Here is a 119325-nt window from a genome sequence, read left to right on the forward strand (position 1 = left end):
TCCCGTAGAGCTCAGGGAACGTCGATGCTTTTCCGCGGCCCGATGGAGTGTTTGCTCCAAAGCTGCGCGGTCTCATCCAGCTCATCCTGCTGGAAAGAAGACAGAAATGGAAGAAGTGTGCATACATGTCGCTCTGAAAAAGGAGGAACAAAGATCATTTCCTCTTTTCCTTTCCTCTCCTGCTCCTCTACATTCCTCTCTCTCTCCTCCATCTCCCGTCTCTTCCTTCCTCCAAGTCTCTCCTCACCCCGCCCCTACTCTCATGTCTCGCTCTGCTTCCTCTCCTCCCTCTCTATGCTTCCTCCTCTCCTTCACTCCTTCCCTTTCTCTTTCACTCACAGTCACATGCATCCACACATGGATTAAAATCATTGATTAGAATCATTGATTAGCTCACCTGGATAGGTCCCAGGTACAGCTTGACCTCCACTGTACCTGGACTGAGGGTCATCTCCCACAGCTGTACGCTTTGGGAGAACATTGTGGTCAAACTCCAAAGTACAGTAATGTATTTGTATTATATGGGCATGTTTGAGCTGCATTGACAGCAGCACTGTTGGAGGGCACACAGCTGTTTCTCTGGCCTTTTTCACAGCTCAGAAGATTTTCAGATGTGCAGAGGAGGACCTGCAGCTCCATCAGATAAAGGATGGTGCAGATGGAGCTGTGAGGAGGAGGAGGACAGGAATCAGACAGAGGACACTCATGGATGTGTTGAAGGAGCACTTGCAGAGGGATGGTGTGATGGAGGACGAGGAAGATGATCCAATGTGGTCCCAGCTGAATGAAGAAGAAGAAGAGGAAAAGTCTTCCTGATCTTGTAGTGAAACAGACATATTTAGGGCCACAGCATCTCTGAGAGCCTTGGCTGGTTTCCTGTGGTCACAGCTGCCCAGTTCTCCTGAAGACGCTGCCTTTGAATGCTGCTGTTTGCATCCTTATTTCATCTGGGTTTGTCCATCAGAGGCAGAGCTTTAATAATCCTGTCAGCTCAGCTTTGCTCTGTCTGCAGTCTGTGCTCATCTCTGACACTTTCCTGTTCACACTCACAGTCACTGCACTACCACTGACCTCTGAGGTCATCTTGGAGCCGTCCAATCAGACACAACTAGAACTATAACAGTGAAACTATTGTTGATCTGCTGCTTTGATTTGAAATCAGAGTCCAAGCGTATACTACATGGTCCTGACTTCATGCTCTCACATATATTTGATCATGATTGAAAACATGCTTTAAAGGCTTTATTGCTGCCTGCTCACATGATCATTGATCATTATACGCTTGTCTCTTGGATAACATGGGTTGATGACAGCAGCAGTTTGTGGCCTACTAATGAGCCAAAGTTGCCTTCAAAGTGCAGATTGATGTCATTGTTGTGATGCTGCTGTTCTTGATGGATCCATAAATCTATTGATGTGTGATCACAGACGTGCTGATATGATTTGGGCTCTAATATTTGTTTGGAATTGTCTTTAAATTTCAGGATCTTCCCGTTTGCAGGATTTTAAAGGCGAGTGTTTGAACTCATTTGGTTCTCTTTACCTTCTCATTCAGCTGCAGCTCAATGCTGACTTTTTCAACAATCATTTCAAGCTTGGAAGTCTATTTTGCACTCGCTGCATATTAATGTGTGTGTTGTGTTTTCCATTAAAGGCCGGACGAGTTTCCAAATCCCTGAAAGTTCTATGAAAGATTCCTGCACTCGGGGGGAAAAATTCTTGTCTTTGTTCAGTGAAATGGCTCCAGTGTTTTCATATTTAGCTCTTCTGTTTGACTGAATCCAGTTTGCTGTAAGTCTTTAATGGCGTATTTCTAATGAAGTATATAAAGGCTGTATTATCCTGTAACAGGAAATGTGTCCAAACATGTTGTTGTGTCAGCCTGATGAGCTGCTGTGAAGTCAAACTGTGGACAAACTGAGGAGCGCTGAGCTCCACTGTCTCTGTCAGCAGGATGAAGGAGTGTTTGGCAGCTTCAGCCTTCACAGGACCGCAGCACAGACTGGAGAGAAGCATTTCAGGCTGTGCTTCACAATCGATCACACTCAGCAAATGACTTCAAACTGACACAAAACTCAAGTTTTTAGCTCGTCATTGAAAGATTCCCTCATTTTACTCATTCCTGAGATAAAATCATGCAATCTGTTATTAAAATCTGCATCAGTGACAATCAAACAGCTTAACAGCAGGTCAAAGGTCACTTCTTTGAGGTCTGGATTCAATCAGGAAAATGATAAAAGTCTCTTTTGCAATATTGTCCTGCAGGAGATCCACAGGAGACAAAGAGGGAAATTCAAAACCAAGCAACATAATAAAGAGCAAACGTAAAGAAAACTCAAACATTTTGGAAACCACAAGAGCTGTGGCTGTCCATCTTTTATATACAGTCTATGATAGAAACCACAAGAGCTGTCCTGTGGCTGTCCATCTTTTATATACAGTCTATGATAGAAACCACAAGAGCTGTCCTGTGGCTGTCCATCTTTTATATACAGTCTATGATAGAAACCACAAGAGCTGTCCTGTGGCTGTCCATCTTTTATATACAGTCTATGATAGAAACCACAAGAGCTGTCCTGTGGCTGTCCATCTTTTATATACAGTCTATGATAGAAACCACAAGAGCTGTCCTGTGGCTGTCCATCTTTTATATACAGTCTATGATAGAAACCACAAGAGCTGTCCTGTGGCTGTCCATCTTTTATATACAGTCTATGATAGAAACCACAAGAGCTGTCCTGTGGCTGTCCATCTTTTATATACAGTCTATGATAGAAACCACAAGAGCTGCCCTGTGGCTGTCCATCTTTTATATACAGTCTATGATAAAAGGCGCCTCGAGGCGACTGTTTGTTGTGATTTGGTGCAATATAAATAAAGTTGAATTGAAGTGAATTCAAAATGAAGGCGACGCCTTTTAGCGTTTGTAAAGAAACCAAAGTTCTGTGTGTATTACAAATACAGTGTACATAAGTATTACTGCAATATGTACTTTCTTCCTTTGTTCTTCATTATTCAACAGAACAACATTAACAGGACAAACAACAGCAATAATAATGCAAACAAAACACACAGCAGAGCTACACAACTGCAGAGTCCCAACTCTAAAAGATGAGGTCAAGTCATATATATTTGAGTCATAGATCAGCCTGATATTATCTCTGTCAATCATCCATATGTAGACTTGATTAGAGCCAAAAATAAAGCAGCTCCAGTATAAAACTGTGCACAAGCAAGAATGAAGTGCATTCATAAAGCTGCATTTATTCCAATCAAACTGCCAACAAGCTGTTTATTGAACTGGTTTAAATGTAAAAATGCTGCAGATGTTGGTTAACAGCAGCTCCACAATGACTGCAGCCCTGCATCTGTTTCCTACCTGATAATAATGAAAGCAACAAGAACAATGAGACACATGAGCAGAAAGAGCAAAAAAAGCTGCTTTATTCATCATGGAAAGTTTCAGTTTGTTCAAACATGAAACCATCAAAGCCTGAAAAATGACTTTTGCCAAGCCAAGCCAAGCCAAGTTTATTTATAAAGCACTTTAAAAACAGCAACCACTGACCAAAGTGCTGTACATAAAACACAATTGGACAAGAGAAAAGTAAAAAAGATAAAAGATTTAAAAATTTACACACAAATAAACAACTATACAATGCATAATTTATCCTAACAATAAATTAATAAAATAATACACACCAATAAAAACAATAAATCAATAACATAATACACACAAATAAAACCAATAATAAAAAGCATAATTTATCCTAGAAATAAATAAAATACAAATTTCAATAGACAGCCGCTCCTATTAATCAAAGGCCAAACGAAACAAGTGGGTCTTAAGAGCAGACTTAAACGTGGCCAGTGAAGAGGCCTGTTTAATCTCTATTGGCAAAGTGTTCCAGAGTTTTGGACCTGCCACAGCAAAGGCTCTGTCTCCTCTGAGCCTCCGCTGTGTCCTCGGCACATCCAGAAAAAGCCGATCAGCTGATCTGAGTGACCGGGAAGGGGTATGTACGTGCAGCAACTCGGAAAGATAAGGTGGGCCAAGGCCATGAAGTGACTTTGTTCAATGGTTTCATGAACAGATCCACTTCATCCACACAGCTCCCAATCTGAGCTGTGTCCAATCACATCCTGACTGATGAGCATCATGATGATCACAGTTTAAATCAGTGTGAACAAGAGGAAGAAGGAACTGGAGTTGTAGATGTGCTGGTTTCCAAAGTGAGAGCAAAGGTTGGTGATCAGTGAAGGTCTGCTGATGTCTCTGCTGAGGCTGATGCAGTGGGAGAGAAGCAGCAACATCAAACACGTCAATACAAATATTCCTGAAACATCTGGAGCTCAGAGACATTTACATTTTCATCTGAACAAACATGGAGCTCCATCAAAATGATCAGTGCACAGAAGTGAGAGCCTCCATGGCTGAGCAGACACAGGAAAGAGCAACAGCCAATCAAAGTCCTCCATTAAGTGGACAACAACCAATAAGCAGCAGCCATAAAGTGTGACTGACAGGTGACCTCTGTGCAGAGCAGAAACAACAATGAGCTCTCAGCAATGCTGATGGAGACCAAAGAAAGTGAAACACACCAAACTGTCCCTCAGTGACCTCTGACCCTTTCACTTTAATGACCTCTGCAGAGACTCCAGAAGCAAAAAGCACAAGTCCAGCACAGAGCGGCTGAGTGAATGTGGTCTGGACTCTGTGGAGGAGAGTCCTGGTCTCAGAGACGCTGTAGAAGGACAGAACACCTGCTCTGTGATCCAGGTACACTCCTACTCTGGAGGAGCACCTGAGAGGGGAGCTGCCACTTTGTTGGAGACAGATGCAGACCTGTGTGCTCAACAGCTCAGTGAGCAGGATCTGCCATTGTATCCCAATAAACAGTGATGTGAGGCCCTGCTCTGCTCATCTTTCTGTGTGCCCCCCCCTCCACCTCCCAGTAACAGCGTCCAGTCAGACTCTCTCTGCTCAGGACCTGACACCATCCAGTGACTCTGTGTGGATGATCAGAAGAAGGCTGCTGTTGTTTCAGAGATGCTGCTTTTCTGGTGCCCTCTGATAATAACAGCTGTGTGTGTGCTGTGTTTGGATCCAGGCTCATTTCACAGGAACATCTGAAGAATCCAGCTCTGCTCTTTGGTCCTGGTGCTGACAGTGAAACCTCCACTTCAGTGAGTGTCAGTGAGATGTTTGTCCATCCCTCTCTCAGGATGTCCCGTAGTTCCTCTCTGAGCTCTGACACAGCTGCTGTCACAGCCTCAGAGGAGCTCAGAGGACGGATGCTGATGCTGGATGAGTGTGTAGACTCACTGAGTGCTGACAGTGAGGGGGAGTTGTGGAGAAGCTGGATGTGATCCTCTGTGTGTGAGAGCTGCTTCAGCTCAGTGATCTCCTGCTCCAGCTTCTCCTGAAGCTCTTTGACTCGACTCACTTCGGCTTCCTGCTGGGATCTGATCTGCTGCTTCACATCAGAGCTTCTTTTCTGGATCAGACGCAGGGGCGGAGCTTCTGGAGGGGCTGGGAGGGCGGCACGCCCCCGGCCCGGGGCTAGAGGGGGCCCGGATGGGAGAGAGGAGAGGAGAATAAGATTTCAGGTAGCCAGGCCTCTGTCATGTCCGAGGTGAGGTGGAGAAGGAGGGCCCTGTCTTGATTATATCGCAATATGCATGGCTCAATGTGCACAGTATACAACCCACTATACATCACCCATCATTCATGTTTTACACGGGGGTTTTAAAGGTTGCCACAGTCAGGACTGAGTCATGGTTGCTCAAAACTTTACAAGACCGACTGACTTTAGTGATGTAGTAGGTGTAAAATATTGAATAAGATGTTGGACTGCATGACTGGCTTTATTTTCACTCTAAAGGCCCTTTCACACCGGACGCGTAAATTCCGTGCGAATGTTTCGTGCGTTAAAAATATTTTTCGGACTCGCCTGTTCTTAATGCAGCCGTTCACACCAACCTCGTCATTTCACAGGACGAATTTGCAGCATTTATTTTTCGGTTCAAGTTCGATTTTTCTGAACAAACAGGTCTGACCAATCAGAGCGCTGCATTTAGCAGCATGCGAGGTCATAGCTCAAAACGCGCACCAATGTACTGAATATACAGTGATGTGGGAACAATAAAATCATAATATTTTACCTCAGACACACAGCTACATGCTGCTCCGGGTCAGTCGGCTCTCTGATATTATCCTCTGCCTCCTCACATGTGATCCCAACTCTTCCAACAAGAGCTCAAACTGTCCCACTGACATCCAGAAATATGCGCGAAAGCAGCTTCAACTCCTGGATCAAACCATGAAACTCTCCCTGCTGCTGCTTTCTTATGAGCTGGATGAACACATAAACTCTGTTTCTTCCATCTCTTGTTTAGAAACATCAGGGTCTCATTACATCATCGCTTGATGTCGACTTCCTTTCTTTCCTAGTGCGTTTGATGAGGGCGATTTATTCGCAAAAACGCAGTGCGTCCGGTGTGTATGTAGGTTACACGACAAGTTCACATCCGAAAGATTCGGAATTTCATGTCGTTTTTACGCAACGCATCCGGTGTGAAACGGCCTTAAAGGCCTTAAGTGGAGCATTTTTACGGACTAAGCTAAGATGAGTGGCATTTCATAACATTCACATTCCCACTGTTCTGGGCATGTGTATGTTGTAAAATGATGTTTATTATTTGGGTATAAAGGGCCCGGTCATTTGCCCCGCCCCCGGCCCGGCTCTGATTTGTTCCGCTAGTGATCAGACGGATCAGCTCGGTGAAGATCTTCTCACTGTGCTGCAGTGCTTTATCAGCAGAGCCACTGATGGCCTCCACCTCCTGTTGAAGCAGCTTCACATCTTTCTCTCTGTCCTGGATTCTCTGCTGGATGTTTCTTGGTCTCACCTCGAGCTTCTTCTGCTGCAGCTCAGACTCTTTTATGGCCTTTATGTCGATCCGTTGTGCAGAGATAACAGATACTCTGCTGATCAGAACCACAGAACATCTTCATCAGCTCATCGTGACCAGAGCAGATGTTCTCCTGGAGCTTCTTGAAGGGCTCCACCTTTTTCTGCTTTTTTAATGGAGCTGCATCACAGTGAGGTTGGAGGTGTTCCTCACAGTAAGAGGCTGGACAAGATAAACAGGACTTGGTGGCTTTCAGCTTCCTCCCAGTGCAGACATCACAGGCCACATCTTCAGCTCCAGCATAGCAGTGATCAGCCGGAGCAGCTTGGAGTCCAAAATGGATCCATCACTCTGAGAACATGTTAGGAAGTCAAACTGTGGGCAAAGTGAGCGGAGGAGCTCCGCCCCATTTCAGGGCTGACTCCGCCCTCTTGGGTGGTGCATCAGTTTGAATGTGTTTTAAAGCTGACTGAGCCTTTGGCAGCTTCAGACTCCTAAAGGACCACAGCATCGACTGGAACAAAGCATCGCAGCCTCTGCTTCAAATGCTTCTAACAATCTGATCAGCATCAAATTACTGACAGAGACAAACAGAAGTCAGCATTTACTGCAGACTTTAGGACCAGATCTGTGCTCTTTGTCCCTGAGGTCAAAGTTCATCTTAAAGATTGTATTCCTCAGAGACAGTCAGACAGCTTAATAACAGGTGAAGGATTCTTTTCATTGAATTTCATTTGTGTAACAGGAAAAGTGAGTGTAGAGATTAAACATGTCTTTGCAAGAGTGTCACTGATGATCCAAAAGAAGCTCAAATATCAGAATAAGTCAGTGTCTCAGGCTCAAATATCAGAATAAGTCAGTGTCTCAGGCCAAACAGGGGCAGCAATGTTCACGTGGAACATTTGACCCTTGAACTGCCTCCAGCTCACTGAACATGACCTTCAGATTGAAGGTTCTACAGCTGCTTTAGACTCCATTATTCTGCCTTTTTAGTTCATCAACTCTTTTCTTGCAGCCGTTTCTTGTGCAACAAAAGTGACAAACAGAAACACAAACAGCTTCAGATTCATCTGGAGTTTAAATGTCTGGGATTTCTTCCCAGGAGTCACCGCCTGGAACGCTGATCAACAACTCCCATCAGGCTCTTGCTGAGATGCACCCAGCACCCCCACTCTGAAGGAGGGACTGGCTGCCACATTAAGACTGCACAATCTGGACAAAGTGGACTCAGAGCAGCTGCACAAATAACCAAATGGGTCGCACCGATCCACGAAGGAGCCACAGCTTGGGTCGAGTGGTTCTGTGCTCTGGATGGGAGGGGAATATCTGACAGTTCATCCACCTGCTGAATGGCATTTACAGCCCAATGGGACAGCCTGGGCTGTGACAAGGGTCTGCTAACCCCCCAGGGTTAAAGCAGACACAGAGCTGCTCCCTCTGCTTAATGCTCTGAGCGTGCCTGATTGATTTAAAGGAGCAGTTCAAACATTTGAAGGGTCACATGGCTGAGATTTGAGGTTTGATCAGGAAATGATGTGAATGGATTCATGTGAAGTTGTTCTTTCCTGTTTTTAGGACTTCAGCAGCAACAGTTGACCTCATGTTACAATGTTGCAGTAAACACACACTGCTGTTATGGTTTCATTTTCTCACAGCTAAATCTAATGCAGCATTTCTGTTCCTGACTTTATCCACTGAAGCTGCCCTGCTGGGATCATGAAGGAGCTTTAATGGGATTTAATCTAAATCAATAAGCTGCTGTAAACAGGCCATTGTGCTGCAGCAGTTTGACATGAAATATATGATTAATATAAAAGTGTAAAAAGGCTTGAATTAACTCTAACACTGGTACTGAGTTAATACTGAAGCTCACTCAGTGTTAGTGTTACATATACTCTATATGAGAGCAGAGCTTTGAACAGCTGAGCAGATCTTTGTACTCAGGTCTGTATGATGGTCACATGGTCACTAACACTGAGCTGTTTCTGACATGAGCCTCAGTCAGGCTTCCTGCTGTCATTGGCATCATTACTGCAGTTCAGTCAGCAATGAAAGCAGCATTAAAACAGCAGCTTCATTTCAGTGAGACTTTGAGCTCTGATTGGAGTTCACACCTGGATGATGACAGGGACTACACATCCTCATCCTCAGTGTCCACAAGGTTCAGGAAGCTGGTGAGGAAAATGGAGGCAAAAAGATTGTGGCTTTCATTTTGGGCTTCACTCATTTGGTTCCAGTTGAATCGGCACATTGTTTCATTTTTCACTCCAATGTGATCGACTTCGATGAGACAAAGTGATGCTGATGCGAGGTGACTGCTGTGTTTGTGTCCTTGTGACAAAGAAGAATCCCACAGCATCAAACTCAGTGGAGATGAGTGAGGATCCTCTGAGGAGCACAAACTGTTTGAACACTGAGACGTTATTGTGACGAGCCGCTCGGCCCCGCCTTCCTTTGGAGCGGCTCTCCTGCAGCATGGAGGGCTGTGGCTCATTTCCAGTCAGTGACACTGGAACACCTGGGCCCAAGGTGTGCTCTATAGAAGAGCTCACAGCTCATTGGATGAGGGGCTCTCCTTCCTGAGACGCTTGCGTGGATGTTGCGTTGCTTTCTTGCACTTGCCAACATTGCATATGTGATTTGTTGCCTCGTGCACTCGCTGACACTCCTGATTGTAGCGACTCCACACGTCATGGTTAGTTTCACTTCTGCCTTTGTTCCTTTCATTTCACACAAACAGTCTTTTCATTGGCGTCTGTGTGTGCGTCTCCCTTTGTTGTCGTGGCCGTGCGGCCCGCTTCGTCACAGTGATGTAATGCAGCTGTGAGTGTTCAGCATCAACCAATCAAATGCTTCAGTTGTTGTTTAGGTTGTGAGTTTCCCTCTGGGATCAATAAAGTTCTTCTTTATTCTGATTGGCTCTTAGATTTTGTTAATACAACTTCAAAGGTTTAAGCCAATCATACAGAGAGGCAGCACAGGAGAGGAGAGGTCAAAGGTCAGTGTGGAGCTGAAGCTCTGAAGGCCTCCTCCAGCCATCATCATCCACTGAAACATGTGAAGGTGCTGCCACCTGCTGGAAGAACTGGAGAAAACAACATGTTTCTTTGATCCACTTCCTGTCTGCAGAGGTGGGAAGTAATGAAGTACAAATACTTTGTTCCTGTACTGAAGTACAGCTCTCAGGTACTTTACTGGAGTACTTTTTGTCCTCGTCACATGTTCCAAACAGGCTCGTTACTTTAGCTCTGACACATTTGAGGGAAGTTTTTCTTTGCCATCACTGCGCCTTCAACCTTCAGAGCCATCTGAGCCTAAATGGAGCCAAAGCTCTGTGATGGAGCTCAAACTGTGGAGATACTGGTGCTGTTTGTGTCCACAGCAAGGAGTCGGCCGTGCGCTCTGTTAGGGAATGTGTTTGTGTTTGGAGAAGAAAATCGAAGGTCCAGCTCAGCTCTGGCTTCCTTCCTGCTGTTGTAGTGCCATCAGACTCCACGCAGTGCTGAGGCTGCAGCCTGTGCTGGAACAAGTGAGGGAAGGCCTGCAGCTGGATGATCTTCTTCCTGTCATTAGGCAGGACCCACATATCTGCAGCCCTCTTTGTTCCTGGGGAAGACGGCAAAGGGAGCAAACGCACACTGACAATCTGTTGTGAAGCAGAACCAAGTGAACTGCTGTCAAATGTCATATTTATTGGCTCCAAAAGGTTTCTGGCTGTGATCGGATCCTCGCTGAATGCACAGTTTGTCACGGCGTCCGTTCTTCCTCAGCTCAGTGACAAAGGGACCAGCAGGCATCAGGCTGAGCTGGACATGATGGGCTTTATTCAGGACGTCCTTCATGAAGCTGAAGCTTCAGAGTTTTGGACTCTGTGCAAATCACAGCTTCAAATGTGTGCGATGAGATTTTGTGACTGAAGTGTGTGACTGCTTGTAGTCTTTAAAAACAGCCACCTGCTGCCTGTATCTGTGAGACTGAACAGGTCAAAGTTGGATTGTGTCTAAAGTGTGTTGATGGTAGTAGAAGGTCTATTTTAGAGGAACCCACAGTGAGCTGTGCTTTCTCTGTTTGCTGAGCGAGGCTCTGAGACTATAAAGACAGATGTTTGCACAGAGACATCAATGGGCCTGAAGCTGCAGCTCTGCATCAACACTTTAACAAACTGCATGTGTTTGAGCTCTCTGTACAAAGACTTGATGCTGAGGATCCAAACACAGAAGGCCATTTCTAACCATCGTGCTTTGCTCAGGTAGTCAGTGCTCCTCTGACCCATTCAAGAAGCTTCTAATAGAGGCTTTTCATTGAGGTCCAGAACTGAAGCTGCTGGAAACAGCTGCTCTCAACTTCCTGTGCTGTTCAAGGCTGAACTCCATACTAACTGTGAGCTTTCTAAATGTGGAGGAGAAGCTGCTGCTGCTGCTTCATCTCTTTAGCTTTGCTTTAAACAGACACTTGTTGGGAATACTGTGTTCTCACATTTGGAAAGTCCAAACAGTCGAGCGCACAAACATGTTTGATGGTTTGATGGCAGCACTCTTCAGCATTGCTCAAAGACCTTAAAGGGAGGAAATGTTGCGCAAAGATTTGATCCAAATGAGGAATTTTTCCCTCTTTTTAGTTTTTCCCAGCAAACAAAGATTCAATCCCATTTTTGAACTTGTTCAACTCTTCAAACATTTTTCAAACATAAACCTGAATTTAGGACACGCTCGAGTCCAGAGTTGAATCCAGCTCAGACCTTTGGTTCTGAAGCATCTTTGCATTGTTTGAGGCGCACACATTATGAGCCAATATCATGATATCAGCTTCTATTTACAAAGATGGATCAATGTGTTTGACACACTGTAATGTGTGGTCACATTATGTGGTTTAATTTTGTGGTATTGTGTGAATTTTGATTATAATTTGGTTAAATTAGGGTCTTAGTTTGCTGTAAGTGTAGTGTTATCCCAAGTTCCACCACAAGGGGGCACCCTCGACCCTCAGTGTGGCTCCGCCCTCAGACTCTGCAGAAGAAGGAGAAGGAAACACGCTGCTGTCTCCATCTCATCATGTTCCTGTTTTTCAGGATCAAATATAATGTGTTGGCAGCCCCCTCACTAGGGCCCTGTTACAGTTGTGTTACTGAGGACAACATGTCGCACATTTGGTGTGATTGTGTAACTGTGGCTGATTTTGTGGGAACACTCAAAGATTTTTATGGAGCTCCATTATTTTTTCAGCTGTTGTTGGACTGAGATGTGCTGGTGTCAGTGAATCAGCTGACTGCACCGCCAACCAGTCAGCTGATTCATTCAGGAACGAAGCGTCGCTGCTGCTGACGTCATAGGTCACGTGATGGTTTGGGCCCAAAGCGAGCCTGGAAGCGGTGGTTCTGTGGTTTTGGAAGTTCAGGCTTTAAAGCAGGTATCAGAGCTTCAGTGTGGCACTGCCATCACTGCTGTGGAGGAGTCCCATCGTCCACAGCTGCTGTGGAGGGGTCCCATCGTCCACAGCTGCTGTGGGGACAGATTCTGTTCTTAGAGGCTGATGGTCCATCGAGATCCTCTACACCTACCAGAGTCTAGCAGGTGTAGGGGTCGGCGACCCGCGGCTCAGGAGCTGCGAGCGGCTCTTCAGCCTCCTTGTAGCTCCTCCTTCTGACCTTGATGGAATAAAAAATCCCCCACACCAATATGAAGATGAAACAGTGAGCATGTGGGGTCCTGTCCATCTTTAGCTCAACATACTGATGCCAGCAGGAAGTGGATGAAGTCCAAATATGGCTCCCAGCTCCCAAATGACAGCCTGCAGTCCTGTGTGAAGGTCAAAGCCCCATCAGAGAGAAGATGTGCAGAGATGTTCAGAAGTGCCATCAAACAGGTGAGAGCAGCATCATTTAATAGGCTGTTATTGTTCAGAGGAACATTTGTTTCAGAGCTGATTTGTTTGGATGCTCAGCAGGTTAATTGGTGGACGTGGCTGAGGACACAAACAGAAGAGGATGACAGCACACTGACATGGACTTTAGTCACAAACATCACTAATCTGATGGAGACTTTTGGACTGATTCATTTGACAAATATGGAAGGACTCACAGAGGCCTGCATAGTTCAGTGTTTCCTTCATTCCAAGCAGACATACAGTAGTAGTACAGATGCACATACACTTGTGTTTGAGGCTTTTCTTTGTTAGAACAGCTCCAAAGAGAAGAAGAATCAAACTGATCAAACTTTAGAAGCTGTCTTATGTTTGGCGGCTGCAGCCAAACGGCTCTTTTCATAGTAAAGCTGCAGACGGAGCTGGACGCTCATATCAGCCCATGTTAGGACACAAATATGAGCTTCTTTCAGGGCTAATTGATAAAGTCAGTTACTCGTTAAGTCACGTGATTGACGGCAGCCACAGTTTCCCAATAAATATCCCCATTAGCTTCAGTGCAGCTCTATTCTGTATCTACTGGCTCCAGAGCTTCAGTGAAGCTGGATCATGTGATCCTGCATCAGAAACCTTAGGGCGGAGCTTCATTGGGCCTGCTCTCCTCCCAGCACACCTGTCACCTGTGAGAGGAAGCTAGAAAGCTGCAGGAACATTTCCATGATGCAAACACTGCCAGACTCTGTCAGTGAGCAGCAACTGAACAGTTACCCAGAATCCTTTGCTGTCCTCAGTTTGAAAGAGCTGAAAAATCAAAGGCTCATCTGTGTGTGTGTCCATGCTGAAGCATTCACAGTCAGCTTTGGGCTCAGGCTGCAGTGAATGTGGCCCTTTCTCAAAGGTTTCTTTGGCAGCTTTCTCTGTGTTCATGTTTCACAGCCTTCCAGCAGCTGATCTAGAAGCAGGAGGCTCGTGTGCAAAGATCTGTGAAGGAGAGAAAGATGGTGAGGAACATCTACACTGACCTTCAACACTGGAAACTCCAAAAGCTCCTTGAAAGCTTCTTCTCAGCCCTCAAAGCCAAACTTCAGCCACAAGAGCCGAGAGCATCGAGCTTCTTTGTAGCAACGTTCTCAGAAACAAAGACTTCATGTGTGCTGTGATCCTAAAAGCTTTGTTGGTGGACATGCTGGGCTGCTCCCATTAAGGCTTCAGGAGGATCGGGATGTTCAGGAGAGGATCTCCCATTTTCTGCTTCATCCACACAACTTGCACTCATCAGTGTGAGACTGCTGTGTCCCTGAGAAGAAGCATTTCCATGTTGGACACACATGATGCTCTTTTCACAGAGTTGTTCCAGAGAAATGCAAACAGGTGCAAACTGCTGTGTTTCCATAGATGAGCTCTGTATGAATGTGTGGACCAAAGACAGGCAGGTGTTTGGGAGCTCCTCAGGCACAATGAATGATCTCAGGTGGGGAAGGAGGAGACGAGCAGCACGAGTCCATTGAAGAGGCGGCTGCACTGAGGGCACAGGCAGAGGAGCTCAGCCCTGAGACGAGGGAGCCGCCCATCAAACAGCAGCTCCAGTTAGAGGTCTGGAAAGAAGCTTCGCACGCTGGCTGAGGATGACTGACAGCTGTGGTCATGTGACCAAACCGGGAGAGCCGCAAGATTCGGGATGCACTTTGTCCTCGGAGCGCCAAAAGTCCAGCCTGGAGGGAAAGGAGGTGAGCAGCAAAGGGGCCTCTGACTGCCTCCACTTCACACACAGCCAACAAGTTTGCTGCATTTCAAAGGTGATGTTGGTGCAAATCCACACAAGTGAAGCTGTGATTGGAGCAGCTCCGACATCCAAAGGACACTTTTAGAAAAGCCAGTGTTTCTGTCCCGTCTGCAGCAGCTCCTCAGCAGCAACATCCAGAGACACACATCAAGCTGATGTTCTCATTCAAACAGTGCAGGATGTGTTCAGCCTCCAATCTAGGAAGCACACGTTCTCCTTTTTCACACCAACGTGGAGAAAGTGCTGAAACTTGGAGCTCAACAACCTGATGAGCCTCCATCAATCAGTGGATTCTCCCTGGAATCATCAATGATTTCCCTCATGTGCCCATCAAGCATCAGATTCAGATCCGTCAGCATGTTTCCAGCTCCTACAGCGTCTGTCAGCAGGAGGGGAGAGTCCAAGGGTCAAAGTGAGGAAGACTGTGGAACATGGGAATGATGTTTGTGTGTCTTTGGCACTGAGCGGCTCCCCCGGCAGTCCCTGCTGAATCCCAGCAGAAGCAGGAAGGCTGCCGGACCGCCCGATGGCCTCGGCCTCTAGAAGCCGTCCCGTTATGAAGGAAGCAGCTGGATGCTGTTTGGAAGGCAGCTGAGCAGAATTCCTGTGGAATAAGTCAGTGATGAAGAGCAGCAGGAGTTTGTTCATCTGTTCTTCTGCTGCCATTCAGCTCCAATCACAGTGGGAACATCAGCTCACTCAAAGTGAGTCCTAGTTTGTTGCTGCTCAGCTGCAAACATTCACAGCATCTTCATTTCCTCACAGATTGTGTGGATATCAGAGATGTTGTGTTCAGGATGTGGCACTATTCCTCACATTAGAGACAAACTCCTCTTTACGGCTCCTCTCCACAATCTCCTGCAAGTGTTTACTTCAACATCCTTCTAGTGCAGGGATATTTAACTTGATCTAGCCGAGGGCCGCGTTTGGAAAACGAGAAGCGGCCGAGGGCCAGTCATTAAACTACATTCATATAAAATGAGCAAACTTTAAAAAAGACTGATAGCTTGTGCTCATATTTTGATGCATTTCATTAGCTCCATTGCAATTCAGCAAGACGTATTTTGAACCATCTTTAACAGCATAGCTGGAACCTTTCCTATTAAAAAGACAAATGTTGGACAAATTCAAAAATGAAAATGATTATTAACAGTTCTTAGGTATAGAATGAACATATTTCAGCTCTTTTGGTGTGAAAGCTGTTTATAAAATATATTAACAAATGCATAACTGCCACCAAATGTGGGAATAATTCAGAAATACAATAGTTAATTAAAAAAAGAAGCTGCTTTACTATATTTCAGTTATTTTAAAGTGTGGAACAGGCAGCACAGGTATGTGATCAGATGTTTGTGTTTTAACCACTTCATAGATCACACACTATCAGTTATTGACTACATGCTTAATGTGAGGTAACGCATCTCATTTCCTTTGAGAACTTACTGAAGTTTGGTCTGTGAGATGTCAAGGCAATATGCAAGCACTGGTTGAGATGTGAGTCGGTGAGTTTATTGCGCTTCTTGTCCTTAATTAGATTCATCACTGAAAATCCCGACTCGCATATGTAGGTGGATCCAAACATTGTCAAAATGTATATAGCGAGTCTTTTAGAGTTCGGATACTGATAAACAGAGTGTGTCCAAAACTCACACAGTCTCTCCTCTCTGAACTTTTAGGACATCATTAGCCTGCATCTGGACCAGTTCCAGCTGGAAAGCGCCCTCACTGACAGCAGGCACAGTGTTTTTTTGCCTCTGCTGGGCAGCTCCCGGTGACAGCAATGGCAAACGGGTTGTGCACAAACAGCAGCAGTTGCTGTGGGATTTTGAAGTTGTGAAACTGTGATCTGAAGTTCTCTGACAGATTTTTTAACAGTGCTACCATTCGTGACAGCACAGTCGCATTTGTAGGAGCATCATTCAGGGTGGGGAAGTGAAGTTTTTATCCCTCTATGTCCGCCACAGGTACGTCCAAGGTTGTCTGAAAAGCGCTCACTTTTTCAAAGAGCTCTCCCACATTCACATCCCCACCTTGGAGCTGCAGGTTTAAGTGATTAGTGATATCACACAGAAATGCAACCAGAGCCATAGATTCCTGATCTTGCATAAACTGAGACAACTCATCTGCTTTCTCTGTTTTTTGAGTGGAAAGAAATTCTGTGATTTCTTTGCGCAGTGCAAAGAAGCGTTGTAGGACTCGTCCCCTGCTCAGCCATCTGACATCACTGTGCTGCAGTACGTTTATTTAGGTTTATTTATTTGTGTACATATACATTTAATTCCAGTTGACAGGCTGAGGAAATAAAAAAGAAAAAAAAAAGGAGAGAAAACAGAAAAAGAGGACAGAGCACCACTAAACTAACCAAAACAATTCAAATGCTGCAACTACAAAAAAAAAAGAAAAAAGACAACATACCAAAACAGAACAAGCAATACCTGGAAAAATAACTATGTGGAAAAGGCACAACAAAATGAAGCATGATTGTATAAGAACAACAATTTTGTTATGCTGTGATTGCGTTAGTGTCTATTTCATGGAACACACTTACCAACGAGGGCAGAAAGCCGCCGCTCTGCCCACAAGGAGCCAGAGGCAGGCAGAGAAGGACCCAGGAAATCCGAGCCATCCGCAGCCCATCAAGAGCCACGAAAACCCGCGGCCGCACATTCCAGCGACAACCGCACACCCACCCCAGCAGAGGGGAGAGGGAGGTCCCAGATGGAGCCCCCCCAGTCGAGAGGTAAGGGCCCCAGGGAATTCGAGGCATCAGGAAACCGGCCTCCCCAGAGGCCAGCCCCCCGTGCAGGCCGGCGGCAGGGCCCCAGGGCCCAGGTGCTGTAAACTTGAAGTTGAGCAAATGTGATTCACAATTTTGATCACTGTGTCCATCACTCCTTTCATTTCACATAACAGTTTAAGTTTGGCACATAACACTGTCTGGTGATGCAGTGTAGTGAATTGACTGTGGGGTCGTCCGATATGAGATGTGATGCTAAGCCCCTCTCTCGTCCTATCATAGATGGCCCACCGTCAGTTACAAGGAGGTTGATTTTATTCAGCTCCAGAGAATTCTTATCAAAGAAACTTTTCATAGATGTGTACACGTGCAGATCAGCAGTGATTCCTGACATGTGCAAACTCTTCACTCCCTTCACGGCCCCAATCATTAGGACCTAACGGGCCGTGTACAAACTAATGATTTGGAGGACTCGTCTTACAGACAGTTCCCTTTGTGAGCATAAAGGGGAATTATTCAGCATTTATTATACAATAAAAGGGAATTATTTTAATTTTGAACAATTACAACAAATGCCCATGGGCTGGTCACCAGCCAATCATGGGCCGGATTTGGCCCGTGGGCCGTGAGATGAGTATGACTGCTCTAGTGACTGTGACGGCTTTTGCAGTCATGGACACATTTGTCATGTTCATCCAACTGTTCACTTATTCAATTCACTGTCTCTCATTCCTGTTCTTGATGTTCTGATGAGATCAATGATCAATGATTTGTTCTGCTCATGTCCCATCAGTGTTCCTTACAGGTAAAGGTAAGGTAAGGTAAAGTTTATTTATAGAGCGCCTTTCACAGACAAGAAAAGTTACAAAGCGCTGAACAAACAGTCAATATAAAAAATGAATTACACCTTTACATTAAAAGAGAAAGAGCAGTAAAACAACAGATTAAAAAAAAATTACAATGAGAGTAATTGATAAAAAGCTTGGTTGAATAAAAAAGTTTTCAGCTGTTTTTTTAAAAGAAATGATGGAGTCAGCTAGGCGAAGTTCAAGGGGCAAGTTGTTCCAGAGCTTGGGAGCTATAGCTTGAAAAGATCTGTCGCCTCTAGTCCTTAATGTTGTACGTGGAGGAATTAAGAGGTTTTGATTTACTGATCGAAGGCACCGCACGGGGATGTATTTAACCAGTAACTGGGATAAATAGTCAGGGGCTTGTCCATTTGAAGCTCTATATGTCAGCAGAAGGATCTTAAATTGAATTCTAAAATTAACCGGAAGCCAATGTAAAGAGAACAGAATAGGAGTAATGTGTGTTTGTTTGCTAGAATGAGTTAGAAGTCTAGCAGCTGCATTTTGAATCATTTGAAGCCTGGATACAGATGATTTATTTAAGCTGGTAAAAAGGGCATTACAGTAGACTAAGCGTGATGACACAAATGCATGGACAATCTTTTCCAGATCAGAAGGGGAAACTATGGTTCTCAGTTTAGAAATATTACGAAGATGAAAAAAACAAGAGCGCGCGACAGATCTTACATGTGAGTCAAATCCCAAGGAGGACTCAAATAATACTCCAAGATTCCGAACTGCAGTTTTTGCAGGTGAACACGAGGAAGCAATCGCCTGGGTGATACTAGGGTAAATATCAGGAGGAGCTATGATCAAAGTCTCGGTCTTATTGGAATTTAATACAAGAGAGTTGCTAGAGAGCCCAGCACTGATCTGGGATAAACAGTCAACCAGGATAGATAACCTATCTAACTGGTGAGGTTTAATAGACAAGTACAGTTGGATGTCATCAGCATAAAAATGGTAAGAGATCCCAGACAAGGACTGAATGATACTTGCTAGCAGATGGACATATATTGAAAACAGTAAAGGACCCAATATGGAGCCTTGAGGAACCCCACAGGGTAGGGATGCCACACTAGAGCTGAATGTACCTGCCTTAACGGTAAATGTTCTTCCAAGCAAATAGGAGGAGAACCAATCTAAAGCTTTGCCAGAGATACCAGCCCAGGTTTTTAGCCTATTTATAAGAATACGATGGTCAACGGTGTCGAAAGCAGCACTTTACCCTTACAGATCAATCAGATGTTGCACAAGCCAACCTGCTGACACGGGAGAGGGAACTTTGGAGCTCTGCTGGATCCTTTCTTCTCTCTGAATCCATCTTTAACATCACACTCAGGATGATCTGCTGTATACAGAACTGTGGCTGTTCAGCCTCATTACGCAGCACATTCAAGCTGCATGATGCAAAGAAAAAGAGCAAATCTTCATCTTTTGTTGAGCTTTATTGTCTTCAAATCAACAAGTTGGTAGAAGAGATCTTTGAGGCGTTTCTTGTTGCTAGAAGACATTTTGAATGATGGCTGCTCCCGCTCACTTTTCGGTTTATCTTCAGTGAAACTGAAGCTCTCAGAAGCCTCCTGCTCATATTTGATATAAAGAGAAAAGCTCACTTGTTTAAAAATGAAACAAATGTGAGCTTAAATAACTTTTAGGAGTTTGATATTGGGGTCATTTCACACTTTGAATCAGCTGCTGAGACTTCATTTCAAAGGCTTCTGTGTGTTTCTGACCATTCAGAGCACAGCTGTCACTACATTAGATTACACATTTGGGATGAAGCTTCCAGATTTGTCACAAATGTGTTTTTATGTGTTTGTGTCCTTCAGCTTTGCAGCAGATGGAAGAAATTCCTGGGAAACACACACTAATGCAGCCATTGTGGTGACTGCAGATCATTTTTCCAAATTGTTGGATTTCACAGCTGAACCTGAAGCTGATGTGTGAGTTCAATCAGGAAGATCTGGAATCCTCCATCTGCTGCTTCCTGGCTCCTTAGCTGTTAGTTTATTCTTTACATCACTTCCTCTTTCCCTCAATCCTGACCTCGTCATTTTAGTCCAATCATTTTCTCACCTGCCTTCTGCCAGCCAATCAGCCTCCATTCTGTGTGCCCTTCTGCCATTGGTTGCCTTTTCCATCATCTTGAAGTCAGGCCGCGACATCTTGGATCCTGTGGTGATCTCTGTCCCGAGTTCCAGCAGGAGGAGGAGTCCCTTCATTGCACATCGTCAGAGCTACAAGCAGTCCTCCTCGCTGCAGCTTCTCCAGCAGCAACATCAATCCAGCAGCCAGTCTCAGTGCTGTGCAGCTGCAACAGCTAACCTCAGTCTGCTCACATTTCTGCAGGCCTTTAATGCCCGTCTGCCAGCTCTGGAGAGCAAAACAGTGCACCCCCATACCCATCTGCCCCGTTCAGCTGGAACTCCACCCTGGGTGTCCTGCTTAAGTCTCAGCTTCTATGTGTTCTATATTTGATGCTCAGCATCGTGTTTGGGATCATCTCTGTCCTGTTGGATCCATTTATCAGCCTGTTTCCAGCTCTGAGATCCTCTCTGTCTGACTGAAGAACTCATGAGAGGAGCTTTGATGTTCTCAGCCCACAGAGGAACATTGACTCCATCAGGTCACCTTCTTATCACAGACATGCACAGCTGCAGCTTCCACACAGATATAGAGGCTCAGATGGATCAATGAACAATATTTTTCTGATCTGAGATGGAAATAAATGGATGTTGAGTTGTTGCTCAGAGTTGGAGTGACTGCTGAAATCCAGGGAGCATCAGAAAGGATGCAGCCTGGATTTCAACGTGCTTTCATTTTGCAGCCATTCAGCTGGAACGTGCTGTTAGGAACAGACTCTGTTTCTGTGCCTCCCCTCCAGCAGCTGGATGACCTGTGACCCCGCAGAACAGCTGCAGCCACCGCAGACCTGTGACTCGTATGGACATCTATCTGCTCATTGGAAGTTTGCTGTGGAAAACTTTGGATTCAGCCAGATTTTGAACATTTCCCACGAGCTTCTGTGTTCATGACTTTAAACAGAGCCTTTGGAAACTGGATGATTCCATTTAACATATTAATATGAAACAGATTTGAACCCACAGACCAACTTCAAAGGCTTTAAAAGAATGCCATGGTGGATGGGGTCAAAGGCTGAAGTCAGTGATACTAACATGGTGCAGGAGCCAGAGTCAAAGGTCAGAGGTCATCAGTGCATGCTTCTGAAACCAAATGGTCAAAGATGTTAAAGTATTTAAGCAAAAGAAACTTCGAGAACGTTTCTTCCTTCTTGGTGAGTAAAAGTCCCCCTGATGTGGGTCTGTAGTTATTGGGGGGTCAGAGCCACGTTGCTGCACAGAAACCCCAGCAGCTGCTTTCTGATGCCAACAGAGGCGCAGACGTTACTAAATCTGACTCCAGATATGATGATGACAGCTCTGACCACTCGTTTGGTCTTTATGAACTTTCTGTATCGAATCCTCTTAAAGTGGCAGCTGATGAAGCTGAACGTGAATATTTGATTTCCTCTTAGAAAAAAATGTGAAGCAGAGCTCTGATCCTACGGTGACACGAAGGACTCACAGAATCAGCTTCATTAGTTCAGACTGTTGCTGAGCAGTGTCATCAGTGCCTACATGCATGACTCTGACTCTGGTAACTGAAGAGGGGGGAGGCAGCAGGAGAGACCTGAGTGTGGCCATGGTGTCAAAGGTGGGGGCAGCAGGAGTGCAATAAAGAAACCACCGCCTCTTACCATGGAGCCCACAGTTATCAGAGCAGGAGGATGAAAAAAGAGGTGGTGGCAGTCGGGAATGAAGGGATCCAGGTCGGAAAGGTGGTTTTGGCCGAGCGTCTCCATGGAGCTTCCCTCTGAGAGGAGAAGGAGACCGAGCAGAATCAAAGGATGGAGGAGCTGCTGCTGCATTTCTGTCCTCCTTTGATGACATCATTGGTTTGAGCCTCCCAGTGGCTGCTCATGAGCTCCGGAGGGGCGGGAACACCTCTGAGGACGGGATTCATTCAGGATGGAGAACCTACTCAGGCAGTGTTGCCTCAGGCAGTGGGGTGGAGCACAGAAAAGCCTCATGCTCTGCTGCTGTTCTGGCCATAGGGAGGTTAACAGCAGCTGCTGTGAGGCATCAGGCAGCCAGAGGACGGAGTCATCCAAAGGCACTGCATCCCTGACTCCTCCAGCAGGGTCAAAGATGCCTCAGATATTCATGTTTTCAGCTCTGATTCCATCTTTACAAATAACTTCCACACACACCAGAGCGGTTCAGCTGAGAAGCCGGAGCAACATCGGAGCAGCTGTTTGCTGTGAATGTCTCAGGCTGCAGCAAAGCAGGAAGAAGATCAGCTTCCTGCTGCAGTTCACTCTGAGGTTAGACGGGAGCATCAGTGTCTGCAGACAAAAGCATTCATCACATCAAGTGTGCTCACTGTGGCTTTCATAGTGCTGCAGCTCAGCTCCACTAATCCTGACCTTTAACATTAGTGGGAAAAGCTGCATCTCTGCCCAGTTTAACGCAGAAGGACTTCATTAAAATGAGTCTGATTCAAAGCTTTCAGTCACAGACGAGAAGCTCAGGTCTGTTCTCCCGGCTGTTGTTCATTTTGTCTCACATCGCTGATCTGTGTTTCCAGGTGTGTCCGAGGCTCCTTTAAAGGCCTGTTACAGGTAAGCAGCAGCAGCTGGATAATGTGGAGCGGTCGGAGCAGGAAAAGTGAGCTTTGATGGGAAAGCTGCTGTGCTGAGAGACTAATGAGAGGAAGATGGCAGAAGCTGGAGGATCCACATGAGAGAAAAGCAGGAACAGATTCAGTCCGAGTCATTCCTTTGATTCAATCAGCACATTTATTGATCATTAGTATCCATATGAAACATTAAGCAGTGTAGGCTCCGCCCACTGAGGTCACATGATTCAAGGATCATCTCCAACCACAAACACACCTCCACCTGCTGCAGTTCTCCCACTGAACCACTAGATGTCTTTATTTAAAATGATTGCAGACATACAGCAGCCCCCCCCCAGCAGGGTTCAGATCACATGTTTCCTGTTATTATGTGAAAAAGCAGAAAAAAATCTACCAGTGTGCAGATTTTCACACTTTTTTCATGTGCTGAACAATTCTGACCTGATGGACGATATAAATGAAGCAGGTGAGACAGATGGTTGGTATCAATATTAATGTTCTGCTAATATATGAAAAACTACTTTAAGGAAAACACTGAAACTTATAGATGGGCACATATTTGATCTCCAAGCACCAAAACCTGATGTGTAAGTCCTAAAAACATTGTGTCTATGATGGAGATGTTGTTGGAGGCCTTTCCAGGTGATGTTCTCCTGACTGTGATCCAGAATGAAGCCTGAAAAGCTGAAGCCAGTGTCAGACAGAGACTCTGCAGAGACTGTGTAGAAGGACAGAGCAGCAGCAGAGCATCCAGATCCACTGATGATCCTCTGGCAGATCCACAGGGACACACAGGGATGATGGTGGACTCTACATTGTGTCTGACAGTGGAGCTGTTCTCAGAGCAGTTCACTCTGCAGCACTGACAGTCATCTGCACTTCTTCTCATTCCTCTGTCAGTCACTGCTGGATGAAGCTCTCCTCTCCACTCCACCTCCCAGTAACATGGCCCAGTCAGAGCGTCTCTGCACACAAGCTGCTGCTGCTTCAACCTCTCTGGATCATCAGGACACAGCTCCTCCTCTCTCAGCACACACACCGTCCTGTTTACCTCCACCTGCAGAGAGAAGAAGAAAGAGCAGAGGAGATAAATGAGTGTTTCCAGAGACTCTTCATCAGCTGTCAGTCAGTGATGCAGCACATCCAGTATAAAGAGCAGCAGGGCCTTCAGTCCTGGGACTGTACTAGTACTCATTGTTGTTTCACTTTGGATTTGGATTGAAGTTCATCCAAATGTTTTTCCCTCCTAGTTTTAGTTTGGAGTCTCGTGAACTCTAATAACCTTGGTCTGTCCACTCTGAGCTCTTTAGGAACCCCAACAACAACCCCAACAATTCATAGGAGATGTTTCAGTCCCTCATGTAATGGTTCCAGCTGTTAACTGGAGGAACTCCATCCAAACATCTGCTCTCACAAAGTTCTTCATCACCTACAGACTGTTTCCTTCACTCCTTTAAGCTGGAAAATGAATGCAGTCATTGGTCCATGTTGGGAAAATGTCTGCATGCTGCTTTGTTCAGAGAGCTGATTGGCTGCTGACAATGAACTGATGCTGCATCAGAGCATGTGAGCTTTCCAGGAGCCGTTACTATGGTGAGCTAAAAGCTCCCAGAGTCAGCCAGTGTTTGTTAGAGCAAAAAGGCCCAAACAGGAAGTGTTTGTGTCCAATCCTGAAGCCTGTCACCATCCTCCTCTCACAGCTTCACTGAGGAAAGCAGCCACTGAGAAGGCTGCAGCTTTACAGGAAACACTGGATCTTTGCTTTCATACTAACTGTGTTTAGTACAATACTGCTGAGAGCAGCATGGACTCACTCCAACCCTCTACTTACTGCAGTGTCTCCAGTCTGCAGTGTGGACTCTCGTCAAGATCAGACAGCTGCTTCACATCTGGATGCTGCAGGTTGTTTCTCCTCAGGTCCAGCTCTCTCAGATGGGAGGGGTTGGACTTCAGAGCTGCTGCCAGATAATCACAGCTGATCTCTGACAAACCACACTCCCACAATCTGTATAAAGAATCAAAGATGTGAGTTTATTAGACAAAGTTTGAAATCATTCAGTGTGTCATAATCAGAGCTGAAGAAGGTTCAGAATGGAGAAGTTTAGAAAAACTCCAAACAGCTGAAGCCAACAGGATGCAGCTTCAAACAGGAATCCAAACTGTGCAGAGTTTTCAGACTATCTGCCCGATGCAGCCACTTTGATTTTGGACATTTGAATCTCTGTTCTAGGACTAAGTCCTTCAATCATTTCTTCCAGTTGGTCCAACAAGACAGACTCAGTGTTGGACATGTGTTCTGGCTCCATGAGGGGAGCTTCTAAATCTGATGTGATGCCCCTCTGGCTCTGTCAGATCTCAGTACTGAAGAGAGGTCAAACTGAGCACACAGTTGTTCCAGTCTGGACCAAAGACTCTATACTGGAACTGAGGGACTGCTCTGACTGCACCCACTGGGACTGTTTAAAGGCTCATGTTCTGACTCAGATCATCTATTTCTACTTCCATTTCTTTGGCCCCAAAATGGGGATTCCTGTGAAAACAGGAACTATTTTCCCCAATAACGAGCCCTGGATCAGTAAATCACTGAAACATGTTCTCAGTCAGAAGAAGCTGTCTTGTTCTGAGGGAGAGAATCCAAAGATTGAGGCACAGAAACTTGTTCAAAGAGAGATAAAGCAGCTAAAATCAGGTCTAAAAGGAAAGCAGAGGATGAGCTGAATAAAGGACACTCAAGGCTGGCTTGGAAAGGAATGAAGTCCATGGTGGGGATGCAGAACAAGGACAAAAGGGCATTTTTTCCTGATAAATCTGATCCTGAATCAGCAGCAGAGTCAGACTCATTTGATTCCAGCTTTGATCTCATTGATTTCAATGAAGAGCTTCTGATTTTAGGAAAGGGGTGGTAGGCTCTAAGCTTCACACTGATGAGGTGTTTGTGTGTAAATCTCTTAGTGGGATCACAAAGAGAAAAAGCCCTGGTCCTGATGCTTTGGGAGGGAAATGATGGAAGTGTTGGTGAGGAACTGAGTGGGGGGAGATTTTCAGACATTTTCCTCCTTGGAACAACAGACACATCTTACTGCACACAGGCTCTGAGCTCATTTTAATGTGGATTTTAGCTCAGTGACTTTGGAACAAACACATCTCAGAGGGTCCAGGTTCATGGAAGCTGTCCAGTAGGCTCTCATCTTCTACTGGATCCCCTCAGGGCTGTGAGCTTCCACCTCTGTGATCTCTCTGATATACTAATGAGTGTCAGAGCAATCAGAGATCAGGATCGGTCCTTCAGGATGCTGATGACTCTGGAATCAGGAGTCTTCTGGATGCTGTGGAGTCCCATCATGGCCCAGTCCTTGATCAGTGTGTCAGCTGCTGTGACCAGTCTGTCTCCAGGCTCCAAATAAATAGTCTGGACCGAACTCCCACCCACACCACCCTGTGGCCCCCACCACCAGCTCCACGTTAGAGGAACTACTTGTAATGTTCAGACTGCAGTGAAACTTCCTCCACTAGGTGGCAGTGTTTGATGAGAAAGTGTTAGTGTAGCTGCCCTGTAGGCAGGAACAGGAAAATGCAGGATTTGTCCTGAAATTGGGAAAAGTGGTTAGCACTATGGCCTTAAAGCAAGAAGGTTCTAGGTTGGAGCTTCTTGGTCAGCTGGGCCTTTCTGTGGACTTTGGATGTTCTCCCACAGTCCAATGAAATGCTGCTTAGGTTCATTGGTGCTTCTAAATTGGCTGTAGGTGTGGATGTGAGAGTGTGTGCTTCTCTGTGATGGACTGCTCACCTGTTCAGGTGTACCACGCTGTTCCCTTCATCAAAGTTACCAATAAAGTTCCAAAGAAGAAAGAATGCAGAGAAATGTGCTGATTTAAAGCCTTTGAAGTGCTTCAGATGATATCTGTCCACTTGTGTCCACTAATTGATGAATGTCAGCTCTCTAATGCAGCTTTGATCTTCACAGTCTGCTTTATGAAGCTCATTCTAACCCTGAATGTCAGAGTGTTCCTCCTTCTCTTTGCCATCATTCATGGTGGCAGTGGAGGACATTTGGATGTTGGACTGTGTTTTGGATGTTGTGTGTCTGTTTTGTGTTGGACTGCTGTCTGTAAAGCAAACGGCCATTTTGGTTTGGATTTCAGTGTCAGACAGACTTTAAGGTGGAATGAAGTGTTTGAGAGTTTCACAGTGAATTATCCAGTGGAGGATTTTTCTTCTTCTTTGAAGCTTTGAAATGTCAACATTGTTCTGCTACAGTCAATGGACTAAAGCAGAGAAGAAGAAACCAGACTTTACCATGAAGATCCTCAGTGTGGATCAGTATAATATCAGCCTTATGTCTGCAGTTTAGTGTTTCACATCAGATTCATCTCAGCACAACTAAAACATGGAGACTGACCTCAGAGTTTCAAGAACACATCGTGGACTCTCCAGAAAACCACACAGATGCTTCACTCCTGAATCCTGCAGGTAGTTGTTGGAGGTTGAGGACCTGTAGTCGTTACTCAGGTCCAGCTCTCTCAGATGGGAGGGGTTGGACTTCAGAGCTGCTGCCAGATAATCACAGCTGATCTCTGACAAACCACAGTCCCTCAATCTGTATAAAGAATCAAAGATGTGAGTTTATTAGACAAAGTTTGAGCTTGAAATCATTAATATTGTACGACTGTTAACAACATCACATTGTGTTGGAATAAAGTTTAGTTTTGTGAATAAATGTGTGAAATGCTCCTAAATATAAAGTGAAAATAAAGCTGATGACATTTGATTTGCTGCAGTTTCTTTGTGAGGGAGCAGTACATACAAACAGCTGCAGAGGGCGTGTCTGATGGATTGAACATCAAACAGGAAGTGTTGAGCTGAAATCTGCTCAGAATGAATGCAGGTGCAGGTGTGTCACAGGTGAATGTGGGTGGACTGTCACACTCTGTCACAGCGTAGCACGAGCGCACTAACATCCACTCTGATGGGAGTTTATTAGACAAAGTTTGAAATCATTCAGTGTTTCATAATCAGAGCTGAAGAAGCTTCACAATGTACAAGTTTATAACATGGAAACTCCAAACAGCTGAAGCCAACAGGATGCAGCTTCAAACAAACACAAGAGAAAATTCTGAGAAAAATTCTGAATTTTTCACATTAAAACTTTGTAGTTTTTATTATAAACACTTGAAAAGTCGTGTTGTTCCTTCAAGGAACCTCATGGCTTCACTTTTAAAGGTGAAGTTCTGCAGAGAACGTTCTCAATGCTGAACAACCTGCTGCTAGAATTCATGCTTTTGACTGTGGCTACAATCAGCAGAGGAACCGTCCACCGAGGGTGAAGCTGTTTGCACTTTGGAAGTCCTGGATTCATCACACTGATGTTAATGTTAGCTCACTTATTGTGCCCAACGACCTTTAACCTTTGTTTTAGGGAGAAATGAGCAGACGGTTCACTCGTTCAGCTCAAAGAAAGGTGGTTTATTGACAGGAGCCAAACATTTGTCCAGTCCAGCAGATACTGGATTTAATTTGTCTCTCGTCTTATTTAGAAGCCCTAACAGTGAGACAGGCAGTCAGTGTGGAAATCCTCCTTCTCTGAGTGTGTTTCTGCAGAGCTTTATACCACCCTCTCTCTGCTTTGGTCTTTCTGAGTGAAAATACAAAGTCTGCACATGTATTTATGAGTCCAAGCAGTGATTTAATCCTGCAGCTTAACACACATTTGATTCCCTTTGTGTGAGAACTGCAAGTGTCCAGAGTGAGGACAGGCTGAGAAAGCCACTGCTGCAGATCATCTGTGGGCTCTTTGAGGGAGAGCTGATGGGACAGAGGCTCTCCACCCCTGATGAGACACCAGGACAAATTCAGCACTGTGTGAGGAAGAGGAGGAGGAGGAGGAGCAGCCAGCAGCAGCTGAGAGATGGAGGTAAGAACAGGGGGAGGACAGACAGGCTGTTGTCTCTCTGTGAAGGAGCGCTACAACCGTTTAAAGAGCTCCTTCAAATCCATCGTTTTAGGACATGTTCGAATCCTTTGACCATCAAATGGGAGTTTTCAAAGGTGGAAAAAGCTGCCAAAGTGTCTGATGAAGGACATTAGCTAACTGTAATAACATGACAGTGTTGTGTTTACAGGCCCGTGGTCTCTCAGCCTCAGAGACATCACAGACCAATCAAACATCTCAGTTTCATCTCAGCAAAATTCACACTAATGAGATCAAATGGAGATTTTCACGTTCATCTCTGTCAAACGATGCTGAATGAGACGCTCTCACAGCTGATGACATGGTTGCTAGGCAACCTGAGCGGCCTCCGTAGGCTGGACCGTCCCGTTTAACGGCCGTTCACTTCCGACCTTCACGGCTTTAGAAGGATGCAGCCCCCGAGCCCCCTGGGATCCAGCTACATGTTCATGAAAAGGTACCTGATCATTTGGCAGCAGTAACAGTAAAGAGGGGAAAATTAATGCCACAGATATTATTTTATGTTTCAGGGACATTATGCAGTGTTAATGGCTGCTGGGATCTTCTTCCATCACAGCTGGTTTTTCCCTGTAGCTCAGTCATTGATCCACACAGGACTGTGGAACATCAGCACTTGGAGAGGGATTTGAACCCTCGTCTTCATTCTGTGAGCTTCCACCTCTGTGATCTCTCTGATATACTAATGAGTGTCAGAGCAATCAGAGATCAGGATTGGTCCTTCAGGATGCTGATGACTCTGGAATCAGGAGTCTTCTGGATGCTGTGGAGTCCCATCATGGCCCAGTCCTTGATCAGTGTGTTAGCTGCTGTGACCAGTCTGTCTCCAGGCTCCAAAGAAATAGTCTGGACCTAACCTCCCACCCACACCACCCTGTGGCCCCCACCACCTCCACCTCCACATTAGAGGAACTAATTGTAATGTTCAGACTGCAGTGAAACTTCCTCCACTAGGTGGCAGTGTTTGATGAGAAAGTGTTAGTGTAGCTGCCCTGTAGGCAGGAACAGGAAAATGCAGGATTTGTCCTGAAATTGGGAAAAGTGGTTAGCACTATGGCCTTAAAGCAAGAAGGTTCTAGGTTGGAGCTTCTTGGTCAGCTGGGCCTTTCTGTGGACTTTGGATGTTCTCCCACAGTCCAATGAAATGCTGCTTAGGTTCATTGGTGCTTCTAAATTGGCTGTAGGTGTGGATGTGAGAGTGTGTGCTTCTCTGTGATGGACTGCTCACCTGTTCAGGTGTACCACGCTGTTCCCTTCATCAAAGTTACCAATAAAGTTCCAAAGAAGAAAGAATGCAGAGAAATGTGCTGATTTAAAGCCTTTGAAGTGCTTCAGATGATATCTGTCCACTTGTGTCCACTAATTGATGAATGTCAGCTCTCTAATGCAGCTTTGATCTTCACAGTCTGCTTTATGAAGCTCATTCTAACCCTGAATGTCAGAGTGTTCCTCCTTCTCTTTGCCATCATTCATGGTGGCAGTGGAGGACATTTGGATGTTGGACTGTGTTTTGGATGTTGTGTGTCTGTTTTGTGTTGGACTGCTGTCTGTAAAGCAAACGGCCATTTTGGTTTGGATTTCAGTGTCAGACAGACTTTAAGGTGGAATGAAGTGTTTGAGAGTTTCACAGTGAATTATCCAGTGGAGGATTTTTCTTCTTCTTTGAAGCTTTGAAATGTCAACATTGTTCTGCTACAGTCAATGGACTAAAGCAGAGAAGAAGAACACAGACTTTACCATGAAGATCCTCAGTGTGGATCAGTATAATATCAGCCTTATGTCTGCAGTTTAGTGTTTCACATCAGATTCATCTCAGCACAACTAAAACATGGAGACTGACCTCAGAGTTTCAAGAACACATCGTGGACTCTCCAGAAAACCACACAGATGCTTCACTCCTGAATCCTGCAGCTTGTTAGAGCTCAGGTCCAGCTCTCTCAGATGGGAGGGGTTGGACTTCAGAGCTGCTGCCAGATAATCACAGCTGACCTCTGACAAACCACAGCACTCCAATCTGTATAAAGAATCAAAAATGTGAGTTTATTAGACAAAGTTTGAGCTTGAAATCATTAATATTGTACCACTGTTAACAACATCACATTGTGTTGAAATAAAGTTTAGTTTTGTGAATAAATGTGTGAAATGCTCCTAAATATAAAGTGAAAATAAAGCTGATGACATTTGATTTGCTGCAGTTTCTTTGTGAGGGAGCAGTACATACAAACAGCTGCAGAGGGCGTGTCTGATGGATTGAACATCAAACAGGAAGTGTTGAGCTGAAATCTGCTCAGAATGAATGCAGGTGCAGGTGTGTCACAGGTGAATGTGGGTGGACTGTCACACTCTGTCACAGCGTAGCACGAGCGCACTAACATCCACTCTGATGGGAGTTTATTAGACAAAGTTTGAAATCATTCAGTGTTTCATAATCAGAGCTGAAGAAGCTTCACAATGTACAAGTTTATAACATGGAAACTCCAAACAGCTGAAACCAACAGGATGCAGCTTCAAACAAACACAAGAGAAAATCCTGAGAAAAATTCTGAATTTTTCACATTAAAAATTTATAATAAAAAACTACAAACACTTGAAAAGTCGTGTTGTTCCTTCAAGGAACCTCATGGCTTCACTTTTAAAGGTGAAGTTCTGCAGAGAACGTTCTCAATGCTGAACAACCTGCTGCTAGAATTCATGCTTTTGACTGTGGCTACAATCAGCAGAGGAACCGTCCACCGAGGGTGAAGCTGTTTGCACTTTGGAAGTCCTGGATTCATCACACTGATGTTAATGTTAGCTCACTTATTGTGCCCAACGACCTTTAACCTTTGTTTTAGGGAGAAATGAGCAGACGGTTCACTCGTTCAGCTCAAAGAAAGGTGGTTTATTGACAGGAGCCAAACATTTGTCCAGTCCAGCAGATACTGGATTTAATTTGTCTCTCGTCTTATTTAGAAGCCCTAACAGTGAGACAGGCAGTCAGTGTGGAAATCCTCCTTCTCTGAGTGTGTTTCTGCAGAGCTTTATACCACCCTCTCTCTGCTTTGGTCTTTCTGAGTGAAAATACAAAGTCTGCACATGTATTTATGAGTCCAAGCAGTGATTTAATCCTGCAGCTTAACACACATTTGATTCCCTTTGTGTGAGAACTGCAAGTGTCCAGAGTGAGGACAGGCTGAGAAAGCCACTGCTGCAGATCATCTGTGGGCTCTTTGAGGGAGAGCTGATGGGACAGAGGCTCTCCACCCCTGATGAGACACCAGGACAAATTCAGCACTGTGTGAGGAAGAGGAGGAGGAGGAGGAGCAGCCAGCAGCAGCTGAGAGATGGAGGTAAGAACAGGGGGAGGACAGACAGGCTGTTGTCTCTCTGTGAAGGAGCGCTACAACCGTTTAAAGAGCTCCTTCAAATCCATCGTTTTAGGACATGTTCGAATCCTTTGACCATCAAAGTGGGAGTTTTCAAAGGTGGAAAAAGCTGCCAAAGTGTCTGATGAAGGACATTAGCTAACTGTAATAACATGACAGTGTTGTGTTTACAGGCCCGTGGTCTCTCAGCCTCAGAGACATCACAGACCAATCAAACATCTCAGTTTCATCTCAGCAAAATTCACACTAATGAGATCAAATGGAGATTTTCACGTTCATCTCTGTCAAACGATGCTGAACGAGACGCTCTCACAGCTGATGACATGGTTGCTAGGCAACCTGAGCGGCCTCCGTAGGCCGGACCGTCCCGTTTAACGACCGTTCACTTCCGACCTTCACGGCTTTAGAAGGATGCAGCCCCTGAGCCCCCTGGGATCCAGCTACATGTTCATGAAAAGGTACCTGATCATTTGGCAGCAGTAACAGTAAAGAGGGGAAAATTAATGCCACAGATATTATTTTATGTTTCAGGAACATTATGCAGTGTTAATGGCTGCTGGGATCTTCTTCCATCACAGCTGGTTTTTCCCTGTAGCTCAGTCATTGATCCACACAGGACTGTGGAACATCAGCACTTGGAGAGGGATTTGAACCCTCGTCTTCATTCTGTGAGCTTCCACCTCTGTGATCTCTCTGATATACTAATGAGTGTCAGAGCAATCAGAGATCAGGATTGGTCCTTCAGGATGCTGATGACTCTGGAATCAGGAGTCTTCTGGATGCTGTGGAGTCCCATCATGGCCCAGTCCTTGATCAGTGTGTTAGCTGCTGTGACCAGTCTGTCTCCAGGCTCCAAAGAAATAGTCTGGACCTAACCTCCCACCCACACCACCCTGTGGCCCCCACCACCTCCATGTTAGAGGAACTAATTGTAATGTTCAGACTGCAGTGAAACTTCCTCCACTAGGTGGCAGTGTTTGATGAGAAAGTGTTAGTGTAGCTGCCCTGTAGACAGGAACAGGAAAATGCAGGATTTGTCCTGAAATTGGGAAAAGTGGTTAGCACTATGGCCTTAAAGCAAGAAGGTTCTAGGTTGGAGCTTCTTGGTCAGCTGGGCCTTTCTGTGGACTTTGGATGTTCTCCCACAGTCCAATGAAATGCTGCTTAGGTTCATTGGTGCTTCTAAATTGGCTGTAGGTGTGGATGTGAGAGTGTGTGCTTCTCTGTGATGGACTGCTCACCTGTTCAGGTGTACCACGCTGTTCCCTTCATCAAAGTTACCAATAAAGTTCCAAAGAAGAAAGAATGCAGAGAAATGTGCTGATTTAAAGCCTTTGAAGTGCTTCAGATGATATCTGTCCACTTGTGTCCACTAATTGATGAATGTCAGCTCTCTAATGCAGCTTTGATCTTCACAGTCTGCTTTATGAAGCTCATTCTAACCCTGAATGTCAGAGTGTTCCTCCTTCTCTTTGCCATCATTCATGGTGGCAGTGGAGGACATTTGGATGTTGGACTGTGTTTTGGATGTTGTGTGTCTGTTTTGTGTTGGACTGCTGTCTGTAAAGCAAACAGCCATTTTGGTTTGGATTTCAGTGTCAGACAGACTTTAAGGTGGAATGAAGTGTTTGAGAGTTTCACAGTGAATTATCCAGTGGAGGATTTTTCTTCTTCTTTGAAGCTTTGAAATGTCAACATTGTTCTGCTACAGTCAATGGACTAAAGCAGAGAAGAAGAACACAGACTTTACCATGAAGATCCTCAGTGTGGATCAGTATAATATCAGCCTTATGTCTGCAGTTTAGTGTTTCACATCAGATTCATCTCAGCACAACTAAAACATGGAGACTGACCTCAGAGTTTCAAGAACACATCGTGGACTCTCCAGAAAACCACACAGATGCTTCACTCTTGAATCCTGCAGCTCGTTGTAGCTCAGGTCCAGCTGTCTCAGATGGGAGGGGTTGGACTTCAGAGCTGCTGCCAGATAATCACAGCTGATCTCTGACAAACCACAGAGCTCCAATCTGTATAAAGAATCAAAGATGTGAGTTTATTAGACAAAGTTTGAGCTTGAAATCATTAATATTGTACCACTGTTAACAACATCACATTGTGTTGAAATAAAGTTTAGTTTTGTGAATAAATGTGTGAAATGCTCCTAAATATAAAGTGAAAATAAAGCTGATGACATTTGATTTGCTGCAGTTTCTTTGTGAGGGAGCAGTACATACAAACAGCTGCAGAGGGCGTGTCTGATGGATTGAACATCAAACAGGAAGTGTTGAGCTGAAATCTGCTCAGAATGAATGCAGGTGCAGGTGTGTCACAGGTGAATGTGGGTGGACTGTCACACTCTGTCACAGCGTAGCACGAGCGCACTAACATCCACTCTGATGGGAGTTTATTAGACAAAGCTTGAAATCATTCAGTGTTTCATAATCAGAGCTGAAGAAGCTTCAATGTACAAGTTTATAACATGGAAACTCCAAACAGCTGAAGCCAACAGGATGCAGCTTCAAACAAACACAAGAGAAAATCCTGAGAAAAATTCTGAATTTTTCACATTAAAACTTTATAATAAAAACTACAAACACTTGAAAAGTTGTGTTGTTCCTTCAAGGAACCTCATGGCTTCACTTTTAAAGGTGAAGTTCTACAGAGAACGTTCTCAATGCTGAACAACCTGCTGCTAGAATTCATGCTTTTGACTGTGGCTACAATCAGCAGAGGAACCGTCCACCGAGGGTGAAGCTGTTTGCACTTTGGAAGTCCTGGATTCATCACACTGATGTTAATGTTAGCTCACTTATTGTGCCCAACGACCTTTAACCTTTGTTTTAGGGAGAAATGAGCAGACGGTTCACTCGTTCAGCTCAAAGAAAGGTGGTTTATTGACAGGAGCCAAACATTTGTCCAGTCCAGCAGATACTGGATTTAATTTGTCTCTCGTCTTATTTAGAAGCCCTAACAGTGAGACAGGCAGTCAGTGTGGAAATCCTCCTTCTCTGAGTGTGTTTCTGCAGAGCTTTATACCACCCTCTCTCTGCTTTTGTCTTTCTGAGTAAAAATACAAAGTCTGCACATGTATTTATGAGTCCAAACAGTGATTTAATCCTGCAGCTTAACACACATTTGATTCCCTTTGTGTGAGAACTGCAAGTGTCCAGAGTGAGGACAGGCTGAGAAAGCCACTGCTGCAGATCATCTGTGCGCTCTTTGAGGGAGAGCTGATGGGACAGAGGCTCTCCACCCCTGATGAGACACCAGGACAAATTCAGCACTGTGTGAGGAGGAGGAGGAGGAGAATTTCAGAATCCCTCGTCCCACACTCCTACTTGGGTAATGTCACACCTCTGCGATGTCTAATATTGTGACACTGTTCCTTCACCTTTTGAGTAGTCTTTCCCGTCAAGATCAGCCGCCATTTTTTGGAGAACACACCTATCAATTTTTTCAAAGTCTCCTGATGGGGCAGACCATAATTCCTCAGGCGTTGGGATTTTCTGGACATACATTTCCGTCCCTTCTGGGCCTCCTAGTTGATTGGGCTGTGTCACGGTGTCAGTAGTTGCTCTCAGATGGGTTATTCCTTTCTTCCATACCCACGGTAGACTCTGATTCAGCCAGTCGTCAATCCAGATCCCCCCAGAGTCGGGTGGATCTCCCTTCCTTCTCGTCCCTCTCCCGAACCAGTCATTACCCCAGGCTCCCTGAGTCTTTTCCTCGGCCTGGCTCTGGACAGATAGTGCTGTTTTTTACATACTATAGGCCCCAAACTCCAGTAACAAGGATCAAGTTTGAAGACTTTCTCCTCCATGCATTTCCTCATTCTTTTCTGGTCAGCTTCTGAAACTTGGGGAGGCCTTTTCTGGACCAGTTGTGGCTTTTTCCCTACTTCAGCCATAGGGGTAGGGTTGCTGGCTGTTGCATAGTTATTCCCGTGAGCCGCGGGGAACTTCCTGGTGTTATCTTCATGCCCTTCAAGTTGAGTCTGCATGTCACAAGTCAGGTTCAATTTTCCCCAAAACACCTCCGGCTTCGGGATCGTTGCACGACATTGCTGCTGAAAATTGTGAGCTGGCAGAGTTACCTCTTCAGCCCAGTAGGTTATCTTCCTTCCTTTGACACATGCCTGCGTATAGTACCAATATGGGTTCTGTCCGTCCACTTGAATCCAATTAGCTTGCATCATACGGGTCTTATTTTGTTGGGGGAGAATGCCATGCTAAAGCAATGTCTCACCCTGAAAGTTGATCGCCTCAATTACTCCCCCTCCTTCGCCTCTATGGTAGTCAAAAAACTGCAATAGTACCGAAACATTAAAAGAGGACACCGCTTCAGTGCAGTTGTCCACTTCATCTTCATCCCAAAACAAGGAGAAATTCCTTATTGTGACTATCTCCTTTGTGATGCTCCAACAAGTTTGGGTATACCTCCTAGTGGAAGCGAAGCTGATCCGTACATGATCACTCTCCCAGAGTCCATTTCCATGAAAATACAAAAACATCAAAATAGCAGAAAGTCCCAGAAAGCCGACAATAGTTTTAAGAATAATCCATTTTGCGGGACAGAGTAGAGTTTTTCTAGCCATGCTACTCACTTCTCAAGGCCTCAGGTGATGAATGGGTTCAGGCCTTGCAGTGCTCAGCGTCTTAATCACAGCCAGTAGCTCCTCCCCCTTTCTCCAGGTGACAGAGGAACCATTGTTACCTTTGGTCATGGTGAATGCAGATGTCCTGATGGGTCCCACCACAGCCGTGCTATCATGAGTGGTCTCATCAACGGCCAAGGGTGGTCACCATCGCAGTTGTGCACCTTGAAATTCTGGCGTCACCACATACTCCTTACTCTTCTCTTTGACTTGCGCCACCTGGTGGCCCCATGCATCCAGGCTTGTGGTACCGTAGAATAGGTTGGTGCTCCTTGCCCCAGCCTCTCTTGGAATTGGTTCCAAGTCTTGGACTGGCAGGGAGGGATCAGAGTAAACCTCCTCCATGAGACGACCCCAAGTGGTCAGCTCCCATGGCCCGGTCCAGCCCTGTTTCTCCGCCATCTCCCGTTGATCTTCTCTCAGATCTTTTGAGGTAGGGGAGTATCCTGGGTCATCAGGGTCCCTTTGCACTTGAAACACCATATTTACCTGCTCCATTGATGGCGGTGGCTCATGGATCTCCGTCCGGGCCGGACTGTAAGGCCATCCTCTCTTAATCGCTTCCTTCCACATCTGTTCTTGCTCGGGATGTCTCACCACTCCCTTCCCTCGCCCTTTCACCGATAAGGGTTCCGGTGGCAGGGGCGGTGCAGAAGGGCCCTCGGTTTCTAGCGAGCCAGGATCAGGGGAACTGAGCGGGTCACTCCCGCTCTCCCCTCGTTCTCCTCCTTCCAATGCTGCGGTTGTGAAGGGCTGCAGAGGGTCCAGGAATTTCCTCATCTGCCATCCTTCTGCGGTGGCGACCTGCAGCAGACGTCCACTCTCTTGCTGCAGCTTGCAGTTGCCAAATGGGTGGAGCCGTTCACCATCCCACTGGCATGTACACTCTCTGCAGTCTACTTTTCCTCCTCTGAAATCCCACTGAGTATAAAACTTCAGTCGGGGTAACCCATTCAGCCGGCATAGTCCACACAAATGACCATCCAGCACTTTTACTGGTTTGGGATGCATCCCCCTAAATTCCCTCCGATTTGCTTCAGCCCGGAGGGGCTTATTCCTTCCTGGGCCTTCCCACTGGACACCCAGGGTGGTGGGCCTCCAACACACCACACATTTATTTTTAACTTCTCTCCACTGCAGGAACTCTTTGTCGCTTGTAAGAATTCCTTCCTTGGCAAACTCCAACATCTCAAGGGCTCTGCCTGCCCAGAGCCCATCGGCACTACGTCTCATGATAACCACCCCCTTAACAGTACACTGCACGAAAAGAGACATATCCGTCTCCGTATACTGACGCAGGTGCTGCTAGTTATCGTCAGCATACGGGGAAGCGCATATTCGTTCGCCTGAGACGAATATGGTCGTTTACGTACCACTAGAATCAGCGGGGGGTAAAGGTACGGGGGGAGCCAGCCAGCGGGAGGTGTTAACAACTCCACTTTACATATGAATAGCAGCGCTGCAAGCCGAAGCAGCGGCAAAAGACCCACGTGGCTTCTCAGTCATTGGATGAAAAAAAGGACATCACAATTCAGTATTCACATGTGATTGGTTAGTAGATCTGTCCCCCATTGGCCTTTATAAAGACAGGCCTGGGTAAGCCCCTCCCTAATAAATAATAACCCAGTAATAAAAATTATTTTTAATTACTATTTCTGTGATATACCTTGTATGTTATGTTGTATTCATGCCATGCTAATAACCTCAACTAAAAGGAATTCAATTAAGAGAAAAATTGTGAGGCACAAGTTTGAATTTGTTTTTCTTTTATTTATAAAGCAATATGCACATACACGCACACACACACATCATATAATCTATATATATAAAGAAAACAAAAACATTATGACATATACTGCTTTGCTACTTCTGGGCCATGTGGTGGTGGCTTTCTCTCAGAGCATGGTCCAGCATACAAACACTTATGGTGCATCGTTGTATTTAGGGTGAGCTTCTAGTCTGTCTTGCAGTTTGGCTCAGAGGTCACTGAGCTCCTGGCTGGGGAAGCTTGGGGGTCTTAATCCAGCCCGACACGCCCTCTGAGACGCCATCCTCCTCATCCAACATGAGGTCAGTGGTGACACCGTCCCAGAAGGCAACCTCCTTCACTGCCAGGACACTCGTCCTCGCCTCCAGCAGCTGTTGACACAGAGCACACATTAAGTCATTATGAAACTATATGAAATATTGTGAAAAATCAGGAAACTACACTGAAAGTTTGAGTCTCTTGACTTTGAATGCACACATAGCAGATAAGACCCTGAATGCAAAAAACAAACAAAAAAATTTAATCAGCCCATCTTTGTCATCAGAAACAATGGTTATGTGACAAAGTACCAACTCCTGCATCCTGTGAATAAAAGACAAATGAACAAGTACTTTGAAAAAATTTAACACTGATAAAAGTACTTCAGTGATTTTGGTCATTAACCCTTAACCCTTTAACTGGCCACGGCCCGCCCGCGGGCCCTTGTGGCGTTTTCCGACTTTGAAGCCTCATAGCGTCACAGTTACGCTGCAGTTTGCCCTTACGATGCTTTTATATGACAGAGTAGACCTTCAGAATTGGATTGACACCTCATTTGTCCAATCATGTTATGAAATGGGTTTTCCAGAGCCAATAATAACCAGACAGTGTCATATGACTTTTCTGGACCTGCCCCCAAATCTTGTCCAATCGTTCTGATTGGTCGACTCTGACCCAAAATCCGAAACCACAGATGTATAGCCATCAAAATTCCTGACACGTGGGTATATGGCGCTATGGGGTGGGTTTTCATATGAAACCATAAACTCCCTGCGTAATCAGTGCGTCCTCGGTGCGTGAAACTGAGCAGGAAGTGAGAGTGTGTGTGCAGTTGTGCGCAAACAGTGTTTACAATGCTTTTTCTCGCCAACGGATTGTCGGAATGCATCAAAAACAGACTATATTTATTCAACGAAGTGACGAAATGACTCACGAGAGTGGATTATTGTTTATTAGAGGCACCCTTTTTATACACTTTTTATCTTTTAGGTCCAAATATATTATAGCTGCTGAAACTATAAACATTCAATGTTAATTATTTTCACCTTCACTGCATCACCTTTTTAATAAAAAGGTTTGTACGGTTCCTTTCATAGCTTGTCCTGTGGTCGCGCTGTTTCCAGACATGTATTTTCATATTAAAGCATTTAACCAATCACATTTCAGTCATCATTTGTTGCCAGGGTCAAAGAAATCTGCCTGGTGGCCTTCACAATCAGTTCTGCGGGCCATGTAGCACAAAATAAGTGTCGATCAAACAGTTTGATCAACCAACCAGATTATGAGTTAGCAACACCGAGGCCCTCTAGCATGCGTACGGTAACATCAGCATATTCATACACTTTGATTGGATAGTCAGTGTACTAGCCAGAGCTAGCAAACTGCATCTGTAGTGAGCTGCACAAGCAAAAATATAGTTGTGCTGATTTTATAGCTGTTTTGTCGACCCACAATGGCTGAAGGAGGAGAAGAAATGGACTTGGTTGCAGATTTATTGTCAAAGCCATTTTCAAGACGGACTTTTCAAGAAAAGCTGGACATCATTAAGAAAGGTCGGGCAACTCCGAAGCTAGCAAGCCTGTCACAACCGGGAAAAGGATTTGTCCGCCACTTTCAGTCCACTAATTACGAGCGGTACCACTGGCTCACAGGCCCTGAGGAACACTGCAAATTGTATTGCTGGGAGTGCGTGTTGTTTGCCACTGATCGACATGGTGTTTGGAGCCACACTGGGTTTGTAAATTTGACTTGCCTAACCAAGGCAGCAGCGAGACACCAAAGCACTGCCGGACACTTACAAGCAAAACATTCGGGGACACCAGAGTGGATCAGCTGAGCGAGCAAATGCGCAGGGACACGGAGCTCCACGATGTAAAGGTGAAGGAAAATAGGGAAATCTTAAAGAGACTGTTAGATTGTGTCTTTTTGAGGGGGGCAAGCAGAAAGTCTCATTTCGGGGTCACGATGACTAAAATGTTTCTATTTTAATAATAATTTTATGAGGTTGTTATCAATGCATTTTTATGTGTGTCGCAGCTGTAGCGGCAGTAAAAGGAGACTTGTGCACCTTGGGTTTGTTTCTTCGGTAAATGCATTTATTCTGGCTACATGAGCTCTCAATCTGCAATGCAACAGCTCTTTCTACAGCATTACTGCATAAAAAGATGTTTTTATTGCCATAAAATAGTTATTGAGGGTGGAGTGATTCAGGCGGATCACTACTGAAGGCCTAGGTGTGAAATGCACGGCCGGTACTGCTTTTTATATACATTTTGGATTGTTCAAAAGAAGCCAGATTTTATATAAAGTTAAAAAAAACAATAAGTAATATTTTCCAAAAATAAAACTGCATTTCCAAGCTAACTACACAAATATGGCAGACCAACAAAACAATCCAATACGTCTTACCGGCTTCTTTCTTGCACGACACCGGGCAGAGTTTTTAATGGCTGTCGCCTTTTCCAGACCGTGAGGCTGACTGTAGCGGAAGTTGCGGCGGACTGTCTGTAGGTTTTGCAAGAAGCTGGAAAACATTTTTGTACATTGTAAATGAAGAGTGTAAACACAGTGCATACATAAACAATATTCAGGCAAAAAAAAAACAAAAAAAAAAACACACACACACACACAAACATACAACACCAATAGATACTTACACACAATTGAATTATATCACTGTCCACGCATTAGAAACACACTCACGTTGTGAGGCGAACACAGTCTGTGGAAAAAAACGTGAAAATAAATAAGAGTAAAAACATTTTAAGTTCTTCTCTCCTCCACACATTGAATACTGCTGCTTTGTTTCTGATTCGACAGCATCACGGACTGCATCACTGATTACATCAATTTCTGCGTGGAAAACACTGTGCCCACCAGGAGGGTACGGTGTTTTTCAAATAACAAACCCTGGATCAACTCTGAAATAAAGGCTCTCCTGAAGGAGAAGAAGAGAGCCTTTAGATCAGGAAATAAGGAGGAGCTGAGAGCCGTGCAGAAGGATCTGAGAAGGAAAATCAGGGATGGAAAAAACATCTACAGGAAGAAGATGGAGGACCAGCTACAGCAGAGCAACATCAGTGGGGTTTGGAGGAGTTTGAACTCAATTTCAGGCCACAAACCAAGCCCTAGGGTTGTGGGAGACTTAGAGTGGGTTAACAACCTGAACCAGTTCTTTAACAGGTTTGACCAGCCACCCACCCCTCCCCCAGCCCAGCACCCCCTGCTGTCAGCCCCACCATCTTTAATGACTGCCAACCTCACACCTCTCAGCTCTCAGCCATCACCCACCCCCTTCACTTCTGAGGACTCCATCTCACAACCCCCATCCCCCACCTCCATCTTGTCCCTCTCAACTCATCATGTGAGGAAGGAGCTACGTAAGATCAAGGTGCGAAAGGCTGCTGGTCCAGACGGCATCAGCTCCAGGCTCCTGAGGTGCTGCGCAGATCAGCTGTGTGGCATCATGGGATACATGTTCAACCTGAGCTTGAAGCTGGGGAAAGTACCACAACTGTGGAAGACCTCCTGTGTGGTACCGGTACCAAAGACCAAACATCCAAAGGATCTTAGCAGCTACAGGCCGGTAGCCCTGACATCGCATCTAATGAAGACCCTCGAGAGGCTGGTCCTCAACCATCTACGCCTCATGGTGTCGTCTTCATTGGACCCGCTGCAGTTCGCCTACCGGCCTGGCATCGGGGTGGATGACGCCATCATCTACCTCCTGCACTGAGCTCTGACCCACCTGGAGAAGCCTGGAAGCACTGTGAGGATCATGTTCTTTGATTTCTCCAGTGCTTTTAACACCATCCAGCCAGGACTTCTGAGAGACAAGCTGGAACTGTCAGGAGTGGACCACCACATCTCCGAGTGGATACTGGACTACCTCACTGACCGCCCACAGTACGTGAGGACACAGGGCTGTGTCTCTGACAGGCTGGTCTGCAGTACGGGGGCCCCACAGGGAACTGTGCTGGCACCGTTCCTCTTCACCCTCTACACTGCAGACTTCTCCATCAACTCCCCACGCTGCCATCTGCAGAAGTTCTCTGACGACTCTGCCATAGTTGGCCTCATCACAGGTGAGGATGACTCAGAGTACAGACAGTGGACTCAGGACTTTGTGGACTGGTGCCAGCGGAACCACCTCCTGATCAACGCCGCTAAAACCAAGGAGCTGGTGGTGGATTTCCGCAGGCGCAGACCCACCACACGGACACCGGTGAACATCCAGGGAGTGGACATTGAGATAGTGGACTCTTATAAGTACCTGGGTGTTCACCTAAACAATAAACTGGACTGGACTCATAACACTGATGCGCTCTACAGGAAGGGTCAGAGCAGACTCTACCTGCTGAGAAGGCTGAGGTCTTTTGGAGTGCAGGGGACACTCCTGAAGACCTTCTATGACTCTGTGGTGGCATCAGCCATCTTCTATGCAGCAGTATGTTGGAGCAGCAGCTTGTCTACAGCTGAGAGGAAGAGGATAGACAAGCTCATCAGGAAAGCCAGCTCTGTCCTAGGATGTCCTCTCGACTCAGTGCAGGTGGTGGGAGACAGAAGGACTCTGACCAAAATGACATCACTGATGGACAAGGTCTCCCATCCCATGCATGAAACTGTTGCTGAGCTGGAGAGCTCCTTCAGTGACAGACTGCTGCATCCTAAATGCACAAAGGAGCGTTACCGCAGATCCTTCCTCCCAGCAGCTGTAAGACTTTATAATCATCACTGCTCCCAACAAAAACCACAATAGCCTACACAATGTAGGATAATATATAATATACTGTAAATAGTCCGGCCTGTTAAGGTTCAACACACAGGCACATCATGTACATTGTATATAGTGTTATTATTAGTAGTATTAAGGTTAATCTTGTTTGTTGATTTTATATATATTCTTTTCTTAATAGTGTAAATTATTATATCTTTATTTATATTTATAATAACTGCGGCTGCTGTTACACCCAAATTTCCCCTCTGTGGGACAATAAAGGCTGTTTCTTCTTCTTCTTCTTCTATTCTTACCTGTGCAGAGGATCATACCGACTTTTATTGGATTCGGAGTTGTGCAGGAACTGCTTCCTATAAGATGAAACCAAATGAAAATAAGAAACCAAATCACAATACGTCTGTCAGCTTACTGTGACCATTCCTCCACTCTTAGTATTTTTGTTTTAGAAACGACCAAGACTTACCGCAGTTTTCGGATTGTGCTGCCGTCTTTTCTTTGTTAGAGTCCAGAGCATTGAGTCTCTACACAATAGACGCCATGTTGTCTTTCAGTCGCGCTCGTACAAACTTGAGTAACTGAGGAGATAACCCACTCATTGCAGCCAGCAGTGTCTTCTCGTCTGCAGCGGGGCTGGTTGAAGCTGGCCGGTAGAGAGGCCCGCTTTCACGAGGAGCTTCTGGGGTGTTGAAATATAGATGACCTCCATTGTTGTACCAGGAAAGCAGCGTAGACAAAGAACGCCATTCAGTTTGAACGAAAGAGAACGACGGCGCTGATTTCCTTTGGTCCTGCAGGCCTTCAGCGTGATCCCGCACGTGATCTGTATTGTCCAATCACAGACGAGGAAGCTGCCACACGGAATTCATTTCATTTCAAGTGAATTCAGTTTTATTTATATAGCGTCAAATCACAACAAACAGTCGCCTCAAGGCCCTTTGTATTATGGGTAAAGACCCTACAATAATACAGAGAAAACCCAACAGTCAAAACGACCCCCTATGAGGTGGAAGATGTGTTGTACACATATCCACTGTCTGTTTAAGCAGGACAACTGAGAAGGTGACTGTTGCATTAAAATTTTTCCTTTTTTTTTTTTTTTTTTTTACCTTTTACATTTACATTTTTCTCATGAAGGTTTTGCTGATATCTCTTATGTACATCCATGTATAGCAAAATAAAAGTTTATGTTTTATATGTTTTCTTATTACATCTGCCTTGGTAGTCTTTAATGTCATTAATGCATGTGAACATTCACTGAACGTTTATGGCAGCGTTCATGGGATGTTGTCTGAATGTTCAATGCTAGCTGGGAAGCCACTGCACAGAAGAGGATGATGGTGTGACAGACTTTTTGTTACAGTGAATTAGACTGAAAACTGAGTATGCTTTTCAATGAAAATAATGCTTGTAGTGTCACCAAAATCAAGTTATAGCCTTTGTTTATCTCCCTCAGTCCACTAAAGTTCAGGGTTCACAAAAAACTCCATGACAAAGGCTCACAGACAGAAGCTCACAGCCTTATTGGAAAAAGGGACAAAAGATGAAAACTTCCAAAAGTATATTTCCAACTAGATAATTCAAATGTATAAATTAGACTGATTTCTTGTGAGTTTAGTCTTGTTTGAATGTTTCGCTGTAGAAATAAAAATATGTTGGTTACAACTTGGGAGGGGTAGACCACTGGTGAGTACTGGTGACCCCTGGTGAGTAGTGGATTTGCATTTGTATGACTCACAGAAACCTCCTTTACATATGAGAGCCTGCCCTAGACCTGAGGAGAGGGGGGAGCTGAGGGAGCACTGACACAGAGAGTCCACGGCAGTTTCCTACAGTTTACTGTTCTGACCAAAGCTTCCTGCTGAGAGCCCTAGAGCTCAAGGCGCGCGTCAATATTACATACAAGAAACTGTCAAAAACCCCACTTTTCATGCAGTGGTAGCTAGTCTGACATAGGGTGGTAGGCAAGGTGTGCTACTGGCCATGGTTTTAGCTCCTAGGTCACCTAATCAGGAACTGGTTTCAGCTGCTCTACCCCTTGGATTCCTGACTTCTTCAACCGAACCGTGTTTCGGTCCAAGATCTCAGTCACTATGTCAGTCTTGTCGTACTTTGCTTTCACAGCTGCTCCTGCTGGGTGAGTCTGTGCTTTAATCCATACTCGCTGTCCAACCTGCAGTGACATCTTGTCATCGGGGGACGGCCCCTTGTCATCTGAGCTCCTACCCGCCTCTTGTGACGTGAAGGGGCGTTGATTCAACTCCTCTGCTGGCGAGGGCCACCCTTGCCGATGCCTGTCATTCAGGGTCTTGACCAGCGTCAGGACTTTTGTACTCCATTCTTTACCGTTAGCATTCTTACCAATCCAGCTCTTCACCAGTCCAGTGGTTCGCTCGACTACTCCGTTGGCCTGCGGTGTATATGGTGGCGAATACACTCTCATCACCCCATTCTCCTGACACCACTGGTCCACCTTAGCATTTCGAAAGTGCGTTCCATTGTCCGTTCTTAGCTCCTTTGGTATTCCCAGATAGCAACATGCCTGAGCCAGCATGCTAACTACACTGGAACCATTTGCTTGGCGCACAGGTTTCACGGCAACATATCCTGACATAGAGTCCAGCAGCACTAACAGATATTTTTCTCCTTTCATACCTGTTATCCCCAAGGGTCCTGCTACATCCATACAAATTGACCCCCAAGGAATGGTGCTCTTGATGGTGAGTCCTCCCATGCGCTGCCCTCGCCGACCTGCGTTGTACCGACCACACTCAACACAGTCCTTGAGAACACGCCGGATTTCTCGTACTGTAATCCATAGCTGCTGTTTCTCCAGCTCCCTGCGCGTCGGGTCAGCTCCAGCATGGCCTAGTGCCTCGTGCACTGCTTCCGTCACCCCCTTCACACAGTCTTTTGGGACAAGCTTACCCTGAGGTGTGTTGTCCCATTTCTTGATCCCGACAAAGACAATTTTTCTCATCTGGATGAAACGATCCACTTCTTCGTTTCCTCGCCAGTGAGCTCCTTCTTTAACATGTGTACAACCTCCAATTCCATGTTCATTCGTAGCTCTGCAATTTTCTTCCACCAATCTTCATGGGCTACCTTTTTCCCTTTCGCTGTCTCATATCCATTTTCTTCCCAAATGGTCAGATCTTCTTTTAACGCTTGAGCACAATAATAACTGTCTGTTATTATTCTTGCTCACTTAATCTTCCTCTTTTCTAGCTCTAACAGTCCTTCCAACACTGCTGTCACTTCCCCAGCCTGCGCGCTGCTGGATGCTTTCCCTCGCTGGCGGGTCTGTTCCTTACCTTTCAGCTTAAGAATAAATACCCAGTACGCAGTGTCATCAAGTCCTTTCCTTGACCCATCTGTGAAAAGAGTCCACTCATAATCTTCTTGAGGTGTTTTCTTGGCTGTTGTAGCTTTTGGAACTCCCGGTTGTAGTGGTCCAATTTCAAGATCCGGGTCTAGTAGGATGTCTTCCCACTGGCCCCATCTGGCGTTGGTTGCTTTAGTGCTTTCAATTGTGGCTTTTCTGAGGAAACGTGTACTTGGCTTTCGGTGATGACTCGGATTCCCTGGCCTTGCGCCAAATCCTTCAAGGAGCTCCAGTACCATGCAAGTGCCGCAAGCTCCTTCTCTTCAGGGGGAAACTTCACTTCCACCGAAGTCAGAGCGTAACTCCATAAGGTGACTAATCCACCACCCTCATTGCTCACCTTTACCGTAGCACTATCCTCATCGCAGCTTATCTCTGCAACCAGCCTTGCCATTGGACTTCGGGGTTCAAGTCTCAGAGCCCCTTGGATTGCTTGCCTTAGCTCCTCCAAGTTGCTTTGATCAGCCGCTGTCCAATTCCATGCTGCAGTCTCATCTGGTTTCTTTAGTTTGGCATACAGGGGTTTAGCATACCTCTGATACCCTGGAACATAGTCTCTCACATAGTTGCATAGTCCTAACACTCTTTGCAGTTCATTCAGTGACGACGGAGGTTCTATCTGTTCGATCTTCTTTCTATACACTTCAGATAGTCCCAAATCGTCGACACCTGGAATCCCAGATAGTCCACTCGCTTCCGCCCAAACTGACACTTTTTCAAGTTCAGCTTGAGTCCTGCAGCTGTTAGCCGTTCCACGACCTTTTGTAATCTGTCCAAGTGCTGCTCCTCCGTGTCATCTGCGATGAACACATCGTCTATATAAATAGTAGCCTCTAGTCCATCAACTACATCCATAACTGCTGCCTGGAAAACATTGGAAGAGTTTTTGTAGCCTTGTGGAAGCCTCTTCCACACGTAGGATCTTCCCTTGTGGGTGAAGGCTGTCTTTCCCTGTGATCCTCGTGCCAGCCAAAGAGAGAAAAATCCATTTGCCAAGTCTATACAAGATTTAAAGGGTTTCAACTTTAAGGTCTTTAGCGTCCCTTGCGGCTTAATAAGGCTTGCTCTGTTAGCTACAGTTCTTCTATTCAGAGCCTTGAAGGTCACCAGCCTCCTCCCGAGGACTTTGGCTTTTTTACTGCCTGTATCGGGCTGTTGGTAATCGGGTTTAATTCCTGATGAATCACCCCCAATATTAATAACTCTCTCACTATAAGGTCCATCTCTCTTACTGCTTCTGGATTCAAAGGGTATTGTCGAGCTGGTGGATGTACTCCCCCTTCTATGGTATGGATGTATTTGGCTCCTAGATCGCCACGGTCATTTTTAAATCTTGCTACCTTTGCTTTGGAGATGATCTCCCTCAACCGCTGCTTCCCTTCTAGAGAAAGATCACTCTCCTGTATTTTCTGCTGTCTCACCTCTGGAACATTAACCGGTTTGTACCAGGCCCCTCCGGCCTGGTCCTCGATCGCAGGTAACTTGACTAGACGCGCCTGCAGAATCTTCAGGCGTTCCTCCACCTTCCCGCGATTATGTGGCTTCTGATGTAATCCTTCTAAGTCGGTGATGGTTACCAAGTCATAGGCCCCCAGGATCCATATAATCCCCCTCCAAATGCCTTAGGGGACTTCAGCGATGAAGGCATCCGCCAACTGCACCTTCAGCCTCCCTTTAGGACTCAGAGCCCTCCGTGTCATCGACACCTCAGCCACCAAATACGGAGCTCCATCGACCTGGGTGTAGATCTTATCCTTGACCCGGTAAGCATGCTCCAGGGTGACTTGAGCTGTCGGGTCCATTACTCCTTCTTCCCTACCGCAGCCGCCTGCTGGCGGGTGAGTCGGAGGGCGTCCTTTTGTTCTGCCATTAATTTCCTAAACTCCTCGAATGGCACATATCCAGGCCTCTTATTCGTAGAATCCCCTTTTGCCGGTCTCTGGTCGGTCGGTCGGCTGCTCGTGGCGTTCTTGGAAGGACCTTGGAAGTTAGGTCACTGATCTGTCTTCCTTTGCTGACCCTGTGGGTTTGGTGGGGGTTTTGGGGCGGCAGCCTTCTGTTGAGTACGTTGACCCTCTTCGGCCCGCCTCTGTTCCTCAAACTTCCTCTTGAGGTCCCACTTTTTCACCACCTCCCTTATCTGTTCCTGTGTGCTGTTTGCAGGATCCAGGGTGACAAAATCCATCTCACCCTTACGGCCCTTCATTAGCCTTCTGAGCGCCTGAACATTCCTACCTACGGGGATTGCATTACTCAAAACATGCCACACCTGTGACAGGGTCTGTCCTTGGTCTAGTTTCCCTCGTGCATTTTCTATCTTGGTGTCCTCATCGTCGAAGTCCTCCAAGATCAGTCTTTTGTAATGTTCTTCGGCTGATTCCTCTGGGCCTAATGCTTGCCCAGTGGCACGGGGTAGCCACATCAGTCGCTCTTGGTTGTCTTGGGTGCAGGTCATTACCATCTGCCAGTGTTGCTTCAGGTACTCCTGTAAACTCTGCGTCGGAGATCTTTCCGGCACTAACGCCTTTATCTTTTTAAATTCCTCGAAGCTTGAACCTCCTCCCGTCACTACTGGCGCGCCAACCCCACTAGCTTCCACCGCTACATCTCTTGTGGACCAGCGTAACTGCAGCTCAACTCTTGCCAGGGAGGGAATCCTTGGCTCTTCCTCATCACTAGAGGATAACTCTCGCTGGCGTTGAATTTCCGTCTCCCTTGCATACTTAAGGGCTGATTTCTTCAAGCGACGGAGCATGACATCATGTGTGATGGCTAGAAATGCATTCTTAAAGTTGGTCGTTAGCGGCCCATGGCTCCTCAAAGTGGGATATGTGGGGGCCATTAGGAAGTTAGCCCATTCTCTCACTGGTACTTTCACCTGTAACACGACCTCCTCTTCGAGTCGCTCTGCCCATACTGTTGGTATTCCATAATCCTGCTTGCCGGCTTCGGGCATATACGCCTTCGGCCCATCCCTAGTTTCCACATACCTGAAGGAGAGATCACGGGCCATTTTCTCTGAGGTGCGATAGACAGAGTACACTGGGGTTTTCTTCATTATCCCTTTCCTCTGTCCTACCCTCAGCTCAACCGCTCCGGTGATATCCTCCTGTCGTGCAGAAGTCATAGCATCCACCTCTTCCTCACTCTCTTTCTCTCCTTCACTTTCACTGCCACTATCTTCACTGACGTCGCTGTACTCTGGCTGGCGTCCTGCGTAGCTAGCTGAGATCATCGGCTCCCTCTGCGCCTCCTGCCGTGGTGTGACTGCTGGCCCCCGAATCGACGAGTTGACCACCTCTGGCACGTTAGTGGGGGATGGCACCCTGTAGGTGAGGGTGGCAACCCCTGTACTCCCCTCGGTCTGCATACCAACGTAATCGTTCATTGGTTGCAGGCTAAGTCGTGCTGGGGAGGCCTTCACCCTCGGGATTACCTTCTCAGGCCTCATTCTTGCTGGTGTCTTAACTTGGGGGGGCTGTTGTTGAGATGTTGATGGTTCTTCCCCGTCATCTTTGCCCGGGGTTGAAGTACTCTTGAGCCGCGATGTCCTCAGCGGGGCCCCCGGCGTCTCTCTGGCCACTGGAACCCAGGAATTTTTACCTCCTTGCCGCCTCAGCTTCACGGAAAGACGCTCCCGGAACTCCTTCTGCTGCTTCTTGGAGGTGACCAGTACCAGTTCTCTGATCCCGGACCAAGCTGCCGCCCCCAAAGTATGTAGACGACCAGCTCATACCATGGCCTGTTCTGCCACCAACCATGGCAAATCGCCTGATCTGACTCCATCAACACACATTGTCACTCGTGCATATCCTGCATTGCTGGCGCTGTGCAGTCTTTCTTCCAGCACGTCGATCAACTGTTGCTCGTATTCCTCTGAAGAATCTCCCTTCTGGTACTCCTTCACTGGAACATGTATAATGGCAAAATGCCCAGACTGTCCACCACTGGTGATCAGGATCTGTGTTCCTTTCTCCGACCCCTTCAACTCTTTAATTCTATCTTTTAACTCTTCGATGTATTCCCTGCCTGCTTGATTTTTTAACCCCTTTTTGAAATTACTATTTCTAGGATTATATTGGGAGTTTGTCAGAATAATCAGTCCATGTCCATCCAATTCCCATGGCTCACCATAGTGATGGTACATTGTCCTCTGAGTCTGGCCTCTCCATTTCATGGCCTCTGCTGGGACGGGATCAAGTTTAGCAAGCCAGTCCGACGGAGTCTCCTCTCGAGCTGGTTCCTCTGCCAGGCCAAATGGAGAAGTCCATTTATACTTCTCCCTCAGCCGGTCCTCCTGATCCCGCAGGAGGGATTGCACCTTCCGTGGCGTCTCTGATGCACTTTCAAGCTTGTAGGGCAGGTCCACTAGATGCAGCGTGGTTCCCTTGTTTTGCCACTCCAGGGACTCCATCTCAGAGTCATAGCCCGAACCTGAACCCCCATCCTGCCTATGGGATCCCACTATACTTTCAGGGAGGTCCTTGGAGAGCTCAGCAGCCTTCTCCTGATACTTTTCCAACTGTTTCAATATATCTCGGTGCTCTTTGTACTGCTTAGCTGCAATAACTTTTGTCCCTACTTCAGCTGCCCCAATACCTGTTACCTTCCCCAACATTTTAATAATGGGATCATATTCCGATTGGGGACTAACCCACGATGCTATGGGTCGTGGCTCTTCCTCTACACCGTCGGGCCATATCACCTTCACTGCCCATTCCAGCCACTTCTGTATTATATCCTTCTTCGTCCCCGGCTCAGGGGACGGTTCTACGTGAACCCAAATTCGGCTCAACACTTCGGGTGTCCGAAAAGCTTGGTTTCTGCTGCAAGCTGCATCCACCGCTTTACCAACCTCTTCCTCATCCAGATTGACACACCTTGTGGCTACGTGATATTGGATGGCGGCTTCCCATTTCTTCCATCCTTGTCCCCATGGGACAACATGAATCATCGCCCATGCCTAGACCTGGGATACTGCCGGCCCCATTGCTCCCGGCATCTCCGTCGACCCTGCCTCCGAAGGGGCAGGCGCCTCTGTTTCTTCCATGCCGGGTTCCTTGAGTGACTTAAAGAGGGACAACCCTTCTGATTTGGGCTCCTCAGGCACTCCTTCCCCGTTCGCCTCAGCCATCTCTAGACTGGTCCGGCGCTTCTTTGTCTTTGTCGTCTCGAGTTGCCCTTCTCCAAAGTCCCTCATAGTACTTTCGAGGCAAGGGATGGAGTCGAGCGTTGCCTTCCTGCAGAGTCCTCTGGGTCCCTGTCGGTCTGGGTGTCCTCAGCGACGTCTGCTGCTACTCCTGTCCGCGACACTCCGCTTCTGGACAGGTTGAGAGTGTCGGTTGATTGCCGCTTACGCTCTGAACAGCTCGCAAAGTCCTCACTGCCTTGCGCTGCTCCTTCCATCAATCCTGGGGTTATCTCCCACGAATGATAACCTCTCCGGGCTATCTGGGTTCTTTGGGCGCGGCGAAATCCTTTAGATCCCACAGGTATATATCTGTGACAGCTTCTCCATTTCAATAGGGTCCTGGCCACATACGTCAGCGGGGTATTACCCTCAACTGCAACTCTGTGACACTACTTAAAGCTGTAGCGGGGTGACTCGCCTGGCTTCTTACCACTGATAATCCTAACGTCTGCCCCGCTTCCGCTATACTCCGATGCTGCCAGTCAGGAAGGCTTACACAGCTGACCCCGAAGTATAGTCCCGTTAGATTTAGTGGCTAACCCCTTTTGATCAGTGCACTTGGAACCGTGCCAGGATTTATTTATCAGCTCGGACAGTGAGCCCAAGGGACATAAGTAAAGTTGAAGTGGACACTTAAAGACTAGTGTATCCAAACAGAGCTAGATGTTAGAGCTTAACTTGCCTAGAGTTTTACTATCGCATGAGAATAAATGTACTGTAAACAAGGGAAATAATTCTCAGAGGAATTATTCTGACTTTTTAGCGTAAAATTTTATTTTGCAGGTTTCAGCTCAAGCAAGTTGCAATTAGCTCAAAATCAGTTCTCAATCAATTCTTAATGTTCAGCAATCAACTCAAAAATCAGGACTTAAAATCGATGTAAATCAATCACTTAATCTTAATCAAAATGAATACTTATGAGCTGGGTAGTTGAGGAAGGGGTTTGAAAAACATCCAATTATACAATTAATCCTTTTTGGAAGAAAAGACTTAGAGTGAGTCACTCGGCCGAAGCGACCACACCCAATGTCCTGTCTGTTGCTGCCTCAGTGAAGTGGGGAAAAAGGATAAGTCCCAAAAGAAAGATATTGCTTTTCTTCTGTTAACTGTCCTCTTTTATAATCCTTGCTGTTGTGCAGATATCCTCCTTGAAATCCAGGGGATAGAAATCTAACAGTTTAGGTACCTCCAATCTTCATCTGAAATGACAGGGAGAACACACGCAAGTCTGTCCAAAGTCAAATTAGATATCCACAGCTGTGTTGGCTCTGTCCAATCTGCAGATCAGTCCTGGTGCTGGGAAGGGCTCCCAAGATTCTCGTCCGATGCTTCTGTGCATCACCTTTTATAGTTTAAATCTAAGACACATCCTAGTTTTAAAACATCATCATGACAAATTATCACCGAACCGTCCATACCCATTTATGGGACTGTTGTATTTAACCATTACTTCATTGGGTCTTTAGGTACTTTTCCATTCTGAACATGTCTGGACATGTTTTCAACTTTGCTCCTACTGGTCTTTAAGCAATGGTTTCTGTTCCTCATCTTACCCTGCTCAGTGATTCTTCAAGATTTCACAACTTCCTTTACATGTTGTGCTTCAAGTCATTTCTGTGTTAAACACATTCTTATCAATTAACTAAAAATTATACAGATTATTTGTTACATTCTATAAATCAACCTTACCATTTTATAAATCAGAATTATGATTGTCCACATAGTACCAGGCATAGGCCATCGACTAACCAAGATCTCAACCTCATCTGACTTCACTCGACAAGTCACATCATGGCCCAGTCCTTGATCAGTGTGTTAGCTGCTGTGACCAGTCTTTCTCCAGGCTCCAAATAAATAGTCTGGACCTAACTCCCACCCACACCACCCTGTGGCCCCCACCACACCACCCTGTGGCTTCTCTGTGATGGACCGCTCACCTGTTCAGGTGTACCACGCTGTTCCCTTCATCAAAGTTACCAATAAAGTTCCAAAGAAGAAAGAATGCAGAGAAATGTGCTGATTTAAAGCCTTTGAAGTGCTTCAGATGATATCTGTCCACTTGTGTCCACTAATTGATGAATGTCAGCTCTCTAATGCAGCTTTGATCTTCACAGTCTGCTTTATGAAACTCATTCTAACCCTGAATGTCAGAGTGTTCCTCCTTCTCTTTGCCATCATTCATGGTGGCAGTGGAGGACATTTGGATGTTGGACTGTGTTTTGGATGTTGTGTGTCTGTTTTGTGTTGGACTGCTGTCTGTAAAGCAAACGGCCATTTTGGTTTGGATTTCAGTGTCAGACAGACTTTAAGGTGGAATGAAGTGTTTTAGAGTTTCACAGTGAATTATCCAGTGGAGGATTTTTCTTCTTCTTTGAAGCTTTGAAATGTCAACATTGTTCTGCTACAGTCAATGGACTAAAGCAGAGAAGAAGAAACCAGACTTTACCATGAAGATCCTCAGTGTGGATCAGTATAATATCAGCCTTATGTCTGCAGTTTAGTGTTTCACATCAGATTCATCTCAGCACAACTAAAACATGGAGACTGACCCCAGAGTTTCAAGAAGACATCGTGGACTCTCCAGAAAACCACACAGATGCTTCACTCTTGAATCCTGCAGCTCGTTGATGCTCAGGTCCAGCTCTCTCAGATGGGAGGGGTTGGACTTCAGAGCTGCTGCCAGATAATCACAGCTGATCTCTGACAAACCACAGCGCTCCAATCTGTATAAAGAATCAAAGATGTGAGTTTATTAGACAAAGTTTGAGCTTGAAATCATTAATATTGTACCACTGTTAACAACATCACATTGTGTTGAAATAAAGTTTAGTTTTGTGAATAAATGTGTGAAATGCTCCTAAATATAAAGTGAAAATAAAGCTGATGACATTTGATTTGCTGCAGTTTCTTTGTGAGGGAGCAGTACATACAAACAGCTGCAGAGGGCGTGTCTGATGGATTGAACATCAAACAGGAAGTGTTGAGCTGAAATCTGCTCAGAATGAATGCAGGTGTGTCACAGGTGAATGTGGGTGGACTGTCACACTCTGTCACAGCGTAGCACGAGCGCACTAACATCCACTCTGATGGGAGTTTATTAGACAAAGTTTGAAATCATTCAGTGTTTCATAATCAGAGCTGAAGAAGCTTCACAATGTACAAGTTCATAAATCACTTCTTCTTCTTCTTCTTCTTCAGCGGCTGACAGCCAACATAAAGATGTATTACTGCCACCTAGTGGCTGCACTGATGATATGAGAGCAGCAGCAAGGATGTGAGGTTCCAATCCCACAAAGCCTTTGGGCACTAATCTCCACAGCCCACTAGTACATGTGACCTTTGAACCCTGATTCTCTGAAGAATTCCTGTTTCCCTTCCAAAGCTCCAAAGTGCTGCTGTGCCTCCATTGATAACCCCCTGCAATAACACATCTAAACTGAACTCCTGCACAGCCTTGCTTCTAGATCTTAGTTTCAGAGCTTCTCCAGCTCCTCTGGATCCACTACATTTGAATCCAACATGTTCCACTGTTTCCCTCTCTTCATGTTCCACACTGCCCTGGATGAGGTTTTCCTACCAGCTGCATAGTTGACTTTAATCCTGTGTGACCTTCCTGACCTACAAATACAGCTTCTTCCCTTCTCTTTCTCCCTGTTGTCTTGACTCCATCCACTTTTCCCTCACTTCTGTGGAAGTGTCTTCCCTTTGTCCCTGTGTCCCACCTGTGCTGCCATTTCTTTGGCATGTTGAATCCTATCAGTGCTTTTCCTCCCACTTTACAAAGAGCCACCTCCACCTGCTCTCCTTTAAGTTCCTGTTTAGCCAAAGTGTCTGCCATTTCATTTCCTTTAATATCCACATGCGCTGCTCCCAAATCCATTTCATTTCCCTGCCCTTCTCCACCAGGTGAGGATCCAGCAGGAGTGCTTCATCCAGGAAATCTGGCCGGCTCTTTGAGCTGAAATGATGTGAGCTAGTAAGCACTGAAGCTGCATCTGAAGCAAAGATCACTTTTTCTTGCTGTCACTTTTCTGTCCACTGCAGAGCCGTTATTATTGCTGTCATTGCTGCTGTGTATACTGCTGTGTGCTCTCACATCCTTTCTGATTCACTCACTCTCAGCTTTGCTGTTGCACATCAACTTCCTCCATGACCTGTTTCCATGTCTGCAGAGCCGTCTGTGGAAATGTGCAGGTAGCCTTGGTACAGCTGATCCAGATGTTCCATGAAGAAATGTCTGCTGTTGTTCCTGTTTCAGGTTGATCATCATCCATGAAGGTGGAGCTGCTAGAAATCCTGTTGGACTAAACTGGACTTCCACTGCTGGATTCTCACTTTCCCACCTGGAACCACTCCTCCTTGGCCTTTCTCTCTCCCAGTTATCAGTTCAAAGATCTTTGGTGTGATGGAACCTCTGGATCCTTTCAATGAAGCCCAGTAAACCCCTGTTAGCTGCTGGGGTCTCAAAGCAAGTGGCATCTCTCCTCCTTCCACCTACACAGCAGATCATCTGCCTCCATCTCCCCCTATCCCAGCATCCTCCTCTGTCACACCAACCTTTAACATTAATCTCAAAGTGAGAGAAAAAGGAGCTTCATGGAATGAAGAACTCTGATGAATGAGTCATTACAGATATACCTGAATCACAACCAGGGCTGGACTGGTAATCGGGCGTACTGGGCATTTGCCCGGTGGGCCGACAGTCCTCAGGGGCCGATGCTGTTGGATTTTTTTTTTCTTTGCTTTTTTTTTTTTTTTCTAAGAGATTGGCCCAAAATTTAGAGGGGGCGGCCCATTGGCCCATCTTCAATATAGACAGTGGACAGAACCAATCAGGATATAGGATGAAAGCGGCCCCACCCTTTCTCTGCGTGGTTTCCTGTAACTCCCGCTAGTAAGTTCAGTGTGTTAAAGAAGAGGGAACATGGAGAAACTGAGCGGCAGAAAGGAGGTGAAGAGAATTTACGTGCGACGAAATTGAAGAGTGTCGCTGTAGATGCTACAAAATGTGTAAAGATCACAGACATGTTCACTGCTGTAGCCTCCACATCCTCTGTAATAGCAATGCTCCAGCAACAGCAGGCTGTAGGCAGTGCAGGCAAGAGGCATAGGCGACATATGCGGCTGCATAGGGACCTCTGACCACCATGGGGCCCCCAAGCTCATCCACATTTGTAATGACATTTTTTTGGGTTGTTTTAATTTTTTACAAATGCCAATTTTCTAAAAGAAAGAAGAGACTATTCTAACTGTCCAGATTTGTACACTTGTAACAACACTAATTTAATGAGTAGGCTACACTCTAAATATTTCTGTCTCAGACTGATGCTGAAAAGCCAATTCATGCATTTATTACTTCTAGGTTGGACTATAGTAATTCATTATTATCAGGCAGTCCTAAAAGCTCTCTGAAAAACCTTCAGATGATCCAAAATGCTGCAGCTAGAGTACTGACAGGGACTAGAAAGAGAGAGCATATTTCTCACATAGTGGCATCTCTTCATTGTCTCATAGTACTTCTTGTCCCATTGGACCTCAGTGCAGCTTTGATACTGTTGACCATAACATTTTATTACAGAGATTAGAGCATACTATAGGTATTAAAGGTACTGCACTGCAGTGGTTTGAATCATATTTATCTAATAGACTCCAATTTGTTCATGTAAATGGGGAGTCTTCTTCACACACTAAGGTTAATTATGGAGTTCCACAGGGTTCTGTGCTAGGACCATTTTTATTTACATTATACATGCTTCCCTTAGGCAGTATTATTAGAAAGCATTGCATCAATTTTCATTGTTATGCAGATGATACTCAGCTTTACCTATCAATGAAGCCAGATGACACACATCAATTAGTTAAACTGCAGGAATGTCTTAAAGACATTAAGGCCTGGATGACCTCTAATTTCCTGCTTCTAAATGCAGATAAAACTGAAGTTCTTGTACTCGGCCCCACAAATCTTAGAAACATGGTGTCAAACCAGATACTTACTCTGGATGGCATTACTTTGGCCTCCAGTAACACTGTGAGAACTTGGAGTCATTTTTGACCAGGATATGTCCTTCAATGCACATATTAAACAAATATGTAGGACCGCTTTTTTGCATTTGTGCAATATTTCTAAAATTAGAAACATCCTTTCTCAGAGTGAGGCTGGAAAGCTAATTCATGCATTTATTACTTCTAGACTGGACTATTGTAATTCATTATTATCAGGCTGTCCTAAAAGCTCCCTGAAAAGCCTTCAGCTGATCCAAAATGCTGCAGCTAGAGTACTGACAGGGACTAGAAAGAGAGAGCAGATTTCTCCCATATTGACTTCTCTTCATTGGCTCATAATCCCGCATCACCCCAACAGAGCACTTCTCTCTCAGACTGCTGGCTTACTTGTGGTTCCTAGGATACTTATGAGTAGAATGGGAGGCAGAGCCTTCGGCTTTCAGGCCCCTCTTCTGTGGAACCAGCTCCCAGCTTGGATTCAGGAGACAGACACCCTCTCTATTTTTAAGATTAGGATGACTGTTGGGTTTATTCTGTAATTATTGTAAGGTCTTTACCTTACAGTATAAAGTGCCTTTATGTGCCTGTTTCTTGTGAGTTAGTGTTGTATAAATAAAATTGAATTGAAAAGGTTGAAACAGTAATGCATCCTAAAAAAATTAATAATCAACTTTAACCCTCCAGCATTAATAACGGTTAAGTTCAGGGGACAATGAAGTGGTATGAGGGGGGTCCCAAATCAAATCTTGCTTAGGGCCCCTCTGCTGTAGGTGAAGACAGCAGCAGCGAACACAGAGAGGAGCAGCCAGAGATGCAGGCTTTGGAAACGGAGGGACAGAGTGAGCGGGAAAGTGTAGTACGTACGAAGGTAGTAACGTTAGGATAATACAGGGACTTTGAAGTGATGGAGGTAACGTTAGCTCTGTTACATGAGAATGATGTCATGATCCTGGGCCGGTGGCCCAGCGTTTTGAGTTCTTTTGTGTAGCTTTCGTTTGTTGTACTTCTCAGGTTGTTTTCTTGGTGTTTCTTTTAGTTTCTCTGTTTGTTGTTTGAGTGTGCGGTTTGGTTTCCTTGTGTTTTCATTTTGTAATATTGCCTTTGTTAAGTTTTCTGTGTTTAGATTAGTATCTGTTATGTTTAGTCAGTTCCTGTTTTATTTTGACAGTCTCGTGTTCCTTGTGCTTTGTGTTTAGTTTTGCTTCCCCTTTGTCATTAGTCTCATTCATTTCACCTGTTGTTCCCAGTTGTTTCCCCTCACCACTCGTTTCCTTTGTGTATTTAAGTCTCAGTGTTGTTTAGTTCAGTGCTCAGGTCCTCGTCAGTTTTTGCCTGTGTGTTTTGTCTTCGAGTTTTTGAGTTTCTAGTTCCTGCTTTCAAGTTTCGAGTTTACTGTTTTGTGATTATTGAAGTTTTAAAATAAACTTCCCTCTAAACCTACTCTTGTCATGTCCTGCACTGGGGTCCTCCCTGCCTTGCCAGCATGCAGCTGTGACAGTAGGACCTGAACCCAGTATGGACCCCGCGGATCGCGAGTTATTCGGGCCGGGAGTGTCAATGTGGGAGCCGCGGCTCGCTTCGAAAGGCGAGCCGCAGTACATTGGCACTCGCCTGGCCCTGGGAGGACCTGGCTGGAGGAATAAGCCTCGGCGTCGCCGCACCTCACCTTCGCCTCCAGCCCAAGCTTCCCCACAGCAGCTGCCGTTCACGACAGCTGCCGTATCTCCACCAGCTTACTCTTCTCCCGCCGCTTTCCTGGCACGGATGTGGGATGGGGAAGAGGAGCCTGCCGCCGCTACGCTTCCAATTCATACGGGCGGATGGAAGCGCGGATGGAAGCGCGGATGGAAGCGCGGCTCATGGTGGCGAAAGAAGCAGCCACCAGCTGCTGCCTCTGAAATTCCTGCACAGCCTCAGCCTGGAATCACTGTGCAGCCACAGACCACTGCTGTCACCGTAGCCTCCGCCCCTGTGTGTGAAATCACCGGACAATTTGTGAGTGCTACACATACCGCTCTTACTGATAACACCTCATCTGGGATTGTTTACACACCAGAAAGACGCAAACAGGATACTGACACTGTCATTTTGCTCTGTGAACAATGGATTGAGCTGCCTGATGAGGCCTGTCAGGACACCATTAAGCACATTATACAGAGACTGGTAACCACTCATTCAGGACTTTTAGATGACTTACCTGAGCTAATTAGGATTTTCATTATGGAAGTGATTCTCCCTGGCTTTCTAATTCCCTCTGCTAAGACTGTTGAACTGCCGGTTAAGCCTAAGACTGTGAGCGATACTCCTGTAAAGCATGCTGCACCTGTTTTTGTTCCACAGGCAGTACCAGCCAAGGACCGGCCCGCGTCTGCACCCGCTTTAGGTTCGCGGGTTGGATTGGCCGAGGACAGGCCTGATTCTGCACCTGTTCCTGCTTCTCAGAGTAGAAGCCTTCAGCGTCTGCATCAGCCGCCTCAGAGCCTTCAGCCTCTGCATCAGCCGCCTCAGAGCCTTCAGCCTCTGCATCAGCCACCTCTGCTCACCCAGCTCCCTTTGCTCCTGCTCCCTCTGCTCACCCAGCTCCGGTCCCCTTAGTCCCTGCTCCCTCAGCTCACCCAGCTCCGGTCCCCTTAGTCCCTGCTCCCTCAGCTCACCCAGCTCCGGTCCCCTTAGTCCCTGCTCCCTCAGCCCACCCAGCTCCGGTCCCCTTAGTCCCTGCTCCCTCAGCTCACCCAGCTCCGGTCCCCTTAGTCCCTGCTCCCTCAGCTCACCCAGCTCCGGTCCCCTTAGTCCCTGCTCCCTCAGCTCACCCAGCTCCGGTCCCCTTAGTCCCTGCTCCCTCAGCTCACCCAGCTCCAGTCCCCTTAGTCCCTGCTCCCTCAGCCTCGGTCCCTTTAGCGCTTTCAACTCCAGTTTCTCTGGTCCTTTGTTCCCCTCGGTTAGTGCTTTGGTCCCTATATCCATCTCAGTCCCCTTCGGTCCTTTTAGTCGCTCCCTCCTCTGGTCCCTCAGCTCCAGTCCCCTCAGCTCCCTTGCCTTCAGCTTCGCTCCCCTCGGTTCCCACTTTAGTCACTTCGCTCCCCTCGGTTCTCTCAACCATGGCTTCGATTCCCATTGGCCCCACAGCTTCGGTCCCCTCGGTTCCCGTTGTAGTCCCTTCAGTCCCGTCGGCCTCAGCACCTGTAGTTTCGCTCCCTAGAGTCCCCTCGGCCTCCGCCTCGGTCCTCTCAGGTCCCTCGGTCCCCTCTGTCCCTCAGGTTCCCTCTGCTCTGGTCCCTTTAGTGCCTTCGGTCCCTTCAGCTCCTTTAGTGCCTTCGGTCCCTTCAGCTCCCTCGGTGTCGCCCTCGTTGGTCCCTTCAGCTCCCTCGGTGTCGCCCTCGTTGGTCCCTTCAGCTCCCTCGGTGTCGCCCTCGTTGGTCCCTTCAGCTTCCTCGTTAACTTTGGTCCCCTCGGTCCCTCAGGTCCCCTCAGCTTTGGTCCCTCTGATCCCAATAGTTCCCTCATTTTGTTCTTTACCCCCTTCAGGTCCCTCAGCTCTTTCCCCTTCGGTCCCTTTAGTCACTCCCTTAGCTCCCTCCTCTGATCCCTCTGCTCCCTCCTCTGGTCTCTCCTCTGCCTCGGTCCCCTTGGCCACCTTAGATTCACCCCTGCCTGACCCTGTTTGTGAGTCACCTACAAAGCAGCCCCAGCCGTTAAAGAGACGGCCGTGCGTCCTGCTCGGCAGCATGGCTCTTTCGAGTTCCCTGGCTCCTTCGAGTTCCCTGCCTCTTTTGGTAATTCGGAGCCTTTCAAGTGTTTGGAGCCTTTCAAGTATCCTGAGCCTGCCTGCCTTCATCCTCATCACCGCCGCTGGGAGCGTGGTCGGCCCCCTGCTCGCCTTCGTCCTCCTCGTCGCCACCGCTGGAAGCGCGGTCGGCCTCCTGCTCGTCCTCGTCTTCGTCGCCGCCGCCGCTGGGAGTGCAGTCGGCCTCCAGAACTGTGTTTTCTTTGTTTTGGCCTTTTTTCCGGCCTTGTGCTGCCGCCTTTTGTTTGTTTTCTGGTTTGTTTTTAGGACTTTGTTGCCTTTTTGGGTTTTTTGTTTTTTTGTTTTTTTGTTTCGGGCCCTCCTTCCTGGCCCCCTCCGCCCGCCCTGGCCGATGTGTCAGGTTTTGTTTGGACTCTGCTGCTCCTTGGGGTTTTGTTTTGTTTTTGTCTCGGGCCCTCCATCCGGGGCCCCCGCCGCCCGCCCTGGTCTGGGGTTTTGTTTTCGGGTTTTGGCCGTCTGGAGCCGGCCCTTGGGGGGGGGTACTGTCATGATCCTGGGCCGGTGGCCCAGCGTTTTGAGTTCTTTTGTGTAGCTTTCGTTTGTTGTACTTCTCAGGTTGTTTTCTTGGTGTTTCTTTTCGTTTCTCTGTTTGTTGTTTGAATGTGCGGTTTGGTTTCCTTGTGTTTTCATTTTGTAATATTGCCTTTGTTAAGTTTTCTGTGTTTAGGTTAGTATCTGTTATGTTAAGTCAGTTCCTGTTTTATTTTGACAGTCTCGTGTTCCTTGTGCTTTGTGTTTAGTTTTGCTTCCCCTTTGTCATTAGTCTCATTCATTTCACCTGTTGTTCCCAGTTGTTTCCCCTCACCACTCGTTTCCTTTGTGTATTTAAGTCTCAGTGTTTAGTTCAGTGTTCAGGTCCTCGTCAGTTTTTGCCTGTGTGTTTTGTCTTCGAGTTTTCGAGCTTCTAGTTCCTGCTTTCAAGTTTCGAGTTTACTGTTTTGTGATTATTGAAGTTTTAAAATAAACTTCCCTCTAAACCTGCTCTCGTCGTGTCCTGCACTGGGGTCCTCCCTGCCTTGCCAGCACGCAGCCGTGACAAATGATGAGCAATGGCGATTGATTAGTATCAGTATTTATTGGTATTTGCATACTTCCCAAAATCTGGCAGCCACGGCACCTTAATCTGATAAAATAGCAAACAGTCAAGGATGAGAAGTGTTGGATCAGCAGCAAGTGTCCATTTTAGGCTACATCATAGCATTTTAGGTATTTAGGTTAAAGGTGTGTTGAAAGGCTGCACAGTAGTTTGAATTTGTAGCCTCTATGCAGGTTAAACATGTTTTAACCAGCATTTGCAATGCAAAAGAATTAAAAAAAACAAAAAAAGCTAAATAAGTAAAAGCTTTGCAATTTAAGCATTACCAAACAAAGTATAAAAAAAGTTTAAAAGTATTATTAGTAAAAGGTATGCCCACATTGAATAAGAGTAAGACAGTGTCAAATGCTTTTAAGACAGAGTTGTGAGCCGGTCTAAGCCAAAAATGCCAGGGCCGATTTTTTTTGCCCCAGTCCAACCCTGATCACAACACTCAAAACACTCCAGCAGTCGCACCCATAGGCCATCGGCTGTGCAACAGTGACACAAATATATGAACTGTGTTCAATATTTAGGCACTTTGTTCATTTCTGTGCTTCAGCTCTTGTTCAGTTTCAGCGCTGCAGCCAACATGTTTCAAAAGGAGCAGCTTTTACTTTGAAGGCCAGCTGTCTCTGTTTCCTGTTTGTTCCTCTGCTTTAACACACACCTCACCACAGCAGCTGTGTGGGTGTCTCTGTAGCAGCCATATCAGCTTCTGATCCATGAACATCATCACAGCTCCTAACTTCACCTTTAGTCACTTCGCTCCCCTCGGTTCTCTCAACCATGGCTTCGATTCCCATTGGCCCCACAGCTTCGGTCCCCTCGGTTCCCGTTGTAGTCCCTTCAGTCCCGTCGGCCTCAGCACCTGTAGTTTCGCTCCCTAGAGTCCCCTCGGCCTCCGCCTCGGTCCTCTCAGGTCCCTCGGTCTCGGACATTCATGTCTTTCTCTGAACGTCTCTCTCTCTGTTTCCACAGAAGCTCAAAGTCTCTGCAGCCTGTTTGGATCTGCTTTCATCACATCTTCAACAGCCTCATTCACATCCCTCACACACTCTACAGCCTCATCAGGACTGACTTCATCTTCACTGACTGATGGAGCACAACATGAACCTGTGGAGGCTGAAAAACTGTCCTGTCAAACATCTCCCCGTCACCGCTCCACTTCTGTCAGCCTTTAAATGAACTGCTCAAGTCTGTCACTTCTATTTGGAGCCAAAAGGAAAAAGTGTCGTTCAGTCGTTTGGAAAGACACAACATTTCTGAAAGCACTCAAACTTCTTCACATTTGTCTTCAGACACATCCTGAACATTTAGGAACCAAAGAAAGTTTCAAACATCAGTCAATGATCTGAAATATAGAAAAACAACAACAGCTGCAGTCAGTGAACTGACCTCAGAGTCTCCAGTCGACAGTTTGGACTCTCCAGTCCAGCACACAGAAGCTTCACTGCTGAATCCTGCAGGTTGTTGTCACTCATGTCCAGCTGTGTCAGATGGGAGGGGTTGGACTTCAGAGCTGAGGCCACAACTTCACAGTGAGTCTCCGTGAGTCCACAGCTCCACAGTCTGTGATCAGAGAAAATATGAACTGTGTTATTGTAAAAGCAGAAATGTGCATTATAAACACAGACTGAATGTATATGAAGACAAAACAGAGTGAGGTCATAATGTGATGAACATCTGCTCTGCACATCTGTGCTTCAGCTCCTCTCAGCTTCCTGTGTTTGACACAATGATTGTCTGCAGCCTCTCTCAGACCTGCACACTTTTAATGAGAAGCTTTGTTTGGCTGCAGATCTGCAGATGAAGGAGGAAAATGGCCTCACATTTAGGCTCCATAATGTCCACAGTCTGTCAGTCACAGCTGATCCAGAGTCAGAGTCAACACCAACATTTGGACAGTTTCCTGCTTTGAATCTGACTCCAGAACAGTTTGAATGAGTTGAGCTCAGTGAAGAGTTCCAGCTGGGAAAGATGATCTCTCTTTGCTACCTGCTGCTGTCAGGTACACCTGTTCACGCCCACACGCAGGAGAAACCTGCGTCACGTGACCCAGAGGTGGCAGCGTGCTGTCAGTCATGCTGGGCTAATTGAACTTCTCTAAAGCTGAGCTTTCTCTGAGTATCGGGCATTCTCCGACCTCTACAGGAGGATCACGGCTCCCTCCGGCTGCACTTTCCCTCCAATAAAGACACGGAGCTGCAGGAGCACCGAGAGCTGCTGCTGGAAGGGAAACATGCAGCCAAATGTGAGAGCAGGAGAAGAAGCTGTGAGGATGTGCACACATCATTTTAACCTGGAAACATGTTTCACACACTTGTGTTTTCATTTTAGAGTCACAGAGAAATCTTTACTAATGTGCAGATTGATGTTTACACAAATATACTGAGAGCTGCAAACTGGGAATTCAAATGAGACTCTGATGGATTTTTTCCTGCTTCCAACCTGAACTCTGTGTTTCCGACCTCTCGGATCAGTGAACACAACTGCTCCCTCTGACTCACACACTCACACACTCACTGCTGTTGTGGTAAATGCTGCGGCATTGTAACAACAGAGAGTCGTCATTCTGAGTATTAAAATAATAAAATCTGAGCTCCAAGTTTGCAGCTCTCAGTATATTTGTGTGAATATCAGTCTGCACATTAGTGAAGATTTTTCTCTGAAATTAAAACAAGTGTGAAACATTTTTACAAGTTAAAAATCTTCCTAGAAGTTCTCACATTTTCTGCATATTTACCTTCATAATAATGCAGCTGTTAGTGTGTGTGTGTGTGTGTGTGTGTACTTCAAATTTAAATTTTTCAAACTTTAATATCTTTATTTCCACATTTATAAATCTAATGACACACACACACACACACACACACACACACACACACTAATCTACTCTGATTAATGATGTTAATGAGCACATCTGGACTCACCGAGCCTTTCTGCAGTTCCTCACAGCTGGAATCAGTCTCTGTTGTCCCTCCAATGATGTGTTATACTTCTCCAGGTCCAACTCATCCAGAACCTCCTCTGACATCTGCAGCATGTAGGCCAGAGCTGAGCAGTGGATCTCAGAGAGTCTTTTCCCTGATTTTTCCTCTGATTTCAGGAACTCTTGGATCTCCTGATGTACTGAGAGGTCGTTCATCTCCATCAGACAGTGGAAGATGTTGATGCTTCTGTCAGGAGAGATTTCATCACTGTTCATCTTCTTCAGGTTCTTGATGACTCTCTGGATGGTTTCTGGACTGTTCTCTGTCTGAACCAGCAGACCTCCTAAGAGTCTCTGGTTGGACTCCAGAGAGAGGCCATGAAGGAAGCGAACAAACAGGTCCAGGTGGCCATTTTTACTCTGGAGGGATTTCTGCATGACTCTCTTCAGAAACACACACTCTGATGAGCTGTCATCATCATCATCATCATCATCACCATCAACATCAGATGAAGAATAATAAATATAATCCTCAACGTCTTTCCCCAAGACATTCTTGGTCTTATGTTCCCAGTCTTTTCCCAGGAAGTCCTTCAGAGATGACTCTTTGTATTTTTCTCCCAGGAAGTCCTCCAGCACCTCCGTCCTCCTGCTGGTGAAACAGTGGAACATGTAGACTGCAGCCAGAAACTCCTGAATGCTCAGATGAACAAAGCTGTAGACTGTTTCTGAGAACATTTCACACTCATCTGCTTTAAAGATCTGTGTGAACACTCCTGAGTACACTGAGGCTGCTCTCATATCGATGCCACACTCTGTCAGGTCTGATTCATAGAAGATCAGGTTTCCTTTCTGCAACTGATCAAAAGCCAGTTTTCCCAGAGACTCAATCATCTTCCTGTTTTCTGGACTGCAGAGTGGATCTCTGGATCTTTCTTCATCACTCTTGATGGTCTTTGTTTTTAGGTGAAACAGCAGAAGGCGTATGTACAGCTCTGTGAGGCTCTTGGGCAGCTCTCCATCCTCTCTGTTTTTCATGATGAACTCCAGAACTGTAGCAGTGATCCAGCAGAAGACTGGGATGTGGCACATGATGTGGAGGCTTCGTGATGTCTTGATGTGGGAGATGATCCTGCTGGCCTGCTCCTCATCTCTGAATCTCTTCCTGAAGTACTCCTCCTTCTGAGGGTCAGTGAACCCTCTGACCTCTGTCACCATGTCGACACACTCAGGAGGGATCTGATTGGCTGCTGCAGGTCGTGTGGTTATCCAGAGGCGAGCAGAGGGAAGCAGTTTCCTCCTGATGAGGTTTGTCAGCAGCACATCCACTGAGGTGGACTTTCTAGGGTCTGTCAGGATTGTAGTTTTGTGGAAGTCCAGAGGAAGTCGACTCTCATCCAGACCATCAAAGATGAACACAACCTGGAAGTCTCCAAAGCTGCAGATTCCTGCTTCTTTGGTTTCAGGAAAGAAGTGATGAACAAGTTCCACCAAGCTGAACTTTTCCTCTTTCAGCACATTCAGCTCTCTGAAAGTCAATGGAAACATGAACTGGATGTCCTGGTTGGTTTCTCCTTCAGCCCAGTCCAGAGTGAACTTCTGTGTTAGGACAGTTTTCCCAATGCCAGCCACTCCCAGTGTCAGCACCGTTCTGATTGGTGCTTTTCTTCCAGGTGGGAGTGTAAAGATGTCTCCTGATCTGATTGTAGTTTCTGGTCTCTGTGGTTTCCTGGATGCTGTTTCAATCTGTCTGACCTCATGTTCATCATTGACCTCTGCAGCCCCTCCCTCTGTGATGTAGAGCTCTGTGTAGATCTCATTCAGGAGGGTGGGGTTTCCTGCTTTAGCGATGCCCTCAAACACACACTGGAACCTCCTCTTCAGGTTTGACTTGAGTTTGTGCTGAGGACTCTGAGACGTCTCTGAAACAACAACAATAAGATCATCAGTCTGTAGAGGAGCCATCTGCACAGCATCAGGAACTTATTCATCTGCATCTATACATCAATCTGACTTCAACCTGCTCACATCTTTAAGTTACAGTTATGAGCTAATGTGATTTATTGGAGCTAATAAACAAATCATTGTAATGCACTCGTCCCTGGAGAGTCATTCAAACACTCAGTGTAGGTTAGAAGTACATGAACCAATACAAAGTTCAGTAAGGAGTTAAAAACCTGGAGTCCAGGTAATAAAGCAGGCTGGGTGTGTGGGTTAGAGCTGTGAGGCAGTTTGTTCATGAGACATAGATGGCGCCGCTGCGCTCTCCATTTTGGGGCTTTTCATATGTTTTGTATTTTTTCATTAGTGAAATGTAGAGCTGCCAGAAGCTCTTAAATACAGACATCAGGATGTTAAAGCTGAGCTTCAGCCCTCACAGATCAGAGGACAGGTTAGGACCAGGACTGCTTGTTCTTTGAATTCCAAAGACCTGATCATTCACTCAGAACAGATACAGCTATCAAATCAGCCGGCTGCTCAGCTCGCTAACACGAAAGAAAGACTGGATAAGGCAGAGGAGGGAGGTCACTCACTTACATACAAAACAACTGGTGTACCAACAGAAGGTCACCCAGTCTGAGAAACCTGAATGTCAAATGAAGACCCTTTTACCTTCTCATCAGTTTCCTGCACATGCTCATTTAGCTTTGAGCCACCAACATAACAGGGAAGAGAACAGAAGTCTGTCACTATCTTTTTCCACCAGTTTGATCAGAAACATGCACATGAACCGCCCCCTGGAGGTCATTGTGTGGCTCTGGGAGTGTTTGTCCTGTTCTGCTTGTGTAACAGCCCATCTCCTCCACACTCCTGAGACAACAAGCTTTCTCATAAACAGCACTGTGAGTGTTTGCTCAGGTATTTAGGATTTAATTAAGTAAATCCTTTCTCTTGGGGTGCCAGCCTGGTCTCTCTCCTGACATCTAAGATTTTATCTTTGACAAATTAGTTACCTCACAAATCACACAAAGGATGCAAGTAAAGTTAAAAACCCGACACCCTCAACATGAAATGGAAACAACCCGGTTTCGGTTTCACTTCCAAAGTATCCTAAAGGTTTTCAAACACAGGCGGGCGGTTACCCAGATCCACCGAATCAACTAGCTGGACAGATTTACTGCACCAGAGTTATTTTGGTTATTTAGCTATTTTGGTTTGTCCACTCCTGGATGAATCACAGCTCATTTATTTCTCGCTGTGAGGTTAGAGTACCTGCAGACGTACTCCTGAGCCTGGAGGATAAACTTTGCCTGTTTGGCTGAGAATCGGATTCAGAGGACATTCCATCTGCTTCCTTACCGGCTTTTTCCCACAGTGACTCCCTGCCTCATAAGAAAGGGAGTAATGGGCTGAACACAAACTGAAGAGCCAAATCTGTGGAATCTAACTGGCTGGCACCAGGAGGGTCGTGGAGGGAAGCTCGATGGAAAAAACTCTGCAGGGCATGTTTAATGATGGGCTCACATGGATGTGCTATACTGGAGCAGGACTACCTGTCCATGAGGTCCATGATCCAGCTCACTCTCCCAGCACATCTCCACTGAGATCATAGAGGAGCTTTATCAGACTGCAAGACTCTGAAAACATCCCTCCTTTCTTTGTAGAAATGTCAGTAATGTGAGGACTCATATTTCTCCTTCAGCATCTTCATCGGGTGTTCCTCTGTGTTATTTGACAGAGTTTGTCACCTGTTTCTTTACCTGAGCAGCTCAGATGAGATGATTTGATGAAACCATCCTCCTGCTCTCAATGTTTTACCTTCATCGATGTTCAAAAACATCGTTCAGTCTATCGGTGGCTGTGTTCATATCATCAACACCTCACTGGTATCTGGTCACGTCACTGCTTCTCTGAAGGATGCTGTCATCCACCCACTTTTAAAAAAGCTGAATTGAGCCTTCTCTTCAAAGCAGCCACAGACCAATCTCAAAATTACTGTTTCTCACTGAGATTTTAGAAAAGGTTGTTGCTAAGCAGCTCACAGCTGTCTCAGACAAACACAGTCCGGCCTTCGTAGAGCTCGTTCCACTTGTTAGATCCCACAGGTTTTTACCTCTGTGACAGCTACTCCGTTTCATAGGGTCCTGATCACATCTGTCAGTGGGGTATTACCCTCTCCTGCAACTCAGTGATACTACTTAAGCTGTGGCGGGGCTGCTCGTCTGGCTCTAACTGCTAATAATCCTAACATCTGCCCCGCTTCCTCCGTATTCTGATGCTGCCGGTCAGGAAGGCTCACACAACCGACCCCAAAATACAGCCCAATTAGTTATAGCAGCCAGCCCCTTGATCAGTGCGCTTGTTACCGGCCAGATTTCTTTTATCGGCTCGGACAGTGAGGGACATAAGTATAGTTCAAGTGGACTTCATACGACTAGTGTGTCCAGATAGAACCTGATGTTAGAGCTTAACTTGCCTAGATTTTTACTGTTGCATGGACATAATCGTACCTTTATTGGGAAAAATAATTCTCAAGAGAACTATACTGACTTTTTGGAGTCAAATTTTATTATGCAGGTTTCAGCTCAAGCAGTTTGCATTTAGCTCAAAATCAAATCCTAATCAATTCTCAACACTCAACAATCAACTTAAAATCTTAACTTCAGAATCAGAATGAATCAATCTTTTAATCCTGATCAAAATGGTTACTTATGAGCTGGGTTGATGAAGAAGGGGCTTAAAATGTCCAATTCTGTCCATAAATCCTTTTTGAAAAGACTGAGTTCAAGTGAGTCACTCGGCCTAAGCGACCACACCCAAAGTCCAGTCCGTTACTGCCTCAGTGAAGCTGGGGAAAAAAGGAGAAGTCCCAAAAGGAAGAAGTTGGTTTTCTTCAGTTGACCGTCCTCTTTATAATCCTCTCTGTTATTCGGAAATCCTTCTTTAAATCCAACAGCTTAGGTACTTCCAATCTTCATCTGAACAGGCAGGGAGAATGCTCCCAGAGACGTTTTAAGTCAATTAGATGTCCCCAACTGGGTTGGCTTGGTCCAATCTGAAGACTCGTCCTGGTGCTGGGAAGGGCTCCCTCGATTCTCTCCCGATGCTTCTGTGCATCACCTTTTATTGTTCTAAATTTAAGACCCATCCTAGTTTCAAAACATCATCATGACATGTTATCACCCCATTGTCCTATTACCAATTATGGTATTAGGCTTTAACCATTACTTCATCTCCTCTCCTCCTTGGGTTTTTAGGTACTTTCCAGTTGAGACTATTTCTGACTTGTTTTTTCCCCTCTGTTCCTACTTATTCCTAGGCAACAGGTTTCAATTCCTCATTTTACCCTGCTCAGTGATTTCAAGATTTCACAACTTTATATCACACTCTGAATCATCTCTGTGTTACACACATTCTTATCAACTTAGAAATCATACAGATTATGTTACATTTTATAAATCAACTTTATTTTTTTATATAAATCATAATATGATTGTCCACATAGTACCAGGCACAGGCCATCGAGTAACCAAGATCTCAACTTCAATCCACTTTATTCGACACACTGAAACAGCTCTGACAGGGACATCTTCAGGAAACTGATGCAGGTCAGTGTCCTGAATGCTCAACAGCTGATGTCGGACTTGGTCAACAGTATCAAAAGTAGAGGTCATCACATGATGCCTGATAGGCTGAGATGCTGGGTGGATGAATCAGGGTCTGTTGGGGAATGGTTTGGGGATCAGGAATATCCGGCCTTCAGTCGGCCATTCTGGGTGCGTCTTATCCATCAGCAGCTGGTTCATTTGTGCTGCCAGGTGATCATGGAGTGCAGTTAGCTTCTTTAGTCAGTAGGTGGAAATCATATCAGGGCCTGGTGGTGCCCAACTCTTCATAAATGAGACTCTTTCCTGGATGTCTGACACTTTTTTGTATTTTATATATAATAAAAACAAAAATTCCCCATTTGGATGGTCTCTGTTTGTCCTTCAAGCTCAGGTCCTCTACCAGTCTGCATTGCCAAAGTATCATTGGGAAAGATACCTGATGTGTTGATCAGAGTGTGAATGTTAGACAGAAAGCTCTTAGATGTAGAACTGCTTGTATGAATGTGTGTGAATAAACATATAAAGCACTTTGAGAGCTCATGTAGATTAGAAAAGCCCTCTCTAAGAACCCGTCTGTTTACCAGGTCAGCTGCTCTGGCAGCTGTTCTTAGGGCTTGGTACCCAGTCTCAGAGTGTGTGATGATGAACCCCCCCTGACCTGACGTCCCGGCTCTGATAGCAGCTGTTTCCTGTGGATGTTGGAACACTGAGCTATGAGTAGTCTCGTTGTCAGTCTGGATGTTGGTGTCAGAGAATCCACAGGTCCCACATCCTCTTCATGGAGCCCCTTTCACTGGGATTACATGTGCAGCAGCATTCCAACACTTCCTGATTCTCCTCTTGTCTCCACTTATGCCGTATCCTTGTTCCAGCAGCCACTGATCATCAGTATGTCCTGGTTCCTCAGCACCTGATTCAAACCGTGTTGATCCGGGCGATGTCTGAGCCGGTATGGCTTCAGTCATGTCTGTCATGCTCATATTTTTATAGAAAAATAAAAACTACAGGAAAAACCATCAGTGACACAGACTCTGCTCCACACACTTTTCCATAGTTTGTCTCCTTCACTGATTTGTTACAGTTAGTACAGACCGCTGTCCCTCTGCAGCTGCAGAAGCAGCTTCATGTGTATGTTAGGGATTATTTTTTACTCAATGAATAAAGGACAAATGTTTAAAGGTAAACTCCAGTAAATTAATTAATAAACAGTCGATCAACCAAATAATAAACAATTAAATAATACATTAGAAAGAGAGCAACAGATCAGAAAGTGCTAGATTAACTTCTCTCTTTCAGTGCATCTTATCTTGAGGACCGGCCACAAGGACGCATAATTAAAATATCAGGAAGATGATGTGCTTATGACTGCACAGCTGAGGAATCATGATGCATGAAAACCAGCCTGGATGAGACTGAGTGACGGAGGTCAACTCGTAGCACCCAGAGATTGTTTATGTATAGACAAGAGGAGGCTGTCAGTATAAAGATGTTGTGGTTAGACAGGAACACGGGCTCAGAGAGAGAGAGAGCACACAGGCCTGCTGTCTCCTCCGAGTCCCTGCATATGCATGTGTGTATTTTTCCTGATTCTTTAATACATTCAATTCAATTCAATTCAATTTTATTTATATTGCGCCAAATCACAACAAACAGTTGCCTCAAGGCGCTTTGTATTGTGGGTAAAGACCCTACAATAATACAAAGAAAACCCAACAGTCAAAACGACCCCCTATGAGCAGCACTTGGTGACAGTGGGAAGGAAAAACTCCCTTTAACAGGAAGAAACCTCCAGCAGAACCAGGCTCAGGGAGGGGCAGTCATCTGCTGTGAGGGGGGAGAGAGAGATTAATAACAATTAATGATTCATTGTTGACAGGGAGTCAGGGAGACGGAGACTATGCTGTAGTCACGCGAGACTTTGTGAATCTCGGCAGTATCGTTAATGGCGGCGTGACTCTATCAGCAAACATTTGCGTGATTAGCCTTTTTTTTTTTTTCGCCAATTTATAACTAGACAGGCTTAAAACTAAAAAAATATAGGTAGTTTCTTAGCCTAACTTAAATTATTTTCAACAATCTGGAGGACGGTGAAGAGGACCTGGATAGTTTGCTGCGGTACATCGACGGGTGTTTTGAGCGAGTCGTCATGGGGAAAACAGACAAGACGCCGACTCCCTCCACCAGCAAAGCAACGCCGTCCACAAAAAGAAGCCGCCCAGAAGATTCCCCAGAGGCAACTTCGCCACCCACCACCAATATTGTGGACATTCTGGAGTCCATTAATAACAAATTGTCCAGCTTTGACGCCCGCTTGGCCCTGGTTGAAATCCTTCACAAGGAGTTTCAGGCCCTGCGGGAGTCAGTCGAGTTCAGCCAGCATCAGGTGGAAACACTGGCTGCTGAAAACGCTGTCCTCAGAGAGTCGGTGAATTCCCTCACCGAGGAAACGACCCGGCTCTCAGAAGAAAATAAGAAAATTAAAGAATCGATTATCGAGCTTCAGGCCCGCAGCATGAGAGAAAATCTTGTGTTTTCAGGTATCCCGGAGAAGGCAGAGGAGGACCCGGAGGCTACAGTGAAGGAATTTATCCAAACTCACCTGAAGCTCCCGGAGGACGCCGTGAAGACCATCGCCTTCCATAGAGTCCACCGCCTGGGAGGGAAGCGACCCGGAGCACGCAGACCCAGACCGATCGTGGCCAAATTCGAACACTTCAAAGAAAAAGAGCTGGTGAAGAGCCGCGGCCGGGAGCTGAGAGGGACGGACTTCAGCGTCAACGACCAGTTTCCAAAGGAGATTCTGGAGCGACGCAAGGCCCTATTCCCCATCCGGAAGAAGTTCATGCAGGGAGGCTCCCGGGCTGTCATCGCCGTGGACAAACTGTATGTAAACGGACAGCTTTACCGAGACAAAAACACCACGCCATGGCTCAGCTGATCGATCAGGTGATCTGTGTCCATATTAACGTTCTTTTCTGAGTTTTTTTTTCAACCATCTAAACAGTACCATTAAATAGTCTAAATCTGTCTAAGTAGTACCATTAACGCCGACGAGTCAGCATAGTACCGTGATCGTTTGTTTGTTTGTTTGTTCTGTTTTGTTTTCCCCTCATCTAATTTCATTCTTATGTCACTTAGGTCACTTTTTACACGTTTTTTTTCTTTCTGCACTCAGCAATATGTTTACGTCACTTACAATGCTACAGTTTACTACACTAACATACAGCGCAGATGCACACACACCAACATACAGCGCACATACACACGCACACATCAATATAAAGGGCACACGCCAACATACAGAACATATGTACACACACACACACATCCATAGTGAGCACACAACAGTCCATCAGTTAGTTTAAATATGAGCACACTCAGATTTGTCTCATGGAATGTGCACGGGGCTGGTTCGAGGGAAAAGAGACTAAAAATTTTTAATCGGTTAAAAGACTTAAAAGCAGATGTTGTTTTTCTACAGGAGACACGTGTCCAAAACATCTGTGCTCACTCTTTCCTCTCCACAGTTCCCTCACACGTACTCAGCCTGCTATAACTCCAAACAAAGAGGTGTAGCTATATTGATTAACAAGAAGATAAACTTTAACATTAGCAACAGTACAATAGACCCTGAAGGTAGATTTATAATACTTAATTTATCTATACAGAATACAGATTTATGTATTGCTAGTATATATGGACCAAATGTTGATGACCCCTCCTTCTTTCATGCTTTGTTCACTTCACTCTCAGATCACTCTGACACCACACTTGTAATAGGAGGAGACTTCAACCTGGTACTTAATGCAGATATTGACAGGCTCAGTACAGCAGTGAGTCAGAGGAACTGGCAGTCTGCAGACATTCTTAAACAGTACATGAAGGATTTTGGACTTTGCGATGCTTGGCGTTCACATCACCCTACTTTGAGAGATTATAGTTATTTCTCACCAGTACACAAATCTCATTCCCGCTTAGATTACTTTTTAGTTAGCAGCTCCATAATGATGGATATCACAGACACTCAGATTCACCCTATCACTATTAGCGATCATGCACCAGTGTCTATGTCTCTGACACAGAAAAGAGTCACACCACCAATCAGGAACTGGAGATTTAATACATCATTACTTAAAGAAGAAGATTTTATTAATTATTTCAAAAAGGAATGGTCAGCATACTTAGAATATAATGATATTCCAGGAATATCACCATGTGTTCTTTGGGAAGCAGGAAAGGCAGTAATGCGGGGCAAAATAATATCTTACTGCTCGCATAGGAAAAATAAAGAAAAAGCACTTGTGTTAGAATTAGAACAAAAAATTAAATCTTTAGAAACTGCTTATGCCGCTTCACCACAAGAACATACAATTATCAGCCTGAGGAAACTGAAACTGGAGCTAAATGAAATAATTGATAAAAGGACACAATTTATGTTGCAGAGGCTGCGTTTGGAAAACTTTGAGCATGGAAATAAATCTGGAAAATTCCTGGCCAAGCAATTAAAACTGAATAAAGAAAAAACAGCTATTTTTTCTATTAAAGACTCGACTGGTATTATTACTCATGACCCACAACAAATAAATAACTCTTTCAGAGACTTCTATGAAGCCTTATATTCACCACAGATTAACCCATCTGATACTGAAATTGAAGAATTTCTTAATAATATAAATCTACCAAAACTAAATGACAGCCAGGCTGCAGCTCTGGATTTACCTCTTTCATTGTCTGAACTTAGTGAAGCCCTACAGCATCTCCCAAATAATAAAGCCCCAGGCCCAGATGGTTTTCCAGCCGAGTTTTATAAAGAATTTTGGTCTGAGCTAGCTCCCATTTTTTTCAGAATGGTAACTCAGATTCAGAATGACCACATCTTATCTCCAACCTTAAACTCTGCTAACATTAGCCTGCTTCTTAAACCAGGCAAAGACCCCACACTCCCATCCAGCTACAGGCCAATCTCTCTCATTAATGTAGATCTTAAAATAATTTGCAAAGCCCTTGCCAAAAGATTAGAAAGTATTACTCCATTTATTGTACATCCAGATCAAACAGGCTTTATCAAGGGTCGGCACTCAGCCAATAATACACGTCGACTGATAAATATAATAGACTATTGTTCTATTAACAAATTAGAGACGACAATCGTGTCTTTAGATGCAGAGAAGGCATTTGATCGGGTAAATTGGAAATTCTTACTAGCAGTTCTGCAAAAATTTGGATTCGGTTCATCCTTTATAAACTGGATCAGAACACTACACAGCTCTCCGAATGCGCGTGTTAGGACAAATGATCTCATTTCACAAAGTTTCAGTCTGCAGAGGGGCACTAGGCAGGGCTGCCCACTCTCTCCCTCTCTTTTTGTAATTTTCATTGAGCCGCTAGCAGCAGCAATCCGTCAAAATGCAAATATTAAAGGGATTCAAACTGAAAATATGGACCATAAACTTAGCCTTTATGCTGATGATGTATTACTTTTCCTTGGGAATTCACAAGGCTCTCTTTTGAAGACTATCACACTGATAGATAAGTTCTCATCTATATCTGATTACTCTATCAATTGGAGTAAATCAACAGTTTTGCCTCTGAATTGTAATTTCCAGAGAACCTCTAGGACCCCACTAAAGTCAGGAAATATTAGATATTTAGGCATAAATTTTTCCGCCAGGCTCTCAGACTTGGTACGATTAAATCATATCCCCTTATTAAAAACAATAGAGGATGATCTCACACGTTGGAACAGTTTACCTATATCACTCATGGGGAGAGTTGCTGCCATTAAAATGATGGTTTTACCAAAAATTAATTATCTATTTTCATTGATCCCTAATAAACCTTCTATTCCTTGGTTCAAGTCACTAGATTCAAACATCTCAAAATTTTTATGGAAAAACAAACCGTCAAGAATAAGCTTAAAAACTTTACAAAAGCCAAAACACAGTGGAGGTCTAGAATTACCAAACTTTTATTACTATTTCTTAAGCAGTAGATTGCAGTATATTTCAAAGTGGATCAAATCCAATTCATTAGACAACCCATGGCTGGATCTAGAACAGGCGTTTTGTGGAAAAATAAAAATCTCAGATTTACCTTTCATTAGTTCCAGTATTAAACATCATAACTGCTATAAAGTCCTTAGTATAAATACCTCTCTGACAGCCTGGTTGGAATTTTTAAAAATAACTAAGTCTTCACTCATCCCCTGTAAACTAACACCCATTTGGAACAATCCAGATATTTGTCAGAAAAAGAAAATGCTGAATTTTCCGTTTTGGCGTGATAAGGGTATAAATAACTTAGAACATATTATCCAAGATGGAAATTTTATCACGTTCCAAGAACTTATATCAAAATATAGAATTGGCAACGGTAGATTTCTGGAATATCAACAAGTTAAGTCCGTCCTACAGGGAAGATTTAACCTTAATCAATTGAATCTAGAAATGCCTACTTGGGTAACAGAATTTCTTAACCTCTGTACCCCAAAATTGTTATCAAAATTATATAAATTATTAATAAAAACTGATGATTCAGTTTCCCTCCCAATTACAAAATGGGAGCGTGATCTTTCTGTCAACCTGGATCAAAATTTATGGACAGAAATATGTTTAAATATCTTCAAAATGACTAAAAGACCCCAAATACAACTTGTACAATATAAGATTCTCCTTAGAACATACTACACTGGACAAAGGATGTTCCAAATGGGCCTTACACACTCAAACATATGCACCCACTGTACAAGCAATTCAGAGGATAATCATCTACACGCTCTGTGGTCTTGTGTACCAGTTCAGAGATTTTGGCAGAGGATTTGTGAAGATCTATCCACATGGTTTAGCTGTCATATCCCAACTTCCCCCAGACTATGCATCTTAGGTGATGTCAGTGAATTAATTATGGAGTTAAATATATCACACATAGTTCTTACTGAATTGTGCATCGCTAAGAAGATGATCCTCATGAACTGGAAGACAAAAAATAAACTATGTATTACTCAGTACAGAAATTTATTAGTAGATCATGTTAGTTTAGAGAGAATGTCTGCTTCTTCTAAAAACAAATTGGAGGAATTTGACTCTCTTTGGTTCCCACTGCTCAGCTCCATTACTTAGTGGGGGTGGTGGGCTGCGGGCTCTGCTCCTGATGTGCTTTGTGGGGGGGTTGGGGGGGACTCCGGGGGCCTGGGTAGCTGGTAGCCTCCTGAGGCTGGGGTCCTGGGGCGACCTTCTGGTGATGTCTGTGTGCCTGTCCTGGTTGATGGTGGTGGGGGCTTGGATGGTGCTGCCTTCGGTCCTGGGGTGTGGGCGGGGTGCTTGGGGGGGTGGTGCCGGCCCTCGGTCGGTTGGCTGGTCTTCCCTGTGTGGCTTGGGGGCTGGGGTCTGGGGCCCCGGCACTGGGGCCGCGCCGGCTCCCGGTGGGCCCCCCCTGGCGCGGGGGGGGCCTCTGCTGTCCCGGCCGCGCCGCCGGGTGGGGTGGGTTGGCCTGACGTCGGGATGTCCGGTCTACGCTTTTGGGGCCCTGGGGTGCCTGCATTGCAGGGGGGTGGGGTGGGGGATGGGGCCGCGGTGGGGTGGTTGGGGGGGACTGGGCACTGCATTTCCATGCCCAGGCCAGTATGTCCTGTCGCCTGTTTGTGTCTATTGTTGAGTGAATGGGCATCTAGGAGGAGCGGGCCGCCCTCTGCGGTGGGGGCGAGGGCGCCAACCTCGGGTGCTGCAGTGCTCCGGGATGCTGTCACCGCGGCCCCGGGCTCACCTCCCCCTGCCCTGTGCTGGGGTGTGGGAGGTCGGGGTGCCTATTGAGCCAGCGGCCAGCTGGCTCTCTTCTTCCAGGATTTTTCCTGGTCATATGCCCCCCCCCCCCTCCCCCTCCCCATACACAAACACACACACACACACACACAGAATACACATCACTCACAGATGTAGGATGGAGAGGCCACGTGGAGAGCTGCACCACCACTTGCCTCTCCGTTTTAATTGCACTTTAGTCATTATAACTCACAACACATACACACTTACACCCTGATACACATAGGACCTTTGGGGCAGGCATGTTACTCAGAGGTTGATGAGATGGGCCGCTGAGGTGGCCCCACTCGGATCCTCGTCACTGTCTGTCTCCAAATTTTATTTGCACTTTAGACATGGAGGGTTTTGGGGGGGCAGTGTGGGCAAGCGCTGACGACCAACAGTTGGCGCTTGTGGCATAACTGTCCCCTCAATTTTAACTGCACCCTATACACCTCATTCACTCACAAACATTAACACATAGACCTACAAGTTGGGGAGGAGGAGGGGTGGATGGGTCATCTTACACCCCGATTTCTTGCGTCTCGCCCGGGGTAGGGGTCGGGTGGTTCCTTGGGGACCGGGCTGGTGGCGTCCTGGGGTCGCTGTTGGCCCTGGGGTGGTTTCCACTTGCCCCGCCTTCAGAGGGTGGGTAGCTATGGATGAATGTGTGTCTTTGTGTATTTGTCACCGTCTCCGTGAGTATGGGTGGGTGAGTGAATGTGTATGTATGGCATATCTGTGTGTGGGTAAGTATGTATGGGCATGTATGAGTATCTGTGTATAAATGTGTACACGGGTGTCTGGGTGTGTTTGTATGTATGGCTGGACCTGGGTCTGGGCCTTGTGCCTTGCCTCCTGGCCACTCCTTGCTGGTTGCCTCCTCCCCCCTACCCCCCTGGGATGGGGGTGCCTCGGGGTTCCTGGGTGGGGCTGGGTGTTCTGGCGTGGGTACTGGCCTGCCCCCCGTGGGGGTGCGGTGCGGGGCTGCGTTGGCTTCTTCGGCGTGGGGGGGGGCGCTGTGGCGGGTCGGGCGGGCCTTGGGGGCCGTGGGCCCGGGAGCCCTGCCGCCGGCCAGTGCAGGGGGCTGGCCGCTGGGGGGGGGCTGGCTTCTCATCGCCTTGGGTTCCCTGGCGCCCTCGCTCCTCGACTGGGGGGGCTCCGTCTGAGACCACCCTCTCCCGTCTGCTGGGGTAGGTGTGCGGTTGTCTTTGGACTGAGTGGCCGGGGGTCTTCCTGGCTCTTGGTGGGCTGCTGGGGGCCTGGGGTTCCGGGGGCTTTCCGTACCTGCCTCTGGCTTCTGATGGGTGGAGCTGCAGCGTTTTGCCCTCATTGGTAAGTACGTTCCATGACACAGACACAAACATGACACAGACACAAACGCCCACTCAATCACAACTCAACAAAATTGTTGGTGTGCGTAACATGCTTTGTTAGTTTTGTTTTTCACACACAAATTTATTTTTGCAAGTATTGATAGTATTTTTTTATATGTTAAAGTGATGAAGTATCTGATTAATAGACTTGTGCTCTTTCCCCTTTTTTTTTTTTTTTTTTTTTTGCTCCCTTTCTCTCTCCCTTTTTCTTCTCTTTATTTTCCTCTTCTTCAGCCTGTCAGCTCTGGCTGTTACATAGTATGTGGAAAAATAACTCAGATAAATAAAATAAAGGCTTAAAACAACAACAAGAAGAGCCTATTGAGAACCTATAGAGCTCATCTTGAAATAGCAAATATGTTTGGCACAACAACGCATTCAGATCACAGTTCTGCTTGCAAGATCTACCAGACATGACAGGCTAAAAAAAAAAAAAAAAAAAAAAAACAATTAATGATTAAATGCATCTCACAGGGTGTCTGTGAGATGCGTCACTGCTGAGATCACGCGAGAGCTGTGCGTAAGTAATATGGCGGTATATTAAACAAACCGGTGCAACTCAGGTAAATCAAACCAATATATTTATACCAAAATAGAGTTATTCCTAATACTAACCTCTGCCTATTAATTCTTTCAATATAACAAACTGTTTGCAAATCGTTTGTTTGTTTGTTTGTTCTGTTTTGTTTTCCCCTCATCTAATTTCATTCTTATGTCACTTAGGTCACTTTTTACACGTTTTTTTTCTTTCTGCACTCAGCAATATGTTTACGTCACTTACAATGCTACAGTTTACTACACTAACATACAGCGCAGATGCACACACACCAACATACAGCGCACATACACACGCACACATCAATATAAAGGGCACACGCCAACATACAGAACATATGTACACACACACACACATCCTTAGTGAGCACACAACAGTCCATCAGTTAGTTTAAATATGAGCACACTCAGATTTGTCTCATGGAATGTGCACGGGGCTGGTTCGAGGGAAAAGAGACTAAAAATTTTTAATCGGTTAAAAGACTTAAAAGCAGATGTTGTTTTTCTACAGGAGACACATGTGTCCAAAACATCTGTGCTCACTCTTTCCTCTCCACAGTTCCCTCACACGTACTCAGCCTGCTATAACTCCAAACAAAGAGGTGTAGCTATATTGATTAACAAGAAGATAAACTTTAACATAAGCAACAGTACAATAGACCCTGAAGGTAGATTTATAATACTTAATTTATCTATACAGAATACAGATTTATGTATTGCTAGTATATATGGACCAAATGTTGATGACCCCTCCTTCTTTCATGCTTTGTTCACTTCACTCTCAGATCACTCTGACACCACACTTGTAATAGGAGGAGACTTCAACCTGGTACTTAATGCAGATATTGACAGGCTCAGTACAGCAGTGAGTCAGAGGAACTGGCAGTCTGCAGACATTCTTAAACAGTACATGAAGGATTTTGGACTTTGCGATGCTTGGCGTTCACATAACCCTACTTTGAGAGATTATAGTTATTTCTCACCAGTACACAAATCTCATTCCCGCTTAGATTACTTTTTAGTTAGCAGCTCCATAATGATGGATATCACAGACACTCAGATTCACCCTATCACTATTAGCGATCATGCACCGGTGTCTATGTCTCTGACACAGAAAAGAGTCACACCACCAATCAGGAACTGGAGATTTAATACATCATTACTTAAAGAAGAAGATTTTATTAATTATTTCAAAAAGGAATGGTCAGCATACTTAGAATATAATGATATTCCAGGAATATCACCATGTGTTCTTTGGGAAGCAGGAAAGGCAGTAATGCGGGGCAAAATAATATCTTACTGCTCGCATAGGAAAAATAAAGAAAAAGCACTTGTGTTAGAATTAGAACAAAAAATTAAATCTTTAGAAACTGCCTATGCCGCTTCACCACAAGAACATACAATTATCAGCCTGAGGAAACTGAAACTGGAGCTAAATGAAATAATTGATAAAAGGACACAATTTATGTTGCAGAGGCTGCGTTTGGAAAACTTTGAGCATGGAAATAAATCTGGAAAATTCCTGGCCAAGCAATTAAAACTGAATAAAGAAAAAACAGCTATTTTTTCTATTAAAGACTCGACTGGTATTATTACTCATGACCCACAACAAATAAATAACTCTTTTAGAGACTTCTATGAAGCCTTATACTCATCGCAGATTAATCCATCTGATGCTGAAATTGAAGAATATCTTAATAACATTAATCTACCTAAACTAAATGATGAACAGGCCGCGACTCTTGATTCGCCTCTTTCATCATCTGAATTTTACGAAGCAATACAGCATCTCCCAAATAATAAAGCCCCAGGCCCAGATGGTTTTCCAGCAGAGTTTTATAAAGAATTTTGGTCTGTGCTAAGACCCTCTTTTCTCAGAATGGTGGCTCAGATTCAAAGCAATCATGCGGTCTCTCCAAACATGAACTCTGCTAACATTAGTCTACTTCTTAAACCAGGCAAAGACCCCACACTCCCATCCAGCTACAGGCCAATCTCTCTGATTAATGTAGACCTTAAAATAATTTGCAAAGTCCTTGCCAGAAGGTTAGAAAAAAATCACTCCATCTATTATACATCCAGACCAAACAGGTTTTATCAAGGGTCGGCACTCTGCCAATAATACACGCAGACTGATAAATATAATAGATTACTGTTCTATTAATAAATTAGAAACCACAGTTGTCTCTTTAGATGCAGAGAAGGCATTTGATAGGGTAAATTGGAAATTTCTGTTAGCAGTTCTACACAAATTTGGATTTGGCTCATCCTTCAAAAACTGGATCAGAACATTATACAGCTCTCCAAATGCACGTGTTAGAACAAATGATCTTATTTCCCAAAGCTTCAGTCTGCAGAGAGGTACCAGACAGGGCTGCCCACTTTCTCCTTCACTCTTTGTCATTTTCATTGAACCACTAGCAGCAACAATCCGACAAAATGTAGATATTAAAGGAATTCAAACAGAAAACACAGACCATAAGATAAGCCTTTATGCTGATGATGTATTACTTTTCCTTGAGAACTCACAAACTTCTCTTCTAAAAACAATCACACTTATAGATAAGTTCTCATCTATATCAGACTACTCCATCAATTGGAGTAAATCAAACGTTTTACCTCTAAATTGTAATTTTCAGAACACCACGACCACCTCACTACAATCTGGCAATATTAAATATTTAGGTGTTAATTTTTCCCCCAGGCTGTCAGACCTGGTACGGTTGAATCATATTCCTCTATTAAAAACAGTAGAGGATGATCTCACACGTTGGAACTCTCTACCTATATCTATCATGGGGAGAGTTGCCACAGTAAAAATGATAATTTTGCCTAAAATCAATTATTTGTTTTCACTGATCCCTAATAAACCTTCTGTTGCCTGGTTTAAATCTCTGGACTCAAACATATCAAAATATTTGTGGAAAAATAAAACCTCAAGAATAAGTTTAAAAACTTTACAAAAGCTAAAATGCAGTGGTGGTCTAGAACTCCCAAACTTTTATCACTATTTCTTAGCCAATAGATTACAGTATATTTCAAGATGGATCAAATCAAGCCCTTTAGACAGCCCATGGCTGGATTTAGAACAAACACTCTGTGGAAAAGTGAAAATCTCTGACTTACCTTTCATTAGCGTCAGTATTAAACATCATAGCGGTTTTAAAAGTCTTAACATAAACACCTCTCTGACAGCCTGGTGGGAATTCTTAAAGATAACAAAGTCTTCACTTATCCCATGTGAACTGACACCCATTTGGAACAATCCAGATATATGTCAGAAAAAGACAGTACTGAACTTCTCAACATGGCAAGAGAAAGGAATAAAGAATTTAGAACATGTTATTCATGATGGGACCTTTATTTCATTTGAAGAACTTATTTCCAAATATGAAATTAGCAATAGCAAATTTCTCGAATACCAGCAGTTGAGGTCTATCATACAGGCAAGGTTTAATTTAAATAATTTAAAATTAGAAACCCCTGTACTGGTAACAGAATTTCTAAATCTTTATACCCCTAAATTATTATCAAAAATATATGTTATTATTAAAAATTAATGATTCAATATCCCTCCCAACTACAAAATGGGAGCGAGATCTTTCCATTAACCCAGAGGAAAACTTCTGGACACAGATATGTTTAAACACTTTCAAAATGACTAAAAGTCCGAATTTACAACTTATACAATACAAAACTCTCCATAGAATACATTATACAGGACACAGGATGTTCCAAATGGGCCTCAGAGACACAAATATATGCACCCACTGTTCAGGCAACCATACTGAAAACTATATGCATGCAGTTTGGTCTTGTACACCTGTTCAGAGGTTCTGGCAGAGGATATGTGAGGAATTATCCACATGTTTTAATTGCGATATTCCAACATCACCAAAACTGTGCATTCTAGGTGATTTAAGTGAATTAAACATGGAAACAAATATATCACACATAGTTCTTACTACCTTATGCATCGCTAAGAAAACTATCCTCATGAATTGGAAATCAAAAAATGATTTATGCATTACTCACTATAAGAATCTACTTTTAGACCACATTAGTTTGGAAAGAATGTCTGCCACCTCTAAAAATCAACTGGCAAAATTTGAATCTCTCTGGTCCCCACTGATCAGCTCCATCGCATGATGGGGGTGACGAGCTGTGGTCTAGTTTCACGGCGCACCCGGTAGGTGGCTGGGGGTGGGCCGGGGGGGCCTGGGTGTCTGATGGCTCTGGCCTGGAGGCGGTGGCTACCGTTTTGTGGTTTCTGTGTCCGGGCCCTGGTTGTTGGTGGTGGGGACTTGGATGGTGCTCTTATGGTCGTGGGGTGTGGGGCTCGGGGTCCCGTGGTGGCGGTGCTGGCCCCGTCCGGGTGGCCGGCTTCCTCTGTGGGGGACGGGGTGCGGGGGTCGGGGCCCTGGTGCCCGGTGTTGCCCGTTTCCTGGCTGGGCCCCTCCCTGCGCTGGAGGGGTCTGTGCCCCCTTGGGCGCGCCGCCATGTGGGGTGGGTTGGCGGTGTCGGGGTGTCTGGCTGGCATTCCGGGATTCTGGGTGCCCTCCCCCATGGGGTGGTGGGGCGCTCAGGTGAGGGAGCAGCAGTTGCCCCACATGGGGCCGGTTGGTTCTAACTCAGGACCACTGTGTGCGTGTGTGTGTATGTGTGCGTACGTGCGTGTGTGTGTGTGTGCGATATTTGTTGTCCTTTGTATGCATGTGGGGTGCGTGTTGTGTCCTGTTCGCAGTGGGGGCAGTGGGTGCCGGCCTGGAGTACGGTGGCGTCCTGGGGGTGCGGTCACTTCAGGCCCTGGACCTGCCTTCCCTGGGCTGCGGGGGGGTGTAGGGAACTGGGGTGCCTAGTGAGCCAGTAGCTAGCTGGCTCTCTTCCTCTGGGGGGTAGTCCTCTGCCTCCCGGTCATATTTATCCGGGCCCCTCCCCTCCTCCCACTCAGTTTAACATCACATTATGCACACATAGGTTCTCGGGGGAGGGGGGCTCGTGCTGCAGTGAGTAGGGCCATCACCTCGGCTCTGCTCGCTGTGCTGCGTGATGTCCCACTCCTCCTTTTTTTTAATTGCATTATACAGCTCACAACACATCATAGTACATATACGGCCTTGGGGGGCAGGTGTGTCACACAGTGGTTAGTGGGTGGCACTGCTGAGGTGGCCCCACTTGTCTGTTCACTGCTGCCTGCACCTCAATTTTATTTACATTTTAGGCATTGAGGGCCTTGGGGGGACGGTGTGGATGGGCGCTGTTATTCAGTGCTCATATTACATCTGTCCCTCCAATTTTAAAAGCACTGTAGTTTTCACACAGCCATACACATTCTTCTCAGTACATACACTCACATCACCCCCCCAACACGCGGAGGGGGCGGGCGAGCCTTCTCACACCCCAGTTCCATGCACCCCGCCTGGGATGGGGACTGGCTCATTGTTCGGGGCTGGGTTGGCTGCTTCCCTGGGTTGCCGCTGGCTTGGTGCTGGTACCCGCTCTCCCACATTAGGTGTCCATGTATGTTACATGTGCGTATGCATGAGTGTGTGACTGGTGCATGCGAATGTGCGTGCGTGTGTATGTGCGTGTGTGTACATGAGGGAACGACTGGTACGTGTGTGTGTGTGTATGTGCGTGTGAGTGTGAGTGTGTATACATGAGTGTGTGACTGGTGCATGCGAATGTGCGTGCGTGTGTATGTGCATGTGTGTACATGAGGGAATGACTGGTACGTGTGTGTGTGTGTGTACGTGCGTGCTTGTGAGAGTGTGTGTGTGTGGACAGCTGGGCCTGGGTTGGTGGCTTGCCAAGCCTTGGCACCTGTGGGACACGGAGGGTGGGAGTTACCCCTCCCTACCGCTCCACGCTGCTCCCCACTGGTCGTCACTGCCGCCCCTGGGGTGTGGGTGCCCGTGGGTCCCGGGGTGTGTGGCCGGATGTCTCGGCATGGTCTTTGGCCTGCTCCCTTGGCGGCCGTGGCCTGGGGGTGGCTTGGGCCTCTTTGGCGCGTGGGGGGGCTCTGCCGGGTGTCGGGCTGCTCTCGGGCGCTTGGGGCCTCGGGGGCCGCATGCCTGGCTCGTGCTGGGGGTGCCGGCCTGCCGGGGGGGGTGGGCTGCCCGTCGCCTCTGGCTCTCTGGACTCTAGCCCCTGGATTGTGGGGGTTCCGTCTGTAGCCTCCCTCCTTCCTCTTCTGGGGAGTGTACGCGGTTGCCATCGGGATGTGTGGCCCCAAGTCTTCTGAGCTCCTGTGCTGTGGATGGCCTGGGTCCCCTGGGTCCTTCCCTATCTGCCTCTGGATCGCGGGGGGCATGGTTGCAGTTTCTCGCCCTCATTATCGAATACATTGCATGACAAAGGCGCATACACACACATTACTACAAACAATAAACTTGTGTGTGTATGTGTGTATATGTAGGTGCATATGGGTGTGTGTATGGATGTGTGTGTGTGTGTGTGTGTGTGTGAGTATATCAACCCCTTTTATTTATTTATTTATTTTCTCTCTATCTCCTTTCTCCCCCCCCCCCCCCCCCCCCCTTTTTTTCTCCCCCCCACCTCTTGTTCTTGCCCCTTCCTTGTTGCCTGTCAGACTTGGCATGAATAACTAAATAAAAAGATAAATAAATAAAAATAAAATTGCAAACATTAACAAGAAGAGCCTATAGGAAACATATAGAGCTGTTCTTGTCAAAGCAAATATGTTTGGTACATCAGTGCATTCGGATCATCATTCCAATTGTGAAAGATGCCAGACATGACAGGCTAAAAAAAAAAAAAAAAAAAAAAAAGATTAAATGCAGAGTGGAGTATAAACAAAGTAAATAAGGTGAATGAAAAGAAACAGTGCATTATGGGAACCCCCCAAGCAGACTAGGCCTATAGCAGCATAACTAAGGGAGGGTTCAGGGTCACCTGATCCAGCCCTAACTATAAGCTTGATCATAAAGGAAGGTTTTAAGCCTAATCTTAAAAATAGAGAGGGTGTCTGTCTCCTGAATCCAAGCTGGAAGCTGGTTCCACAGAAGAGGGACCTGAAAGCTGAAGGCTCTGCCTCCCATTCTACTCTTAAGTATCCTAGGAACCACAAGTAAGCCAGCAGTCTGAGAGCGAAGTGCTCTGTTGGGGTGATATGGTACTATGAGGTCTTTGAGATAAGATGGGGCCTGATTATTCAAGACCTTGTATGAGAGGAGAAGGATTTTAAATTCTATTCTAGATTTAACAGGGAGCCAATGAAGAGAAGCCAATATGGGAGAAATCTGCTCTCTCTTTCTAGTCCCTGTCAGTACTCTAGCTGCAGCATTTTGGATCAGCTGAAGGCTTTTCAGGGAGCTTTTAGGACAGCCTGATAATAATGAATTACATTAGTCCACCCTAGAAGTAATAAACGCATGAATGAGCTTTTCAGCATCACTCTGAGAAAGGATGTTTTCTAATTTTAGAAATATTGCGCAAAGGCAAAAAAGCGGTCCTACATATTTGTTTAATATGTGCATTGAAGGACAAATCCTGGTCAAAAATGACTCCTAGATTTCTCACAGTGTTACTGGAGGCCAAAGTAATGCCATCCAGAGTAAGTATCTGGTTTGACACCATATTTCTAAGATTTGTGGGGCCGAGAACAAGAACTTCAGTTTGATCTGAATTTAGAAGCAGGAAATTAGAGGTCATCCAGGCCTTTATGTCTTTAAGACATTCCTGCAGTTTAACTAATTGATGTGTGTCATCTGGCTTCATTGATAGATAAAGCTGAGTATCATCTGCATAACAATGAAAATTGATGCAATGCTTTCTAATAATACTGCCTAAGGGAAGCATGTACAGTATAATGTAAATAGAATTGGTCCTAGCACAGAACCCTGTGGAACTCCATAATTAACCTTAGTGTGTGAAGAAGACTCCCCATTTACATGAACAAATTGGAGTCTATTAGATAAATATGATTCAAACCACTGCAGTGCAGTACCTTTAATACCTATAGTATGCTCTAATCTCTGTAATAAAATGTTATGGTCAACAGTATCAAAGCTGCACTGAGGTCCAACAGGACAAGAACAGAGATGAGTCCACTGTCAGAGGCTGTAAGAAGATCATTGGTAACCTTCACTAATGCTGTTTCTGTACTGTGATGAATTCTGAAACCTGACTGAAACTCTTCAAATAAACCATTCCTCTGCAGATGATCAGTTAGCTGTTTTACAACTACTCTTTCAAGAATCTTTGAGAGAAAAGGAAGGCTGGAGATTGGCCTATAATTAGCTAAGACAGCTGGGTCAGTGATGGCTTTTTAAGCAGAGGTTTAATTACAACCACCTTGAAGGTCTGTGGTACATAGCCAACTAATAAAGACAGATTGATTATTTTTAGGATAGAAGCATCAATAATTGGAAAGACTTCTTTGAACAGTCTAGTAGGAATGGTATCTAATAAACATGTTGCTGGTTTGGAGGAAGTAACTATTGAAGTTAACTCTGAAAGATCAACTGGAGCCAAAGAGTCTAAACAAATACCAGCAGTGCTGAAAGCAGCCGAACATGAAGAATAATCTTTGAGATGGTTATGAATAATTTTTTCTCTAATGTCTTAAATGTTATTTGTAAAGAAATCCATGAAGTCACTACTAGTTAAAGTGAAAGGAATACTCGGCTCTACAGAGCTCTGACTCTTTGTCAGCCTGGCTACAGTGCTGAAAACAAACCTGGGGTTGTTCTTATTTTCTTCAATTAATGATGAGTAGTAAGATGTCCTAGCTTTACGGAGGGCTTTTTTATAGAGCAACAAACTCTTTTTCCAGTCTAAATGAGCATCTTCTAATTTAGTGAGACACCATTCCCTCTCCAGCTTTCGGGTTATCTGCTTTAAGCTGTGCGTTTGTGAATTATACCACAGAGTCAGGCACTTCTGATTTGAGGCTTTCCTTTTCAGAGGAGCCACAGTATCCAAAGTCGTACGCAGCGAGGATGTAAAACTATTGACGAGATAATCGACCTCACTGGGAGCAGAGTTTAGGTAGCTGCTCTGCACTGTGTTGGCACTGAAGAGCATAATAATGAAGGAATTAGATCCTTAAACTTATATACAGCACTTTCAGAAAGACTTCTACTGTAATAAAACTTATTCCCCACTGCTGTGTAATCCATTAAAGTAAATGTAAATGTTACTAAGAAATGATCAGACAGGAGGGGGCTTTCAGGGAATACTGTTAAGTCTTCAGTTTCTATGCCATATGTCAGGACAAGATCCAGAGTATGATTAAAGTGGTGGGTGGGCTCCTTTACATTTTGAGAGAAGCCAATTGAATTTAACAATAGATTAAATGCAGTGTTGAGGCTGTCATTCTCAGCATCTACATGGATGTTAAAATCACCCACTATAATTATTTTATCTGAACTGAGCACTAAATCAGATAAAAAGTCTGAGAAATCGGACAGAAATTCTGAGTAAGGACCAGGTGGACGATAGATAATAACAAATAAAACAGGTGTTTGATTTTCCCAATTAGGATGGACAAGACTAAGAGTCAGGCTTTCAAAAGAATGAAAACTTTGTCTGGGTCTGTGATTAATTAATAAGCTGGAATTGAAGATTGCTGCTACTCCTCCTCCTCGACCTGTGCTTCGAGCATTCTGACAGTTACTGTGACTCGGGGGTGTTGATTCATTTAAACTAACATATTCATCCTGCTGTAACCAGGTTTCTGTAAGGCAGAATAAATCAATATGTTGATCAATTATTAAATCATTTACTAATAGGGACTTAGAAGAGAGAGACCTAATGTTTAATAATCCACATTTAATTGTTTTATTTTTTGGTGCAGTTGATGAAGCTGTATTATTTATCATTTTTGAATTTTTATGCTTAAATAGCTTTTTGCTGATTTTTAGCTTTGTTTTTTGGTGGTCTGGGAGCAGGCACCAACTCTATGGGGATGGGGTTTTGGGGGGATGGCAGGAGGAGAGAAGCTGCAGAGAGGCGTGTAAGACTGCAACTCTGCTTCCTGGTCTCAACCCTGGGTAGTCAGTTTTTAGGAGGGTTAATAAATTTGGCCATATTTCTAGAAATGAGAGCTGCTCCATCCAAAGTGGGATGGATGCCGTCTCTCCTAACAAGACCAGGTTTTCCCCAGAAACTTTGCCAATTATCTATGAAGCCCACGTCGTTTTTTGGACACCACTCAGACAGCCAGCGATTCAAGGAGAACATGCGGCTAAACATGTCGCTCCTGGTCTGATTGGGGAGGGGCCCAGAGAAAACTACAGAGTCCGACATTGTTTTTGCAAAGTTACACACTGAGTCAATATTAATTTTAGTGACCTCCGATTGGCGTAACCGGGTGTCATTACTGCCGACGTGAATAACGATCTTACCAAATCTACGATTAGCCTTAGCCAGCAGTTTCAAATTTCCATGAATGTCGCCTGCTCTGGCCCCTGGAAGACATTTGACTATGGTCGCTGGTGTCTCTAGCTTCTGTCTCTACCTTTGTTTTGTTTTTGGGGTTTTTTTGTGGTTTTTTTTTGTTTGTTTGTTTGTTTGTTTTTTTTCCCCCTTTCTTTTCTCTTTCTCACTCCTTTTCCTTTGGTTTTTATACATGAAAGATGACGAGTAGTGACATTAGTGCAACAAAGTCTAGAGAGTTTTGTCTATTCTAGAGTTGTAAGTGGTGGCGTGATGAAACCATTCAAAACACATAACAAAACTTATCTAAATGTCGGGCCTGACCGGGAGCATGATGCTGGATTAAAGACTTGAGAATAATGACTTGCTTGTTTGATAGACTCATGGCTGTCTTTTAGATAAAATTGAACATAAGAAATAGTTCAGGCAATCTTTTCATGTATACGTTGGCAGAAAATAAAAAATTTGTAACAAAAGTGTTGTATGAATAAAATAGAAACTAATAAACTGGCATCAAAGTTTTAGTAAAAGTTGCAACTAAAAGTGAGGCCTCTGAGTGTGTGTGAGTGTGTGTATCTGTGTGTGTATTTGTGTGTGTATGGGGGAACAAGTCGGCCAATACTGCAGTGGAAAAAAAAAAAGGATGAGATGCTAAAGAAACCGGTAAAACAAAATTGAGAATGCATAAAGTCCAGAGGACAAATATCAAGGTTGTAGTAAGCATAAACAAAAAGGGGGAGACGCCCCTGGCTAATTTATTAGATAAAGCAAAATCTTAAATAAATTCTTTGTTTTAAATTATGAACCTGAAAAACAAAAGGTCAGGAATCTGGGAAAAACTCTAGAGCTGAATCACAGAGGAAAAGGCTCTGTTACTTACTATGTTTGTGTGTGTGTCAGAGAGACACAGCCTGTGTGCGTGTGAGTGAGAGACAAATGAGTTACGAGTGCTGTTTTGTTTTTTGTTTTGTTTTGTTTGTTTGTTTGCTTGTTCATTTGTTTGCTTGTGTGTGTGTGTGTGTGTGTGTGTGTGTGTGTGTGTGTGTGTGTGTGTGTGTGTTTGTTTGTTTTTGGTATGGATGGTAGAGTTAGGGAGGGGGGTCAAGAGCACTCAGGGATAAGGTTTACCCCTGATACAAAGTGAGTATTTATTGTTTTCAATGGATTTTAATTAGACGTTATTACCACATCCAGAAAATAACAATAAGGGCATCATACTAATCTTATTAAAAAAAAACATGCATTTTGGTTTTATCATTTTTTCTCTCTTGATTCTTGGGTTGTTTAGGGTTTGTTTGTTTTAGTTCTTTTGTTTCCCTGGGCAGCAAAATATTTTTATTTCACCCCCATTTTCTTTCTTTTTTATTTTTTTGCACATTCTTAACAGAGTGGGTTGATAAATAATCCTGAATATCTTGGGAAATATTTGGGGTGGGGATATTTATATATATGTGTGTGTCTACATAAACATGTGTCTGCATATATACATAAATATATAGAACAATGATCTCACTGATTGCAAGCATTGACATAAACCCCTTATAAACATTGAAAAGCAGATATTTTTGTTTTATTTATTGTTTATTTGACTTTTGCTCTTTAAATTTTATTTCTTTTATTTTAAAGGGGAGCACACTTGTGGGTCCCTGACTCTATCAGATTAGAGACAATTAGTGGAGAAAAGTTAAACTTAATTGATTTTCCTAAAATAAAAGCCAATATAACAACAAATGCCTTGATCATCACAAATTATGTTAAATTGTTGTTAAATTTTAAGGAAAAGTTTCCACGAGGAACACAGTTTTGGTGAAACCTTAAAAAGAAAAGTTAGAAGAAAAAATAAAACAGTCTGTGTCAATATTTTGTGACACGGCTGAATCAAAGCAAAACAGAGAACTAAAAAACCTATTTATGAAAATTTAGGATAAAATAAAATCACCTGATTTACTCTTTTGTGCATTTACATTTACGTATTTATTTGGTAGATTTGTTTAAAGCTAAGATTATAAGAGAAAAGCAGAGAACATTTGAATTTTGAATGTCTGAAAAATTTGATATTAAATCAAGCATTAAAGGAATAATCCAAAAAGCTAATGATATAAAATCAGTATGCCCTTTAGATAAATAAGGTAAATTAAGGTAAATCATTGAGACATAAAACAGAGTTTATGTCTCAAAGTAGGGATATAGACTAGAAGAAGAGTAAAGATTTAACTAATAAAGATTTCTCAGTTTCATTGTAACAGGAGCCTGAACAACACCACCGGGGCTGCAGAGACTGGATCAGCTACCAATAAAGAAACTGGTGCAGATCGAGGTGTTCAAGATCATACCAAGCTCTCCTGAACAGACTGACAGCTCTAAGACTCAGGGAAAAGGCTCCTGGTTCCACATGACCCTCAATAAGAAGGCCCAACTTCAGACAAACAGGTGAACTGTAAGTTCCTTGACCCCTGACCTCTGTGTAAACTCTGAGCCCAGGAGGAGGGTCATCAACAGGAGACCTCTTTGACGTGGGGAGCGTTAGGCCTTAAGCACGCTCAGTCACAGGCTCTCAGTGAAGAACCAAAACACACACACACACACACAGGGGTTGATATACTCACACATGTGTGTGTGAGTATATCAACCCCTTTTATTTATTTATTTATTTTTTATCTATCTCCTTTCTTCCTTTTCTCCCCCCCCCCCCCCCTTTTCTCCCCCCCACCTCTTGTTCTTGCCCCTTCCTTGTTGCCTGTCAGACTTGGCATGAATAACTAAATAAAAAGATAAATAAATAAAAATAAAATTGCAAACATTAACAAGAAGAGCCTATAGGAAACATATAGAGCTGTTCTTGTCAAAGCAAATATGTTTGGTACATCAGTACATTCGGATCATCATTCCGATTGTGAAAGATGCCAGACATGACAGGCTAAAAAAAAAAAAAAAAAAGAACCAAAACACATTAGTGGTCGAAGGTCAAAGAACTGGAGGAAAAATAACAACTGACTGCAATGTTTCAGTTCCAGTCTGAACATTCTCAGTATCTGACTCATAATCTGTTTGGATAATTTATCATTGGAAGGCCACAGGAATATAATCTGCTTTGTTTCTTGTAACACTAAATACTGTTTTTTCTTGACATGAGGTCAAAGGAGGGACACGTCCTGACTTCAGTTAGATCATCACAGAAAACTACTTTGCTGTGAGCTCTGTGTAAAAAGACGACAAAGGAGGGAAGTGTGAGTATGACCTCTGACCCCAGAATTACCACAACATTTCAGACTCACTGACTTTGACTGACTGCACTACATGGTGTTATATTCAGAACAAGACCAATAAAGATACACAAATTACACAAAATCCAAAAGAAATAAATGAATGAAGTCATGAAAGTAAAATGGTAAATGGACCAGTTCTTATATAATGCTTTTTTACTCTGTTTTGAGCACTCAGAGTGCTTATTCAACACGTTTACCCCATTCACACCAGCACTTCCAGGATTAACTAAGCTAAGTGCTTTTATTATCTAACATTCACACACATTCACACTCCAACGCTTGCATCGGAGAGCAACTTGGGGTTAGGTATCTTGCCCAAGGGTACATTGGAGTAGCCAGGAATTGAACCACCAGCCTTGTGATCAGTGGGTGACCTGCTCTACCTCCTGAGCTACAGCCACCCCTGTCAAATAAATAATCAAGGTTTCTCACACTAGCACTAAAATTATCAGGGACTTACGTACCAAGGATGTTTCCAAAGTCATGACAGCTGAACAACAAGATTATTACATCATTGAAGTCTGAATTTATCAAGGTTCTTGTACAGGACATATTTTCACAGCTGATCACTGAGATTAATGCATCTTTTTATAGCTGTGAGAACTCTGACCTCTGGTTTCACATTTTATCTGCTCCCTGTGTCTCTATCTAATTTATTTGAATTATTTTGACCCACTGCTTCAGACACTACTTAGTTATTTGGTTCAATCGTTGTTTGGGTCAGGTAATGGTTTTTGATTCTCCTCTGCCCTTTAGAGTTTGGAGTCAGCCTCTGAATTATTATTTGCTACCAATTGCATTTAATTTAATCATTTGCTTGATTCAGTTTTTTAAAGTGATCAACTGATTGATTTACTACATAATAATTTGAATGATTTCACTTTGCAACATTGTAATCTTTATTAAGTGAGACGAGTAAAAACAGGGAGTAAAAACAGGTCCTAGCAGCACCCCCAGTTCACACTGTTTGGGTGTGAATCCACTCTTTGAATTGATTCACTGTTTGATTGGTCACTTGATTGCAACTTTATTAATTAAATGAAAGGAGAGAAAAGAAAAAAAAGGGGAAAAATTAAAGATAAACCTGCACTAACACACTAAACAGAAAGCAGACTGTTTGTATATGATGTAAGACAGAATTAAGTCCAATTAGTTTCCTTTTCTTTTAATAATTAGGATAACTGTAATATCTAATATCATTTGCAATGCCTATTGTTATTGTTTAACCAATTTTAACAAAACAAATTAGAGAAAATAAATGGCTAAATTCTGAAATGTCAAATATAAGGTTTGGGGGCCAGAATTGGCCAGTAAAGTCTTAAACCTGGCTGACTGGGTGTTTCTGGAGGCCAAAGGAGGGAGCTGCTCTAAAACTTTATAATTTTATCAATTAAGTGAAAAAGTAAATAACAGATCCAAATCTGGCTCCCTGTTGAATTACCATAGTGTATTGTTGGATCTTGGTATGACAGTTTTATATATGTTTGTTTTCTTTATGTTTGCTTCTACCTTTAGTGTTTTTGTTTTCATTTTATTCCATAGCTATAACACATGTACCCATGTGCAAATTTAAACTGTAGGATTCTAGGATGATTAATCATAGACTGTGTGAGCTTTAGCATATATTTTTATTTTTCCTGGTTTCTGTCCTAAATCTGTGTTAACTGTTGATTTCAGAGCACTAATTCATTTTTATTTTTATCTGAATAGATTGAATCATTTCAAGAATAGAGAAATTTAGACTGAGTTAAACTAATCAAGGGATCTTTAATATGAAGACACTGAATAATAGATCTTTCAAACATACACTTCTGCTGTTAAATATGTCTCTTTGCAAATCGTAGTGTGTAGATTTTAATTTGATAGTCATTGAGTCAGGGTGTTATATTTAGTGAGTAAAATTAATAAATAAAAACACGTTGAATAGTTAGACCTGATCAGGTTCTTTTCAAATTTAGATATTGATCCCAAAGGCCTGCAGCTCAGACTCAATTTTCAAACTAAAGACAGAAGGAAAAATCAGTACAATAAAATACAACTGGACTAGTTTTCATAGATACCAGTAACTGCTCCCCGCTGATAAGGAAATGTGCCTTTTACAGGGAATGTTTTGCCTCGGACTAGAACATCTGTCCATCACACTGTGGATGGGAACATCTCAGTGTGATGGCCTGTTATCTGAGTATAACTGGCACTAAAAATCCCTGGTTTGCCAAACAGAGGACTGACGTGTGGAGGATGGGAGTCTTGGGAAAATGGGACAGTGTCTGAATTAGTCCAGGTTGTAATAAAACAATCAGCCTGAAAGGCTTCTTTGTGCCTAAGAGTTCCTGGTGGAGTTCTTAACACATTTAAGGTACAGCAGAGTTTGTGTCACTGTATGCCTTTGGGTCAAAATTAAACAAAACTTAGATTGGGTTCATTATAATATTAAATCAGGGATGTTGATTAACCTTACAGAGGCTGATTGGAAAACTTAGTGATAGACCTGAACATCATTAACAGCAGAATAAAATGACAGATGTTACTTGTGTGGTTTACTCAGTCTAAATAATCTTTAACCATAGCAGTTCAATTCTCCAGAGCATTGTCAAAATTAGTAGAGAACTCAAATAAATAAATAAATCCTGTATCTTTAATGATGGGAAAATGTTTTGGGAAATCAGATGGACAAATTCTAACTTTTCCTCTTCTCCAAGGAATTAGTCACCTGGGAAAAGACATAAAAAAGGGGTTTGAACCTGTAACGACAGGATCAGTTATTCAGCAAATAAATACTAATTGATGAAAGTGTGAAAATAAATATTTCTTGCTGCAGCTAGAGTACTGACAGGGACTAGAAAGAGAGAGCATATTTCTCCCATATTGGCTTCTCTTCATTGGCTCCCTGTTAAATCTAGAATAGAATTTAAAATTCTTCTCCTCACATACAAGGTCTTGAATAATCAGGCACCATCTTATCTCAAAGACCTCATAGTCCCATATCACCCCAACAGAGCACTTCGCTCTCAGCCTGCTGGCTTACTTGTGGTTCCTAGGATACTTAGGAGTAGAATGGGAGGCAGAGCCTTCAGCTTTCAGGCGCCTCTTCTGTGGAACCAGCTCCCAGCTTGGATTCGGGAGACAGACACCCTCTCTATTTTTAAGATTAGGCTTAAAACTTTCCTTTATGATAAAGCTTATAGTTAGGGCTGGATCAGGTGACCCTGAACCATCCCTTAGTTATGCTGCTATAGGCCTAGGCTGCTGGGGGGTTCCCATAATGCACTGTTTCTCATTCACCTTATTTACTTTGTTTATACTCCACTCTGCATTTAATCATTAATTGATATTAATCTCTGGCTCTCTTCCACAGCATGTCTTTCTCTCCCCTCAGCCCAACCGGTCGCGGCAGATGACTGCCCCTCCCTGAGCCTGGTTCTGCTGGAGGTTTCTTACTGTTAAAAGGGAGTTTTTCCTTCCCACTGTCACCAAGTGCTGCTCATAGGGGGTCGTTTTGACTGTTGGGTTTTCTCTGTATTATTGTAGGGTCTTTACCCACAATAAAAAGCGCCTTGAGGCAACAGTTTGTTGTGATTTGGCGCTATATAAATAAAATTGAATTGAATTGAATTGAAATATTTGTTTATATGATGTGCTCTAAACAGATATGTTCTGAGGTTATGTTTTATGATCTTGTGTCTCGTGCTTTAGTCCACTTGATGGCATTTTTGTTTGTTTGGTCTGACTTTATAGAAAAGGAGGTGATTTTAGGAAATAAGAGTGCTAATAATAATAATTATGTCTTAGAATGCTTTTCATATGCTTCTCCATTCTTTACTGAAAAAGAGCTGCTCTCTCCCTCTGTCTCTAACAAATGTGTGTGTGTGTGTGTGTGTGTGTGTGTGTGTGTGTGTGTGTGTGTGTGTGTGTGTGTGTGTGTGTGTGTGTGTGTGTGTGTGTGTGTGTGACCTTGTTTAGTATAAACACTGATTACTGAACTCAGTGACTCACAGAAATCATTTGAGAGCAACTCTGCTTGTAGTGACTTATTGTGCTTTAAAATATATTATAATGTCATGTTGTTTTTAGTTTTAATCAATAGGTTATTAACCATAGGGGTGTTAAATGTTCACACCATGAATGGTGTGAAAAAAGGAGGGAGTTGTTAGGGATTATTTTTTACTCAATGATTCGCAAAGGTGGGTCAACAACGACTTTAAATTAGGTACAGACACTTCAGCACAAACTGCATTTAAACGGAGCTCTGAAGAGAACAGATTTTTGTTGTTGTTTGTAATTCAAACCCAAAGTAAAGCATTCATAATATTAACAGCAGAAATGTACCCACAAAGACAAAACGTGTGTTTACAAACACACATTTAATCCTGTCACAGCTGACAAACAAGTTAAGCTCACCTGGCTGAGCAGATGGATCAAACAGCTCAGAGGAGAGAGCGGGATCGATGGTCCGAAGGTGTCGGATCATTATCCTGCAGGCTTTATCTCCCTTTTTCCTCACCGTGTCAATCAAATCCCGAGCCTTATCTGCTGTGACTGTGGTCCTCTCCTCTATCGATGCTTTCTCTGGATTATTCAGGACACGGTCGGTTAGCAGAGCATCGAGGAGCTGCGTGAGGATTTCCTTTGAAACCCTCTGAACAAAGTTCCTCCGTACCCTGCCGAGCTCGTCCTCTGCAGGAACAAGGAAGAGACATGATAGGAATTGTTGGGTTGGATTTTAAAGCTCCCCGAGTTCCTTTTTGGCTGAAATGAAGTGGATTCAAAACACAAAACACAGACAGTAACAGAAATAAGACAACGACACACACACAGAGAAGAAGACAGAAGAAAAGAAGGAAAGAGAGAAACAAAGAGACAGGGACAGAGAGCAGGCATCTCTATAAATTCCCAACAAAATTCCTTCCTCTGAAGGAAAAGTGCTAAAGAAGACGCTGCATCCATATTTACAGTCTCTGAGAATCTGAACTCCACACTGTTCCTACATGTGGCCGCTGACTGGAAGCTTCACAGCAGCTGACACGTACAGAGAGACCACATGAAAGCAACAAGAGCTACGATTGGTCAGTCTGGGCTTCATGTGTTTCTGTCTTAAAGTCTCACTGAGCTTACCTGCTGATGGAGCTGATGGAGCTGATGCAGCTGATGGATCTGATGGATCTGATGGATCTGATGGATCTGATGGAGCTGATGGATCTGGCTGGTCCAGTTCAGACATCTTTGAGCTGTAAAAACTGTGAGCAGAAGGAACAGAGGGCATCAGGATCAGTTTGTTTCTGTTTTGGATGGATTCTTCTGTTTCTATGCTGCAGTGAAGTGATATTAATGACAAACCTGCAGCTCATACCCAATCACCAGTTATTAGACAGATCCTATGAACCCCTGAGGATGATGAGGTCCAAAAACACCCAAAGGATCTTTAAACCTCATCAGATCCAATCCTAGCTGCTTGGTGTTGAACTGTGGATCTGTCTCCTGTTGTCCGGTTAGGGAGGAGTTTAAGACTGAGAACGAGCACCGTCACTAATACGACCTGTAACAGTGTGATGGAGGGTTAGATGTGATGTCATATCATGGAGACAATGCCATCCGTCCGTCCGTCCGTCCGTCCATCCATCCTGTCCCCACCCAGGGTTGAGACCTGGTGGGGGAGCTCATTGGTGAGCATCTGGTAGGCTGACCTCAGGCCAGAGCTTTCCTTAGGCTCAGCCAGCCCTCCTGTGGGCCCACAACCCGCAGGCGGGGCTGTAGGGGTCTAGTGTAATGTGGACTGGGTGGTAGTCAAAGGCAGGGTCCTTGGTGGTCCAGTCCCCGGTACCTGAAGCTGCTTCTTGGGAAGGGAATGAGCCCATGCTTAGATATGATCAGGATCACACAGCTCACGTTTGGAGAACAGTTCAGAGTACTCAGCCTCCCTGGAGTCCCTGGACAGGTGCTGGAAAGTGATTGGGAAGAACGGCCTCCCTGAGCCGAACCCAAGTGATGTTCAGTAGTTTGTAATTGTGTCATCAGACCTTCACCTGTATATCCTGTACACTCAGGTGAAGAGAGAAGGTGATCCTTCACTTGCTCACTACCAGGTGGTGAGTTGGATCAGATGGCAGAGAAGGACACGGAATGAACCTGTGATATCCAACCATGTACTGGGAACATCTGACAGAGACACAAGTCTGGAAGATCTTCAACTCCCACCTCTGACAGAACTTCACCTGCATTCTGAGGGAGGCTGGACACACTGAATCCTGATGGATCATGTTCCACATCTCCATTGCTGAGGCTGCTGCAAGGAGCTTCAAGAGTTCTTAGACTGCTCAGACAGTCTAGGAACACTTCTCCCACTGAAAACATCATATCCAGATGAACTGGATCAGCTTTCTGGGATGCCACAATCTTCCCAGGAGTGGATGTTCCCGTGGGGGCAGAGTGCAGGTTTCAGGACCTGTGCTGAGTGAGTGTGAGCAGCAGGGGGCGTTTCATCCACAGTAGTCAGATTAATGTGTCAGAGTTTCTGTGTCACTAAAGTGTCTCTGTTTTACCTGTTAAATCACCATGGTAACTGATGCTGAACACCTCACCTGATCAGCAGCAGGTGATGTTCAACTCAGCATGTTCTCAGTGATGCAGACTCTGCTGTGAGCAGCTCATTCAGCTGCACCTAAAACCCCGAATGAAGCACAAACTGTGGACGCATTGTGACAGAAATGTGTTAATGTTGTTCTGCTTGATGCTAACCTGCTGCTGAGACTCTGCAGGAAACACACACACACACACACACACACACACACACACACACACACACACACACACACACACACACACACACACACACAGTCCAGTGTGTGATAAGCCCAGTGGAGCCTCATAAAGAAACAGATCCTGATTTTCTCTTCCAGCTGTCTCAGTGACAGTAGAAGAAGAAGAAGGTTATGGACCTGCTGTTCTTCCTCCCTGCAGCCTGGACCACCTGCACAGCTGCCCCTCCCCTGTCCGTTTACAAGAAGTCACATGACTGCATTACAGGAAGTGACAGACTGACAGAGGAAGTGTTCCCGTGTGGAACAGAGACAAACTGATGTTTTTCCTACTTTAGGAAGTTTGAGATCCAAACAGCACAGAGACCAAAGTGGAGAGCAGCTTCAGCTTTGCTCTGACTCACATTTTACATCTCAAGTTTGATTTGGTTTAGAAAGATCCTGAAGTTAGAAATCAGACACCAAACAGTTTGTTAGAGCTCTGAGAAATCTGAATCTGCTGTTTCCACTGAATCTGGCTCATAAAGAGAGCCGAGGGTCACCATCACACACTTTACATCTCAGAGTCACTGAGAGCTCAGAACAGGAATCAAAGCAGTTTGTTCAGCTCTGATCACACAGATGCTGATTGGCTGCTGCTGTTCACTGTAACCATGCATCACCATGGCAGCCATGTTGGCCACATGTTGAGAGATATCAGATGAAACTAAGAGCAAAGCTGCTCAGCGGTGACCTGCTGCTCAGTTTGTTCCATCAGAACAAACTGCAGCTCAAAGTTTCCCATGTTACACAGAGACGACTCAGAAGGAGCCTCCAATCCTCCATTTCTCTGAGGAAGCTTCCTCACTGAGCACTGAGGGTCCTGAGGATGAGACTCAGGTGGAGTATCATCCAGATTTATCCAGAGGAGAGCTGCATGATCCCAAAGTGAACTCTGAGGAGCAGCTGACCTGCACAGGAACATGATTTCCTGTCACATCCTGTTACTGTGCCACACTGCTCTGTAACAGCACACTGCAGCATCAATCTAACACACTAATAGGGATTCATTAACAGCTGCAGGTTCACTCTGATTGGTTCAGACTGAGCAGAGAGGAGTGGCTCTCTGTGTGCACTGCTGAGACAAAACAGCTCAGCTCAGTTCATTGGTGCTGTCTCAGTACCATCAGCATCACTGAGGAGCAGTCAGGAACACTCAGCGTGAGGACTGAGTGAAGAGTTTAGGACACAGTTTTGGCTCTGCTCACAGCTCTGAGCTGAGGTCAGCCACACAAATCCTCCTGTCCACAAGCTTCAGTCCCAAACTGACTCTGAGCCTCTTCAGTGAATCCAGCAGCTGTTTCAGCTCACAGAAGGCTTCGTGCTGCTGCAGACGTCAGGAACTCTGGACCTAAATGTTCCTGATGTCTGGAAAACTCCAACCTTTGGAATGAAGGCAGATTTTTCACAGGCTGCTCTCCTTTAAATGACCTACTGAAAACAACAGGGTCAGAACAAGATGCACATTTTGTAGTTCATCTTCTGCAGATTGTAGTTTCAACACAGCCGACATCCAGAGTCACACTGTTAGGAAAAGAGAAGAGCGCTCTTCCTAGGTCCTTATCTCCTACCCTCCTTAGGACAAGGAGATAGGAGGAACACATCCAGAGACTGACAGAGCAACATGGCGGCAGGGCCCGAGAACAGGAAGTGACTCAACAGGAAGTTTGTACCAAGTCAAAGTTTCATCATCAGAATCATTGTGATGTTTACTTGAAGCTTTATTGAAGCAGACACGTTATTGAGAACTAAACCTTCTTCCTCTACAGTCCACACAGACAAACACACTCAGAGACTCTGACAGGACAACAACAACAACAACAACAATGTTGTGTTACACTCACCCTGCCTCAGCTCCTCTTTCCTCCTCCTGCTCTCTGAAGGAAAATGGAGGCTCAGCTAACGGTCTGCTGCCAACGTTTCTGTCACAGACTCGCTGTGGACTGTCTCTAAAGTCTAAAGAGGGTCCCCCTCGGTGCTGAAGCTGCGGAGAGCTGCGTGGACACAAACACGGGGACGGCTCTCCGGGCTGTCTCTGAAAGGATACAAAAGGCTCCGAACTCCGCGGAGAAAGACGACAAGTTGGCGACGGACTCACTTTCACTTTCACTGCTCCTCCCTCCATGAATGAGGAAGCTGGGACTTGTAGTTTTTACCCTCGGTGCAGTCTTCCTCCTTGTAGAGGCTTTAATCCAGGACGCGCACTGCATGCTGGGACAGCTGTGGCTCGGTCCAAGAACCGGGAGGAGGCGCTAGCATGGCTGATAGAAGCATCTGTAGTTGTTGATGCTGTGAAAAACACCTGTACAGGTAACACTGTGCTCTGTGATGCTGATGTGACTGATCTGTCAGTCAGTGAATATAACGAGCTCACTGTGAGCATCTCTGATATCTGTGGCTGTAACTCTGAATCAGAGCACGGAGACTTCCTGTTCTCAGTGGGCTCTGAGCATCCAGAGAGCTGCAGGGCCACATTTAAGGCGGCACAGGAAGTTTGTTGGACTTGGAGAAACCTGCTGAGCTTGGATGCAGCTGCTGAGAACCAAAGTGTTCCAGTATGAGCCTCTGAGTGCTGGACTGAGCCTGATCACACTGTTACAGAGGTCTGGTTACCCTGTGGTGGCTGCTGACCTGTCCGTGCATACCTGCAGCCTTACAGGCTGGTTATCTCTGAGCTCCTGTTTCAGCAGCATCATTAGTCAGAGGTCATTAACGTCATAATTACTGTTGTTCCAGGAGCATCGCTGACACTGAGCAGTCAGCTTGTTGTGACCTCAGAGCTCTGCAGAGACAGCAGAGGGAGACGATTTCTGCCTCTTTAAACACAAACGCTCACAGGAGTCACACTGAGTTTATTTCTGAGATCTTCACTCACAGTTTCCCAGATAGCAAAATGACTCCGCCCCCGATCCGCCCCGGATGTGCCACTGACTCCGTAACGGACCCGCAAAACCGGTCCGTATCGGAGTCCACTTGCACAGCGGGACGGATCAGTAACGGATCAGGATCACAGTTGAGGAACAGATCAGGACCGGATACAAATCGGACCCGTCCACGTTTCAGGTTATCCAAAACGGATCCTTTACGGAGCCGTCTGTGGAAAAACTGATCCGACACGGATCCGTTTTGAATCCGTTCATATAACAGCTTATTTTGGCCAGAATATTTTCAGGATCCCTTATTAAAAATTGCTGTAGCCATGCTAGCTACAGTTAAAGCTAAAATATCTATTTGGACATAAAGACTGATTTTAGGGAAAATGAAAAATCTTTAACAATTACGGCATCCTTATCTAAAGCCTAATTTTCCATTTGAATAACAAGATGAGCATATGAGTATTACAAAAATAATGGGATCATAAATGTATCAAGAATACTGTTTATTTACTATAAATCCTTTAACACTTCTTTATTCTTTAACAAAATGCAGTAAAGGAAAAAGTAAAATGGCAAAGAAAGGAAATACTATCACAAATTAATTAAGCAGGTGATGCATTGATTCATTACTGTACTTCATTAAAACATTAACAGACAAATAACTGAAAGATAACCATTTTTGGAACAATAACAGTAACAATAACAAACTGAAGTCCTCAGCATTGATTCGGGATGGTAACAGGAGGACGCCGCCTTCTTCCTCTGTCTGCTGCCAGATTGAACCATCGTATGGCATGTTTCCGAATCTCCTCTTCTGTGGCAGCACGGGACACGTGGGTCTTTCTTACTGCATCTATACACACAAGGTATATGTTATATGAAAGCTTTGAAATCTTTCCAGCAGCTTGTTGAATCTATACCATGAAGAATTAAGGCAGTTCAGAAGGCAAAGGGGGCTCAACCTAGTGCTGGCATCATGTACCTAATAAAGTGGCCAGCAAGTGTAGCATGTTGATTGTAAGCTTTGGACATAGTGGGGAAAAAACTCCAAAAATTTACAACTCATCTTTAATATTTAACAGCATCAGTTATTGCCAATCAATGCAGTCATGTCTGGGTATCCAACTATGTACCACAGAGGAACATCACAGATCTCAAAGGGGAGTTTTTCATTTGAAAGAGTGCTGTGATCAGTGAGTGGAATAAAGGTACACCTGAAAACTGTCCTCCAAAGCCCATAACTGGCATTATCAATGAAATGATACAATACAACTCTCAGAGTTAAAAGATTTGTGCTTCATTAAACCATGACAATCAAATCATTTGCAAAATCTATTACAATTACTTACCCAAGAGTACTGTTTTTGATGCCATCTGGGAGAAACCTCCCTTTCCATTGGCCCCTGTCCAATTTATCTTCTGTCCAATGTCACTGTGGAACATGCGGGAAAGAATGTTCCATGTGATACTTCTTGCATCAGCCCCCCGATGGCTGCCAGTGAAGAAATCTAAAAATGGAGAGGAAATAATGGGAAAAGTTTAAACACATTTCACAAAAAATAAGTTGCAGGCAATTAAACACAACAACAAAAGACAGCTTCATTTGTATTTGAGTTATCAAAAAGGTCCCGTGTGCCAGCTCAAATGTGGGTATATAGAAAAATTAAAAAATAATCATTTTACATTTTTCCTGAAAGGGCTATTCATTTTGCAATTCTTACTACTTATCCCTGGTCAAAATGGTAATATGAAAGTACAGAGTCTGCATAAAAGCACTTTGTGCTGCTGGATGGTCTTCCTCACTTTTATGACAGGTGCTTTAATTAATTTTACCAGTGCACATAAAACAGTTTAATACTTTTATTAAACATAACTGATTGTTGTCAGTGTGATTAAATATAAATTCACTTCAGCTGCACAGCCAACACACATAAATGCAAACATACTTTGTAAATTTATTTACACGTGTTTCTCACATTTCATTTTAAAAAGTTAGGAATGCCATTTGAGTTAAGTGGAACATTTCCTTATTCACAAAGAAGCATTTCCAGTCTTTCAGTGAGAGATACAGATTATCAATTGAACACGGGTATTGGCAAATAACCACATCTTATCCGGACTGTAAAAACCTGGATCTGGCTGTTCGTAATATTTAACATTCAGCTTTTCATTATAAACAGCATCATTCGTATTATACTATACCATGACATTGACAAAAGTGGGATTTCTTTGTGTTGAATGTCAAGTAGAATGGTAATCAGATGAAAACTCACCACACTCTGCTTCAGGTGAGAGTTAGCAGGATCTTTGAGCCATTTCTCAAAATTCTCCACTTCCTCCACTGATTGTAGTGGAAACTGTACAGGGTCAGGTATTTCTCTTTCTTGGACAGTTGAGTTCAGCTTGTTGGTCAGATAGTTTACTTTGGTGGTTAATTGGTCTTGTTGGTGTTTAATGTACTCCAGTAAGCTCAATATTTGAACTTCTGCAGCTGTTGGAAGAAGAAATGAGACAAATTTGCTGTAATCTTTTCCAATAACTGGATTACATGGCAAATGGCTATAGTGTAGTATTCATATTTACAAAGAATACAATATACCGATTATTCAAGCTTTACTGTATACACTTTTGGAAAAATCAGTGTACATTCAGGAAGAAATGCATTGTTGCATTCGATGAGTTTATTTTCACTTGGATGTTACACTGAGAATAACTGAATTTGTGATGTAATTATCAGTCATTGAAAGGTGAATACTAGCTGTTTAAGAGATTGCTTACCAGAGCAGGTAATTGTGTCTGAGCCATACCGTCCCCCTTTCCAAGTAGGCCTGTAGACATGGCTTGAAGAAGGAGTTGGCTCATCTCTTGGTCTATTTTCCATCTGGGCAAGCAGTGGTGGTGATGGAGTTTTTGCAGAAGAAGCAATTGTGTGGATGCTAGCTCCAGTGAAAGGTGGTGGTTGGATAACTGGAGCAGGTGGTTGTAGTGGGCGTCTTACTGCAGCTCTGGCTTTATTTTTCAGGTAAACTTCTTCTGTGTCACTGTCAGAGTCCCCAAAGAAATGACTGTCAAGCAGAATAGAATAATAAAAATACTTAATACTTCATTTGTCATTATTAAAACATGTATTTTTTTACTTTACTCAAGCTGTACACTACTCTAATTGCTTTCGAATTCTGTGATTTGAATACCATCCATTCTCTTCTGCTTATCCTGTTCAGGGTCATGGGGGGGGGCTGGAGCCTATCCCAGCCTGTCATAGGGCCAACACAGAGAGACAGACAGCCATTCACACCTATGGGCAATTTAGAGTGACTAATGAACCTAACCCCAGTAAGTGCATGCCTTTGGACTGTGGGAGGAAACCCACACAGACACGGGGAGAACATGCAAACTCCACACAGAGAGAGGGAGAGAGAGAGAGAGAGAGAGGCCCGGGCCAAGGGGGAATCAAACCCAGGCCTTCTAGATGTTATTCTGTTATGTTAGTGCTAACCACCACACTACTGTGCTGCCTGTGTTTTGAATAATGATGACCAAAAAAAGCAAATCTAGAAAGAAAAAAAAAAATGTATATACTAACATTGCCTTTGGCTTCCTTTTTGGTCGTATTTCCTCCTCTTCCTCTTCTGACTGAAGGTCTGATGTGCTGCATGTAAGCGATTTCTTCAGAAGCTGTCGTGCCTCAAAGTACTGATCTACAAATTACAAACTTGAGTTTACAACAGATAACACAGTTGTCTTTAAACACATAAAATATAATAGCAAATATATTTCAGTATTTAATTAAAATAGGCAGAGGTGTATTAGAAATTGCATACCACATGATATGATAATTCTGATATCGTATGTCTTCCAGTCTGGTCCTGGTTCCTCTACATTTTTTACTGCCTTATCCACTCTTTCATCATTTCTATAGTTGGGCCAGTAGGTAGCACCATCACAGCACCAGTTTTCTGGTACTACTGCTACTGCTTTGTTGCTCTGGAACTCGACCAAATGGAACATCTTGAAGTGGAAAAAGAAATCAAACAACAACAAATAACAAAAAAAAGAGCTGCAACCAGCAACACTACCACAATTGCTTTGCTTAGAAAATAATATAACAAAATGGTATCATCCTCGACATTTTAAATGCCTGTTAGAAAAAAAACAGCCTTAATAGCTATTAAGTTATACTGCCAGCAAGGACAATAGACAGGTACAGAGAAAAATCTGATGTTTCCCTAAAAGGCATGGAACATTGGTATGGCCACAAAACCATCTCTATGAGGCAAAACAGTACATTTTACAACAAGCTCTGACACTTTAACACACTTGAATGAATCTGATGTTTGTGAAATTTTATAAATATTCAGATAGTCAGAGTTAAATGGATAATCAAAGAACAAAGATTTATCTGAGAATTCCTTGTATACCACATAGACTCCATCACTGCACTCTACAATGTTATGTATACAACAAATATCATTTCCAATAACAAAAACATTATCCCCAGTTGAAACTTTAACAGTCCACTTATCACAGGTCATTTCACCATACTGTGCTTTCACTGACAGTCCACCTATAATTGGTCCAACATAATGTGGCTTTTTAAAAGAGGTACAACTTAAAGGAGCTTCCATAATTCTAATTTCAGACAATCGACGGATTATTTGGGCAAGGGGGAACTCTGGTTTCCTGATGAGCTTTTTAAGCTTATGCAGATAATTTTCATAAGCAAATGCTGAAAATGAGTCCAGACAACCATGTAGTTGCACATGTACATGGTTTGGTCCATCTAGCAGGTGATTATAAACAATTTGATCTTTTCCATATATTTCACCAAAGTGACTAACAAAACATTTCAGCAAAGTACGGGCATACTGTGTGTGGCAGGACAGTCTAGGACTAACTAAAATAGCAACACCAGAGAAGAGTAGCATGAAATTATAGTACATATTTTGATCCAGAAATGTGCCTAGCATTACAGGTCCTGTGTACAGGAGAAACTGTCTAAATTCTGTGGCCTTCCAACGATCCAATTCCCTCAGAGATCTGGGCTTCCGTGCAAACTCTACAGGAATAAAGGAACGCATTTCTAACAGTTTTGCTGACATTCTTTCCACTATGCTCGCAGGCAATCGAAAATTCAGAGGACCCCTGAGCCAGATGTGTAGCATTCTTCTAACAACTCCTAAACAAACTAAATGCATGTAATCTAGAGGGAACTGTGAAACCATACCCACACTACTGCCAATAAATGGATGTGGTCCTTCATGATGATGACTCTCATCGGCCATGTTTGTGAATGATTCATCTGTCCGTAGGGCATAGTCTGCACATGGGTATGTCATGCGTCTGTTAATATAGTTTCCAGGCTGCACACATTTGTCACATCCATGGTAGGCATTGTGGTTCTTTGTGTTTTTAATAAAGGACCTGGCTGGTGTGTCACAGATGACTGTATGCAGCTTGAGATTTAACTGTTTACCTTCTAAATCAAAACCATTTTCAAGCTGTTGTAACTCTGTAACAAAGTCTTCAAGGAAGTCTTTTGCTGAACTTGGTTTCTTTGGTCCACAGAACAAACCTATAACTACAGGTTCCTTCATGGGAACACTTAATAGTAGACCAAGGATGGGCCACAACTGCAGACAAGAACTCTTGAACAAAGGAAGTCCATCTATGTTGATTTGTAACTTCAAAGTGAAACTGTCTGCTAACGTGTGTTTGAACTTTAACAATGTATTTCTAAGAGAAGCCAAAATGCCAAAATAGTGGTACTGTCCTCCAGCCCTTTCAAGAATTGAGTATTCTGTCTCAGTTCTGAGGAGTGTCCTAGCATCCTTTGGAATATCAGAATGGTAAATGCGAAGTATGGCCAATAATGCTGTCAAAGCGACCAAGGAAATACGAAATTGTATGGCCCAGTGGGATAAACTGTCAGAGAGTGAAACCGAGTCTTGGAGTTCATCATCAAAATGATCAGACTCAGATGTCTGAGTCTGAACATCACAAGCAGCATCCTCAAAATCCTCAGACAGGCCTAGATCTATCTAGGCCTAGGTCATCTTGCTCACTAAAACCAGCACCGGTTTCAGTGTCTAGACAGTGTGGATTATCAGTTCCAGTGTGACTTTCATGAAAATGCTCTTCACTGATGTGTCCATGGTCAAGGTTCCTCTCTGTTGTCATCTGAAAGTCAATTAAATTTGTGGCGTCATCCCGCATTTGTTTAAGTCGGTTTTCTACGTCTACACGGGCCCTCCTTCTTAAGGTGGAGTTGGAGACAGGTAGAGTCTTTCTATTCATTTTATCTAAAAATAAAATTTTAGAAACACATTTTTGTTATTATTCTGAGACCAGACAGGATTTTAAAGCAGGCAAACAAGCCTCAACCTAGACCACAGGACAAAACATTGAAATGACAGAACTTACACATTATAACAGAGAAGAAGCTGTTATAGCCACTTATACTGGCAATAACAGCTATTTTTTTTAAATGAAGAATATATTATAACAGTCAAAGCTTAACGTCCATTACAGTTGCTTTTTAAGTACAGATGTGCGTGTGCAAGATTTCTGATAGCATATTACAAGCTCAGGTTTCCCTCCCCTTGTAACACACACATAATATTTCTGGCAGAAATTATTTGCAGTTTTAGAAAAAGTGTCTAAATGAACTCTAAGATTGAATTTTGGCTTACTTCAGTGAGGTAGCAGACAAGGTGGAGGGGGGAAGGCAGGCTGAATTGATCTGTAACAGAAGACATAAATAAAATTAATGATTATAATGATGAAACTACAGAAAATCTTTCTTTTTGTGGCATGTTGGATATTAAACTTTGGTAATTTAAAGTATTTTAATTGTATCAATAGGGACTTTCAGTAAGTCAGAGTCCAAATATGCATTGTGGAAAAGTTTAAGGTCAAGCAAAGACAATAAATAGGGTTCATACACTTTCAACGCACAGGAGTTGTTGAATTTACTCGCGAGAAGTGAATACCTACGCTTGGGGAATTTGCAAGGATTGTTTTCTTCTGACTTAATTATAATTCCATACTGGTCTTATCCATTACTGGAATTTGCGGTTTTCTAGCCAACCAGCCAACAATAATTAAAGCCCCACTCTGGCCGGTTAAAAAAATGTGACCTCCTAAAGGTCCGCTCACTCTCTCACAGACTGTCTTCTGGGGAGATGCTCATATGCAGACGTGCAGGTTCGTTTCCATCTCATAAGTTAACTATTCAGATATTTTTTAAGGCAGTTACAGTTTTAAGCAGTTTCAACAACTGTGCCCAAAAATCAAGCACTTTTCAATCCTTGAAAGGACAATTTTAAAATGGAAGCATTTTCAAGGATAAGAAAAAAGAATTAAATTTGAATCAAAAAGTCTTAGCAGAGACATAACTAAATCCATTTCTAAAGCTTATTAAATACTTTACAGCAACACCTGAAATCGTGAGACCCACTTTAACCTGATGGATGCTCTCAGATTAAATTTGGAGAACAATAGGCTGTGTTAGCTTAACTTTACCTGCAGTCAGTCCTGGAGAGGCTCAATGAAATCCTTCATGTGCTCAGTCTGCTGTAACATCAGCTACCTGGACAGTTAACCAAATCACATCGCCTTCCCCACCGAAATAAATCCCGGAGGAGCTTTTTTTTTTCTTTTAACCTCACCGCTTCCCGCTGTGTTAGCTAATAGGCCAGTAGCTAATGTGCTATAAGCTAACTCCGCTGCCACAATCTCACATTTCTGAATAAAAAATAAATAAAACCTTAATTATCTCCAACCAGGATAACTTTACTGTACAGGTAAAGCCATGAATGAAGAATATTTAACAGAACAGCTTACAGTTCTTACCTTAGAGAAGCTCTGCTCCTGCGCTCCTTATGACAGCAGTCGTTGACTTTTGAAAAAGAAAAAAAGAGGGGGGTGGGGAAAGGCGCGAGTTTGCTGAAGGGCTCCGCCGTGGAGCCGTGGCGGAGCCGCGTTTTGATAATCCGCTGTCCGTAGGTGGGGCGGGCCCAGTCCGGAGAGCAAGACGGGTGGGGCGGATCGGCTGACTTGAAGGCGGATCCGCCCCGAAGTGTTTTGCTATCTGGGTTGGCAGCTTTACACAGCAGAGCTGCTCGTTACACTGATGCTGGTTTAATAAAGTTTGGCCTTCAAATGGACTCTCACAGATGGAACCATGTGTTAGCACAGGTTTCTTTCTGACAGCCTAAAGTTACATTTCTTTCATATCAGACCTCCTTAAAGGTCAGCCCCTCCCACCTGTGACCTCATTAAGACTAAACTCCCCCACTCTGTCAATCAGCAGCAGCTTTGCTGGTCTCAGGTCAGCTGTAGGTTCTCCAGTCTGTTTCCTTCAGTCAGAGCGTCACATGATGAGGTCACAGAGCTGTGATTGGTCAGTTTCAGTGCTGGTCCTGGAGCAGCATTAATTAGTATTTAGTCATTAATCTCAGTGTAAATATGGACTCTGTAAATGAAGGAGACACTTGAGTGTTTATGGAGCTTCTGCTGCAGCTGCCATCATTCCTCACATTTGGTGCTGATGCTTCTTCCTGTCTGTGCTGCTGTCTGTGGTTGGTGTTCACAGACACTCACTGACATCACTTTATCACATCCTGTCTGTTGTTCTACACATTAGTTTGAATAAAGCTTTGAATACAGAAATGTTTGTGTGTTCAATGTTTGGAGGAACCACACTGTAATATTATGTTGGGCCAACTGTGAGAGCAGAACACTGAGTGGGACCAACAACTGCAACAAAGTGACAACGTTCATATTTCACAGAGTGTAACAGCCGCTGACTGGAGCCCACAGACACATGAAGCTGACCAACAACTGCAATCAGTGTGTCACCCTGGAGGAAAGTTGGGCAACTTTGACCCAAGAAGAATCAAAAGTTGAGCAACTTAAACTCAGAATGACCAAAGTTCTGTCAACTTAATATTTTGTACTGTGTGTGTGTGTCAACTAAATGACAACGTAAACTTCTGTTTATCCAACTTTTTATAACAAACTTAAACTCAGAAAATCAGCAACTTTTTACTGTGAAGCAGCAGATTTATTTTAGAGCAGAAGCATCTATACTGAGTGATAATAACTGCTCACAAAGGGCCGAGCTGTAAGATGAAGCTTACAGTAACAATGTAACTAAGATATTAATGTATCTGTTCCATAAAGAGTTTCCATGATGTTGGAAGTCTTTCAGCACATCTGTTTGCACCTCTGCAGGATGAAACTATTCAATCACTGTGTTTGTGACGTGTGTGCTCAGGTACGTTTCACACACCTGTGAAAGACTTCCTGCTTTGGATTCAGTAACAGACACTCACTGATTGGCTGCTGGAACAATAATTAAGTTTGTTTGTTTGTGTGTTGTTTGTGTTCTTGTTTACAGAATCATGATTTCCAGATGCAACAAGACCAAAACCAGAGATCAGCCTGTGAGACAGAGACAGCACAGAGTCCAGGACAATCACATTACATCATCCAACCCCACTGAATCATGGGACAGCAGCAGGACACCGGCTCAGCTGATCATGGTGATGATGTTCAGCTGAGCTTTGCTCTGATTTCCACGCCCACAGCTCTGAAGTTATTGATGTGACCAGTGCAGTCCCTGATGGACCCCCCAGCTAGAGTCCCAGCAGGCCCATCATGAAGCCTCTGAATGTGCTGCAGGCAGAGATGAGGCAGGTACAGGTGTGTGGACTCCTGAAGAAGACCTCGTCAGAGCAGATGGTGATGAGGCCGTCGTGATCTCACTGAATTCTGTCAGCAGTGAAGCTCTAACAGGTGAGACCATCAGCTGTTGGTGCTGAGGTGCTTTAGATCCTTCTACCAGTGGAAAAGGACAAATTCAGACTGAATTTCATGGCAGCAGATTTGCCCTGAAGTCCAAGCAGCCAACTTTCCCATCAAGTTCAACTGTCAGCTCAGGGACTCCAGAGAGACCCCGAAGTGTCTCTGCTGGCAGGATGAAGATGGTTGAAGATCTTTGGCTGTATTTATGCACAGCAGCACGATGACTGTGACTTTAAAGATGGACTCTGTCAATGAAGAAGCTGCTGATGATGCTGGGGGGTCACGGCAGGGTTACGCTGCATTTTGGGAGCAGTTTTTGGAAGAAGGTGAAACAGAAAGAGCTCCAAGGCCGAGGCCAGACTTTGGTGAGGCTGAGCGGCAGTCGGTCAGATTTGGGTGAAAGGACGACTCCATGATGGAGTCATTCCAGGGAGCCTATCAGAGGCTTTCATTTTAGCAGCATCCACGGAATCGACTCAGTCGATGCCGACATCCCGATGTCATCGTTTTCCAGCCCCCCCCCTCCTGCTGTGCAGACTGAGACTGTCACACAAGGACAGAATGGTGTCTCTGAGACAAAGAAGGCCACAGGTTAAAGGGTATGGCAGCTGTCTGAAAGGCCCAAAGTGATGCTGTCTCAGAGAGAACAGACGACCTTTGACCTTATTCCACGTTCTGTCAGAAATGCTGAAGAAAGCAAAGCTGAAAAATCCTGCGTGTCTGCGCCGGCTCTTCTCTCATCTGTGGACCAAACTGTGGAGAGCTTTAAGGCTGAAGCTCAGCAGAAGGCCTGCTGCTCACAGCTGTGGAGCTGCCCTTGAAGGACCGTGCACTTCCACCTCTGACCCTCACCTTCACACTGAGTGTGACAACATCCTGTCCAGCAGTCACTTTGATATGGAAACATTTGAAGTTGATGGAAGTCATTTTCAGGAGGAATAATTCCAGCTGATTATGTGTCTGTGATTCTCTCTGCTTTCACTCTTTGATATTTAAATTTGTCATTGAAGCCTTCGATGATTCAGTCTTAAAGTGAGCAATCATCAGCTGTGTTTTCAGATGATGTAATGGTCACCTGACATTTCAGAAGGATCCTATTGGATTTCTGATCTGCTTTGATGATGATGATGCAAGTTTCACTGCTGCTGACATGGTGTTTGAGGCTGGTGTTGATGGGACAGCTCACATGAAAATCACCTCTACATGTGTTCCTGTGGCCGGCTGTTTATCTGTCTACATGAGGGGGGTCCAAACTACGGCCCGCGGGCTAAACATGGCCCGAGCGCAGATTTGAAATGGCCCGCACGTCTCGTTCATACATTTATTATTTTTGGCCGTCGGCACAAACAATAAATATAACTCAGCATGCAGTTCCTCTTTTTAACTCATGGAGGCAGTGATGAGTAACAGATGTCTGTCAACTGCTTCAAAACCTCAAAAAAAAGAAGATTGAACCCAGGGGGTCGGCAACCTGTAATCCGGAAAGAGCCATTTGAACCCGGTTTCCACGGAAAACAAACCAGTGAGAGCCGCAAATATTAGCCGGTAGCTGCTACCGCGAGTGATGCATATATTGAGAAACGAAAATAAATAAATAGATAAATAAAATGATTTTATTTTAATATTTAAAGATCACAATAATGTTCCAGTTTAAAACTACAACAAAAACCGAACTGACAAAAATAAAATGCACTTCAATTGGATACTTATAATTTATAATTTACGTCTGTGAGCCGCACAGAGCCGCAGATTAAGCCTGGATGAGCCGCGGGTTGCCGACCTCTGGATTAACCAATCACAGGCCATGCTGTGTGATGCAGTGTACCTTGGGTGAGGGTCACAGGTGACACACAGTGTTGCCAACTTAGTGATTTTTCCCCCAAAAAGTGACTAATGAGAAATTTAGTGACTTTTTCTGGTGACTTCTGTGACTTTTGGAGACTCTTTGAGAGAAAACTGAAATCCTCCACCGACGCCCTGTTCTGTGCTCATACAGCGCTCCCTTCATATGCCTGGATTTCACTTCAGCACCGAGGGGACCGCTGATGGGACTCCAGCAGTATTTCTATGGACTCACACTGACCCTCACATCACATCTCCTCCTCCACAGGCAGACAGTGTCCAGTGGAGCTACAGAGGAAACCTGCATTAAACAGCTTCAAGTGTTTGAGGGCTTTAAAAAGCAGCAGGTCTGGATTTAAGCAGAAGGCCTGAAGTTGGGCTGTAAGGAAGGCTTCTACAGTCAATCTCAGCAACACGGGCAACTCCCAGCAACTGACTCAGGATCAGTGCAACAGTCCAACAGGCAGGAAGACAAAGAGAAACCTTTGATTGGATGCTGACACAAACATGCACCTTTTTAAAGAATCCCACTTTTTGATGAGGAAACAAAGATTTAAAGTTGATGTTGATGAGATCCTGTTTCCAACATCTCCAAGTTGATGCAGCCTGTGTGAACTGTGGCCTGAAAAGGCCGTCCTAGAGCAACAAGTCCCAGTTTGCTTCATCAGCTTTCACAGATTCCAGGAGGATCTCAGCAGAGTCAGCTAGTTTGCTTCCAGAGCAGATCGCCTTCTGTTGAGCAGCAGTTTGTGCGTGTTGCCATACAGCGATCTATAGATGATCAATAATCTTTAGATTGGCTTCAGTGCTAATTACCAAGCAGCTGTTAGCAGAGTTTCTGTGTGCAGGCGAGCATTTGACTCTGGATTTACTAAATATAGTTATTGATACAATGTTGCTGCTTTTTGGAAAGCTTCTGCATTTGTGCTGTGGCCCCTCCTCTGAAACTGGAGTGCTTGGGAACACAGGTAGAACACACACAGATACTGTCACTGTGCTTTCAGCCATCTGCATGTGTGTGTTGTGCGTACAGTGTAGTTGAAGTGGAGAGGTCAAAGTTTGATTCTGTTTCCCAGTTTCTTTGTGTGATATTCCAAAAACATAGAGCAGGACATCCTGATCAAAGTGCTGAGTGATGTCAAACTATCATCTGACTGAAAATTCTGCTTCATCAGAGCTGAACAGGACAGCTGTGCACACAAAGTGACGCTTTGAGCTCACAAATACATTTCTGAGCCATTTAGTGACCAAAGCATAACGTCTCTGTCCATCAGAGGCTCCCAGAGGTCAAAGGTCAACATCTGTTTGTTTGTTTGGCCATCCATCCATCCATCCATCCATTCTCTTCCGCTTATCCGGGGCCGAGTCGCAGGGGCAGGAGCCTAAGCAGAGAAGCTCAGGCTTTCCTCTCCCCAGCCACCTCCTCCAGCTCATCCGGAGGGATCCGAAGAAGTTCCCAGGCTAGCCGATAGATATAATATCTCCGGCGTGTCCTGGGTCTACCTCCTCCCGGTGGGACATGCCCGGAAAACCTCACCCAAAATGCGCACAGGAGGCATCCTAATCAGATGCCCGAGCCACCTCAACTGGCTCCTTTTGATGTGGAGGAGCAGCAGCTCTACTCTGAGCCCCTCCCGGATGGCTGCACTCCTCACCTTATCCCTGAGGGAGAGGCCAGCCTCCCTTCAAAGGAAACTCATTTCTGCTGCTTGCATTCGCGATCTTATTCTTTCGGTCGCTACCCAAAGCTCGTGACCATATGTGAGGGTAGGAACGTAGATCGACTGGTAAATCGAGAGCTTCGCTTTTACACTAAGCTCCCTCTTCACCACGACAGACATCCGTATCGCTGAAGAAGCAGCCCTTATCCGTCTGTCGATCTCCCGCTCCCTTCCCGTGAACAAGACCCCAAGATACATGAACTCCTCCACTTGGGGCAAGAACTCGTCCCTGAGCCTGAGAGGGCACTCCACCGTTTTCTGGCTGAGGACCATGGCCTCAGACTTAGAGGTGCTGATTCTCATGCCAGCCGCTTCACACTCGGGTGCGAACCGTTCCACTGCGAGCGGGAGGCCACCCCCGGATGAAGCCAACAGGACCGCATCATCTGCAAAGAGCAGAGATGAGACTCTGAGGCCACCAAGGAAGAAGCCTTCCGCCACCTGGCTACGCCTAGAAATTCTGTCCATAATAATTATGAACAGAATCGGTGACAAAGGGCAGCCCTGACGGAGTCCAACACCCACAGGAAATGAATCCAACTTATTACCAGCTATAGGGACCAAGCTATCACTGCGGTTGTACAGAGATTGAATAACCCGCAACAACAGACCAGACACCCCATACTCCCGCAGGACCTCCCAAAGGACACCCCGAGGGACACGGTCAAATGCCTTCTCCAAGTCCACAAAGCACATGTAGACTGGTTGGGCAAACTCCCACGCACACTCGAATATCCTTGAGAGGATAAAGAGCTGGTCCAGCGTTCCGTGACCAGGACGAAAACCGCATTGGTCCTCCTGAATCCGAGGTTCGACTAACGGACGGACCCTCCTTTCCAGCACCCTGGCATAGACCTTTCCGGGGAGGCTGAGGAGTGTGATCCCTCGAAAGTTGGAGCACACCCTCCGGTCTCCCTTCTTAAAGATGGGGACCACCACCCCAGTCTGCCAATACAATGGCACTGCCCCAGATCTCCACGCGATGTTGCAGAGGCGTGTCAACCAAGACAGCCCTACAACATCCAGAGCCTTCAGGAACTCAGGGAGAATCTCGTCCACCCCAGGGGCCTTGCCACCAAGGAGTTGTTTAACTGCCTCAGTGACCTCACCCCCAGTGATGTTCAAGTCATCTCCCTTGTCCCCAGACTCTGCTTCCACTACAGAAGGCGTGTCAGTGGGATTCAGGAGGTCCTCGAAGTATTCCTTCCACCGTCCAACTATAGCCTCAGTTGAAGTCAGCAGCACCCCACCCGCAATATAAACCGTGTGAGTGGAGCACTGCTTTCCCCTCCTGAGTTGCCTGATGGTTTGCCAGAATTGCTTCGATGCCGTCTGAAAGTGTTTTTCTATAGCCTTACCGAACTCC

The 119325-nt window shown here is 44.7% G+C and overlaps 2 protein-coding genes across 10 annotated transcripts; both read right to left on the reverse strand.

The window, feature by feature from the left end:
* Nucleotides 1-22983: 22983 nt before the first annotated feature.
* Nucleotides 22984-103839, reverse strand: LOC115799961 (NACHT, LRR and PYD domains-containing protein 12-like). 6 transcript variants are annotated; one of them, XR_004021627.1, is made up of 12 exons: nucleotides 103558-103839; nucleotides 100035-100156; nucleotides 99321-99596; nucleotides 65981-67901; nucleotides 64446-64619; nucleotides 54714-54887; nucleotides 34027-34200; nucleotides 30649-30822; nucleotides 27243-27440; nucleotides 24675-24848; nucleotides 23424-23900; nucleotides 22984-23360 (listed from the first exon to the last, which is right to left on the reverse strand). XR_004021627.1 is itself a non-coding variant. In XM_030757252.1 (11 exons), the coding sequence occupies exons 1-11, from the start codon at nucleotides 103836-103838 to the stop codon at nucleotides 23891-23893; spliced, it is 3678 nt and encodes a 1225-aa protein (XP_030613112.1). In that variant the 5' UTR covers nucleotide 103839; the 3' UTR covers nucleotides 22984-23890. The 6 variants fall into 6 exon arrangements, 5 of the variants coding, with proteins under 5 accessions (XP_030613112.1, XP_030613113.1, XP_030613114.1 ...); XM_030757252.1 differs by having other exon boundaries at nucleotides 22984-23900; XM_030757253.1 differs by lacking the exon at nucleotides 30649-30822 and having other exon boundaries at nucleotides 22984-23900.
* Nucleotides 103840-104609: 770 nt separating this feature from the next.
* LOC115799970 (uncharacterized) lies at nucleotides 104610-112575 on the reverse strand. Of its 4 annotated transcripts, XM_030757274.1 has the most exons (9): nucleotides 112441-112548; nucleotides 111279-111328; nucleotides 109814-110888; nucleotides 108411-108597; nucleotides 108173-108287; nucleotides 107368-107654; nucleotides 106863-107080; nucleotides 105939-106097; nucleotides 104612-105442 (listed from the first exon to the last, which is right to left on the reverse strand). In XM_030757274.1, exons 3-8 carry the CDS (start codon nucleotides 109901-109903, stop codon nucleotides 106002-106004), a joined length of 993 nt encoding a protein of 330 aa, XP_030613134.1. In that variant the 5' UTR covers nucleotides 109904-110888; nucleotides 111279-111328; nucleotides 112441-112548; the 3' UTR covers nucleotides 104612-105442; nucleotides 105939-106001. The 4 variants fall into 4 exon arrangements, with proteins under 4 accessions (XP_030613133.1, XP_030613136.1, XP_030613134.1 ...); XM_030757273.1 differs by having other exon boundaries at nucleotides 104610-105442; nucleotides 108411-110888; nucleotides 112441-112575; XM_030757275.1 differs by lacking the exon at nucleotides 109814-110888 and having other exon boundaries at nucleotides 104613-105442; nucleotides 112441-112535.
* Between the last annotated feature and the right edge of the window lie 6750 nt (nucleotides 112576-119325).

Source organism: Archocentrus centrarchus, chromosome 20 (genome assembly GCF_007364275.1).
Source record: "Archocentrus centrarchus isolate MPI-CPG fArcCen1 chromosome 20, fArcCen1, whole genome shotgun sequence".
NCBI lineage: Eukaryota > Metazoa > Chordata > Actinopteri > Cichliformes > Cichlidae > Archocentrus > Archocentrus centrarchus.

Bases quoted from the DNA above. Each gene is read 5' to 3' on its own strand.
- LOC115799961 (XM_030757252.1), bottom strand. From the start codon at position 103,838: ATGGAGGGAGGAGCAGTGAAAGTGAAAGTGAGTCCGTCGCCAACTTGT. The intron at 30,823-34,026 runs GTCAGTCTCCAT...TTCTTTATACAG, and splicing joins TGTGTTCTTGAAACTCTGAG to ATTGGAGTGCTGTGGTTTGT. The intron at 27,441-30,648 runs GTCAGTCTCCAT...TTCTTTATACAG, and splicing joins TGTGTTCTTGAAACTCTGAG to ATTGAGGGACTGTGGTTTGT.
- LOC115799970 (XM_030757273.1), bottom strand. From the start codon at position 110,183: ATGAAGGAACCTGTAGTTATAGGTTTGTTCTGTGGACCAAAGAAACCA.